The following is a 121,896-nucleotide window of genomic DNA, read 5'->3' as shown; positions in this document are numbered from 1 at the left end:
GTCAAGACACTCTGTTGTGCAGTGCCAAAAGTTTTGGAGGATGGAGTTTATTACGCCTCCGTGTCCTCAGGAAAAAAAAAAACATGCTGCTTGGCCTTTTTATTTATGTTGGTGGTGTCCTTATAATTAAAATTAAAATAATTAACACTCCAGCTCAGGTCCTCTGAGATGTGCAGTCTGACTGACGTAATGTTTGTGACCTACTCTACTTCTTCCCCATTGATGCTCAGTGCAGTGTGGTCATGTGTCTCACTTGCATCTCAGTATCTCCCTGTGCTTTTGAACCTGCTTCTCCTTCCCTTGTGTCTTGTTATTTTGAATTAGAACAAGTAAAACTGATGTTTCTGTTATACGATAAAATCTGTGTGCTCATTTGGAATTTCTGTTGGCTAAGAAGTTTTCCTAATAAACACTGGAACTGTCTGAAGTACCTTCTGAGCACTCTGAAGTGAGGTTCTGCTTAACTTGGTTAATGACTCAAACTGTAATTTTCCAGTTAGAACAAAATGACCCTTATATTATTAATTAGATCAGTTTCACTTTTATTTATCTAGGACCCATCGAGGAGCCCACAGTGGGAGTGGACATTAACACACCCAAGTTCTCACAAGCACATTGTTTTGCGATGAACCACAGTCGCCCCAATGATAATAACAACAATATAACAATAATTCAGTAATTATTGGTTAATCAATGGATATAGTTAATGAAACGTGAATACAAAGTACGGCTTGATTTGACACAAATTAAATAATTCCAAAGACAGTTGTGTTTAAAGAGCAGAGAGCCGACATCCTCCCGGATTAATGGCAGTGAAGAGAAGCTCACTAACAGAAGGGAGAAAGCTCATCTAGGCCCCAGCTCTAGACAAGCCATCTTCTGGGGACAGAGAGAAAGACAGACAGAGAGAGAGAGACACAGAGACAGAGAAAGGCAGAGTCAAACATGTAGGTCCTCTCAAACTCTGCCATTATTCTGTTCTGCAGGCCAAGGTCAAACCCATTCATCTGTGGCAAGAATAAAACACACAATAGTTGTTAAAAGAGCACTGAACCAATAACCAGGAGTGCACTATCACGTGGATGTGGATGTTGAGGAACTACTCAGGTCGGCCTCTCTTCTGTGCTGCTCTTGAGAGACCATCTTCATTATCTCTCTCTCTATGCAACATTTTCGCTTTTTGGAAGACTTTAAACGTCTTCTGGATCTGGTGCAATAGACAAAAACACACTACTATCAAGTGTTCCACTGAATAATGTGTGTTTCTGAGCCTGTTCTGTTGTCTGACCATTTCTCTGCCTCTTTAACTCATTCCAGGAGTCAAAAACTTTCTTTGAAGGCTTCTTTGGTCCAGTTCTGCCACTCTTCTCAAAGGCTTCCAATTTTTAAAAAGAACATTTGTTGGAGCTTCTTTTGGTCGAGACAATGGAGTCTGGTCCCAGATAAGATCAGAAAATTAAAATTAGAATATTAATGCTCAAACTATCTTCAAAAAAATAATTCTGGTATAATTCTTACCGGGGAACACTGGCAGTCCACTGGTGACAGGTGTTCACTGATGCTGTGGACATTTCTGTCAGATAGAAAATAAGTGCTACTGACTCACATTTCACTTTTCTTATGTTTTATTTTCCTATGATGCCAAGCATCTTGGGCCTCCTTTCTTCTCCCTGTACTTCTGCCCCTTGGATTTCTCCTCAGTAGGAACAACATCTCCGTCTATTTCCATTCAGATGACAGTCAAATTTATGTGCCACTAAAACAGGAGAATGGAGGAAATGTAGACCAACTTTTAGAGTGAAGAAGTTAAGGCATGGATGTCTTTAAATAGTTAAAATGATTAAAATGCACGTTAGTGTTTCAAATCCTGATTTTGGAATTTAAGTCATAAGCGACAAGACAATGACCTCAAACGTGAAGCTTAGAATGGCTCAGTGGTCAAGTCCACTTGACCACTTTCTTTCTCCTGAGACATCTGGCTAAGGTTAAATCATTTCTTTCATGTGGCATTCTTTGTTTGGCTTTGCGTTTTCCTATCACTGGCTTCTGGTTTGGATTCAAAATGATTTTAATTGTCTTCATGGTGTTTTCCTATTTACTTAGCTGACCTGCTCCACCCTCTTGGTCCCTCAGGTCAGCAGATCTAACGGAGGGCTGAGAGGAGACCTAAAATTTTTGAATCAGCTCCCTCTAAACATCAGGCAGGCTGACACGATTCCTTTTTTAAAGGTCATGTAGAAACACACTTTTTCCCTGTTTAACTACTGGTTGAGATGTTGCTCTTGAATTTTATAGTCTTTTATCATCGATTATTGTTTGCATTTTTACTGTTTTTTCCTTAGACTTCGTGTACATCGCTTTGGTGACACTGTTGTTTTTAAAGTGCTTTATCAATAAATAGATAGACTGATTGAATAGCTTGAAATCCTGGCTGAAAAAATTAAAATAGCAACAATAAAGATTTGTTGTTGTTTTGATTAAACCGCTCGATAAAACTCTTCCAAACTGTTGATCTTTGGTCGATCCCCGGTTTTGATGACATCTTTGCTATTCTCCTTTTTTCTTTTTTTTTTTTTTACTATTCTTTTGTTTTCTGCATATTCATTTAAAAAGGTTCATTTTGTGGTTGCTTTTCTATTAATGTGTGTGACTAAAATATAGTACTTCTGCTGCAGAATAGATGCTGTCAAATTTTTGTAGCATGTTTCAGATTATTCCAAAGATTTCTTTAAGATGATTACTGTGTTATAAATAGTGAACCGCTGTCACAGCTTCGGTTTCAGTATTCAGGAAACTGGACATGTTTCTGGGTGTTCCCTTCTTAGAGCATGTTTTTAATAACAGGTTGGTTTATTAAAATCCATCAAATCTAAAACACGCTGACACACACAGCGAGGTGGAGTCCCCAAAGAAAACAAATCTAATTTGATTTCCTGTCCTCAGCAGAGCTCTGTGCAGATACTGATGGATGCCTGTCATGCCAGGGGACTTGTTTAGTGAAAAAAAAGAAGATATGAATTCAATTAATTAGGGGATGCACTTAGACATGGCTAATAGAATTTGAAATGAGCACTTTTGTTTCATTAACTGGCAAAGCCTCTGGGGCGGACTGAAGACCTGGATGGATTATTCAGCAGTCAGAACAGGAAGGAAAGAAAGCAGCAGCAGTCTGTGGACTCTGATGTGTTTCCATGATCAAATGGGGAAACTGCTGCCGCAGTCTGCTGGGTCCGTTTTCCATCGTTGTTCCAAATTCCAAATTTAGCTTTTCGATACGATCAGTCATTTCCTGTATGCTCCATAAAGCCTTTGTTAGAGGCGGCTTTGCTTTGGTTCTTGGATTTTTGCTCTTAAATACAATACAGTAGCCTCTTGCAGCTGGTTAATTACTGAAGACGTTAAGCCAAAGGCAAAAAGAGGACAAACAAGGCCTTATATTTATGGTACTGCTATGTTTAAGAGAAGCCACCCAGTAAAGACAATAAGGTGCAAACCCAGATACAGCCCTTTAAAAGTAAACCCGGAACATAGGGCTAATTTGTATCAACTGTATATAATCACACAGTAGTGTAGAATTAGATGTGGCATATTTATGATACTCACATTTGATTAGCATTTATGGCTATGGGTATGAGGAGCGTGTATCTGTTGGACAGATCTGCAGCGTGTGCAGGTGATGTTGTCCACAGCAACATGTATAAAGCCGGGATTCCATCTGAGTTCTTTAACGATTGCCGTTTTTGTTATTAAAGTGCCAGAGGACACGTGATTGATGATTGGATGCACGTGCGCTGTGACCTTCAGTTCCTCTGACGTTATCTCTTTTATTAAATGAACCAGTCTGGTTATGGAAACACGATTAGACTGACATTGTTTTACATATAGTTTATGAAGTACAGTAATTACATAGATGTTCATTTAACTCAGTCAGGTTTTGCACCTTAATGTGATTGTTTCCTGGGGTATATCAAAGGATCTAAAGTTTTTATTTGAAAAATATTATTGACACCATAGCAATGTTGTTTTATGTAAACGTGTTAGTGATTATTAGACATTGAAGGACATTCACTGTCAGATAAGTATTCCAAAAGTAGTTGGTGAGCTGAGGACATGTTGATTCTTTTTTTTGGTAACTGACAAGTTTTTATTAACATACACTAAATCTAAAATTTCTTTTTGGGGATTAAGTTCCTAATTTCTGCTGTGTTTCAAGAGATGAAAACCTCTAATTTGTAGTTTAGCAGTAGTTTGTTGTTTCGTTGTCATTTCTTTAATGAAAAAGCTAGTCTTGGTGGATTTTAACCAGTCCCATGAGGCCTGAAATCCAGCTGAGTTTTCTGTCCTACCAGGTAGACAGCTTCTCTTTTTCTTCTTTTTTTACTGCTTATAAGCCCCTGACCATTGGCTGCAAAAGCAGATCCCTGGGGGGGACGCAACGGCCCTAACCTCTATGCTTTTAGATAGTGCAGGAGACTGGAGCCCCTAGAGGGGTCTCATACAGGCACACAGCGAGCATTCCAACTTAATACAGAAAGGCCTGTTGTAACTGGTGCTCAAACCTGCTGCCCTTTTCCCCCTTTATTTTCACAAAGTAAACTGGGATCTCAGGGGACAGCAGGTGCCAGCAAACCCAGCTGGATTGCAGGCCTAAAAGGACTGGCTTGATGACTACTCTCTGAAACATTCCACGAATGAACAAAAGAAAAAAAAAAAGAGTAAGATGCAAATTTCCATCTAATTCCAGTAAGTGAGTTTTTTTTGTTTTGTTTATATCAGTGTACCATGGCAATCAAATACCTGTAAAGGAACATTTGTTTTAAATGACTTCTCTAAGAGCAGCTAATAATTTAGCTACATAAACTGAAACGTTCCTGAACAAAGGTGACATTTATGGAGAAAAAAAAACCCTGAATAAATGCACCTCTTTACAGTTGTTACCAAGAAAAACCAATACCCTTAGTGTCACATATCATCTCAGTTTAATTACAATGGCATGACTGTCCTGACAGGTAATCCTTTTTTGTGAACTCTGAAATTAACATTTGTAATTTTTTTTATCCACTCAGCTGAGCAAATCAGAGGAGTGACTCTGATCTCAGAGAGGCAGGTTGGAGATAAAAAATATTACAGAACACTGGAAGCAAGGGCTTTTGTGTTGTTTGGGAAGAACGTTATCCATTTTTAAATGAAAATCCTTTTAAGAGGGTGTTTGTAGGGTATTTGAATAAACATCTTGCTGAGCCTTCACTTACAGTTGTTGGCCTTAGAAATTTCTGTCATCTTTGAGCATTACATTTTAAAACATCATGGAATATATGGGAGAAACATCCTCAAACTGTTCATTAATAACATTATTTGGTTCTTTCCTGACACATATGTGCTTAAAGTCATGGCAGGCAAGCACAGCTTTCTGCCAAAAAAACCCCAAATGCACAGAAATGTTTAATTTATTCTTCTTCTTCAGGCTACAACTCCTCACTTGGGGTGGGAGGCATAGAGTATGAGGACATAGAATACAGAGGACAGTTGGGGGGTGGGGGGGTGGGGTGGTAACCATCTTACACTTACTTGTGCGACACTTGCACACACAGAAATGAACGCATGGTGCAATATATTTGGTGCACTAACCTCGTTCTCATCCGTACTGCAACTTAACCATATTTCCTGTGTGCTACTCTTTCTAATGTGCTGCTGGAATTTTTCAATTTCCCTGAGTGAGTCATCACAAAGGGACCAATAAAATTGAGTTGAAGTTGAAGTTCAAGCCAAAGCTCGCCGACATTATGTCTTCCAGCAGCAAGTGCATATTTGACCGGCGTCTCTATGTAAAACGGCATCAATGCATGCTCAGGCTCCATTTCCGTTGGAAACAGTCAGGATTTCAAGGTCGAGGTCTTAATGGACTTCAGCATGTTAACAACCTTAGACCAGACCTTGTTTAGGTCTACCTCGACCATCTTTATTAGTACCCAGTGCTCCCTTCTTCTCCCTGCCATTGTCTGTGGCCTCTCCGTGCTGCAGCCAACAACCATCTTTAATAATATAGCTGTCAAATTGTCATTTACTATGTCAGAATTTCCCTAATTTAGATATGAAAGAGATGTCGCTCTTAATCTCGGCATATTTAATGATTGACTGTACAGATCATACAGTATTTGTAATTTTATGCCTTGCAAGCATCCCAGGTGATTCATACATTTTGTGAAGACATTTACAGGTTATTGATAGGTTGCCTTGAGACATTTCTCCTTGTCAGTGTCTTGTGAAAGTAGTTTTTTTACCTACTCCTCATCCAGTTATTTTTTTAAATAAAATAATAAAATGTGTGTATATATGTGTGTGTGTGTGTGTGTGTGTGTGTGCATATACATTATAGATTGTACAGATTTTAAAATAGCTTTTATTCTTTTTGTATATATCTGTATTAATATAACATTTTAGAAACACTTCTACTGCTAGTACTGTCACTATTACTGCTACTACTAGACTATTACTAATAGTTTATTCCGTTACATACAAAACTAACGACCAAGTTTAAGTGAGTTTCGAGAAACATTGGCAGAAATGGGGCGGCAGCATTGCGCATGCGCAGTGCTACAAAGAGGAAGTTGATGTAGACGTGACACAGTGGAGCAGCAGTCTGCGTTACTTTACAATATTTACACCGTTACAATTCAGCTGTAGCTCAAGTGAAGGTAGGGATAAAATAACCTGCTTTAAAAGTCTTATTTTAACGCATTTAATGCCACGCTCCTGTCACTGTCCGCGTAACTTCAAAGAAGCTAATGCTACAGCTACTTTAGCCGATTATTATGTACAAAAAGGTCACGCCAACCTTGGTAAACTTTACATCATCTAATATTTAGTGTTTGCAAGATTTAAAGGCTAGAGAGATGTAAATGAGTGTTAATTGTTTAAAAGTGAGACATACTTATGAGATGACATTCGCCGAATAAAGTACACATTTGCCCGATTAAATTACATAACAAAAGCTGCAAATATCCACACGGCTAAAAAGCGTTTTATTCTTTTACAGACGTGAAAAATGTTGATCCAGTCAACCATTGTTCCTTTAGTTCTGCTGCGTCACAAACTCCACATTACAGATTAAAACATCATCGAGCTTTAAAGTATATTTCATTCCCGAACAATAACGTCACAAACATGATTAAAAAATAAATAAATGCATAACTTCTCAGGGGATGGGGTCTGATTTTAGGAAATGACAACCATTAACAAAAGGTTCCCCAATGGTCATTTAAATAAATGCTATCAACATGTCTTTTAAATGAGTGGGTCAGTATGTCATAAAGGGTTTCCTTCAGGCTGCCTGTGATTCCACTGTGTTTGTATTTATGCTTTTCTACCTTCCTTTTCAGATGATATAGGAGCCTCCACCGTGCTGCTGAAGCCCGGAGATTTGCTGTTGTAAAAGCTTTGTGGTGAGTAGATGTAGCAGCATGGTTCTGAAACCTGCCCTCTTCTCTCACTTCTCTAAAGGAAGTTACAGCTAGAAAGTAAAAATAGGGGGTTTTGTCACGCTCTGTCAGATTTTCCCACTAAATATTTACTGTATGCATTTATAGATTCTGGATGGCACAAATATGACTATAGGAGGAGTTAAAGGTTAGTCGGCTTAATTTTGTACAGCTAAGGTTTAACGTTTGTTTGTAGCTATTTTGACCGATCTGTTTTTTCCCTATAGCTCCCACCATGAAGGCAGCTAGGAGCAGTATGTTAGGAGCTGGAATGTCCAACAGCAGCTTTAAGTATTCCCGCTTGGCCGCTGATGAGGATGGCTACATAGATTTACAGGTAAGAACCTGCTTTCTGTGCATCTTCAGTTTTAAACCACCGTTTCTAGAATATTATTTTGTACCTGAATTCAGTAGACTGAAACTTTCTTTGGTTCTCTTTTTGTTTGAATTTTACAGTTCAAAAAAAGTCCTCCCAAAGTCCCGTACAAGGCCATCGCATTGGCCATATTCCTGTTTTTGATCGGCTCCTTGCTGATAATCTTGGGAGCTCTGCTTCTGTCAGGAGTCATCGAGGTTGAGGTGAGTTTGGTCGCTGTGGTCGAAGCAATCTGTCGACGGGCCTCATTTAGCCTTTGTCTGGATTCATTAATATTGGATTATACTGTGCATATGCTTTTCTCGTGACCAGCTTATTGTCAAAGGTGTCACATTTTCCCACCATGTGGGTTTAAAACAGCTAATAACCTGATAGATTTGTTTTCTTAAGCCTTTTTGTTTTGGTTTGTTCAGAATATCTTTAGCCACCACAAGAAACAGACACAATAACCAAAACAATGACGTGTTTTGCTATTCAAACTCAATATAAACTGTCATGTGTGTGAGGATAATTAACACAGAAAGGGTGGATTTCATTTGCATGGGCAGAATCAGATTACCTTGTTTGCACTACCTCCTGCGTTTATGCTAAACTAACAGCCTGCTGTTAATCTGCATCTTTGTATTGTTCACGTGGAAAATGAAGAAGCATTCCAAGAAATATCATGTGGGGGGGGGGGGGGGGGGGTGATTGTGGTAATTATATTGACACAGAAATTGAAAAGTGTTAATGTACCCTGAGGTCTCCATGTTTACTATATTTGAGTTCTGTCTACAGCCTGGCAAAGATGGTGTCTTGCTACCTTTAAATTGGACCAATTAGGTTTCTGTCTTGTCCTGCTTCCAGTTCTTCTCTCTTGGATTTGCTGGCTGCACTCAGCTTGTCTGTGTTTGAAAATAGCTAATGATTTTAGTATTCCAAAGCCTTCACATGCCAAATTGTGGATTCCCTGCTGTGATCTCCTTAATTCCCAACTCCATGTGGGTGATTGCACATGTTCTATTTGTAATTGTCAGTAGGAGGTTTATATTTTATTTATTTCACTCTGTGTAAATCCGATTTGACATCGACGGAATGTTTGGGCGCTCCGCTTCCCAATTAACACACCTGAATTAAATATCCCATGACTAATATCAGGAATTACAGCTAGTTTATGCAGAAGCTTTTAACAGCTTTGAAACAGGCACCTTCTACAGTAAGAGGCTTAAATAAAAATGTATCCTTTCATCTTGCAGAAGAAAGTTTGGACGTGTTCAAGTAAACTTATTATTTGGTGACTAGTCTCATTAAAAACACTTACAAATACATCTCAGCAGGTCCCACTCCCTGTCGAAAAGGTAGAAATATTCAGTCAGCCACGCCTTTCAAAGAGAAAAAGCCCCGCAGTTCTGTGCTGCGTCAGACTGCCACCTGCTGGTGGAGTGAAACACTTGATATTTATAGAAAGTGGCAGCACTTCCTGGTGGGTGGGCTCCTCTCCATGCAATGATGAAGGCAGAGCTATGCGACAGCCTCCAGATGAAGTCGTCCCACCCTGATGGGCCTTTTTTAGATCAGTACACTTAAGCCCCGTAGAGCACCGTAAGTAGGTTCTTCCCATTCCTCATTAAAAAATATTCTAGTACTTGTGGGCAGGTGTGACATGAATGGATCAGGTCAGTGTTTTGGGTCGTTAATTCAAAGAAAATGTCACTTGGTCAGCTCTGATGGCAGGTTCTTATTGTTCACAGCACCCGGACCGCACCATTCCCGTCATCATAATCGGGCTGCTGGTTTTCCTGCCTGGCTTCTACCATTTAAGAATCGCCTACTATGCCGCCAAGGGTTACCGGGGTTACTCCTATGACGACATCCCAGATTTTGGTGACTGAGGAGAAGAGGACGTCCTGGTTCTTCAGACACGCTGTGTTCTCACGCAGTTATTTTGGATCCCTGAATGTTTGTAGCCATCGAGGAGAGGCGTCACCACCGTTCTGCGTTCACAGGTGGCAGATTGGAGTTTGATTTTATCGCCTGTTGTTTATTTTCTGCACTTTGTAGCAACGTTGAGCCACGGAGATTTAACGGCAGAGAAAAAGGACGTTAAAAAGTCACTGTAAAGGCCTGACGCTTTCTTCTCGGCAGCTGAAGACGTAGATTAGCATATATGGCAGATTAGCATCCTAGAGACAGTTGTCTATCTATCTTCTGAGTATTTACTGGTGTCAATCCAATATAACCAGAAACTTTTTGCGGCACTGTTTAGAAGGCATTTATTTTAAAATGTAATGTGTTACTTTGTTTATGCATATCAATGTAGAAAGATGTATTTTTTATATGCATTTGCCTGATTTAAGAAGTAAAAAAAAAGTCATGTGCTGTAAGAAATTATATTTATTTGCCATAAACTGAGAATAAAATGCTGATTTTATGATGCACCCTTTATTTAAACTGCACATTCATGCGGAACACCCGTTCATGTGTGTAGGGTATAAAGGTTATGTGCATTTGGAACCTGTAGCATGCTCTAATAGACAAAGGCTGTTTGAGTTAATCTGTCGGAAATAAGTACGATCTCTGATAACGACGTCGCCTACTTGAAAGTGTTGACCCCAAACCTGAAACGTCTCCAGCACTAATGGTGTTTTCACCAGCGTCACGGTGCCACGCGCCCTCATACCGCTGCCGTCAAAGCCTTTTTGAACTGATAACAAGCCGAATGTTGTGTCTCTTCAAAGGAAAAGAAAAGAAAACTCAGGGTTTGACTCTTAAAACCACTTTCACCCCAGCTCATTAGAAATGAACTCGCGCTGCGAGTGGCTGCAACCGGTGCACTCAAACAGACTCGTGTCAACTATTAAGAGGACCGATCTGGGAAAATAAGAGGATTATCCTGCTCAGACTTTTGTCAGATTCTCTATATAGTTAAAAGTTACTTCGTACATGGGCTAAATCCACAGCCTCTCTGGGCTCCTCTTCATCGGCTAATGACATCTCTAATCTGCTGTCACACCTCGCATATTGGTTGTGAGGATGTGGCATATTTTTATTTATTCCTGCCATTGTGTGATGTCTTTCCTTTTGGAATGTTTTGGAGGTGTAAAATTCAAAATAAGGTCATATTTTCAGTTTTCGCCGCCTTTGTGCTCTTGAAATTGAATGTGTGGCTTCAGTGATTTCCAAAAGCATCACCAATCCTTTCTTATTTCCTCCCTTCCTTTTCCACATCTCACCCAGCACCAATAGAGCCATTTCTCATCTGCAGGCTGCCCTGAGTGACTCGCAGGTCAGTTTCCTGTCATGGCCGACAACACCAGATCAAGGACGCCCCCTGGTGGCCTACACTAAACCGGATGCCCCTGAGGATTAAAGGATTTTTTTGCCTGCGCACAAATAAATAAATAAATAAATAAAATATATATGTATATGCACAACGCATGTGGTTTAACGTTGAAGAGGCTTAATCACATGTCAGAAACGCAGTTGAGGTTGATTTGGATTTTTAAACGACAACAGGAACCAGAGGGAGGAAAAAGTAGGAAGGGAGGGTCGAACTCCGAGGTAACCGAATACGTCGATGCTTCGCTGTCACCTGTACCTGAACGCAACACCTGTTGCCGGCGGCGGTGAGGTTTTTCAACCAGGAAAAAAAGCTCTAATTTCAGGTAATTGTACGACGGCAAAAAGAAACAAGAGGCCCCGTTATCAGTCTGTGACCCGGAGTCCACACGAAGCATCGATCTGGACGCGTTACTGCAAGAGAGCTGCGTAAAGATGCGTTTTTAAAGGGAAGCGCCGGGAAGAAGGGCCACAGGTAGGGTCGCTTTTCACCAAACAATTCCTTAATGATACCGGTTGTTTTTGGTGGATTCCAGCAGCTTTGAAAGACTGGAGAAAGAATTGTGCAAACTCGTGCAGGGAGAGTGCCAATTATTCTATCACTATCTGAAAACCATCGAGAGGTTTTATTATTTATTATTTTATTTATTTTTGTAAATGAAGAAAATGAATTTCTGTTCGGCCCTCAGGGCCACCAAATGGGCTCTTAGTTAATAATGAATAGGTTGTGTGTGGTATATTTTTTATTTATTTATTGCTCATATATGTTTAATACCTCCTCTTCATCATTCATGAAATGTCAAGAAAACAGGTTGGCTGACCTTTACAGGCAGTTCCACATGCACTAAAGAGCATGTTTTATTGTTATGCGCCTCATTTGGAACGAACCTGCATTTACTTGCCCAAACATCTGCTTTCGGATGTTTAAAACCCCTTTTCTGAGATATTTCCAAAGCATGTGTGATGAAGTAAGAAAATAACATCCAACTTGTCCTTTTATTCACATTAAAAGGAGGCTACTATTCCTACTACTCCTATTACTTCTTCCATATATTTAAAAGCTTTTTTCTGATACCAAAGGCACACATTTGAGCTTGCAACAGCAAACAGAATCTAATTTAGATGTCATACAATCCAGACCGGTGATGACGAGCGTCCCAAGGTCCAGGCTCCTTTCATCACTATTTAGGCCTTTATTTTAAATTTTAAAACCGGTGTAGCTTTGTGAACGAGCACATCGTGATGTCATTGGATGGAGTGCGTATCTGTTTCACCTATTTTGTAAAGGCCTCGCCTAAAAGCTCCTGGACGTGGTAAACACCTTAATCGGCTGAAGCAGATGCAAAGCACGGTGAAGAACTTCCCGGCAGGTTTGCATACTTCATACTACGCTGGCCTCTCAAGTAGAGAATGTCCGAATCGTGTGTTGCTATATTAGTGTGGACAGGTGCAGATAAATTCAGTTTCAGTTTAAAGTTTGAGCCCATTGAGGTGACCGAGCTCATAAACTGGTGTTGTTTGCAGTATTGCTGCGATCAGTTAGCATGGCGTTCTGTTCCAAATCAAGGTACATGCTCTTCGCCATGCTAATCGTGTGATGCTGATCTTTTGAGATTTGGATGTGCCTCTTTAACCAGGTGACTCGGAAGAAGCTGCTGAAAAAGTAGGATTTCATAGCCTTTAAGGTAAAATGGTTATCCGTCTTCATCGCATCTCAGTTGTTGGAGTGTTGAGTTCCAATGGCGCAGTCGAGGAAATTAAACTTTAAACCAGGGTCTGCTCACATGGCTCGGACTCAGACATGTGTTGACTTTAGTCAGGCAGTGTCAACATCAGCTATGGGCTGGATTTACAGGTGTATTAAACAGTTGTAAGTCGGATTGAGAGCAACCAGCCACCTGTTGTGCAACAAGCTGGCAGATATCTCAAGTGAAATGTTTCTTTTGCTATTATTTCAATTGGGTTGAGACTCAGATGGAAACATAGAAATAATAATATATATACACACTTTGTGACTGCTTCCACATAAAAAAGTGGCAATATGAATGCAGCCCATCTAAATACAACTACCCCGCTGAGACGCACGTGCATGAGTAAAAAATGGAATCCAGGAAGAAGGAACTCATAAAACAGGAGTAATTCACGAAAAATCGATATGCTACTAAAGGAAAAATGTTTCCCCGGCGGCCGTGGTGATTTTCAAAAATGCTACTTCTACCTCTCTCAGAAGTACAGAATCGTCTTTATTTCGTCCGCTTCTCTTTGAATCATTCTTCAAAATACAAATCCAGTCAGGCCACATATAATGTTCTTGTATATGTGTAAGGAAGAACTATGAAATGAGTTTTCTATACATTTCATATGACTCACTTGGTCCAGACAGCAGATAACAAGTCTCAAGTGAATACTCTGAATACCCAGGCTTCTTTGAGGCTTTTTGATAGGGAACGCTCAATGAGTAGGGACTCAGGGAACAAAACCAGCATCTGTATAAACCAGGAAGACGTTACCTTCTCTGTCCCTGTGCTTTATAAACCACCATTAAGGGGAATGTTGGTCATTATTCCAAGTTTTAGCATTAAACGCCTACTGATACGCAGCGCCGGGGTAGAAATAAAGCCAACCGTGCACTTTTTCACCTTCCAGTTGAGCGTTTTGTTGCGGGGTGCAGACATGATTGCGAGGTCATTGCTTTGTTCTGATTGTTGAGGATTTCGCCGTACATTTGCTGTAAATGGGTGGCGAGATCGTTGGAACTTCAGAGGAAACGTTGTCTAAGGTTTTGCGTCTTTAGGGAGTTGAAGGTTTTCACATTAATCTGTGTTTATTGGTTTGTGAAAACTAAGTTGTGCAAAAAAAAATTATATATATACTGAAATTGGGGATATGGCTTCGGAAAATAGAGTCATCACCTTTCGTGGAGCCTAGCAGCATGAACCCTACAAGTAATTATTTAGCATTTAAAATAACTTAATAAAAATGACCCCAAATCTGAGTGAGGAAAAAGCCACGTATTTCCATAAGGCTTGGCTCAGAGACGATGGCCGTTGCATTCAGTAAGGACGTGGCGCCGAACACTAGCTTAGCTTCAACACTGCTGGTGCTGCTCTGCCTCCATCCATAGTCATAGCATTCATTTACCAATAGCTCCCAATGGTTCTGTGTAGTTGCCATGGTAATTTCCCTACAGAAGGATCAAATATATTAACATTTGTATGTAAGGGCCTAATTAAAACACCAAAAGAAGAAACAGCAAAAATTTGCTCTTTTACTGTAGAAATGAACCTCAGTAGCTACAGTCAAGCGCTGATTCTTGCATCGAAAGTATATGATGTTATATTTAGAGACCGTTTACGGTGGATTACAAAACCAAGAAGAGGTTAATTGTCTAAAAAAATGATAATGGCGTGTTTACACTTGTCACTTGCGCAGCTCTTGGCAGAATTGCTGATTATTCCGTCTTTGTATTTACAAAAAAAAGGTCAGAATTTGATTTGCACGCCTGTGGTTGAACAGCTCCAGTTGTGTCTGCTGATATATCTGTGCTACATGGGGCACTTGGCTGAATCACTCCAACTCGCCGCCGTGGTAATGTTTCTAGTTTCTCGAGGCGCAGAGCAGGAAGTGGCAGGGAAGCGTCCGTGTTTCCATGGCACACTGGTCTCAGCACTGCAGGCCTGTTTGTCTGGCTGCTCGATGAGCTGGAGTCGCCGTTTTAATCACGGCCAACAGCCCACAGCGAGACCTTTGTCACCTTTGGTCTGGTTTTAATCGCTTGTATCCCAGTTTATTAACTTTGGTGTTTTGCCATTTAACCTCATTGGAGCAGTAAACTTGTAAACATTTTATTGATCTACTCGGTATCTGTGAGGGAGCCGAGTTATTTGCGCAAACAGTGGCGGCGTGTGTCAATCCGGAGTAATCCAAACTCCTGATCTCTCCAAGGTGAACAGCAGAATCTGGAGTGAATCTGCTCGTTATGAGGCAAACATGGCGAAGCCACCGCTGTTTCGCCATTTTAATGAGGTTTCCTCGGCCGTTCTGTTCTGAGAATTGGGACGATGACATCTCAGTTTGGCTGGCCGGGCGTGTCCTCAACCAAAACAAAACAGCTGGGATATGATAAGCAGCGGATCAAGTCTCTGCTGGATGGTTTTGCATAGAAGCGCATGGTGGAAAAGGGGCTGGGAAACAAATGTCCGCATGTGAATCACAGCACAGGAGCTGCAGATGCATCGCAGATCCTGTTTTCTGGCTTTGGCTGTGATTTTATTAAGAAAAAAAAAGTCGGTATATGTTGTGCTGTGGGAAGCAGCGGCATGTTGACAGCCTGTGTAATTGTTTTCTACCGGCACAGACCTTGCCCCCGCCACAAAATGAAAAAGCCCATAAAAGAGTTATGGATATAGCCTGCTGGGACTGGGACTGGGACTGGGATGGGGGGGTCACTGTTTACATTAAAGAATAATAGGGATCACTGAAGATGGCAGTCGCATCATTCGCATGAGCACATAAATCTAATAAGGCCGACCTTGTTGTTATGATGAGCGCGTTGCCAGGAAATCTGCACACACAGGGAACCTTGCAGTCTCACCCGTGAGCATGACCCTAATGTAGTTTTATTTTATATTTTTTTAAAATTGCATCAAATATGTGCTTTACTACAATGCAAGTGAGCTGAAGAGGAGGAAAAATAAATAATCCTGCTCTCACATGTCAATGGCCGATTAGAAGAATTTGGCAAGACGTTGTAGCAGAAGCACTCAATTATATGATGATGTCATCTAATTATGGCCTAACCTCATTTCAATTAAGGCGGCTTTCCCCTCGCTCTGCCGTTTGCTTTTGTAGTCTGGCAGCCTTCAGATTTCTAGTTTTATATATATACCTTTAAGCAGGTCAATTGTTGCCGTTGTTTGTGACCCAGATACCGTTGAGTGTAAAGGTCATTCGTTAAATCTTGATTTCCTCTCCTCGCTGAAGCTGCCGTCTCCAGAGGTGAGTCAGCGCTGAAACCGGGAGCTGCGCACGTCCCGATCTGTCCTGTAATTCGGATCTGTTTTCGTGTTGCTCCTGAGTCGTCCCGGTGACATCAGCGCTGCCTTTCTCTCTTTATGGCCTCCCAATCAGCTCTTCTTATCTCCGTCCTTGACGGCTAAGTACAGCCGCTCCGGCCAGAGACCTTCATTGATGCGTTTTAAATAAAACACTTATCTGTCACTCCGCATGTGACTCTCCGGAGATTTATGTGACTTTTATGACGTTCACTTTCAGAAAAGGGTACAGGTCCGCTGAGTTTTCTGGCAGCCGAGTCGGCGTCGGCCATTTGTGTAATGACATGGGACGAATTCCAGTTACTGAAAAGCTGCATAAAAACACACTCACACGCACACGCACACACACACACACACTGTGCTTTAAATTATGACGGAAGCAAGCGCTCTGCAGCAGCCTGTTGGGTTGTCACAGGCTGTCGCCCTGCGTGCGGCCGAGGCAATAATGTGATTGTGACAATTTTGCCCCTTGTGCCAACAGAGGCTGACCATGTGACCAGGTTGTGTGAGTGACAGACATGGGGTCACGAGGAAGCACCTTCACCGCGGCGGCAGCTTTCTGTCTGTTCTGTAAGTAGCCTGACAGTTTTGCTTGAAATGTGTTGTGACTGTTTGTGGAACAATGGGTCAGATTGTACAGGTTTTCTGTTCTCCTGATAAATTCAGGGCTGTGTGGAGCTTTGAGGCCGGAGGTGCGCGGAAAAGTAGGAGGTGCGGCGGAGTTGCCGTGTAATTTTCCTTCATCCCAACCTGCTGGGAACGTGTCCTCGGCTCCCCTGCGCGTGGTCGAATGGGTTCGACGGGGGCTCGACAGCCCCGTGCTGATGAAATTCGGGTCGTACAAACCTCGTGTCCACCCGGATTATGAAGGTGAGTGAAAACGGGAACGCATCAGTTGGTTTTTTATGCACCACTGAAACATCAGCGTGGCTTTTAACACATGAACATTTAAGGCAGCGGTGCCCAAATCCAGTCCATGAGGCCGCAGACAAGCCAGGTTTTCTGTCCTACCAGGCATAAAACGCTTCCTCTGACAAAGGTGGGATGTCAGGTGAAACAATGTCGACCTGGTAGCACAGAAACCCGCTTCATCTGGATTGGATTTGGGCACACCTGATTTAAGGTCTTCATATCTTTATTCTACACCGGAATACATTTTCTGTCCATTCTATTGATTGATCAGTCACAATTACACAATATAGACAGTATTGAAGGTTAATTTTGAAAGCTGAACAACAGAAGAAGACCAGAAGAACCTTATACCGAACCCCCAACCTCATCAAATCTCAAGCAAGGTGTAAATTGTCAGACACGACTCCATCAGAAGGTTAGTCTAACAGGGCTTTCACCAGCAGGGCTTTCTCTCCACCTTCACCGGGCTCCTGTTCATGCTTCAGTTTCCATTTATTCAGACTGTCCATGAGAAGCCCTGAGCCTCGACCCCTCAGCAAGCAACAGGTAGTTTGGGTCCTGAGTTCCTGCGTTGAGTTGGCGGCTCCATCAATATGGGATGTCCTTCAGCCTGTTGTGGTGGTGCCTGAACAGGACAAAAGCTGCGCCAGATTACATCTTAATTACATCTTAATTACACTTTGCTGAAGATTTATGCACATAACATCACAAGTATTGTTGAGTTTTGGTGAGCAGCTGTGGATTAATTAACAGAGCGCAATCAGGCCTCATTCTAGAAAACAACGAATGCCGTGGATTCTTCTCAGAGCCTTAGGAGATTCAGCATATTAACAATGACCTTTCTAACCTGCTTCTTTTAAGATGGCTCTAACTCTCAAATTGCAATGACCATTGTTGCCTTTGTGCCCGCAGCGTTGACAGCAGTAATGGTTCTGTGAGGGGAAGTTCCTCGGTGCAGCAGCAATACCTGCGTAAAGCTCACTCTAGCCCTTAAGAGCTCAGACAATGGGAACTGTGGACAAAAGCTCAGTTGCTTTCTTTTCAGGCACTCTTATTTTCTGTGGAGCTGCCCGAAGAGAAAGCCTGCAACTGTTCCAAATAATTCCAATACAGATGGATTGAAACACCTGTTTGGAATGCTTATATGTTGAAGCAAAAATGCTAGAATCACAGATGAAATCTTTAAATTCATTGCGGTATTATATCTATTAAGCTGCAACTAATTCATTGTCGATGACATTTCTATGTGGATGTGAAGCTTTCACAATGATTTCAGCTCTGAGTGGACTCGGGGGCAGCGCGGCACACAATAAAGAGCAATACTCGTCACGTTTATGTGCATGTTTGCCAAAGGATCAGAACCTGTGTTCAGCTCTTTGGCCTTTCAGGTCAATGCCACTCCCTCCCCTTCCTCCAGCAGGAAATATGACACATTTACATGGCTATAAAGTCATGTTGGACCTTGGCTGGTGAGATCTTGTAAGCGGAAGAAGGGCAGACTTTAAATTTCTTGCGCGGCTCATAAAATCCTTTTGTTGCCAGATCTGCAGATCACTGATGGCCAATCCTGGATTCTGGATGAGGAAGCAGCTATATGCTGCTCCTAGGAAAGATTGCTCATACTTTATGAAATGAACACCACTGCTTGTGCTCCTCCTATAACCGGGAGGGTAATCACGTGCCTCTCTGGCAGTTTCTCCCTCCGTAACGCAGACAAAAGGCTTGAAAAGAGACTCTTTGTCCTTGCTGTTGCTAAGCTCCAGCTTTCTCACTGGGTGCTGTGGGAGTAACAGGTGCAGGATGGAAAACTGATGCTTCAGAAGTGGAACAACTGGTGTGGATTTCACCTCCTCCAGCCACACAGCTCCTCCACTGCCTCCACCATTTGCCCATGAGGCCCCATTGAGTTGCAGCTCAGCTTGCCGATCAACTCGTGTATCTCTCTTCTTCAGCCCCTTATTTTCTTTTAAAACCCATCTGGTATCAAATTTAAACATTCTCTGTTCAAGCACGCACAGCAACAGAGCGTGATACGCATGACTCTCCTCCAGATTGTTCACCCAAGAATCTTTAAAGCTGGAAAATATAAATATATTTGCTGGAATAAAGCAGTAACGATGGGGGATTAACATGGGTTTGGTGAGTGGGACAGGGAATCTCTCAGCTCACATACACTCACCGTACAGCTGTATAAATACATTTCTCATGTAAATCTCTTAGCAAGAGAGCGGACTGCGCTGCCATAACACATTAAACACAGCCAACGCGGATAATAAGCCTCCTTTGGGGGATGGACAAACACGAGAGTTTGCACTGGGATTACTGACGTCCGTTACAGAAACAAGTATCTTCTGATAGCCAGAGAGCTCTCAATTTAAATTTCAAATGCTCGGCGTGGAGGGAAACCTTATCTGCGTCTTTCTTAAGCGAAACCTGAACAGCTCCGTGTAGATTGCCAACAACGTCTCTCGCTGATGATGCGGGCCTGCTGCCCGTGGATGTGACGCGCTCGGGGACGCTCGCGTCTGCGGACGCCTTAAATATAAGCAGTATGGATGTGAACCACATTTTACAAAAGGGCCATATCCAAGCAAACAAGACGGATTCCTGATCATTTTGGCTTTGGGAGAAAGGAAAATATTTCTGGGCCACTGCTTTTGAAATTATAGAAGGAATCCAAATAAGAGCTGGGTTAAAAATTCTCAGGAAGTATGTGTTCGTCAGTGAAAATTGTGTTTTTCTAGTTTCCTCGTGTGTGCTTTTGAGAGTGTTTTTGGGTGGGTGGTACATGAAAAATCCTTTGAGCATTTTTTGAAGAATGAAGACTTTGTAACGAGTGGTTTCGAGTTTCTTTGTCACCTGAGATTGTTTTGAACGAAAAAAAAGCCTTGAAGGGACTTGAGCAGTTGGAACAGTTTGGTGGGTGTGGGTGTGTGTGTGTGAGTGGATGGATGTAGGCCTGAGTACATCTGTGTCATGTCAGAAGGAAACTGCACTTTAGTTAATTTAACCCTTTCATTGATCATTCATGGGAACATGAGGATCAGGGATGGTGCTGTTGGTGTGGGCGGAGCTTCTGCCTGTTCACAGTCATCTCTGTCAGGCCAGGTCACACCAGCCCAACAGGACCCGAGAGAGAAACAGCATCATTCAAACAGCTCATTGTTCTGCTTAGCAGATATAGCATAGCATGCTCGTGCTGGGTCTTCTCTTGCAGCTTCATCAGTCTGCGTTAACAAATTGTGCAAATCAGGAACTTCCTGTGCACGTTTGTTAGAAAATCTGGTCTATTTTAATCACGCGTTGACTTTGGTGATGAGCTGGTTCCCAAACCTGTGGGGGAAGAAGCAAGAATCTTAATTTATCCAGCAAATATTTGCTCCTCTTTAAAAATGGGACACTTTATTCAACTCAAATTCTCCGTCGGTTGCATATTTATAGACATTATATCATACCTTTTCACCAATAAATGATTTCTGAAGCTGTCATTTGAGAGGCTTATGTTTTAATCTGCTCATGCAGCAGCTTCCAATCATGTGGTGCCACCCTTTCCAGAAGCTTTAGGAACCCATCTACTCTGATTTTCTCCTCTCGGCACAAAAGTATTAGAGCAGTCCAACAACATGGAGCTTTTACTCATTTTCCAAAAGTTCATGGCTCAGTTTAGGTCAATCGTGTTCGTCCACGAGGGCAGAATTTATCCATATCATGTTGGTTCCTCTTTAAAATAATTCTATTTTTACATTATAAGTTGTTCCACTAAAAAAATAAATAAATGACTGCTTTTTAATTGTAATAATCATTATTGTTAATATTGGCCCCAAGTGCATATAGTCAATTATAGAACAAACATATTAACATTGTTAGCCAGCATTCATGAAACACATCAGTTGTGGACCATCAGAATTAATTAAATGATAAACCCATAGCAGGAGAGCACTTAATTTCTGTAACATAGAAGCTTGCAAGAAGGAGCAACCATTGTCCTTTCAGGCTTATCTTTTTAGGCTTATTTTTTAGCAATAAAAACATACTTGATATATTTAGCATTTAGCATTTAGAGCACAGTTCGTCCTGCACAGCACTGTACTGGGCCATATCGCTCGATTCGGCAAACATGAAAAAGATGTAGAAATAAATAAATTACTGCCAGGGGTCAAAGGGCAGGATTTCCAAACCCACTAATCCCCACAGTGTATGCTGATGTGTGTTTTGCTCCACTTTTTAAGCTCCCTCCCCTCCTTTTCCCTTGTGGATTTAGTCCCCTTTGGCAGCTTGGAAAAGTAAATAAGGCGCGTTATCTCTGCTGACATACCTAACTCCAACTTCCTGGTTCGTGTTTGGCTGTCAGAACTGCCCCTCCCTGATGCAGCCAGCAGAAATCACAGCCTCCATTAATAACTACCGCCGCAACACGCATGCCTGTTTCCATGCTGCCGCCTAGCTGCCGTTTTTTTTATTTCGGAGGTTGAGAAAGTCAGACGTTTGTCCTTGTATTGTGCTTCCCTTATACTCAGAGTTGCTTTTTTACTTTCAGTGAGGCCACTGGACAATCGTGTGGGTCATTAGGTGTGATTTATATAGATCCTGGCACATGTGCTCTGCCGACTGCAAAAGATAAAAGGGTTGAAGACAATCATTGGCTCCAGGGATCCGTCACCTGGCAACAGGGAGTTTGCGCTTGCCGTTGCACGTGCGTGTTAGACATTTATATTTTCAGCATCACTTGGCTGTTTTAGGCTACGTTTGAGGACAGTGTTGTTTTTCATGTAGCGGCAAAGGTTGCCTGACATTCTAGCAGTAGAGCACCGGATGCGCATGAACACCGACAAGTGAAAGCAGCGTCCGGCGTGCCCCCATGGCCCCCAGCCTCTGCCCTCCCACCTTTTAAACTGCTGTCTGTTGAATAAATAAAAAGGAAAATGTTCAAAATCATGCCATCTCTTTCCACAGGGCGGGTCTATTTGGTACAAACCACTGCGCTGAGGCTGGAGGCTCTGCAGCTGGATGACCAAGGCTTGTATGAATGTCGAATCCTCTTACTGGATGAGCCCACAGATGAGCTGCAAAATGGAACCTGGACTCAGCTCTCTGTAACTGGTGAGCTTTATGGAATAGTCTGTGCGTGTATTTGTTGCACTAATACAGCGTATTGCTGAGCGAGTGTTTGTGGTCAAAAATCAGTGATCCGTATGTAAAATATCTTTGACACGTCAGTGGAGAAGCCAACTTTCATTCCCAGCATTACTTCCACATAAGAGGGAGCTTGGTGAGTGACACGAAGCTGAAAGACACCTTTACAACCATCATGATTGGCACATGTAATCTACAAGTGTGTGTGTGAAATCACACAACCCTTTTTAATATAATCAACAGTGCACTGTTATCCTCCACTTTGGTTTTAATATCACCAGAGGAGCGCTGACATTTCCAAGTATTGATGCCAGGCTAACGACACCAAACAAGCCTATGATGGTCATTATCCATTTAAGGCTCGAGTGTGAGCAAAGGCCAACATCAAATATCAGGCCCTTCCCTTAGACACACAGTACAAATGTGGTCCCACGGGTATCACCGACTTTATAGCTGTTCGATGACCCGCTGATCTGCTGACCTCTGACCCTGCTGACCCACTCAACAGTTTTGCTGACAGCTTGTTGTAATTAATGTATTTGGATGATCTCTGCATATTCTCTCCTCTCCTCTCCTCTCCTCTCCTCTCCTCTCTCTCCTCTCCTCTCCTCTCCTCTCCTCTCCTCTCCTCTCCTCTCTCTTTACCCACCCCCCCATCAGCAGGAGGGTCCCCCTACATGAGCCTGGTCCTGCTCAAGGTTTCTTCCTGTTAAAGGGGAGTTTTTCCTGCCACTGTTGCTTGTTGGGGGTCAGGCCCTGGGATTCTGGAAAGCGCCTAGAGACAATTTTGATTGTAATGGATGCTATATTAATAAAAACTGATTGATTGCCGTAGACGCACTGAGTCTGAAATTTAAAACTGGACTGCAGTGTTGTACAGGCTCATTCTTCCTTTGAGCTGCATAATAATAATATTACTGCATGGGGGACTTTTATAATCTCAGGAGCAGTTATGCGGGAAAAATGACCTTTTAAGGTCTCCACATTGTCTTTGTGAAGGTCTCCACATTGTCTTCTTGGTGATTTATTATTCCCTGGGTGAAGAAGATGAGTGTTGTGGCAGCACATATTTGTTTAATTTTCCATTTGAATTGAATTTTCCCCTGAGGACATCTTGCAGATCTCACTGTACACTACATTTTGTCACTCTGACCGGCTGTTTCAGTCCCTCTCCAAAATCATTCAAATAGAAAAACCGAAGTTTAAACCTCCAACCGCTTCAGTTACAAAAATGATATCTTCGCTCCTTTTTCTTTAAAACACAGTTTACTATATGTGGGATTTTATTTTATTTTTTTGAGCAAAGAAGTCAAAACAACTCATTAAAAGTTGTTTTGTTAACTTATTTTGTTAAAACCCTATTGGCAAGGCATCGGCTTCGACAGGTGTTGGCATTACACTTATTGATATGCTTAAATAATACATCTCTATTTAAAATATGCGTCATTATTTTTATGTCCTTTTGAAGTTTGTGCATACAGAGGGAGAACCTTCTCTGAGCTCAAACCTGCACAACAAAGCATCACCGCATGCCGCTGATCAAAGCGTGGTGAGACAGTCTCACTGTGGCTGTTAGCAGATGGATGTGAAATCTGTTAGATTGTGGTTGTGTGTTTGAGGCCCTCGGTGTAACCTTACTGCAGATGCTTTTTTCATATCTTATCATTTGAGATCACAGGCCACAAAATCAGATTCAAAACCCCCTGACTGTTATTTTTTCGCATGCAGATATTAACTTTTTTCCCCCAACACTTTCCAACACTCAAAATGAAAGGGCTCTGTGTAATTCATCTTTAAAGGGTGTGATGAGACCTGTATTCAGGTTATGCATGGCAGCAAGGTGCAATGGCTCATCTCATTAAATGCTGGTTCGCAAAGCTGAAGCTTACACCGACTCTGGCTTTTTAATATAGAACTCTTATGACATAGTGTCTTTGTTTGGCTGTTGTTGTCCAGAATAACGATTGCCCCGTCTGCAGGGATTCTACTGCACTTACCCGAACCCCCCACGCTTCTTTCTAGTGTTGAAACCAGAGTAAAGATTTGACATTAAGCTTCTATCGCTCTAATTTGTTCTTTGTTGAGGGTTCCGTCAATTGAACTCTCCTTATTAATTTTTTAAATGTCAGTATCTGATTGGGACTAAATTCTTGGAGCATTTTCTGTTGTATGTTTTGAAGCAATCACAGCCCAGGTGTGCGGAGAAAACCTGCTTTTTTATATTTCTTTTTTTCATCTTTTTTCCCCACAGCCCCGCCCACCTTCACACAGGCCCCGCCCCCCGCCCAGGAAGCCCTTGTTGGAAGTCATCTTTCTCTTGTGTGTGTTGCTCATGGCAACCCGTCCCCAACCATCACCTGGCTAAAAGATGGCAGAGTGATTCAAGGAACAAATAATCAGGTGTGTTTTTACTCATTTGTGTCAGCGTAGGGGTGTGTATCATTCTGCGGCTGCCTGTCATCCTCGATCTAAACATCCCATCCAAGGATGCTTTTGTATCACACTGTGAGCTGATATAGAAACAGAGCAGAGTAGGAGTTTGCATTCAGATTGTACGTTTATACTTACTTACTCTTAGGCAGAACCTACCTGACAAACCTCAACAATTATAATAATGTGTTTAATCTATATCCTAGTCAAGAAATTCTGCAACACAATTGTCACGTCATAACTGTAAGCGATATTTCTCATCTTTCATGATAATATAAGACTTTAAATAACTGTTTAACGAAAGGAATGTGACTTTCCTTTTTCCAACTGCAGTCTGATTTGCAACTGAATGATGACTTCTTTTAGAAAATGTTGCAGAAAAAAAGGCTGTTGTGATTTTTAAAGGGAGCATCAGAGTAAGACTCATTTTTGCATGATGAATGATTAAAGCGTTATCACATCCTCTTTCAGCAGCAGATGATGTAAATGTCTCTGTTCCTCTCTTCAGATTCTTTTTAACTAGAGAAGCTTAACATCAACCACTCTGGTTTAGGGACTGGAACAAAACCTCTGACAGAAACGGCTCCTGTTTGATCAGACTTTCACATTGATAAAGGAATTAATTTTAATTTAAAAACCTACATGACAAAGTTTGCCTTTGAATCCATTCAAAATGGGGACAGTTGCTCTGGTTACTCTGTTTTCACTGCTGTGGCTCCTTTCCTTGCTTCCAAAGTTTGCCTCATTTTCCATGGACAGAATTAAGCTTTAAACTTGTCTCTTACGTGACACAGTGACAATTTTTAACATTGGAATTATTCAGTAAGACACGCAGAGCAACTTCCAAGAACCTTCAGGAGCTAATTGGCGATTTTGAGGCATTGAAATGGAAATTTTGACCTATGATATTAGTAATCCTTAGGCCATTAATGATGCATGATGGTTCAGTGGTTAAGATATTTTTATAGCCCTTCTTTAGGCCTATAGGAGTTTGATTATTTCCATGCTTGTGTGGATATCCTTGGGATCTGCCAATTCCCCTGCATCCAAACACATGTTAATGTTCATTACAAGTCAAAGGCCTTGAGCAGGGCACTTCATCGGCTGGCTCTGCTCCCTCAGGGCTACACATTAGCTGGCCACCTCTCATCTGATGCTGGTTAAACACAGAGGTCAAATTTAAGTGTTTCTCGTGTACAGACTTGGTCTACATCAAACTCCAATAAAAGGAATTATGGAGCAAATAAAGCGCTCCGCGCCACGCTCGGGCTCGAATCTCGTCCAGTTTCCGTTACTGCTTAACTGATGCGTTTGTCACACTGTATTTACCAGGATGGAGTCTTGTCTCTGCATGCGGTGAGCGCGCAGACAGCGGGTCAGTACACCTGCCACGCCTCCAACTCGGAGGGAAACGTGACTCGCGTGACCAAAGTGAAGATCAAAGGTCAGTAGTTGTTGACGCCTGTCGATCCGCCTGCCGGCTCCGTCCGGCTGTGTGGTGTCACTGGTTGTAAGCGTCACTTTACACGTCCGTTTCACCCCTCTTACATCATTTGTCAGAGCCATAACTGAAAACGAATTGGCTGCCAATACCAGGAGCGGCCACGGGAATTTTAAAGGCTGCTTCTTGGACATCTCTTTTCTCCAAACAATAATGTTTGCAGTCTTCCAAAACATTACCAAATGTTTGCTCCCCAAATTCAGGACAAGCGCATGTAAAGCATGCACATATCCAATATCGGTGGATTACACCTACACAGTTTTGCATAATACAGCGCGGAATTTAATTCTGCCTATTTCTCTTCTCTTCCTTCTGCTGATGTTCTCTGGAGAGCCGGGACACGTCTGCAGCTTGGCAGAGCTGGGGAATGTTTTTGTTCTGTTGCGATGTCTCACCCCGCTTCCACTGTGGGATCACACAACTGCAGCAGCCACCTTCTGTTTAATTACCATGAGGAGAGCCCGGTCACATGACCAGAGCCTTGGCAGAGCATGCTTGCGGTTTTGCCTCATAGATGAATTATGGTGGATGAAAAGCTTATCTGGATAAAGTGTGTCTAAAAACCCACTAAACTGTCACTTATTTATAGACTGTATCCATCGGGCTTTTATCATTATAGAGCCGAACAGTAATGACCGCTGTACAGGTCATATATGATCAGGTATGTGTCAGATATGACACATTAAGCTCCATTTTTTCACACATTTGCGGGGGCGTTACATAAGAACCACTGACTCATCAACACTTTAAAGCAAACAATTGAGGACTGTGAACTTGGACTGTGCACATACGATGCTTTCTAATCTGCTTTCCCCAGGCCCTCCCGTCATTGTCGTCCCTCCGAGAAGCATGTCCGTCAACGTATCCCAGGATGCCCTTCTGCAGTGCCAGGCATATGCTGACCCCCCTAACATGACATATGTGTGGAGGAAAAATGGAGAAAACGTATATCACGCAGAGTAAGTGCATTCATTAGTCATTGTGTTGGGGCTGTGTTAGGGTTTTCACCTGGTTTCGAAAGCAGGCAAAACGCAGGGGGAGGCGTGTCGTACAACGTCTTTATTACAAGGTCTGTTCAGAAGTCCTACTGGACTGCAGGAGAAGCACTCGTCCAGCCTTCCTGGCGCACAGAGAGCTCCAACGTGGAGCAACGCGTTCTTCCCTCCAGCAGGGCGGCGTGGGGACCTTGAACAGGCAGGGAGAAGCGTTACTACAAGTACACGCAAATAAACACGATAACTCTCCAATGCTGGCAGACAGGCGCTCATTAAATACGTGGCTATGGAGATTGCCGACAGGTGCGTCTGTCTGCAGTGCCAGCTGAAACCAATTACCGGCTCTTCCACGCCCCCTGCAGGAGAAAGCAAGCAACACACATCCTGGAACCCTGGACCCCAGCACATTGTTGTCTAAGTGGTCTATTTTTACCCTGACCGCTTGATTGATTTAAATTTTCACCTTCTGGTTTAGTTCCCCACATGCACGTCATCAAATGTGGATGTAAGGCTTCAATTTTTCCTTGAATGTTTTGTGCTTTAAAATCAAACTCAAGAAGACGGGGGCAATAATGGAGACGTTCAATCATAAGCATTTATTTTTAGGATAAAATAAAGAGCGTAAAAGCGCAAAGAAACACTTTCCATCATAGTCCATCATTGCATTTTATGTTACCCATACCCTTCCCAAACACATATATATTGACAGCCATTTAACATATGTACCTGTTTCAGACCTTTTAAGTGGGTCGACCTATTAAATTAAACAGCAAACGTGGGACAAAACCAGCAAAATAATGCAAAAAGATACAGCAGTTACTGAAATAGACCGATTTGCCTTTTTAACTGTCGGAGGCTATTAGTACGTCATTTATCAGCGCATGTCGGCACAGGTGAAGCATTAAAAGAGAGCTGCTGTCATGGCAATAAAAGGGGTGAGTCACCTGTATTAACAGTTTTTGTTAAAATGGCAGCCCACGTCAAAACTGAGAGGATCCGTTAGGAAAGATTTTAAAAATATGCTGTGAACGTGTGGCCAACTCAGTGGGAGGGACACAGATTCAAAAATCTTTTTATTTAGTTATTGACTAAGTCATAATAGAATAAAATTGTTGATATATCATCATTACATCATCACACAATGGCCCTTCACATGATGCCGTTCTTATTTTTCCACGTACTGTGTAAATAAGCCCTTTTAAAAGGACTTGTGCTGGATTTATTATGGTACGTTCTATGTGTCGCCTGCGCGTGCAGTATGCGTAACAAAGACGACGCTCTGGTACGTCTGGGCCATACTCTGTTTATCTTTGGGCTCGACATGCACGACCAGCCTTTGCAACGCTTCAGTGACCACTTGGACAAATGTTGGTATTTGCGGGCATATTCTCTTGATTACTCTTGGGCTGGTTCATCAATTAGTCAGAGATGAAGCAGAAATTCAGTGGCAGACTGATCACAGCTGTTGCAGTGTGTCACAACAGTTTATGGTGGCATCAGAAATGTGGGTCATAATTACACATTTGGCGAGCACTACGCATTTCTTATTTTAAAAAATGGTCTTTTTTCCCCTCTTTAAGTGTTGGTGTCTTATTTGTGCAGCGGTGGTGATCGGCCACACTGGATCAAGGCTATCTATGACTTTCAGTCTATTACTAAAAAAAACAACAACTCCATATAATAATTTAGTTTTAGTTTTTGTTTGTTATACATTTATATTTCATTTCTTTGCAGCGATGCCTACACTTGACACATTTCAGGCCAGCCCGAATTGCCAATTCCAACAAGTATCAAAAGAATCTTGGCAGCCAGACTTTGAGTTATGCTATGTTGCAAAAATGTGTAATTATAATTTCATCTTGAGTTCTCAGCTGGCCATGTACAGCAGGAGCTTGTTAAAAGAATAGCGTCACCTCCTGCTGCTGGACAGTTATATAAGTGCCGGAACAGTCTGGAAATCTACCTGATTGTCACTACATTGAGATCTTTTACAGGTGTAATTTCTCATTTTTAAAATGCCATTTCACAATGGGAGAAAAAAAAATTTGCTTGAAAAGAAGGTTGTAATTGTCCATTATGTTTTGTACAATATCTTTTGTTCATTTTAAATACAAGATGTGCCAAATCAAGTGGGCGTGGCAAGTGCTGTCTTTAGAAATCGACTGACTTGGTGTGTGTTTGTGTTTGTATTTCCTTCCTTTTTAAAAAAAAAATAAGGTCGCTGAAGTCACGAGTCAAGATCATGGTAGATGGAACTCTTCTCATCTCCAGTCTCATCCCAGAGGATTCTGGGAACTACACCTGCATGCCCACCAATGGCCTGCTGATCCCACCTACAGCCTCCGCCAACCTCACCGTGATGCGTCAGTTTCCGTCTTTTTATCCCCTTTTCTTTTTTCCTCATCATTCATAAACACACCAGATTTCTTGGAACTAAAACATTTCTAAAGGGCACTTTTATTTATCCTATTTCAAAGAAATTAGGGCATTGGTGAAGTGTGAAATCCCGATGGTTGAGCTGGCTAACACACTAGCATGAATTTATTTTTGTTTGCTTTGTTTTTGTTCCATACATATCATTTTTAATGATTGTTATATTCTGTTTAGGGTATCGGGGGGTTAACTGTTGTGTTGATGAAGGTGTGTGCTGAGCGACTAGTAAACAGCCTTTTACTCATCTGTGTTCAGATCCAGCCCAAGCTCTCCAAATGCCCCCACAAACATACCTTCCCACAGGTATGGAGGGTGTCATCACATGCCCGGCAGCCTCTCAGCCTCCATTAATCCGTGTTGATTGGACAAAAGACGGTGAACCACTGGACCTGTCCACGGTAATCAAAACAGTACTTTGTACATACAGGGGCAGCGGCCTGGACACCCCTGGTCAAAATGAACAACGTGATCTGCAAACAGTCTAAAGCAATAGATGAAACATCTGCATTTTAAACAAGATCTTTTTTTCTTTTTTACTTTGAACCTTTACATTTTCAAGGTAAAAGAGAAATAAAAGGCCCCCCAGCAAAAGTTTGGGTTTGGAGCGGGAGACTGTGGGGCCGATGGCCAAAACCTTGTGGTTGTGCCTTTTACGGTAGTTCATCCTGACTTTTGAGGTGTGTTTAGGATCAACATCCACCCACAGAGGCCATCCTTTTCAACTTCAGCTTTTGATGCTGTTATATTCACTTCTAGAATTTTTTTGAATTTATTATTTCCCATCTTTTTCTTACTCCTAATCCAGAGAATCTAATCCAGGGAAACCTTCTCTTACTCACTGGCTGCATCATGCAGGACAGGTGTTCTTTTCATGAAATTCTGCACCCTTTCCTCTACAAACCTTTGCTCTTTTCAGCCAGACTTCTATGCTGACTTCTAATGCATCAGTGTTGTTAAGTTGTTCTTTTGATGCTGAATTCTGTGGCGAGGAGGCTGTGGAGGTGTTATTCTGATGACTCTTCCATAAGGACTGTTAGTGCCGGTGGTGCTGAACAGTTGAACAGCGCCACGACTCCCAACCTCCCTGAAGGTCTTTTGCAGTCAACAGCGAGTCGAAATTCGAACAGAAGTCCTCCCTGATGGGTTTCTTGGTCTTCCAGACCTTTTTCTGACCCCTACAGTTCCTGTTAACTTCCATTTCTTAGTTAGATTCCAACTGAGGGAACAGCTACCTGAAAACACTCTGATATCTGATCTTATTCCCCCACCATGTGGGCTTCAATCATTTTCATTTTCGGAGTGATCGGCAGCTGCTTAGGGACCCATGGCCGCTGAATGCTGGAGCAAGATTAAAGGAGTCTCCGTAACGCTTTAAAGATTACCTCACCTGGACTTAGCTAATGATGAATGTAAACAAGCCAAGGTCCTAACGGGCACCATGAGGTCTGATGCATCGGGCACAGTTCTTTTTCTTCTTTTTGTACAAAACCAAACTACAATGCTGATATTACTTACTGGAATTTTGACCAGATTTTTTTGGGGGGCGGGGGCTGTGAACGTTCCTGCATGCAGAAGCTCAAATCTCAACCTACTTTGTTCAGTCAGACTGGCTCTCTATATTCCTGAATATTTCCCGAACTGCTTCCATTTCTCTTGACAGTTGAATACATTGTTGTTGTTTTTTTTAGTAAATAAACACAAGACGCCACTGACATCACTGAAGTGACAGCTTTCAGCAGCCTGTCATGCAAATGCTCTCCTGACAAACTTCCGCACCTGTTTACAAAGCAGCAGAATCCTCTCACTATTGCTCTCACTATTACTTTATGTTGGCAGTTTATACGTATATTCATGTGATATAAGTACAATATTCTCATTTTCTGGTTGGATTACTGAAGGGCCACATAATCTAATTTCCAAGTGGAATCATTAGTTTGAAGGAATCTATCATTTGAACCAGCAGCGGCAAGTTTTTATTTTGAATTTTTTTTTATTGCGTGCAAAGCATCCACCCGCTTTCCCCCTCCGCCTGCTGATCCCACTTTGGCGTGAGCGATGGATATGCCAGTGAACGAGAGCGCCACAGGAACCGTGATGGATTCCCGCCGTGCCAGATAGTTTCAGGCTGTTAATTCACCAATTATTGCAGAACCGCGGTGGATGTGACGAGCCTCGCTATCGGCTGGAACGGTGTCTCACAGCCTCGTTCAGCTGACGATAGTGGCTGTTTCAACTTCACTACACCAATGTAAATGCAAACCTTTTGTGCCATCTAAGTATAACACCAGCGCTCCGCTGTCCCTTAATAACAGGGAAAGAAAAAGATAAAATTCAAATGTTGCTCCAAGAGATCGTGGAACTGAAGCTCCATCTGAATCCATGAAAGCGGTTAGAAAAGAGGATGTTTTAAGTGAGAATAGGCCATTGCTCACGATGTGCCTTTGATGGTTTAGATTATTCTTGCAGGATTTCTGATGATATTAAATACTTTGTGGTTTTGTGTTTGAGTCAGCGGAAATCATTTCTGTATTCCTGAGGACACGTCGCATGTCTTATCCTATTTTCTCCCATAGTATCCAGGATGGACCTTGACCTCGGCCGGATCTCTTTTAATGGCCACGGTCAATGACGACGCGTCCGGCGTGTACACCTGTACTCCCTACAACAGCTACGGGACCGCGGGTGCATCTGGACCAACGGATGTAATCCTGAAGGTTGGTGCACGCTCCCAACTGTCGCAGGGCCAGAGCTGAACATCATTTTTAAAAGTCTTGCTCGGGACATTGAAAATGCGGCGCCGTATGTGTCTGCACCCGCTGTGCATGTGTTTTAATTAGACACAACCACATCTGTCGCGGCCTATTAGAAACTTAACAGACATGACATTTTTCTGACCTTTTCGCTTCGACGCGGAAGCCTCCTGGCGTTAATGCAAGTCAACTCAGACTCACTGCAACGGCTCCACTATTAGGGAGTTAATTGTGGGGCTAATCCTTTTGTTATTAAGATAATCTTGTCCAAAGCTGCGGTAATCCAGTCTTAAAATCCATTGTTGGAATCGCTGCAATCTCCCTGATGCAGCTTTATTGCTCATGAAACAGGACCCCCCATCATTTAGCATCACACCGGAGACGCAGTACAGAGAGGAGACCGGTCGAAGCCTGCTCATCCCCTGTCAGGGAAAACACGAGGATCCGACCATCAAAGTTACCTGGAGCAAGGTAAATCCCTCAAAGCCGTCACTCCAACATTCCCGCTCTAATCATCAGCACGCGGCTCAGCTCAAGGACAACCTTTGTGTCGCATGTGGCTCACGTGGCTCTCGGCTAAGAAATCTATCATCTGCAAATAAAATGGATGAATCAAATAAAATAAAATGTAAAAATCATTTAACAGCCAATACCTGCTGTGGAAGACACTCACCACCATTATATTAGGTGTCAAATGTAGTTGCTTCTTTAGTTTAAGTATCTCGGGATCTTGTTCATGAGTGAGGGTAGGATGGAACGTGAGACAGGTGGATCGGAGCGGCGTCAGCAGTGATGCGGGCGCTTAACCGATCCGTTGTGGTGAAGAAGGAGCTGAGCCGGAAGGCAAAGCTCTCGATTTACCGGTCGATCTACGTCCCGGTCCTCACCTATGGTCATCAACGTTGGGTGATGACCGAAAGAACGAGATTGCGGATACAAGCGGCTGAAATGAGTTTCCTCCGCAGGGTGGCCGCGTTCAGCCTTAGAGATAGGGTGAGAAGCTCAGACATCCGGGAGGGGCTCGGAGTAGAGCCGCTGCTTCTCCACAGCGAGAGGAGTCAGCTGGGGTGGCTCGGGCATCTGGCTAGGATGCCTTCCGGACGCCTCCCTTTAGAGGTGTTCCGGACATGTCCCACCGGGAGGCAGCCCCGTGGCCGGCCCAGGACTAGGTGGAGAGATTATATCTCTCGCCTGGCTTGGGAGCGGCTGGGGGCTGTCTGGGCATCCCTCCTGAAGCTGCTGCCCCCGCGAGCCGGATCCGAATAAGCGGGAGAAAACGGAACGGAACTTCTTTAGTTATTATCTGTTGTTATAGAACATGTGCATCTTTTAATGTAAATTGTGAAAATAGATGTTGTCATTTCTTTAAGTGGTTATATGCATTAAAAAGACACGGATAAAGTGCATTAATTTACTGACATCTGTGTCATTGTTGACTAAAATGACATTAAAGTATGTGGAAAAGTTGGTGCAGTGGAAAAGTATACACCAAAAAACATTAGGTTTCATAAATAATTCCATTAATTTACATTTCTAAAGTGTGTTTCATATTTCAAAGTGGTAACCAAAGAGGTTCGCTCCTGTAAAACAAATTCCTAAAGAAGCACAACTGTAAAAATGAAGACACGATCAAAAAAATGTGGGTGAAGACATGAAATGTCCTTATAAATGTCAGACACATCTAGGTGTTGGAATTTTTGAGTCGTGGGTTTCATTAATCAAATATGAGCGATGACTCAAAGTCCAGCCAGTAAAGTGTTTCAGAGTTCTTGGAACTTTGGCTGCAAATCACTGAACCCCCACTGTTTTTCCTGCATCTGGAACATTTGAGATTTCTTATTTTAGGTCCACTTGAGCTGAGGGCTTGTGAGTACAGAGGCCTCCATTTAAAAGGCTTTGTCCAACAGGTTACTTCAGTATGCCGCCCATTCCAGCCGTGCTGAACTTTTAAGAGCCTAATTCTGAGGAATTCTTTGTTTTGTTCTCTCCAGGTGGACCTGGTGCGGCGCACTTCGTACTCCATCCTGGCCAACGGCTCCCTGCTCCTGCAGCCTCTGACCAAGGACCACCAGGGCGCCTGGGAGTGCACCGTTACCAACCAAGTGGCTGCAGTCAGAACCAGCACCAGCGTCTTTGTGCTGGGTCAGTGTCGGATAAATGCTCGCAACAGGGCACCAGTTTAAATCCAGAGTTTTCATTTTAGATTTTATTTTCGAGCATCCGTTCTTCTAAATGCCCTTTTAGTTCAACGCATCTTTCAAAAACAAATCAAATTTTCTTTTTGCTGTGAGTCTCCATTGCACCCACCATTTGAAGCCTCTGCCTCCGATCCGCCTCCGACAGTTAAATGTAGCACATCAAGAGACGGTCTCTATACTTTGGAAGCACGGTTGAAGTGCTGGATGATTTCCATCGACTCCTCTGTGTTGCAGGAACCAGTCCCCACGCCGCCACCTCTCTGTCCGTCTCTCCGGGGGTAAAGCAGGCCAACATATCCTGGGAGGCAGGCTTTGATGGAGGATCAGCGCAAACATTTTCAGTTTGGTGGGTGTAAAGCCTCCCACTTTCTCCTTCGGCTGTAACCATGGCAGCCATTGACAGAGCCTGTATTATTGTATTGATCTGGAGGAGAAGAATTCATTTATCTGTTATCACTTCTTGGCAACTGCAGGGGAACATGCTATTGCTTTCATAATGCAGAGGCCACGTTTGCAACATGACAGAAGGTTGCAGGAAAAATGTGGGCCACGACCAGTTCAGAGAGTGAAGGCGATGTACAAAGTGCACGTATTGTTTATCTTAATGGCTGTGTAACCTGAAAGTGCAGGAGGAGACGGCGGCATGATGAGCTATCTTAATCCCTGAGAGGGTAATTGATCTCTGCTGCCGCAACGAGCAGCATGCAAATGGGTATATATAACATTAAAATGGAGGTCTAACTACATCAGCCAGTCATCCTTTTAAATGAGCCCTTTCCTTGACTGGCTGGTTGGATAGGATCTTGGATTAAGGAGGGGAATTATGAGGAATAATCCCTACTCTGAGCTACGACAACAGATCAATTTAGCTTTTTATCTACACAAGTCTGAACTTTAACAGGATAAATTGTGAATCCTTTAACTCCTACAATCTATTCTCCTTTGCCCCAGAGATACTGTATAAACAGACCTTTGTGCCAAATCCATAATCAAACACAAATAAAGATGTGAAATGATGTAAACACAACAGTAAAAAGGTTACGGTGTGACAAAACATCTGCATCTCTGTACCAGTTAAACCCAATGGAAACAGCAGTTAAATTAAAATCTAATAATAAAAACCATAAATAATACTACCAAAACTTTGTGTGAAAGCACAGGACTGATCTGAGAAGAACAAATATTGATCAAATGCCATAAGAATCTGTCTTTTCTTCTCATTTATCTGTTTTTTTTATTATTTATCTCCACTGAGATTCACCTGCTGGAAGCATTTAAAAGAGCAAATGTTCAAAACAAATGTTCTCAAATCTGAATCATCAGGCTTAAATGTTTTCTACTCCTGCGTCACGCTCAACAACCATCATCATCTTCAGCACAAAAAAATCATACTGCCCTAAAAACTGAGCTCTAATTAAATGAATGTTGATGTGTTGATGTGTGCAATGCTTGTTCGGTTTTTCTCACACGAGAGCCAAACCTGTCAGAGCAAACCTTTAAAAAAAGCCCCGATCATCACACTTCCATTAATAGTTTTTAAGGTTCGCATATCAGCAAGCAAAGAGGTGCCGGTTTAGCCTTGGGTCATGTAATTTGTTCTTTATTAAGCAGGCAGAGATCCCCAGCTCCACTTGAAACATGGAAATCGCTCTAATTGGCGGCGCGAGCTCTCAGCGCGATTGCAGTCATACATCAGCGGCGTCTCTGCCTCAAATTCTGCAACTGATGGAGAGCATGAATGATTAATGAAACCTACTTTTCTGTCATGTTCCATAAAACCAGACTCGGTGTTTCCCGCCCCGGCTTTTGTTCTCACGTCTTCTCTCTGCCTCTCTCTCTCCAGGGTGAAGAAGATTTCAGCGAGCGATAATGATGGGAAGCAGGGCTGGTTCTCTGTGTCTGTGCCCCCCAAGGCTGGCACCAAGATGCACGTGGCAAATCTGTCCTCCAACACAGGCTACCAGTTCAGCATCCTGTCGCAGAATAAGATGGGCACGGGACCTTTTAGCGAGATCGTCACCGCTCGGACCTTGGGTCAGTCCTCCCGCTTCAGAGATTGCTTCTCTTAACTCTTTTAGTTGTCTGAGCAGAACCTTAACAACTTGGATGTAAATGTTAGAAGGCTGAGACAGATAAAATGCCTGTGGTGTGAAAAATGAGTGCAACTTTTGCTCGGTGGATAAAAACCGAGGGTTGGCTCCGCAGAAGAAGGGGTTCATTATAACTGGGAGAGTATAAAAAGGCTTAAAAACAACATGCTGGTGGCTAATTTGCTTCTATGAATGTCACTTTTCTGGTTAGAGTTTCTGACACCAAGTGCTGTCTCTCCTCATCGAGACCAATGCCGGCGCTCAAAAAAATAGAAATTGCCCAATTAGGCAGAAAATAATCTTCGCTGAGGACCATTTATTGTTCAAAGGCACTTTGAATAATAGCCCAGTTCTCCTGTATGATCTGCATGCGTGGAAAGTGTAGGAGTCCTCCCGACCAGGCACATCATTGATAAAAGAAATGCTAATTACCAAATTTAGACCCTTTACCTTCACTACTGTGAATGGGTCTTTCTTGCGTTGTCAAAAGAACATTTCTATCCAATTTCCACACTGCTTATTTTGTTCTCTTTAGCTGGACGGACATTACACTTATTTTTGTTTAGCCTTCTGCAAAGCTTGCCTGCAGGAAAGGATTTGTTCTTCACTGTGATTACAAGTCTGTCACATTGTGGAAAATCTTACAAGGTTAATGGTTTTTTCCCCCCACCCTGCTGTAAATAGTTTATCCTTCCCAGCAGCAAGTAGACATCTTCAAGACGTCCAGCTCACAAAGCGCCTTTGAAGATGAAACCTGCTGCTGGAATCTTTTTCCAAGGCTTGTCGGAAGAATCAGGGCAGCAGGGCTTTTTGGTTCTAACTAGATCCTCTCTTCAGATAACTCCAAAAGAAACGTCTCATAATGACATTTTTAAAATTTAACGTTCAAGCTGAGACTTTATTGTTGGACTCCACTGTTGGAGTAAACATCATCAAGTTGCTAATCAAACTTGCATGTTGCAGATTTGGAACCCCAGAGCTACTCCAACCAATCACTCTCAAAAGATTGGACGTCTGCGAGCTGATTTTTTCAACCCCACGTCTGACTGTCTGGAGGTCTTTTTCTTATTCCCTCTGCTTCAGGATCTCCACTGAGGAGAGGCAGACTGAAGCCCCCGGCGTCTCTATCAGCTAATCAGAGCTCGGCAGGCATTATTCTGCAGTGGTCGCTTCCCGAAGTGCAGAACCCTCAGGTTACCGCCTTTGTTCTCCAGTCCCGCACCGAACAAGGGGAGTGGTTCAATCTGGACGAGAACATCGGCGCCAACAGGAGTGAGATAGTGGTTCCAGGTCTGCACAAGGTACAGAGCCATGCACAATGCCCCCTCTGAGACTAATCAGTCCACGCACACAACACTGTGGAGATTTTTATCTAGGCTAGCTTTCACTCCCCGGGTCTCTCAATGATGCACACCTACCTCGCAGCCGCCACTTTTCCGTCATCTTTCAATCCGCACTCTGTGCCCTGGCTTTGCGTCTTCCTCCGCACATTGTTTTGGTTTTTAGTATCCAGGCCTTCACAGATTCAAATGAACTTCATTAGCATTGCAAGCAGAGGCCCGTGTTGACAAAGTGTGGTTTCATCCTCTGTCCTCTCTGCTGTGTGTGTGTGTGTGTGTGTGTGTGTGTGTGTGTGTGTGTGTGTGTGTGTGTGTGTGTGTGTGTGTGTGTGTCTCAGGACCGCGCATACGAGCTGCGGCTGCTCTCTCGTTGTGGGGAGTTGCTGAGCGAGCCCAGTCCATCAGTCAATGTCTCCACCATTGGTAGGTGTCTGAGAACAACCTTAACCCCTCACCCCACCCTTCCCATCCTCCTCCAGCAGTCTCCTTTTCCAAACCCTATTCCCATTCTTCATTTTCCAGTTCCAACACTGGAGCCAAATTAGAGCGATGCCTCGGGGAATTCTGCCCATTACAAGCTCAAGTGATAGAAAATGGCTTCACTAATAACTTTAAAGAGTTAGCAACAGAACTTTTATTGGTCTTTTCTGATTCTAATGTGCAAGTGTGAAATGAATTTTTCATTAGATTAGAAATACAGAGATATCAAAGGAGTGGATCTGGTATCCCAGTGGTATCACCAGGGTTACGATGCTGTTCAATCATCTGCTTATAATATCAGTCTGGAGAAATTTACGGTTTGCTGATAGTCATCATCAGTGATTACATCCATTTCACAGTTATACTAGGCCAACCTCATGGTTCCAGATCTTTGTGTGATATGCAGAGATTATTTTAACAGCCTAAAATAAAGCAAAATTACTTTTAAAGTTGTTTCCACTACTTCCGCCTAGTAAGTTCTGCTGACTTTAAAAAAAAAAAACTGTTCCAATGATGTCACAGGGATGGACAGCTACCCGGTCTCGTCCCAGCTGCTGGAGAACGTCCCAGAGCCATTGATGGCCGGTGTCCTGGGCGGGGTTGGCTTCATGGGCCTGGCCCTGGCTCTGCTGCTGGGGAGCGCCTGGGTCGTCAGGCGCAAGATGGGCCGACGCTGCAAACAGGAGGAAGACGGTAACCCCCTCCTCGCTCTAGGGAATCAGCAGACACTCACTTTGATGAACTGCATCATGAATATAACAATTTATTCAATAAAATATTGAAGGCACTTTTACTCCATTATATAAATCATGCTACCCCCCTGCATGGTTCTGCTGCTCCTCTGTTCTCCCGCTCATCCATTCAGTTGTTAAAGTTATTGATGTCATTTACATTACTCGCTAATTAGGGTAATTTCTCATTAGTGGTTGATAAATGGAAGTGTAATTAACTTTTTGGACAAGCCTGTGCATCCCTTGCCCTTTAATGGACTCCTATTAGGGGGGGGGTTGTTCTTGCTTCCTCTCAGTGTGGTTGTATCCTAATGAGTCAAATGCCATCTCGTCCCTCTTCCTTCCCTCCAGAACCCCCTCCTGCCATCTATAAACGCTCCCCATCGATGTGAGTACCCCTTTTTCATTCCTTAATTCCTCCCATTGCCCTTTCCTTCTGCAAACGTAAATGCCCCGAAAATGCCAGCACCTCAGCCGTCTTCTTCATCAAAACCGATTGACCCTCTCTCCGCTGCTATTCTGGTCTGTCTGACTAAAGTGTCTTTCCTCCCTTCCTCTCACACAAACCGTTATTCTCACTCTTTTCTGTTTATTTTTGTTTTCGTATTCACCCGCCTCTTCCTCTTTTACCCCGTCTGTCACAGAAAGACTTCAGGCAGCGGCAGTCCAGACAGTGTGTTAAAGAAAAGCCTCCTGCCACCCAGCAGCCTCTGCCCCACCACTTCCTCTAGCACCTCCTCCCCGTCCTCCTCGCAGGCAGACTGCTCCTCCTTAGGCAGTGAGAGCCATCACTGGATGAAGCACCTCTCCACCAGCAAGAGTTGTCTCAGCAAGGCGACCTCATACCCCGTTTCTTCTTCAATCGAGCTGATCTCTCGGGGCTCAGATGGACGCTTTCTGATCCCGCCGTATAAAAATGACACACCGGGTCCTTGGAGCAAAAAACATTGCGACCAGCTCGAGGGAGTTCGAAGGTCTGTGTCGCTGCGGTCGGAGAGGTTGGAGAAAAAAGAGCCCCCCTTTGTGCTTTCTGTTGAACTCCCACCTTGCGATCTGACCGAGGCGCTTCCCTCTAGCCAGTTTTGTAGCACGGCTCAGCACCTGCCCCACCGTGAACCGTTCGGTACGGAGTCAAACGCAGGCGATGACCGCTTCCCTGACCTCAGCAGTGTGTGTTCAAACGGCAGTTTGGCCACATTTCCAGCTAAAGATAGAAAACACACTCTTACTTTTCCAGTTCTCCCACATATCAGGCGCGGCCTCGGGCAGCCAGCTACGAACGCCAGCGCGCTGGTTCTGCAAATGGAGCACGAGCGTGAGAAAGGGAATCTCAATCACTGCCTGAAACTGGCTCAGGAGAGGGAGGAGCTGGAGAAGGAGCTAAAGAGGTACACTTTGGAAAGAAGCTCTACAAGGCAGCAGCATTTAGGTGGAGAAAGACAGGGGAGACGGGATTCTGAGAACCTGTGGGAATATAGGAGCAGGACCCTTCCTCACAGATACCCCCAGGGCAACAAGCAGCGCTCTGCCCTATCGTCAAGCAATTTTTCAACACCTTCCTTAGGCTGGGAAGCTCCTGCATCGAACTTAAGCTGTGCAAATATGTCTTTGAGTCCTGCTATGTCTTCTGACACAGAGCGGCAGCTTCACTGCGGGGAGGGAGGTGGGAAATCCATAGACAGATGGACTCTCCCATATCAGCCCTCAAAGAAACACAAAAAGGAAGTGGCGGGACCGAAGGGCTGTGATGGGTCACCAGAGAGCAGTCCCAGTCATTGTAGCATTTCAACTTTGTCTTTCCATAGCAACAGATATACTGAAAGATCGAATTCAGCTCTCAGTGCAGTTGCTCACGCTTCAGGAGTGAAAGAGCTTTTTCCAAGTGCTTCTGATGAAAAGGTCAGTGTGGAAATGAGTGTGGATGAGCCACAGTTGGAGGAAAGTATAGTAATACCTTCCAGGTTAATGCTGCACCACAGGATCGCCTCTCATCTGCAGCATGGCCATTCACCAGCTAGTGGAAGCTGGTTTGAAGACCAGGGTGATCCTATTTTTGGAGGTTCTTCTATCAGATATACTCCTCCGGACCCTCGGCTTGAACTTTCAAGAGTCCGAAGTTCTAAAATCTGGGAGTCTGCGCTTCTAAGTCGTAGCCTGGACATGAGGAGACAAAAGGAGGAGCAGTTCCTTACTCCCAATGCTTGGATAAACTCTCTTAGCCAAGAGAACTGCTCTGCTCTATCTCCCGACCGCACATCTTCTTTGTTCCTGGAAAAACGGGGGCTGCCTTCCAGGACAGTCCTCAAATCTCCCAACAATTGTCCCTCTACTTCCCAACCTCCGCAGGAGAGTTCAGATAGACTATCTTTGAAGAATAACACGTTTCTAAACTCAGGTTGTAAAATAAATGAATGTGGCCACCAGGAGGTGGTTGCAGAGACGCAAGGTTCCTCAGAGGTGCTGAAGGACCCTCCCGCATGTGTCCACGACGACAAACACCTCGACGACAAACACCTCGACGCACTCGAGATAGAGGCAGGAAGCTACGAGGGAGTTCCACAGTCTGGCAGCTACAGCAGCTACGCCAGCAGCGGCCGGGGCAGTATGGGACCGGCCAACGGGCTGCTGTCCGTTTGTCACCTTCCCCCGAGCCTCACCATCTTCCCGGAGACTGTGGAGGGGAGCCAGAGGAGGACCCATGATGACGCTCCCCACAGGTATTTATGAAGACAAAAAAACCAAAACAATCAGGGGACTTTATTGATTTTTTCTAGTTTTATTATTTATAAAAAATCAGGTTCATCTCTGATTGCTTTTTGTTGAATTTCCACACGTGAAATCCAGTTACTTACTTTCACAATCCAAGTCCTTCCATTGAAAACCCTCTCGTCCTTCAAGCACAGTCTGATGTACTGTGTTCTGTGCTCCATCATTCCGAGAGAATATACCCCCATAAATAGCAGAACTCTTCGTCTGCATTGAAATGCCGACTGTGCTAAGCCATGTTCTGTGACCTCTGCAGGAGAAAGGCCTCGGTTGATGAAAATTATGAGTGGGATGCCGCTGATTTCTGCTCGCAGCCTGGAGACTACGAGGGTGAGAATTTCTCTGCGCATCATTTCTGTGAAGGCTGCATTCGGTGCACAAATGGAACTGATTATGCCGCATTCAAACTGTATGGATTGTTATTTACACCCATTTGTTGTTTAAAACTCGTCTAAGGCTCCCATGAGGCTCCCATCTTCATGGATGTTTTGTGCAACCTTTCCCTTGATTTTTTTTTTTTTTAGTAAGATACGAAGAAACACACTTTTAACAAGCTCGGAAAGCATCAATTGTTGGGTGAGAGTTGGAGGGAAATTGCAACTTTCACCAGCTGTGTAATCAAAAGCAGTGTGCAAGCGGCCCGAGACAGCTGGTTAGAAAACAATCCGTAATGGTTTGAAACCGACCGTCGTGTTTGCTGTCTCTAATTGTCCTTATTTTCCCTAACTAGACTCCCTGTGTCACACATGTCTGCTCTGTAATGAAATTAGAGGCCGACTACACAATTATGAGATCATATACTCGGATTATGATTAATAACAGGGCTGACTGTCGGATCCAGATGGTAGGGCGGTGAAAAAACCCTTTCCAGAGGAGTCTGTTGTCGGATGAAACGAAAAAAATGGAGGTGTTTGGTCACAGTCAGGCTTTATCCAAAACATTTCTGTGCTACAAGACAGTGAGGTGAATAATCAGGAAGGAGGGCGAACTCCAAACTCTTCCTGAAGGCTCGTAGCACAGCTGGATGCTGCAACAGCACACGCAGCTTGAGAGTTGAGAAAATGGCTAAATTAGCACAACATGTCCCCATTTTAAACTGACTCGACTCATGTTGAAATGTTGGAAACTCCCAAAGTACCAAGTCTGCAACGAGCTGATTTGAAATGAGACGCAAGGTCGGTGAAACACCAGCTGCTATGAAGACAGTTGAGGCCACAGGTGGCTGCAGAGTGCAACGCCACGGAAGCGCTAGCAAATTTTCTTCAAATGTAATGGTGTCAACTACAAGTTGACATCATGTGGAGGCGTTTTTTTTCTAAATTCCAAACCTGAGGAAGATGTCCCAGATACAGTCGAGTGTTCGCCAAAACACATCTCAACACACTTCAGCAAACCAGAGGAATTCTATAGGAGCCTCATTGGAGGTATTTTCCTGAACAAGTGAAGGGTAAATGAAGGGTAAAAAACACACGTTTGTTTGTACCCTCAGGAGAGCTCCCTTCTTCCGATCTACTGAAGCCTTCACAGCGCAGACGCCTTCCCAGCATGCAGCACTCCACAAACACGCTGAGAAACTGCACTCGCCTGCCATCGCACCCGGGGCACCCCGGCAGCTGCTCTGCTGGACCAGAACCAGAGGCTGTGCTGTTCTGACCGCACCGGGCTCACAGGTTTCAGGTGTCAGTTCTCGCTGCTGCTCTCTAACAGCTGAGAGATCAGAAAGAGAAAATCTGCTCACCCTGCTGTCTGTCATGCTCTTGACTTTTCATTCTGAGGCGCTCTGCCAAGCCCAGATGGCCTTTGGAGAAGCAGAGCTGCTAAACTAACATAATGTACGGTTATTTCCCTTTCCTGACATATTTGAAAGGTTAAATCCCTTAATGGTTGCACCCACTTAGCACCTACTTACCTGTTATCGCGCAGTTGTTCAGACTGGGAGTAACCGGCAGCGCGGATGTTGTCACTGGTTGAGTAATTAAACCTTTCAGACGCGTTCCTTAAAACAATTGTTTGAAGTAAAGGCTAATGTCTGCATAGTTTCTACACGTTATCTGTATTTTACTTCAAGGTGAGTTCATGATTTGCCTGTGAAGTAGGCAATTTACATCTTTTCCTTCCGCTTCCTTAAAATTGTGGGGAGCAAAAGACGACATATCGCTTTCAAATGAGCGCGAGCGGAGCGATATTTACCGATTTCATTCTAATAGATGCACAATTTTTGGAGACATGTGATGCGCGTGCGTTCCAGCCCAACAGCAAATGACACGAATGAGATCACACTGCAGCTTCAGCACGTGTTTGGAAATGAACTCATCTCATACTCTACACTCCCTCATGCAATCATTCGTATATTACATGTATAATTATATTTCTTATCAGTGTAGTTACTTTATCACCTAACATGTTATTATAAACAATGGTGGAAGGAAAAAAAGGCCGAAGACCCTGATAAGATTTAAGTAGATAATTCCAACCTTTGACACGCAGAATCTACATCCTGGACCCAATTTTGACTGGCAGAGGGAACGCGCTCTGTGTAAATCCTCCATTATAAATATATTGTTGCCCTGCATTTAGTAGCTTCGTTTACTATTTGACCATTGGACAGAAAGATGTTTTTTTTTCCTGCATAATCCTGGCAATAATAAAACCAAAAATGAAAACATACTCAGAAACTGTATCCCTCAGAATGCAGCCATAAAACGTCGCCACAGAAACCTGTTGACAGAGACAACAAAGCCAGGTGATAAACTTGTTATACTGCTACCTTTTTCAGTAATTGTGTGTACTTAGGTGGATTAGCTTTTAAACGAGCTCTCTTTTATTATGGTCATTAAATGCTCAGTGAATTATTTCCAAATGTCAGAAAGCAACTCCCCAAAGCCTCAAGCAAGTCAACATGAATTGAAATGTCAAATCCAAATGTAAGAGTGCTCCAACAGGGTCTTTTAGCTCAGCGCTTCTTTAGCATAACGAGTGAGTGTTTCTGGTGACGTGACCACCGCAACATGCAGGTCGTGTTAAACGTCTAAGGAATCGTCACTCACAGAACAAATACCATAAATTGAAGAATTCCACATTTGGAAAGTGTGACTGACGCACTGACGTCTGAAATCCACCTTTTGCGCACTTAAGTCAGCACTGAGAGCAAATTAGAAATGCTAATATGATTGTTTAAATGCGTCTTGACCGAATTTATTTGAATGGCAAACAGAGCATTTATACAATTGTTCAGCCTGTTTAAAGATTCCATTTGCTATTCTTGATTAATACTCTTAACTTTGTCTCGATTATTCCCTGTAGATATTCTTATTTGATTTGGGTTTGTGGTTGTAGCCAAATTGTTCTTTTGAGATGGAGTTTTCAGGAACTGACATGCAAATCATGGGTCTGATACCTTGGCTGTCCTGCTCCAGGCGCCCTTCAAAGCCACGTTTTACCGTCGTTTCTTCCGCATCTCCTGTTTTGATTCCATTATTCACTAAAAGAGTGTTTTGTTTTGCAAAGAATGAGGAGACCCATCAAACCTTAAGGCTGAGGATAAAGGGATTATTATCGTCTGCCAAGTGTAAAATTAGTGTAATTATCAGCAATGCTGCCATAGAAAATATTGCAGTTGCTGAATAATTCAAAGATTGAAAGTTAAATTGGAGTTTTTAAATGTGCAGATCCAGCCTCACTCTGAAAACACAAATTCTCAAAAATGTCAGCAGAGTTAATTACACTTTGAGAAAGAAACAACAGCGTCGGAGCGAGAACAAGTTCTTTCCCAAGTTTTTTTTCAGTTTATTGAGTTCATTTAGGAGAAGGTAAAAATTACCTGTTGTTTTGACCTTGAACTTGTTTGTGTAGATATTTGATAAAAGGTAGTTTTTAAGCTGTTTAATGACCTTTTTGGATGTCCTGGGATGCCCTTTCCTCTCCAAGCATGTCAGAATCTAGTATTTTATATTTGTAGACAATACTCAGACCTTTAAGGGAAGAGTATTTTCCCTTATTAAACAGGCAGTATTTACCAACAAAACCTAAACCTAAACCTAAAAAAGATTTTTTAAACTACTATAGATCATGTATACAAGGTGTAGCTCAGGCTGTTGGGGTCTCCACTGAACGGAGGGTTCTCAGCTCAAGCACTGAGCAGGCAAAAACTTAGAGGTGTTCTGATATCAGAGGAAGGTGCCAGGACACCTTCACAGCGCTACCGGAAGGCTCACATAGGGCCTTGTGATCAGCTGGCGGCTCATTGGTATGCAGCGAGGATACCCCCTCCACCTCCTTGTGAGCCTGATAGAGGAAAAAAAGAAGATAATATAGGCATAAGTGACCCATTTATTTATGTAAATGGGCTGTGATTGGTACCAAAAAATGTGAGTGAAGCCTATTCGAAGGAAGGAGAAGCTGAAAAGAAAGAGAAAATAATGTCCAACTGTTGCCGTGCTCCGTAGGCGTCTCAACTCCAGTAGGAACATTTGCAGACTCCATTCTAATGCCAAACCAGCTGCAGCCCCCACTGGCATCAAGCTGACGCCACAGTCGTGTCAGGACCATTATGAGCACATTCTGGGTTCTCTCCATATATTTGAAGGGTTGATTGGAGATGGAAATGTTGATTTTAAACACTAAGCTTTTCCTGGAGAGAAGCTGCCAGTGATTCACTTTGGATTTCATAGCTCTTCTCTGTGGCGTCTCTGTAGAGCAGCGACGATGGTCATATATGTGATCCGTGCATGTTTTAGCTAGTGACAGTTCCCAGACACTAACACAGTAATTATCTCACAAATACTGAGTGACCTTTTCAACACCTCGCCGGCTGCCGCATCGCGCTGCTGTTTATTTGCTACGAACATCTCAGAACGGATCTGTTTTACAAGTCAGAGGTCTTTTTGTTCATCATTTACAGCTTTTACAATGTTGTATGAACAGGATAAATATGTGTATGAATGTGTATTTGGCTGAAAGGGAAACAGACCTAAACAAATCACCGTATCTTTCACAGATTTTTTTTTTAGCGTGTTTGCAGGTGTAGTTACCAACTGTAGTTTAATCAGATTTACTGACAAAGAACTTCACTTAACTATGTGATTTTTATTTTGTAAATTCCATAAATTTGTCACAACCTATTGATTTTCTGCCAATTGTTCAATGTGTGTACTATCCATGTGATATTTTATACATATATACTGTATGAGATCTCTAAAATGCAAAACATATTATAAAGAAATAGTTTCTATCATCAATCACTGAGTAACACTGTCTGAACAGCATTGTTCTTTAAGTTTTGTGGAATCTTTTTGTTTCTTTTTGTAAATGAATCATAAACCCTTCTTGTTTATTTACAGTTCTCACCCTTGTAGTTAAGGTTGTAATAATGTCGGAGTATGAAGGGAAAAAGAAATTGTTGTTTTATTTGAGGAATGTATTTTTTAAATATGAGCTTACTCTTGAAGGTTTTTTAATGCCACTTTTCTATTGAATGCCTGTAGTTGTGTTTTGTTTTATGCACTTGTGCATGATGTAAGTCATAAAAAATGGAGGATTGTGTGTTAAAAAGATGAAAAGCAGTTTACATTTTACACTGTTTACACTGTTGGCGCAAAAATGTTCATTTGGTCACAATCAGGCTTCAGCTTTCAACATTGGAAATCCTCATTTTGCCCATTTTCGTATTTTTAATAGAAAACCAATAGTCCATGAATCCATGTTTTCAAATAAAAATCAAATGTACAGTGGGATTCGCTTTGGTTTGACCTATTTTGTTGCCTGCTTTTTCAAACAAACGTGGTTTTTCTGGATGTCTCCGTGCACCGGTTCAGGCTGGTGATCTGTAGTTATAGAAAACACACAAAAAAGTGCAAAAGTCAGATAAATAAGATGTTTCAAAGCCAGCAGGTCTAGATTACAGAGGCTGAATGTGAATTAGCCTGTAGCACTAGCATGGTTTAACAATGGGAAGCGTGAGTTTGGCTGGTTTCATCCTCCTCCACTCTCGGCTGTTGAATGATATTGCGAAGCCTCAACCAGCTTGCAAGTCTTGGTCACACTTCAAATGAAGGTCTGGCTGCTTGATTTCCTTTCACACAACAGCACTTGAGCACTTATCAGAACATTTGACTAAAAAATATGCAGAAATGACACGTTTGAGCATTAACCTTTTCATTGGTTGGATAAAAACTTTGGAGGAACAGAAGTCTTTTTAGTTACCTTTTGCTACACCATCATCATCGTCTTTGTCATCATCATCATCATCATCATCATCAAGGCAACTTATCCCAACAGAACACAGACTAACAACAGCGGAGATTTGGCTCTTTGTGTATCAGATGACATTAATGTTTATGAATTTTGAAAGGATTGAGCAGCTGGTGGTAGATCTGGGTCAGACTGGTCCAGTTTGGTTTAACTTAAGAGTGGGAAACTCAATCACAGACAAGCCCAAAGGATGGATGATATTGACCATTTCCCATTATTTATTTTGCTGACCTGTTGCCACATTGTTTTAAACAATTACCGGAAGGTTTGACCTGGGCTCGGACCCCGGAGAAGTCAGCTAAACCCAAAATAACGATTAAAAAACACCAAGATGTATAATTTCTCCACCTCATACAGGTCTACTGGTTTAAAAAAACAATATTATTAAATTATGATTATTTAAAATGCAATTTAAATAATGATTTATATAACTTGGGGGTGGGGGTGGCATGTGGGGGGACAAGGAGCAGATAATTTTTTTCAAAAGAGTAAAAAGAGTAAAAGCAACATAAATTCACTGGAGACTCTGGAGGTTTTCTCCAGATGAGCAGCTTCCATGCTTTAATTAAAACTTTTACTTATATTCTCATATTGCACTCGACCAAAAATACAACTGTACGACGTGTCACTCAGTGGCGTTCAGTCGGAATTGTTAAAAATGAGACAAATCCAGAAAGGCTTCCAAAGTTTAATGTTGCTTATTAGCAGGAAGAATGTGGAAACAGTTTCTTTTCAGACAGTTGTGGTTAATCACTCTGCAGCTGTGTCAAAATAAGACCCTGTCCTGATTGAAAAACTATTATATAGTTCCATTTTTATATGTAATTAATCGAGCAAACAAAATTGAGGAGTGTATTGAGTTTTAAAAAAATACATAATAGGAGAGCTAAGGTGACTAAAATGGACACAGAAGAATGACCTATTTGATTAAAATTACAAAAAAAAAAAAAAAATTCTAATAAAACTTCAACATCACTACCGCAGTCGTGTAGACCCCAAAGACCTGAGGTGGGTCAGGAGAGGTGGATGTGGGAGGAAGGAGATGTTCTGTAGTCTACGCACCATAAATCCACGTCTGTGCACTTTGTACAATCCTGCATCCCGACTCAGGGTGGGACGGGGGTGGACCGGGCTCCTGCCCCCTCACCTATCCCTGACAGGTAGAAGCCAGCAGCTACACAGGAGGGACCTACCTTCCTTCCTTGTATTTGCTTTGTACGCAGTGCCAAAATACTTGTTTTACTAGCACAGTGGGAATTATTATTATTGTTAAATTGGGCATTTCTGCTGGGCCCCTCAACTCCAAAATATTGTTTCAGGTTCAAGACGAGGTTTTAAGGTTAAAGTCAGAATTGGGTCAGTGACTTAGTTGGGATGGAGAGGGTAGGGGCAAGGAGCTGGCTTATGTACCATGTCTACAAAAGTTAGAAATACAAGGGTGCGTGTGTGTGTGTGTGTGTGTGTGTGTGTGTGCCCACCTATAAGAGACAGGGGTATAAGTTTGACACTTGGTGTAATGAGTAGTGACGCTGGGATGCCTCAATCCCACCACGAGTGTGACAGATCTGGGATGCCTCAATCCCACCACGAGTGTGACAGATCTAAAGACCGTCCATCCCAGGACAATTAAGCAGCTCTTCGTAGTTGTACATTGTGTTTGTTGTTGTGAATTTCTCTGCCTGACACCCCCACACACACACACACTCACACAATTTTGAAGATTATAACTACTCCCGCTTTTACTATAAGAGCAGTGCTTTTGTGGTTGCCATTTTAAATTGTATGTTTTCATAGTTCCTAACTACCAGGCTCCTGGAGTGGTCACAAAAACAAAAACAAAAAAAGAACACTGCATCCTTACAGTTCTCAAAAATTACTGATTGTCAAGAGCTGAGCTGAGAAAAGTCTACATTTGTTCAGTTCCAGTTGTATCAGAAAGGGATGGCCTGGGTCTTGTGATTTTTAATGGGACTGAGCGGTGCGTTGACATATCTGGGTCAGCTCTGGTCTTGTTTATCATCCCTTAAAGTGTCAGTCTCAATCGGGAGGTTTGAGACTACCGGGTTACAGGGAGGCCCAAAATGGTGGTCCTTCGGCCTTGTTCATTTTACTGGAAATATCACACTACGCCCTGGCTCGGTTCATCCCACCTGAGTCATTTTGGTTGTTTTATTTTGTTTGTTTTTAACAATTACTGGGAACAAGATTGTGCAACTGGCCCTCCTGTCAAAACCTTGAACCTCCAACAATCTCGAAATGTCTTTCAGATGGAATCGAAGTGCATTTTTACATGTTGGAAAAAGCTTCTTTAAGGTTTCGGCATAGCTCGATCATCTCAATATAGTTTTGTGTAAAGAGCTTTAGAAGGCTGCTCAACCTCACCTCCTCCTACGTCCAGACCAAGAGGTAGGTAAACAAATTACTCCCCAGTAACGCATGTGCTCCTAGTTCCTGTGCGACCACCGGACCATTATAGGAGAAGTCACTGGTCTTTGGACCGGTAGCAATTCAAATAATATCTGAACCCACTATTCATTATGTAGGGAAGAGAAGACAAAAGAAGAGAACGTAGAGCTGTAGCCCGAACCCCTAACTCTAGCTCTCTTCTTTACAACATTCTGAATGTCATTATGCAGATTGCCCTCAGTCTGATGACATGGGTGTGTGTTCCCCTTGATCTCAAAGATGTGCATCACACATTCACCTCAACACACATTTAAGTTCACAATATACTGTACATTCGTGAAAAAAGTCCTTATCTTGGCATGCAGACGTGACCTTGTCTGCGTAGTGAAATGGAAAATTGTTGCCCGCAAGCAGTTTCTAAGAGTAGTTTTGTATGTAAAATAATTGCTGTGAGAACGTAAAGTGATGTTTGCGAGAGCCATCATTAATTCCAACAACATTCAAATAAAGGCCTAACAAACCACAGTACTAGTGTTGCATCCCATAATTGCCAGCCCAGGAATGGAATGTCATTTTTTGTAACGTCTAAAAATCCATCTATTTCAAGATGAAAGACTCAAATATAGATTTAGCTAGAATGAGTGACCTCCTGAATGCAGCAGTCGATGGGGGTATTTCGCACACTAAATGTTGGCTATTTCAGCCAAATTGATTATTCTATCAATCAAACTGATTACAAAGAGGTTATTGTGGTAGCCAGACATCCAGAGATCTACTAGACTTCAATAATCGGGGGGCCTGTCTTATTATAAACCTCTTACAGTGGTTAAGTTTCATTTGTGTTTGCTCTTGGCTCTGTTGTCCGGTGTTTTGACAGCCTGTCGCTGGTTGTTCGGGACTGTGCCGCGTTGCCCTTCAAATCTCTCCAACCTGCTGTTTAGTCACCCCTGACGGACATGCCTCTGTCACTTCCTGCAGTTTATCTCTTCAGCTGCCTCAGTTTATCAGTCACTCCTGTCCTCCGCGTCCAGCTGACACTCCTCACATTTGTCTGTCGCTCCTGTCTTTCGGATCGCGCATCACTCGTAACATTTGCACTTGTTAATATTTTATGTCAAACCAAAACGGCCTGAGGATGCCAGAATGCATTACATCATAGTTAATTTTATGGCTGCACTATAGTTGGCACAGCTCTAATACGGACAAAAGCCTTTTGCCACTGATGGCAGATAATTTATAAGGTATAGTGCGACACGATTAAACCAACAACCACTAATGAAATTGAGCAGAAGGCTTCCTCGGGCTATTTTCAAGAATGTCCTTGACCAATTGCAGTTACAATTATGACGTAATGGAACAGAGGCTGAGCCTGAGGGCGCATTACTTAGCCTGCAGAAAATATGCTATAACTGTTGAAAGTAAAATTAAAATGCCAAACAACATCCATCCAGCCACAGGGTTACCGGTGTTGGAGGATATCCCTTGGACACACAATGACTCTTACACCTAGGGGCAATTCAGAGTTTCCAATCCACCCAAATGTGCATGTTTTTTGCCTGTGTTGGAGGCTTGCATGCAGGCACAAAGAGAACACACAAATTCACACAAATTACAGAAACTGTGTCAGCCACTGCACCAGTCCTCTACGAAATGACCATAAAACAGTAAAAAGGACCTTGTGCTTAGAGGTGCAGTGTGTAAATATAGATTAGAGTGAAACTTGTTAGCCTCTGCTTGTTCGACATGAGTTTGATTTCTTATCATTTTCAACGTTTAGCTTAGTTGAAGGTGAAACTAGCCTTTTTGGTTTTTTATCAGTGGGGTACAGCTCCCCTGGGATTCGCAGCCTGACGATGGCTGAGGAAACTGACATGGAGCTGACAGAACCTTTGAGAATTGCCGAGGTCAGTTTGTCACCAGAGAATACAGCAGAAGTGAGAAAGTACACAGAACAGAGTGGTCCACTTTTTATAGTTCAAGCTTGAATAGTCTATGTAAAGCCTTCTTCAGTAGCATGCCAGGTGACTGTATGACTCAGTAATGGGATAATGGGATGGGTAACCAAGCTCTATTTATAGTGTGCCACCTGTAACCTCAGAAAGAGGTCTAATGCATTGAGGTTGCACATACTATACTTTATAAATATGGCACACCTGCTGCTATATGTGTCTATATACTATAGTTGTATTCCTTCATTCCTTCGTCTATGCTGCTATTACAATTCAATTTCCTTTTGGGGATGAATAAAGTAAATCTTGAATCTTGGAATTTACACCAGAATGAATGAATGCTGTAGATTTCATGCCAGGCCACTAATTGCTGGTGTGCTTTGTGTGATGCAACAACACATCCTGGTTACACAGAAAGTGAGGCTGAACCATGTGGAAAAGCACTTACTCCTACCTGTTCACAGACCCTAAAAATGCCATTTACATGTAAATATGACAGAAGTGTAAAGAAGTGAAAAGAAAAAGTTCTGATTTAACATTCTCGGCCTCCGCCCAACACAAACACACTTAGTGTCACATGGTGACTTTCTGATGAATGACTGAAACCCCGACATAACAATAAGGATCCACTTTTTCCCACATGCATTTTTAACTTATGCAACTCAAAAAAGCCCCACAATAAACCCTGTCAAAATAAGATAGGTTACTCACAATGCTGCATTCAAATGTTGCCACATTGAATCAGAAAGGTCACTGTTGCTGATGACAGACGGAGGTTCAATGGTCCACTCGCAGCAGTATTAGGTGCTGAGTACCTGGATGCTGTGCTGGGTAATTACATTTACTCAACCCACTATTTAATAACCGTCAGGCTAACATGATTGAGTGGAATTGCATTGAAAATGCATCCTGCTGCTTTGACATTATGGGTGGGTGAATGGGTGGGGGTGCAGGTTTAAAGAACTGAGCCTTTTTAGAAAGCAGAGCATGTCTGCATGGTGTCCGAGTCCACGGATGCATTGTCAGGGTTGCAGAGGAATAATGTAATCCACTTAGAACTTTTCTGACCTTTGCTGATAGACATGCTAGGTGCCAGGCTAATGCATGTGTGGAAACCTCAGATTGTTTTTTGTTTTTCTACTCTCCGATAACCACTGGAGTCACATTCTGAAGTGACTCTGGGTTTTACGTCTTCTTAAAAAGGAATTTTTCAGGAATTGTTTCTGCGGGAGTTTAACCCTAACCCTAACCCAACATGTGAAATGAATTGCCACGTTTACGAGTTTAAAACCAGTGTGATGAATAAGTGGGATGCAGAATTTAATTGGTTCACAAGTTATCCAACAGAGAATCCTCGTGAATAACGTATACTTCAGTTTTACTGGAGTATTCTTTGGTTTATTCTTTTTACAATTGTGGTGTTGGAAACTCAGGGAATAAGAGAGGGAATTACAAATGACTTGGTCTACAACAGGGTTAACATGTTAATGGTCACCGAGGACAACGCTGCAAAAACGCTTTAAAAGTTTTAAGGAGACACAGAAAGGAATCGCTATCTTGTGTATAATGTTTCTTTTATTAAATCTGCCCCTTAAATCTGTCTGAAATCACATACTCTTTCACTAATCCTTACTCACTGTTTCGAGAGCAAGGATGAGTCTTCATTTTTTTAAAATTATCATTACTAATTAATAGATGTAAATCAGTCACTGGTCATTATTTTTCCATGTACAAATAAACCTCCACTGCTTCATGCTCTATATTTACTGAAAGTGCTGTACTATTGGCTAATAAACCTTTATATAAACTAGTATATTTATGTATGTTAATATATACAGTATATGCATTGCACAATATGTGTGTGTGTGTGTGTGTGTGTGCGTGTGTGTATGTAGAGGAATGCTAACACCTTTGAAGTACCGTGAACATCATCAGTGATAGTTTTATTAATCTGGTAATTTAACTCTTCTTAGCCAAATAATTGAAATCATGAATCAAATAAAATGGGATTAGATTTAAGATGATTTAAATCCTCTTCCTCGATGTTTTTTTTTAACCACTCCTTTATTACCTACACATGGCTCTCTGTATGACAGAAGTCACTGCTGTGATGTCACGTCCTGTTTTGTGTTTTATTTGTAGAACATCTTACCTGGTCACAAATAAAGTGAAAATAAAGCCTGGTTATTAAATCCCTATTAAATTTGTGAATCATTAAACTCAGTAATATCTATGTGCTGGTATCCTCTGTGGAGTGTTTGTGTGTTCACACCCCCATTGGCAGGAACAAAGGATGATGGGCCGGCTTTTAACCGGGAACACATGACGAGGCTCCTGGTTCTTCACCTCCTGCTCAGATGCCAGCTCGTTGCTACTACTGATAATCGTTGATCCTGTCAGCCTGGATTAACCTCTGCACGCTGCGTTGTGTTGTGCACTGCATCCACAGTGTAACAATATGCCCGCTTCCACAGGTCTGATGCTCGGAAAAGTCAGGAGAGGGTGTGAGGAGATGAGGGAGGAAGGAATGATGATGATGGTGAAGAGCTTCATGGTCAGGATCAGGATTTTAAAGCAGATGCAAGGGCTCACAGAGGTGATGCAGTGGTGTGAACAGGTGTGGGTGAGTCCAGCAGGGAAAGTGGCAACCAAAAACCAGTAAGGGTAAGGGACCTAGGGTCATTGATAATGATGCTGGACTTACTGTAGTTAAGATGAAGAATGTTTGTTGGCACCCAGAGTTTGTCAGAGGGGAGAGGATTGTGGTTGGGCTGGATTTTGTGGAGACGTGTAGTTGGGTGTCGTCAGCATAGCAGCAACAGCCAGCATTAGATTTAAGAAGGGTCAAACGCTGATGGCAATAGCACTGGAAATTCAAACAACCAACAAGGAACAATGGCTTTACTCGATAATTGCAGAATACCTGAGGGATTCAAAAGATATTTGGCAAAAAGAAACGAGGAACAACATCTCGCAGGATGATTTTAATGTCTTTGCTTAAACATTATGGCCCATATCAGTTAGAAATACTTATGTAAACTACTACAGTCGGTAGGTCCCTCTGAAAGGATTATTATTCTATCGACAGCAACTACCTTGTGCAAAATGCCAGCAATTTTGAAGCCTAGCTGTAAATGTTCTCTACTAAATATAGATTTTCAGTGGATCAGCGCAATTAGCATTAATCACTTCTGGAGACGTCAATTGTTCCATTTTATCGGGGTTCTCTTTGACCAGGAGAAAGTGTTCCATTACAACAGGGGCCATGTATGTGTATGTGGGGAAGTCCTGTGTTGAGACAGCCTGAAGAGCTGCACTTTCGACGCTGAAGAGGTTCTGAAACCTCACCTGCTGTGAAGAAAACAGTTCACAAGCATTTGTATCCTTGAAGACGTCAGACTTTAGCCTGACAGGGTGGCATCTCTGCGTCAACGTGTTAATTCAGCATGGTTATCTCGGAAAGGTGGTTGCCTTTTGTGGCTCTAGAAGCAATAAACCTGTCAAGAGAAATATCTTTTGATCATTGAGGTTCAGGCAGATGCATCTGCAAAGTGCTGCAAATGTTTTATACTTCAATACATTTTGTATCATGGCTGAGGAAAAAAAGCTGGAGGAAGAGCTAATGATGGGTCAACGATCATACCTTTGTATTTACTCGTTTTTTTTTACCAAAGTAGAAAAACATTTGATGCTGCCGATAATCAAAAGCTTTTGACTCTGAAAGCTGGACGATGTTTGAAATAAAATGCAGCCTTGCTCTGTGGAATGCCACAAATGCTTCCAAACATGTTATCTCTCTTTTCATAGGGAGACTTGAATTTACAGCACAATCAGTTGAGTAGAATAAGTCCCCTGATTTAGCCTGAGGCCATCCTTTGCTGTCCTCTGCGGCAAACTTTACATTTGGTAATGAACGAAGAGGCCTGGACTATTAAAAGGGGCTTTTGCTGACGTCTCTATAAGCCTGAGATAAGCTGGGCCTAAATCAAGAAAAATGCAGACTGAGCACATTTCAGTCCAAGGAAATATTAGCAAGAGGAGCTTCCAGAAGACGATAACTGAAGGTGTATTTGCCTTTGCATTACCCTTTTACACACTGTGATTTCTCTCTATTTGAAAATCTTCTTAGAACTGATATTTTCTACAACTATTTATTTATAAAACTATTCAGATTCTTGGGATGATAAACAGGTAGGACCCATAGGAGATTTGCCCCTTCATATGATGAACACAAGATATTCTACATGCATTACCCATTATATTAAAACATTATATCATGTAAGTGTTTTCTTGTCACATGACAATTAGCAGCAAGGCTGTATCCTGGCAAGTCCAAGAATTGATTCAGCCATAAATCTCTTTATATCCTTGTTAAAGCGTCCCAGAGTAAGACACCGGGTTCTACTACACCTGACTAAAAGCATTCTGTGTCAATGATGGATGTAATTTGTGTCTAATGGTTGTGTAAATGTGTGCTGATGTATCCAAGAACTTGACACAAAGTGAAGTTCAGTTGTTTGGGAAAAGGAAGCGACTCAGAGGATGTTGAGACTTTAAACTCAACGGTGTAAGAAGAGGCATAACACAGGGGTGGAATTTCCCAAATGAATGAATGAGCTATAGATTAGAGGAAATGACTCTGTTATGGCAGCCTGTTAAATAACCAATGCAATCGGAGATATTTTGTGACAGTAAAGCAGGGGTGGGGAACCTCCGGCCTCCGGGCCGTATACGGCCTCCGAGACCATTTCTACCGGCCCGCAACACAATAAGATTTTTATATTTTATATGTGCACTTATACAGTGGGACCGTTCGCTAAACTCCGCGAGCTGCGAGTAGCAGCGGTAGCGTATTTTTACCCTTCGTATCCTGAAATTTCTTTCATAACAAGAGGAAATATTTTCCCGTTTTCTGAGATAAAACAGACGGTTATTTTATGTCCGAGTCAAGGTTAGGGTCAGTGAACACAGCATGTGATGTACGTAGTGGGCTGGACTGATTGACACGGACGAAAAATGTATAGCGAAACACACTAAACTCGACGAGTTGAAAGGAGAGATGAGTTTGGATAAAATTAACGCTCTTCGTCGGCGTTTGGAGGCTCAACAAGCAGCTTTCACACGACCATGTACCGACAGAGAGAATATTACGCGTGCAAGTTTTGTGGTGAGAGAATTAATAGCCACGAAGCTGAAACCTCACGCCGAAGGAGAGTTCGTGAACGTGCCTCGTAGGCGCCGCTGAGGCGCTCGCGCCGTAACAAAGTAAAATTGTTTCAAAGCGTGATTTTTTTTTCGTGAATAACTATTGAACTAAGACATATATTATGATTCCAGTGGGTAACTGTATGTTTTTATGGTCAAGGAATCTAAATATGTAGTCAAAGTATATGTGGGACTAATATTTATGGTGGAAATCACAATATGCCAGGAATTGTTGCGCATGGCGGAGGTCTGCGCTCTCCGAGTGCTTTCTAGTTGTTATTATTGTCTTTATCGTTCTTTCTTTTCATTTATTTTCTTGATTATCTTGTTGTATTGCAGTTTTTGTGAGTAGAGGCCTCGAACAGGCTCTTATGGGTCTCTTGCCTCAACTCTGCACCTCTTTTTTTAAAATTGTTTTCATTGATTATATTTAATAATTTTCAGGATTTTTGTAATTATAATTCCTCTTTATTAATTTCTACAGAAATATTCACATTTAAAATTGCCTCTAGGCACTTAACAGAATCCCAGGGCCTGACCTCCAATAAGCCAGAGGGGCAAGGAAAATACTCCATTTTACCATGGAAACTAACTGTAACAGAAAACAAAAACATATAGTATAACACATGCTAACAAGATAAAAGAATTCTCTTCAGACAATAGGTAAACAGGTATCTAAATGTGTTTCTTACTTCATTGTTCAAAGAGTAAAAGATGCAAAATAATGTCTCCCTTTTATTTGTTACAAAATGTACGGGTTTCCTTTTTTCATTTTCATTTTATTACCACAACATTGTAACACATGACTTTCTGCAAGTTGACACAGTGCAGTGGTATGGATTGTAAATACATGTTTTTAGAAAAAATGATTTACAGCATAAATTGGCAATCAATGTCTACAATTCTCTGCACAGTATGAATGTTCCCCCTCTGCTTTCAGAGTCGCTCCTCTTTAAAAAGGTCCCTGATTGCTGGAAGCTACCTCACGCCGTAAACTGAACTGAGGCAGCGAATTATAGCTGCTGGAACCCTGCGAGACATTCATAGGATGGCGGTGGCTGAATTATATCTCGCCACTATTATGATATGTGCTACCTTTACGGAATCTGATGAGTCACTAAATCTGGTGAAAAATGCTTTTCGGTTGGCACTTGTGGTGGTTGGTGAGCAAGAAGCTGATTTAAAAAATGTGAACAATGATGGGTGGATGCAGTCACATTCTTTTATGATGGTTTGTGACTAATGGCCCCGCCGATCTTCCTTTATTGGCAGGCGCGGCGAAGCTGTTAACAGTAATGTTGCTCTGGGAGTAAAGCCCCGGCACTGTGATATACTGCGACAGCAAATGTGTTTGTGAAGGAAATATAATGTAAACACAATAAAAAAATATTCAAAACTAACTGAATGCTCTAAACCAGTGACGGTGTCATTCTTCTGGTTTCCTTCTGTGATGATTCATATGTTTGATTTTTATTTAATGAAACCTGTAACTTTTGCATTGTATATGCATTTTTTTGGAAAACATTTGCAAAATTAAGAATCATTTGCATTGGCATAACTGCATTGTTAAACTCAACGTTTAAAATTAACATTTAAATTTGCGGAAAACCTTACTTGGTGCTATTGGCAGAGTCACGACAGCGCCACCCCATAAGGACAGACTCTACATGCACACTTCTCTAAAGCAACAGCCCCCATTCATGTACGCTCTCAAACAGAACCACACTTTTTAAAGTGGAACAGCTTAATGTTAAACCACCACCTGTTCGGTTAGCAGGGCAGCCATAAGTGTACAATGAGTACTGTATATTTTAGCAGACTTAGCCCCATGGCTGCAGCTCAACACAAAGAAATGCTTTCTAAATGTGCAGCACTTTGTGAAGTACTTTTGTGTCACCTGTGGGCAACAGAAAATGTCTATCAAGCACAGCCACAGCACAGCTTTTATGTGCTACTGTTTTCTTTTACCTTTTTCAGTTTTACATCAGAAGGCTTGTTTAAAGAAATCCTAAAGTTAAACTGACACAGCCATACTCTTTTAAGCATGGCCTGATGTTTCAAAAGTAAAATCACAGACAACTGAAACTTAAATATTCTGTTTCATCCCAGAACAAAAAGGTCACCTGTTCTCTTACTCGTTTTAAATATTCACCTTCATCAGTGGCAGTGTTTTAGTTTTTATTGTTTGTGATCTAAATAAATACATATTTTAAAATGTTTTGTTCCCTGGGATTGTACAAAGTTTTATACAATCAAACAGCATGTCAAATACATTAGGGGTAAATAAGCAGATGAGTCGGTAACTTTTAAACGGAAATTAAACCTTACGGAAAATAAAGTTTAGTCTACTCAAATGAGCCGCTGTATTATCTAGATATGTAATTATGAAGCCATAATGATGATGTAATCATCACAAGATATCTGCAGTCCTAGATTTTTGCTCATATAGGACATGATGGAGTGGACAAGGAGGGGAACAAAGTCAAGGAAAGGAGGAACAAAAGGGAACAGAAGTGCAGAACAAGATGTTCCTCAACATGCCAGAGAGACAGAAAATGGACGTACAAAGGAAGAATCAGAACAGATGCAAAGGTTACAGAAGAGGAGAAGGCTGAGACTGACAGCCTACGCCAACCGGAGGGGGAACTCAATCGACTGAACAAAGTGAAGGTCCCGAGACTCAAGTTGTGCAGCTGAAGAAAGAAAAGCCTGAAGTGACCATTGAACAGAGAATGATGGAGAAGATAATTTGTACAACACATCTAGAAAACATGGAGAGAAAGAAACGAGATTATCAGATACACTGTTATCAGGCAAAGTGTAGAAAAAATAGATGTATGTCTTTTGACGCTAGAGCCAGAGGTTAAGGAAGGTGGACATCACAACCGTCCCTCCACTCTTAAATCCATCTTCCACCCCATTCCTTCCTCCATAAATCCCTCCCCCCCAGTTTTCTCTCTACATTATCACACAAATCTTTTGTGAACATTTGTTTCAATGAAACGCGTTCTTGACCTTTTAATAGAATTTTGTTGTTAATAAAACATTATGAATGAACTGATTATTCAACATTATTTTAATGAGCAAACCAAAAGATCCCACGCATGTTGTTAGTAACGTGTAAGCACGTGTTTATCTGCTGAGACCCACAGAGATAGTTCAGAATTTAATGAGTCATTTAATGAGGAGATGATTGAATGATTTGGCGAAGCAAACTAAACTTTTAAATGTTACACAGATATTCACTTACGTCCATCAAGTACAGGCTCACCATTGGCCAACAGAAGATTAGAAAAATGTTGCCTGGTCTGACGAGTCACAATTTCAGCTGTGATATTCAGATGTTTGGGTCAGAGTTTACCTGCTGCTGACCATGTCCGACCCTTTATGACCACAGTGGACCAGCCTCTGATGGCTACTTCCCCATCTGGAACATGAAAATGAGATCACTGTACTCCAGTGGCCTCCACAGTCACCAGATCTTAATCCAATAGATCACCTTTGGGATCTGGTGGAATGGGAGATTCACATCATGGATAAGAGCTGACAAACCTGCAGCTTCTGTATGGAGCTATCATGATACCATGGAGCCAATTCTCTGAGGAATGTTTCCAACACCTTGTTGACAGTATGTCAGGAAGAATTAATGCACTTCTGAAGGCAAAATAAACTCTTTCACTAGCAAGATGGACCTGATAAAGTGGGCGGCGAGTATAAACGAATGAAGCATCCGGACGTTCACCAACAGGTCATGATTTGATTAGAGACCCTATTTATTCATGCCTTCCAACTTGATTTATAAATGAGGCCAACAAATGAAAATCATTCGTGGAACTTTAAATGTGTTTAAAAATCATTGCCAATCTACAAATGTGCCTGGGATTGACCCAATGGTTTTTGTATGACCCTTGGCGTGAGAAAATGTAGCCATTAATTCTGTCATTTGACACCAGGTCATTGAAGACGAACTGGAGCTGCCTCTTGGCTAAGAGTCGAATCGTCTTTGGCAAAACAAAAGGTTCAGTTGAGTTCACTTAGACCTGGACATTTGTGGCCATTGTTCCTTATTTAACACATTTTAGCTCATTTCTTCACATTTTTTGTACTTCAGAGCAACATCTGAGCCTTTGTTTTTACACCCCCTGCCATAAAGGTGCGGGAAAACCGCTGCACCCATCGCCGCTGGGATCAAACAGAATAGAAAATCATGCGTTCCTGATGCCTTTTACACATTTTTAATATTATTTACATATATAAAATATTGTTTTTTGTTTTGTTCTTTTTGCCTCCATGGGTTATGCTGCAGCCCCCCCCCCCCCCACCCCCCCCCAACACACACACACAAACACACACACATACATGCACATTTCCATAAACTGTCCGGCCACATCGTATTGGTTTGTCCCTTGTTTACATTATTGTATCCCCTTAATGCACAGATGGATGCATTAAAATGAAATTAGCATAGCCTCAAATAGGCACTAGCTGAAGCATGAGCAGCCTCCTCGGTCTCCTGCTGCTTATTATTGCAGGATGTCAGGCGCTGAGAGTGGGGCGATACTGTAAAATTGCTTTTTCAATGGGAAATGCCTTTGAATTTAGAAGCATTTATGTAATCCCTGCTTCATTTGCATAGGACAATGGGATGTTTGTGTGAGTGGGAGTGACGTGACGCCACTCCGTGAGATGATTGCGCGTTGCCTTCAGCGGGATTCGGAGCTTGACTTTTATCGTACCCCTCGCAACAGCGCAAATGGATTGGAGTCTTTCAGACGCCCTTTGGAGGCCCTCTCGGCGCTTCAATGAGATGTGGGCTTTTAGTGAAAATCAGCATGCCTCTGTTGACTTCAGTCTTTTGATTTAAGGGAAATGTGAAATCCCTTTAATATTCTCAGCTCAGCAGGTGCAGAGAGGTGTCGCTCCGCATCTTATTAGTCAAAGAAAGCCCATTTAGAACTTAGCTTCAGTCCGCTAATTAAGAGAATAAATGAACAGATCAGTGCATTACTTGCTTTCTGCTGGGGCTCAGGGATTTCTCTGACTAAGACAGATGACTACATGTGGTATTTACAGAAGCCACTAGCTGAGGTTGGAGTACCTGCTTATGTGCACATTTGAGCTTTCTAAACCCAAGTGCAGTTACAGTTTGAATGTTATTATGTGACAAAATGAAGAACGGCATTACACTTTTTTCTTCTACTACTAAAAAGAATAACAGTGAATATTTAGTTAGCAGAGTACATTTGGTATTTTGAGATTGTCCTTGGTTGACTGAAAAGAAGAAGAAAAACTTTGTTGCATGAGGACTTAAAATTGTAACACTTAGGGACCCCATCTGGACCCGACACAGTGCTACTTTGTTTTTTTAAATTTATTTTTCACTCTCCACATCTTTAATTGCTACAATCTAGCCCACAAAAAAACTTGTTAAAGTTGAGAGTAAGTAGAAAAAAAGGTTCTACGAAGTGATGAAGGGTTTTTGTGCTTAAAACCACATAACAAGAGGCATGCTCTAACTTTTGTCTTCTCCAAATGATGTGCAAACGAGTCTAATTTTCTAAACCAGTCTGGTTCTATAAGGTGAGGAGCCAAGATTTGTATCTTTTATTTAAACTGTCCTGGAACAGTCTCAAACTCTCCATTGGTGGGAAATAGATAGGATTCTTTTGAGTTGATACCTTAATAATCATATACAATATTTCCCTCTGAAGAATATCCACAAACCTGTATTTAAAATAATGAGTTGTTTGTGCATTAATGGCATTATCCCACATTTCATTTTTATTTAATGTTTTCAGTGCATTCATTTGGAAAAAAATAAAGGAGAAACATTTTTCCCACTTTAATTATTGATTTAAATGTTATTCTCTGGTCTCTCAGCAGTGATTGACTTATTTGATTGTGGCCTTGGTGATATGGTAGGATAATATATATTTTTAAAATTCTGTTCTCTTTTTCTAGTCATGTCTGCCAGATAAAAGCTTGACCGCTGCTCTCATCCCCTCACACACTCATCCACTGGTGTTATTGCAGGACAATCTGCTCCTACACAGAGACATAACCATTAGAGCCATAGTTTGAAGACACAGCATCAATCCAACAACCTTCTGATCTGTGGATCAAGCACTTTGCTGACCACCACTAAGCAATTAATCAATTAATTAATCAGCCAAGTCAGTAGTACATTATCAAGGATTCAGGCCTTTCATACTGGTGCACTATAAAAGGTAGCTTGTACTCTCTAAATGTACCGTAGGTATAATCACTACTGATCACACACACACACATACACATACACACGCACACACACACACTCTGTCAGAAATGTTAAGACGGGGGAAGTAAATAAAGGTGGCTCAGAAGAAACTGGCAAAAGGATTGAGAGGAACACAGACCGTGATGAAGGTGTCGCCGAGACAGTGAACCACATCGGGGTGGAGTCGACAGGGGGGACAAGAAAAGGGGACGAAAAGTATATTCTTATAATGAGCAATGAAAACAACAAATGAAAACACCCAGAATAATACGCCCTCCGGGACTCTGAACAGCGATTCTCCTGCTATGGCTGGAGATGTTAACTCAGTTTTAACGCCTTGAGGAGCAGACAGTAAACACCTCTTCAGCATTAAACTTGGCAGCCTTTTCTGCTACAACCGAAAGTCTTGGAGTTTCCAGGAAGATTATGCAGATAAATCTTATGAGCCATAGGAAAATATTTGGAGCTGCTGCAGTTTTTATGTTCCCTAATTAATTGATATTTATTGTGGGCTTCTCCAGCTTTTGTGAGCTGTTCAGTGGTGACGGACAGCTATGGCCGCTCAGTTTTCGCTCACTCAGCTATGCTGGTATTGTGCTATTAATGATGTCATTTTTGGTTTTTTTGCCATTATAATTCCCCCCATATATGACATATATATCTGTCGGCCAACAAATGGAAAATGTTGGCGGACAGATAACATATAATATTGGCACCTCCTAAAATAATCAAAAGTGCACCATCTAAATACACAATAATGAAGCCATAGAAGGATTCCACCATTGTGTAACTGTGATGTCATTGTGGAACAGACGTCAAAGGAAGTACAGAAAATAATCCAAAATCACATCATTTTTGTGTCCACGAAGTTCGATATAAGCCAGCATGAGAGACCTGAGGAGAAAGGATCCCAAACAAGGAGATCATTTGTCCGTGGAAGGGACCACAATGATTTTCTCGGAAACTGCAGGGACAGAGGAAATCTGGGAAAATAGATTTTCTCTCCTAAAAGACAAGGATGGACACGGATGTGGATGTTCTGCGTCAGCTGGAGAAGAGGACAGGGAAGGTCTAGAGGAACAAGAGAAAAGAGAAAGACAAGAGAGCAAAAGATGCTCCTCAGCATCCGCCACAGCTTTCAGGGGCAACGGGGAGATGGAGCTGAATCAGCGAGGAGAGTGTCAGAGCCCAAATCTAATGATGTAAAGGTGTTAAAAGATGAGAATCAGGGTCAGGGCCAAACCAGACAGCCGACACAAAAATAAATCCCAACCCGAGGAGGAAACAATCAAGTGTCTGAACAGACTGAAGGTCTTGACTCTGAAATCCTGCAGCAGGAAGAAAATAGAGTACAAACCCGAAAAGATGGGGATTAAGGATGGCTTCTTTGGTTTTAATTCTACTTTAAAACATGGAGCTGAAGAAGGAGAATTAACCGAGAAGCCTCAGATAAACTGTTGGCAGAGCATTCTCTGCAGGAAGAACAGAACAATCATTTCCTAATGAGCTGATTCCCCCATTCAGGAAGGAGGAGGTCACATCCTTCCCTTATTTACCTCACACGTGTTTCCTCTCTCCTTTATTATATTTCCATTTTTTTTTGTTGATATTCAGTGAAACATGTCTAGTTTTTAATGGTTAGCTGTACTTTTTCTATGTTAGATACATTATACAATTATTTTTTCTTCTACATCACGTTGCTGTTGTATCAGCCAAGATTTTCATAGGTGGTTTATAATCACAGCCTGAAGGTTTTGTTATTCAAAGAGAACATTTTAACAAAAAATGATAAGTCTCAGAAAAAAAAAATCACTCGAAAAGTTACAAATTGAACTTCAAAAAGAAATATAAGCAGGCAGACAACTGGGGGTCTCATTTTATGCCACTCTCCATGACTTGTAAATGTGGCTAAAGTGTAAATAAAATGAGTTACACAAAGTTAATTATGTGTAGCTTCAGATTGATCTTCACATTCAAAGTGTTGAGCACATTTCTGGCCTCCAGAGCGTTTTAATTCAGAGTACTGTCATGCAATATCTGCAGGCTGTGTCATCAGGAGTTAACCTTACAGCCAGTTTTACGTTACCATGAGGCGGCTGTTCGTGCAGAAAACACTTGCTCTTTTGCCCTAAAACACTCCAGTTCCCAGTCAAACATGTAATATTTTGATATGAGACCCTTTTAATGTGTGAGTCAGTGTCATATTCATTTTTTCCACCAGTTAACCGGACACCTCGGGCCCATGGTCGTCTTCAGGCTGCGAACACGCATTTTTCACAGTGATGCCGCTTAATTAATTATGATCAACTTCCGGAATAAGAATAATAAACATGCAACTGAAGGGTGAGTGCATTCCGTTGTAAAGCTTTTCTCTGTGGCATTAACATTATTTCCAATACAAGACCTGAAGCTTGTAGGAACACAGGAATTTTAATTTGACAGTCTGTGCAGGGGGATATGATGCTTGTTGGAGATGTGAGCGTTGCCATTAATGATGCTCGGGAGAAACAAACAAAATAAACGAATGAATACGAGTGCTGAATTACCAGAGGCACAACAGGACACTGCACTCAATCTCCATTACTTTTTGAGCAGCTGAGAGATCATGTGCCAGCTCATGACAACAACATCTCCTAGAAAGAATTTGGAGAGTTTAGGGCCAAACTCTTACATTAATTATAGTCAACTACATTCGTGGTTAGAATGTCAAATTCTGATTTAACTCTCAAATCAGCTTTTCTTCAGTCCTCCTCTTTGCTGCGTCCTTCCATTTACCTCTAATTAAAAGCAAAATTTATATTATGCTCCACTAAATTTCTTCCTTTAACTAACATGAATTCAAAATACAAATGAGAACGGTGCTTGCATGTTCTCCAGCCCCTGACACCAGTCCATCTGATGACGTGTCCCTTCTCAAATCTGTATCCAAGTGTTGCAACAGCAGAGGCAGCAATGGCGCATTTCACACTTTATTTCACAACACGTGCCCGAACGACAGCATAATGACAGACCACTATATATACTGCATATGCGTGTGTGTGTGAGCGAGTGTGTGCATGGCACTCGGAAGAAAACATGTAATTTCATACTGTGCTAATATATCTCTTCTTATGCACATGCCCAGATGCAGCCAGCTTCCATGCAGACTACGCAGGTTGATGCCGAATATAGAAAGGCTTTGAATGCTTTTGCCACAAACTGAGACAATGAGTCAGTGATCGTTCACATTTCGTTTAACACAGAATCCCCTGTCCGGCAAGTCTGCCCAGCGTCGCTTATCATACAGCTGCAGTAGATCTCTAATCTGAACGTTTTGTCCAGGCTGTGGGAGAGGGGCAGACGTGTGAAGAGAAGGCTCTCACCAACTGACACTGGCATTGTTCATCTCCTCTGCGTACAGTTTGTGCCATTTGTTTGGGAGTATATCCCGGCTGCCGCAGGGCGAGAGGTCTTGGCAGGCTCAGATGTATGGAAATATACAAGTATATACCGGTACAAGCATACACGCCTCAGGTAAATTGGACTGAGGACATGCATATGAAAGCTCCTGGTCTCAGGGGGATTTGAAACTAGGAACTTCTACCTTATAATATTTATGCTTTTACCCCTTCTTAAATTTGACAAGACATTAAGTTCTGGCTACAGAGTTCAGTTTAGAATGTTCCAGTTGGGTTTGGTATAGAACCTTAAACTGGCTGTCTTTCTCTATGGATGCTAATAGCTGCATTGCTTAATACCTCCAAACTTTCTGTCTAAGCTGTTTTAAAGCGTAATTTGTGTTAATAAAATCTTGGAGTGAATTACTACAGGACCTGCAATTGAGCCATTTTGAGCTGCTGATATTTGAGGCCATGGGCATAACTCTAAGTGGAAAGTCAGTGTTCGGAATGATGAAAAAGGGACTCTGAAAACTCTACAGATGTTGCAATGCAAAGATATTCAAATGAAGTGAAAAGAGTCCTTAAATGCTCTCGGCTGGCCGCTTTAAACTTCACACACATTTCCTTCCATATTGTTGATGTATGCCAAGCTAACCCATTTATCAATAATGGTAAGAGTCAAAGCATCAAAAATTGAATTTTAAAGGAGTGCTGCTGAAAGCATGAGCTTTGTTACTGAACAACTCTTTTATACGAAAGAGTTTCTGAGAGCTTAAAGAGTTATTAAATTATTGTTATATAGCTTCTCTTTCATTACTTGTTAGTTTCAATTGGAAACCAAAGTGGAAAAGCTGTTTTATGACGAAACTGCTCGATTCTTTGCAGTGTGAAGAAATTAAAAGTTGTTTTAGCTGAATTTCTATTCCCAACTACAGCATAAACGCTGAGAGCCAGGATGTTTAAGAGAGGTTCTTCCGCCTTTTTAAAAGGTCTTCATAAATTAGTTGTAGCTTGTTGATCACAAGCTAAACAATCAGTAGATGAGACAACAGTCAGCTGAATTGGGTTCGCTCACTGCTGCTTGTCTCTCCCTGACTGCAATAAACGGCAATAAATGTGTCATATATTTAAAGCACAAAGACACCCCACCCCCACCCAAGCTGGAAAACCAGCTGCTTTCCATTAAAACAATATTGTGATTTTGTCTTTATGGTTTTGTGGTTCCAGCATTCAGAGTTAACATGTTTCATGACAAATGCTGCTCATCCATCCGGAAGAGGGAAAATAAGCTTTTTTTTTTCTCGTGTCAGCATCTTCCTGCCAGTTGCAGCAAGATTTCCAGATTTATTCAGGAATGATCTAATCCTTATTATCTAATATGTCTATCTATCTGTCTGTCTGTCTGTCTGTCTGTCTGTCTGTCTGTCTGTCTGTCTGTCTGTCTGTCTGTCTGTCTGTCTGTCTGTCTGTCTGTCTGTCTGTCGGTCGGTCGGTCGGTCGGAAACACTGAGCAGGACCAGGCTCATATGAGGGAACCTTCCTGCTAATAGTAAATAGGCAAGTTGGGTAAGCAGGGAGAAGGGAAGAAGCGCGGGGGGAAAGAGGAGAAGTATGAATACATTAGTTGTATTGAAGATGCAGAACAGAAACTGAGTGTCTCATTGGGACTGGTCAGCAGGTCAGACTATAAGGTTGGCAAAACAGAGAGAGAGAGAGAGAGAGAGACAGGATGAGCTTATAGTTGAAGGTCACCAATTCTTTCAAAGGGTCTGGAATCGACAGGTAAAGTAGCACAGTGTATTATTTGGATGGTATGATGCTATCAGCATCCTTAGATATGATGGAGCCTGACCCTTTAGGCACTTTAGGTCAGGAGAAGTATATTAAAATCTAGTCTGGATTTTATGGGAAACCAATGAAGAGAAGCCAGTATACGCTTGGCAATGTGCGCTCTCTTATCCTTTTGGATTGAGGCTTGACCAGAGAATTGGATATTTTTCACATTGGTGGTGAACCTTAGCGTAATCTGGATTCACCATTTTATTAGTTTAAATATTGGTTTTAACCATGTGTGATGATAGATAGGCAACTGTTTGTGTAGGAAATGTGTAAAATTGTGTAAAAGCATTGCTCTTTCTCTTATACTGAAAAAAATGAAAAGAAAACATGTGTGTCTGAGTACAGGAGGCTAACTTCCAAGATTAGCTTTGAATCCTTCTTCGTTTAAGAAAGTTTATAGTCAGTAATTCTGCAATTCTCACACTAATGCTCATACTTAGACTCTCCTCTCCTCTCCCCTCCCCTCCCCTCCCCTCCCCCTCTCCTCTCCTCTCCTCTCCTCTCCTCTCCTCTCCTCTCCCCTCCCCTCCCCTCCCCTCCCCTCCTCTCCTCTCCTCCTCTCCAGTATTGACCTTCAATAGAGAGATTTCTTTGTAAGGAAATAAAAAAGGTAATTTATTTTAATACAAACGAGGCCTTGATAAACATGTTATCCAACTATTCATCTTCATGTTGTCTGCCTTACAGTTAAACAGTCAAAGCCTGCAAAAATTCTTTCAAAATTTGATGTAATTGTAACATCATCAATGATTTTCTTTTTAGAGAACTAACACTTTTGTTCTCTAATGATCTATAAATGTGCACTTTTCGTCAAGTACCTGCCTGCAGGTACTTCCTACATCAGTGAATTACACCCACAGCAGCCCAAGCCAGCTCCTCTGGGAACGGCTCACTTAGAACCACAAGGCACCGACGTGCTGAACTTTACATCCTATTTTCTCCTCTGTTTAAACAGAGGTCTGATGAAACAATTTTCCATTCCCCTAGTGGCTCCGTGAGCTCTTCCGCAAACATGCCACACTTACACTTACAACAACCACATCATCATTGGAGATTTTCCTTGTTCCGTCTTCCCTCAATATCGCTCACTCCCTGAGGCTATAGCTGGCTTTGCTGGGAGTAAAATTATGTGTTTACCTTTAATCCCTTTCCCTTTTATTGGCAGTGTCTGACCATGCTGGTGTCGGTGGCCGGCTCCCTGAGTGATGGAAAGAGTCACGCCCAGAGAGCAAGACAATGAAAACAAAAGGGAATTTGAAATCCTCCATGTAGCCGGATGTGCAAAGTAAGATCACTGGCGTCACAAGATTGATGAGCGCCCTGCCCGAGACCACAGTGGGAATATTGGGAATGCAAAGTTATGTGCTTGGCAGAGCTTTTGCAAGGCTGGCCTCTGTGATCACACCCGAGGGCTCGATGTGTGCGAGACACGACGAATTGCAGGAGTGAAACTAAAGGAAGGGTTCTGGCTGGTTTAGAGATGACCCATAAAATATATCTCTGTCTCTGCAGAGTTTTTCCCCCCGTTTCTGTCAGAGATTACCATATTGGTGGAAAGAGAACAGCAGGAAATACAGTTTTGTGTTGTGTGTTGTGTTTTGGCATCAAACAACAGTGATCTATAGTTCCTGATGAGAGATTGCATTTCTCAATTGAAATGAAAAAAGGACTCGGGGAAAAAAATGGCAGCTGAAAAGATCTTGTTGATCTTCAAGTGAATAGAGGACTTTTGCATGGACATAACCATGGCAACGCACTATAAAACATCTGTCCTGTTTTATGTTTGTCATTCAAAACTCAAGCCAGACAGTGAAGCATTGTTTTGTTGAGACTGATTAGCTTGCCTTCTGCGTGTATGCTTGAATTCTTGAACCCCCCCTGCTGTGTTGCTTAAAAGTCACGGTTTAATCGCTGTAAAAGATCTGTATAAACACTCAACCAGATGCCACAGGAGAAAATTTGTCATGGGAGTTAGGAAGAGGAAGACTTCAAATGTGCCACTGCTGCTGAGAGCTGGACTGCGTAATGTTCACGGGTGTCACGGACGGGTTGATTAGGACCCGAATGCAGGCCAGGACACAGTGGTAAAATGGTCAAACAAGCTTTATTCCCAGGAGGGAGGGGGCACACAAAGAACACGAGGAACACGAGGGCAGCCCTCCAGGACTGCGGAGGGCGCAGGGAACAGGGGAGGCCCTCCAGGGCGCAGGGAACTGGAGCAGCCCTCCAGGAGACACGAAGCTGGAGCGGCCCTCCAGGAAATACAGAACACCAGCACACAACGAGGAAGACGAACAGACACGCTGACAAGACAAACAGACAACCTCACAACCCAAAGACACAACCTGCTTAAATGGGCAGCCCGATGTAAATTGCCTACAGGTGTGCCTGCCAGCAGTGCCAGCTGCCACCAATTGTGCCGCACACCACCCCCTGTAGGACAACGACCGACACAACCCAGAAACCCTGACAACGGGCCATTTAGCAGGTTCAACTCTTGTGCGAATTGCTCCTGCTCCTGTGGGCAATGCTGTCAACAACAGATGAGGAAGTGAAACTGACCATTCTCACGCGTCAGTTTGCGCTACAGTGTTCTAACTTGCCACTGCACGGCAGAGAAGACTAAATAAAACTAAAATCAATGTTCCTCGAAGGCTGACTTTCCACAGCCAAACTTAGGAAAGGGTTCTTGTTTGTGTAAACTGCCATGGTGTTCGCTACACAGAAGAAACAAAACCAATGAAATCATCTTGTATAATAATCTGAATAACATTCATTGACATCTTGATCAATAAGAAATTGTACAATTTTCAAACACCAGGTGGCCTGTTTGAAGCCTTCTTATATTATGCTGTGCCTTGCAACATTTTTTAGGGAAATTGGAATCAATAACATAGATTTTTAATGAGCATGTAAAACATATTGGTGAATGGTGGCATCTCCTCCAGAACATGATTCTGCATATATTGGGGTTTGTAAGGCAAACACTCGCCACTGTCACCTTACTCAAACTGCTGTGTGCATCAGAAAAATAGTGCAAATCCATGCTGGGGATGAGATTTCTTCTGTTTCCCATTGTGGTTACATTGGGGTTTCCATTATTACCGGTAGGTGTAATGTGTTACTTGTGTCTATTATTTTGTTGCATGTTTCATGCCCTTGCTGTCAGCCTGTCAGTCATTTGTCACCTATCTGATTACCCCGATGCCTCCCACCTAGGTTTTGGCCTCATTTATGTCTCGTTGTCTCCACCCTTCCTTTGAGGGTGAAAGCTGTTTTTACCCTCTACTCAATTATTCTTCAGTGTTCTAAATGTTCTTTGTTATTTTCTTTCTCTTTGGAGTCTCAGCTCCTGGTGGTGGTCGTAACTTGTTTTAGTCTGCTAAAATGAATCAATTTGTCCCTTTTACTCAGCGGCAATCCGATTACAAATAGTCCAGCCTTCACAGCAGCTACAGTGGAGCTGCTGTGAAGGAGAAAGAATTGGAAATAGAGAAAAATGTAGAAAAAAGAAAGATAAAACAGTGTGGTGGGAAAAGTCAGGAGCTGACATGTGGACAACTTCCTGGCAACCTGCTCTGATCCGTTTGATCTGCAAAAGCTCCACATGACAACGAAGATACCTATAGGCTGTGTGAGCTGCGTGTTATTAAAATAACCTGTCTCTTAGAGTATTTATTTCTGTGGGAATCTTGAATTGTCTTCTCTGCTGGGTTGGTGCCCCTTTTGATGGTTTTATCCATTTATTGGATATATTAGCAGGTTTTTCTCGGGATATGGACATTACAGATTTCTCTTACCTTATTAGCTCATTGTTGATGGTCTTCCTTTCCTTTCCTCTTCTGTCCTTTCCTTTCCTCTTTTCTGTGAGTTGAGCATTGTCGGGATCAACAATTCAATTTTCCTTATTTTGGAATGGATACCAACTTTACTGCACCCTTAAACTGCAAATGCAGTTTTAAAGCAAAGGGAGACCGCAGATCAATAACCTCTATCTGAAAGACACTCTCATCACAATATGACATCTTTTCTTTTGCTTTTGCTCATAAGCCTGCCTCAGGTGTGGCAGAAAAAGGTTCACACTCAGGCTGCAGTGTATCGGTGGGAATATAGAACACATTGTATCTATCAGTAAGGTTCTCAGTCAATTTCACCATGAAGACTGACATCAGATGCTGCCCTCATGAATGCACAGGAAAGTGGAAAGGGCAAAATTCCTGTTGAGAGGTTGCTTGTACAAATCACTAACATTGTTTTGAGCGCACAAATCCTTGTTGACCAAATTGGTGACTTCTCCCACCCCTCCTCTTCAAGATTCAGTTTTTCAAGTGGCCAAACAGAAAGCATGCTTCTGCCAAGAAACGCTTATCTAGCAAGCACTCCACGACGGTTGCTACTAAGTGATGCTAAGTGATTGGGAAGTCTGAGGAATTAAAATTGACATGGACTTTAGAATAGAATACAGTTAAACTTTATTCTCATTGCACATATCACAATTAGAAAGTAACGAAATGCAGTTGCATCTATTCATAAGTGCTTCAAAAAATATAAATATATTACAAATGTACATATAGTATATGCAGGCCATAACTGCAGTGAATGTACAGGCTATGAACAGGTTATACATATGGTAATAAATATGAAGCACGATAAACGGACTGTAAATGTAAGTATATGACAGGTTATTACAGGCTACAGATATGAGTGCAAGTAGTTATGAAGAGGCTGTAGAACTTATTTTTAACTTATTTAAGAATTATTTTGCGTTACATGATTATCTATACAGTATTTACAGTAGTTCAGTCGAGATCAAGTGAGATATATATATGGATAAATTATCCAGTAGCGCGTTGTTGGATGTACAGTTGTGCAATGAGAGTAGACAGGTTTTAAAGTAGTTACAGACATAAAGTGCAGATAGTTGTAAGTGGTGGTTCAATCCATGTGTCATTGTTGTGTATATGAGAACTACATCACCAGACTGTGATGCAGTTGGTCATGATGCTCTCGATGGTGCAGCGGTAGAAGTTTACCAGGATGGCTGAGGACATGTGGTTCTTCCTCAGAGTCCTCAGGTAGAAAAGGTGTTGTTGAATATTCTTGACCAGATTGGAGCAGCCAGTCATCCAGGTTTTATCCGCGGAGATGTGTGCTCCCAGGAACCGCCGTCCCCTTGATGTGAATGGGTGTATGTGTGTCAGCAACCCTCCCGAAGTCCACAATGAGCTCCTTGGTCATCTCATTGTTAAGCAGCAGGTTGTCGGTGTCGCACCACTCAGATGATCCACCTCCTCTCTGTAGGTGGGCCTTTTTGCTGTCTTTGATGGGGCCGATCACCATGGTGTCATCTGCAAACTTAATGATGTCATTGGAGCTGACAGGTCTGTAGTCATTGGTGAAGAGGGATTAGAGGAAGGGACTCGCCACACAGCCTTGTGGTGTACAGTATATGAGATTTTCAGAAAGGTGTGTCTTCAGCACCTTCTTGTTTTTTTCTCTTTAACATTGAAGGTACAGTGAGAAAGTGTGAAGTTTGTGCAGCACCTGTGAGGGTCCTACGGAGAAGAGCATCAATCAGCCGTGCCAGAATGCTTCAGCCTCTCCAGCTTCTTCATCTGGTTAGACAGCTAGACCTGCAGCATTTAGGAGAACTGATGTAAGCGGCACAGAAAGCCGACCCTCAAGACTTTCTGTTTCTATCGATGTGCTTTTTGTCTACATATTATTTCTGGGTGGAATTTAACCCAGCAATATTTTAGTGTAACAACAAATCCATCAAAATATTGGATGTTATTAAGATCAAGTTCTCTGTGCCAACATGTGTTTACTTTTTGAGTAACACTCATACTAAAATATGATCTCTCACCAATTGCTTTTGGAAGCCCATTTCACCGCAGGCCGTGAAACTCATCAACAGCCAGCCCACAGGGGTCATGCATGAGATACCAATTGGAATTGTGGCATTTTGTGTTTTGTTTTTTTCCTTTGTATACCTTTAATTTCTGGATATTTTTAAAGCGTAACATATAGTTTTATTTAATTAACAATTCACCATTCAACAAGATCACTGTCATAGACTCTAATACACTGAATTAATTTTGTGAAACAAAAGTGTAACAATTTACACAGATCTAAATTTTCAGCTCATGCCATTTTTTAGTAAATGTACTGAGACTGAGACAGTTAGGCATATCTGGGACATATCTGGTCTTATTTGCAGCATTTCATCACAAGTCTGACGTCAACTTTCTGATCCTCTTTTGTAACACGAAAACAGATTTCAAATACTTTTTATCCCATTTCACAAACAGAAGAAATTAGGGACAAATATATAAAAAATCCTATTTATTGATATATTCACACCCAACAATAATGTATTTGCTGGGTAAAGAGGGGGGAGGAAGAGGAGAGCATATTTCAAATACATTAATTGCATGTAACTATGCAAATGTGGGAAATACTGTTTTAATCACTAAACCAAACTTGTGCAATAACAACTATTCCGAACTGTCACATAACATTACTGTCATGTATAATTTCTGTGATAATCATCTAAAATGAAATGACTCTCAGGCTAATGTGGAGCTGCTTTGCCCGGGAACATAAAGAGGAATGAACGGTTGCCAAGATGGCCACCAGCAGCTCCTGATTGAGGTATCTGTCCACATGGTTTATTTAAATGCTCCCCAGAAGGATGCTGATCCTGTTATCGCCCTACATCTACTGAACTGACAATATATCCGCCGCCTCTGCACAGAGAAGCATCCGCAAAAGAAAAAGAATCACAAAACAATTTTGACTGCAGATTCTTCTATGGGGCATCGCTGAATTGTTGTTGAATAAGAAAATGATATGAATCACTGGTCGTCTGCCAGAAAACTAACCCCAACTGAGCAGCTGTGGAAGAAAATAACTCTCTCCACCTCCATGATCCAACCACAAATAGAAACTCTGAGAATAGGTTTTGGTAGAAAGCGTCTTTCATCCAGCAGAATGCCACACTTTCTGCCTCCTAACACATCTCCTGTGACAGCTGTACTTAGACCTGCTTCCTGTGTATATTAAAAAAATCCATTTGAGAAAACAAAACACTTTTCATATCCAACCTTATTTTCTGTAGGGCACCGAGTGAGCTCTACTTTTCTTGGCACAGCCACTTAAAATACAACCTTATTGGAGTGTGTTTCTGTATGTTGCGCGAAACACACTGACCATGCATGCCATTATTTTTGTATTTTAATCCATATAATTAGTCTGTATAAAGTTGGGTGTGAAGGACACAAAATTATTCTGCATGCACAAATAGAAGAAGAAGAAAAAGTAGCATGCTTTATTAGTGCCACAGAGAATAATTACCATTTTTACCCTTTGTTTACTACATACAGGATAGATGCAGTATAACAGACAATAAACACACTGAGGGGAAATTTGTCGGTCCACATCTACCACTACAGCCCTCTTCTCTTCTTTTTCCACCACCATCATGGCTGGACCACAATCACCTGTTTGTCTGCCTGTATCTGGGAATCCGGGATGGTCACCTGTGGTGGTGTGCTCCATTTTGATGGAGGGACTGGATGTCCCATATAAGGGGCGTTTGGGGGATAGGTGAACTGGAGTGTGAATGGTTGTTTTTCACCATATGTTGCAGTGTGATGATGAAGAGGTGTACTCCTCTCTGTGAACGCCTTATGAGAAAAGCCCAGTACAAATGCTCCTTGGATCTGATCTCTTGTGATGGATCCCGGTCTCTATTGATCCTGAGCTCAGAGTTTCCTCTTGTGCTGCCGTGATTAGTGGTTCTGTACTCTTTTCCTGCAGCCTTTTTCAGCCAATGGTACAGATTTTGTTACTTGAATGTTCAGTTGTTGTTTTTTTTGTCAAATGACATTATATAGATTAAAGATTTAAAAGTAATCAGTCCACCATTATGAAGTGATGACAAGGGTCCAACTTTTTAAAACGCTTTTAAAACTCAACATTATGAGCCAAAGCCAAATTATCAGACTTTTATCGGTTTCGTCTTCTGTTGATTGTTCCTAATTTTATAGTTAGTACTCTGAATATGATTTATATGATTTTTCAAAGGAGACTTTCTCTCCACTTGAAATAACTGCTTTCTAAAAATGGCAAATCAAAATTCAATTTTAACATGAGATTTCAGCATGAGATGCTTCTTACTTTTTGTTTGCACAAACAGCAAATCGTCGTGCATAATGTAGGGGGGCAAGTGGAGAACAAATCTCACAGGCTTTGAGAATTTGTGCTGTAATTATTTATATTAAATGAGGTAATAAAAATGGAGCAGCATTAAAAATGCATTAAAGCAAACATGTAATGCTCACATTGGAACCTGTGTTTTTTCCCTGCAAAGTACATGATGCAAATTTTAAAATTTCTTTGTACCATCTCCATCGTTAAACCTGATATTAAATATGTGTGTGTGTGTCTCTGAGGTTTAGAACTGTGCACTTCTTAAAAACGACCTTTCACATGTGCTCATTTCATAGCCAATTAGAGGGGATTGTTATTTTCCTGAACGGCCCGATGTCGCCAAAATACATGCTCAGAGCTAATAAAATCAGACTATTCATGTAACGAATAAGTGCAATAACACCTCAGAAAATGAAACACGCTGTCAGGATTAATAAGGCTTACCCACACCTCCCACTCAAGTCAGCTGGGAGCACAGAAACAAACACTCACACACATGTTCCGGCAAACATTACTACAGTGAAAACAGATTGTGTACATCTGACTGGTCCAGTCAACTTCTGACCCATTTTACAGCCTCTTATTTATTATTTGTCAGATAGAGTAAAATAGATTTAGCTCATTCCTCAGATTACAGTTGCCTGGTCTGTCTTATAGAGAAAGAAAGAAATTGAAGAAAAGAAATTAAAAAAGTAAAGAAATTAATGTTGGTTAAAAGACCATTAATCATGTCTGCAGGTGCAGTAACGATCTTCTTGATGTCAATCCGCTGCGCATCAAGTGTTGTTATGCGCTGAATGTGGGCTGGTGAGTAATGTACATCATATGTATCATTTTCCTGCAACATAAGCACCCTGGCACCTTGTAATCATCTCAGTGAAAGAGAATAAAATCAAAAAAAATATTTTAGTAATTTATTCCGAATATAGAGACATTTATGCAATAATATATTATGAAGTCTTTTTCTTTCACTAAATTCAAATGATTATGGGGCACCTTTATTGAAAAGAATCAATGCAGTGTGTCATCAAGTGTAAACATGCTGAATAAGTTCAATATTGGAACTTAAGATATTGATATCTCATTGTTTTAACTAATTAAATCAAAAGAGCGGCTCAGGCCTGTTAGTTTCATGCTTCCTTTTGCTGCCCAGCTTTATGGTGATTTCCAAAAATGGCGCAGTCCGAGTGCTCAGCTGCCCCAAAACTCTGAACCTAGAATTGCCCCTGATGAGTGCAATCACAGAGTTTGATAGAACAGTGTAAAGTTTAAGAAAGAACTTTGTCGTTTCAAGGTTTTTTGAGGAGAGAAAAAAAAACAAACTATTATTCAACTATTTTCGAGTAGTAGTCAAAATGATTCAATGATTTAATTCTGGTATGTCCTATTCTGCTCTCTGGTTTGGTCAGGGATATTTGATAGGGATCGTCGGTGGTCCTCATTTTCAGGTCTTTTCATACTGCTGAAAAACACCCCCATTGCTGCCATCACTAAGGAGGGTTTTGTTCAGGAGTTGAGCAATGTCTGGTTTCCTCCAAACATGGTCCTTGGAATTACAGCCAGAACATTCAATCATATTTTTCTCACCAGGTCAGGCAGTCCTTTATGTTTTGTTTTGTATTTATCATAAAGCCCAGATTGCCTTCTTGTTGACATCTCTTTTTAACACTCTTTCACCAGAAGATTGCTCAATTGGATGTCTGACTCTGAGACCTTTGTTGAGTTTTGAGTGGATAGGAGTGGATAATGAGTTGTCAGCTGTGAGATCCTAAATAAAAATATGTAAAAAAAAAATAATGAATGTATCACTTTACTTTTGTATTAAAGAAGTCCAAAAGATGTCAGAAATCTTATCTGTGCTAATTAATCAGCAAATCACTTAGCATTTGAAGAACATAAATTGTTTTAACTACTTCTACTTCCATAGCAATAATAAAATTTCTACAATTGTTATTATTAGTGTGTTAAAAGCTCATTCTAAATTAATTTGACCTATTTTTGGAACTGACATCTTTCACTTTCACTTCGTCCACTGCAGATTGCTGGTCCAAAGTGGCATTTTAATCCTTTGCCTTGAAGCAAATGATAACTAAAGCTGGGCTATTTTTGCCTCAGACAGTTTATTCCAGCTTAATCTATTGTTTTGTGTTAATTTGTTTTCATGACACCGTCAAGGACAATCTGGAAGCATAAGAAAGCCCTCTGTAAGAATAGAACTATTATGCTTTAATTGAAAAGAACAAGAAAACAATAAGATTCTTTTTCAGTCGACAAAATAACTGAGAGTCACGAATCCACACATTCCTTCGCCATTCCTTCATATTAGCGAAGAGTTCGTGAGCTTCTCCACAAAAAAAATTTGAATTTTGAGATGTTAATGATCTGAGTGGTCACCTAAGAGTCTTTGGCAGGGTCGTTGGTCGGGCCGTTCACCTAGTTTCGGTTGAGGTGTCTCCCCTTTGTCTGCTGGGTCACATGGTGATGAGTCACCTGGTCTCCTGGAATGGTGTGAACGTTTGTTTTGCGGTTGGAAGGAGTGGAGGACTGCATTGTACGTGGGTGATAGGAAGTGCCTCAGCCCACCACCTTTGTTTAAGGATGGTTTTTCCAATTTGACATGGATAGCTTCCTTGACACCCCTTTCAACCAGGCGGTCTTCTCTGGCCAGTATCCTTACTTGGCTGTCCTCGAAGGAGTGCCCACTCACCTTTAAGTGTAAGTGGACTGCTGAGTCCTGACCTGAAGAGGTGGCACGTCTGTGTTGTGCAATTCTTCTGTGGAGAGGTTGTTTTGGTTTGGTTTCCCCAGTAGAAACAAACAAAGTAATGTTGTAGGTGAACGACCCGACTAACGACTCTCAGGTGACCACTCAGATCATTAACATGCCAATGGTCCACAGGGGCTATATATTTTCAAGCTCTCTCCCCAGCGACTTCAGAACTGAAGAAGCCTTCTGGATAGAAGGTGAAACATCTTCAAAGAGAAGAAACCCAGTCCAGTTGACAGAGAAAACTACCTTGGAGACGATGACCTGGATGATTGAAAATCTACACAGACAATTTTGAGATATTTGAGCTTATAAACTTTTTTTAAAAGATCCTCTTTAATTTAATAGATCTAACTACATCTTAGACCTTACTGTAGTTTTTTTTCCCCCTTCATTGTCAGGTGTGTTCCCGGCCAGATTATTTTTTCTTTAGCAACAGGTTATGTACCAGGGTATATGAAGTCGCAGTAAACAAAAAATAAATCACATTAACCAGAAATGTTAGAGCTGTGCTATAGATATAGGCATATGTTGAACCTTATTTTTTCTTTAAGTTTTTAAAGAAGGTGGTGGGGACTTATTTGTTTGACTGCCTGCAGAGAAGCCATCTGTTTGAGATGTTTCAGTCAGTGTTGCCAGTTCATTGCAGGGCCCTATGTAAGCATTTATGGGTTTGGTACCTTGCTCAAGGTTACCTCGACAGTGCTGTGAAAGTGTTCTGGCACTTTCTACTACTATTAGAACACCTTCCATGGTTTATCTGCACTGGGGCTCAAATGAGAACCCTTTGCTTCTCAGCCCAGTTCCCAAGAGAGTGAGCTACCACTAATTATAGATTTTACAAATTATAAATTTGTCTTTGTTTACACCATTGACATGGCTCAAGAAACAGAAAAAAAGACATTATGAAATCTCATTGCATACTGGAAACAAATAATCCATGTTTTAAACTGAATTAAAAGGAGGGAGACACAAAAATACATGAATTAACTGAAGAACAAGTCTTCCATAAAAACCCCAAATAAACCTGTATAATTTAAGGAAACTATTGTGCAAAACCACCCAGCAAATAACAAATACAATTAAGATCCCATTTGATGCAATATCTGCCACATTTTAAGTTTATTTATTCAGTTTTATTTCATCCATTGAGAGCATCTCTGGCAAAGGACTTCATATAGATAGTTCATATAGATTAGCTCCTCATACAGAGTACTTAGCTGTTTCTGTGGCTTACCTGGAACCTTTCCGGCAATGCTCCCTAATCTCTGTAATTGATTTTTTTCTTTGATAACCAGATTTCCATACCTCATAATCATATTGAAAGATAATATACTTTCCATGAGGCTCTTATATAGTATTTACAAGATGATTTGTCTGAATCCAAAACTATTGAGTAGCAAGTGGAGGCGCTGAGAACATTTTTTTAAACACTTAAATAATATAAATTTTAAAATTAAGACTGCTATCAAACCTCCAGCTGTGTATGATTTATATTCTGTTTGATTAGTGGCTGTGTAAATTTTTAAAGGTCATCATTTTAATTTAATATATTTTTTTAATTATTGCAGGGTTATAATTGATTTCTAATGAGTTTGTTGTAAGTCAATTTTAAAACTCTGTTAATGACTAAAAGTATATCATGCTTTTGTAGGTGAGTGACCAACGCCATATTATCAGCATAGTTAAACACACAACAATCACGATCCATATTAAACTCATTTGTATACACTGAAAAAAGAGGGCAAAAAGATAGTGCCTAGAGGTGCCCCAGTGTTCAGCAAAATCTCGTCTGAGACAGAAACATTCAAAGATGATGGTGATCAGAGAGAAAATCGCTGATCCTGGTCTGTCTTAAATATTATAACCATTAACCCCTAGATCAATTTGTCCCTGCAGCAGGGTTTGTATTTGCATGATGCTAAAATGTGTCTGGATCCGCAAATGCTTGACTATAGTTTGGATAATCTGTGCCCCTCTGACTTTTATAGGCAAATGTCAGTTGGTCATGACCACTAGATATAGGTAGAGGTGAGTGGGCCTAAAAAAATTCATTCTGAAGCACCTAGATTTTTAGGGAGTGGCAAAATGTTTGACATTTTTCAGGTTTAGGGTAATATAATTCAACAGGAGCTGAAATCACTTGGTTCAAACTCCTTTCAACTGCATAGCACAATCCTTTAAAACTGAACCTCTAGGGCCAGCAGGCCCTTGGGCCTTATTAAACTTTATACATGCCAGACTTGAACCGATTTAATGTTCTCCAAGTATGACTGGAATATAACTACACACCATCCCTGTCATTACAGAAACCTTATCAAATTGGCTATAAAATGAATTGAATTAATTTGCCCAGTATGGGGAAAGATGGGACACTGGCACTCCTTTCTTCTTTGCCTTCTGGCCCATCATTTGATTTAACCCTTCCCATGCTATTTTGGGCTTCCAGACTAAAAAGTGTATTTCTTTTTATCCTCATAATTTTTAGAGAGAGAGACATCATATGTTCCCACAGACAGGACATCTGGTGATGGTCCAGCAGCTGTTGGGATGGCCTGATTAGTATTTTCCTTAATAGTTACTGTAGAACTTTATCAGTGAAGAAGCTCATGAAGTCTTCACCACTAAGGGAAGAAGAGATACGTGGATCTAAAACACTGTGACTCTTGGTTAATTTGGCCACAGTGCTGAAAAGAAATCTGGGATTATTCTGGTTTTCTTCAATTAAAGAAGAAAAATACCAAGACATTTTAATGTAAATGAGTCCATGGTCAGAAAGTGGAGAAAATAAGAAAGTGAGGAAGACGAAGCTGAGTTTCCGCGGGAACAAAGCAAGGTGGCCCGAGCTGGAAGACCGAGTGGAACAGTTGGTTGTGGAACAGTGAACAACTGGAAGGGGCGTCTTTACTGTCACCATTCGATGAAAGGCCAAAGCGATTGCTGAAGAAATGGACATTGAGCACTTCCAAGGAGGCCCGTCTTGGTGTTTTCGCTTTATGAGGAGGCGGCATCTCTCCATATGCGCAAGGATATTGGGGGGATCTTGGCCTCATTCTGGGTAACATCTCCTGTTACTGGGCTTTCCTGTATTTGTGGGGAGTAATCATGTAGTGCAACAGGAACTGGGATATGTTGGTATCCAGAGAGTACCCTGACATTTTTCACAGTCCATCTGTCAGAGTTGCGAAAGCTTTTTCTGCTAAGCCGTTGGTTACAGCTTGATGGGGCATAGCACAAATGACGGATCACAGTTTTCTTAATAAACTCCTTGAAAACTTCACTGGTGAAAGTGAAACCATGGTCAGTCGCTGTCGTGTTTGGTAGCCCATGTGTGGCAAATATGTCTGCAGAAACTGGGACAGTTATATTTAACAAGGTGTTGGCCTTGAGGCACGTACAATATTTGTCCACCAGCACCAAGAACAACTGCCCCAAAAATAGACCAGCAAAATTCAGATGAAGCCAGGACAATGGGTGGCCAGACAGAGCTGGTGATGGAGCGCTGGTGATGCTTTGGTTGATCTTTTGGTTACATTGTCAACATATTTTATATAATTTTTTCTAAAGCACAGTCCATTCCTGGCCACCACACAAATGTCCTGGTGAGGCTCATGATCTTGGACACTCTGCTGTGGGTGTCATGTAGCTACTCTGGGAGGGTAATTGCCCAGCACTGTATTCTCACTGATGCCATGGGGGGAATTTCTTTTGACTCACTAAACAGGCCCATATGGGGCTTATGTTCTATAAAGATGGTAACCGGGAGAACAAGCAGATAGTGGTGGAAGCTTTTTTGCTCTAGTGAGAATTCACGACACACAGCCGATAGGCTTTTCACTCCTATCCTCCACACGGTGTGAAAGCACCGCCCCCACACCATGCAAAATGACAGGATGACATTCTTGTTGCGATCAAAGTGAACTCACAATCGTGTTGACTGCAAAAGTCCTTTAACATGCTGAAAAGCCTCTGCCTGAGCCTGATGCCACTTACATGAACTGACTTTGTGCAGGAGCCAATAGCATGGGAAGAGTACTGGAGAGAGGTCTGGTAAGAACTTCCCATATTAGTTCCCCAAGCCCAGGAATGACCTGAGCTTTGCTATGTTCTTTGGATTGGATTTATCGGCCGCACTTTCTCTTCCCTGAGCCGAAATCCGGTGGCCCGGGTATGTGAAAGTTTGAGCTTATGAAATGCACTTATTGCATTTTAGACACAGCCCAGCATCTAAAATTCTCTTCTACACCTGGTTGTGATTTTGCAAGTTCTTCTCTTCTGCTTTACCTGTGATCAGGATGTCATCCAGTAAGATAGCAGCGTGGGAACTGTTTTGAATTAGATTGCCAGCCTAGCAAACAAGTTCTCCACCAGATGCAGGGGATCAATAAACATTGAGCTGTTAGGCCTGATTATCTGTCAATTTGTAGTCTCTACATAATGGGTTCTTGACCATCTTCCTTTACTAGAGGCACAATTATGGCTGCCCAGTCAGATCGGCTCAATCACCCCCACCTTCTGTAGCCTGCCTACTTTGGCCTTTAAGTTAGCATTTGACACTGGACATGGATTGAAGAAGCATGGTTCTTCTTTGGGGAACAAAAAAGGAACTCACTGGAGGGTGCCATGGAGGGTTTCAAGCTCATTCTTAAAAGCACGTGCATATTTAGCTAAAATGTCTGTTTTTGATTTCCCACAGATTTTCCAACCAATTCTCAATACTCAATATCAACATCTAGGGCACCAACAAGTGGAATGTACTCATTCATGTATGTTTTCAGTGTTATATTATTCTTTTGAAGGTAATGAGCCATCTTAGTGTGGCTACTCCCAACAACTGGCACTGTGTCCCTCCAGCCCTGTGCTGAACTCACAGTGCTCAGAGAACTGTTTCAGCTCTGCTATGAATGCTGCCGACGTAAATCCCAGATTGTGTGAATGAGTGAGGAATTCGGAGTGCTTAACAATCAAAGTGGGCTTGGGTTTTTCATGTTAATTGCACCATCATTACCAGTTCTTTGAAACTGATCTATCCCCGTCTCTGGCCAGATTAGGAGTCAGTCTTGGTGAGGAGAATGCAGCTTCCCCACCCCCTTTGTCAAGTTCTCCAGCATCTCCATATACTCCACCCAGTCACTGTCCTTCTCAACAACGTCAGTTGGTGAACCGACAATGACAACAATAGCAATTGTTAGAAACTGTGTGACAACTCCGATCCACAGCGGCATTAATTCTCAGCTTGATCTTTGTTTTTGAATCCTTGTCACTATTGTCATAACCTTAGTGGTCATTTTTTGATACATTTACTAATATTTTCCAGCACATCCATCTCTCTGACCAATAATATTCACTCTGCAACACATAAGAAAAAAACAAAAACCTACTTTACGCAACAAATTCACACAAAACGAATCAAAAAATTCTAAAGGTTTTTATTTTTTTAAATAAAATACATTTTTGACATTGGCTCTTCAGAGTCTAAATGCTGAACATGTGATTCTGGATTTTGCACATATGCTTCAAATTACAGTATACCCCACCTTGCAAGGCATTGATATTTACTTCCATGAGCAGTTTTAAGCATTCTTTATTCAGTGAGTGGTATTGAGAGAGCCTGCAGCCTTACCTTGTCTCCTCCCCCGAGACCTAAGGGAACAGTGGGTTCTTTCTCCAGAGAACAAACACCCGTATTCATTAGATGATTCCGCTGTGCAGAGGAGTGGCTGAGGACAGCTCAGCATTGCATCGGCTCAACAAAAAACCATTAATAACCAATACACTTCAAACAGTAACACATGTACTTTTGTCTGTCATATATTATATAATACATGCATTCATTTAATTATGCATCAGATATACTTTACTCCTCAATGTCTTTTGTTTTTTAAGTGACAGAACTTTCTTTTTTCAGTTTTGTAGTTTCTATAAATTTTTTCTTTGCAAAGACTTCAACAAGCTTCATTGTTCCTTCCAAACCCGCTGAGATTTCCTCAAGGACTAACAAAGACATTTCCTTCTGATTGGCTTGATCACTTCATATCAACTTATATTTGTCTGCCTCCTGTGTGAGTTACATGTGCACTGATAAGCGTTCTCACAAAACCAGCGTGCACAGCTTTGCTGCAGGAAAATTTTGTATCATTCCCAAAGAAAAGCTTACACAATTCTGACTACTCTGTGCAACCTTTACCTTACATCAAAAAATAAATCAAGTACAAGTACTGTGTTTTAAGGTCACACAGTATCAGTCCAAAACACAGCAATGGCAAAATGAAAAGGAAACTGAGACACCCCATTGCTAACTAGTGCCCTTCTAGATTGAGCTACTTTCATGAACACCACCATTGTCTATTCAATCTAATGTATTAATATATACAAGTGTATTTGCTGTAAACAGATTCTTACACAACTGCCTCACACAAGCACGATGGGATGCTGTGAGAGGGACTCAAGCATATTGGAAAATGTTCTCAGCCATTCAGGTCAAAGGCCTTACACCCAACGGAACACTTTTATATGAAGGACTTTTAATGGACTCTTTGGGAAGTGCTATATAAATAAAAATTTACTGATTGATTAATGATGACCGGGATGGTCCACAACTCCTTCATCCTGCTAATGACCACCACCATTAGCAACAGTATTAAAATTAGTTTTTACACATGGACATCAAAAAGCAGTCTTTTCACAAAGAAGGTAGAATTTCAATCCAGAAATATCACCAGGTTTAAATACAATTGATTTTTTGAATTAATTAGATGCCTTTTATGTTAAGTAAAAACAGATGACCTTGCTGCTTGTTGCCAACAGTAATATCCTCATGAGAAAAAAGTTATCAATCAATCAATCAATCATTTTTTTAAATTTATAAAGCATCTGTTACAATCAAAATTGTTTCTAGGCACTTTACAGAATCCCAGGGCCTGACCCCCAACAAGCAACAGTGGCAGGAAAAACTCCCCTTTAACAGGAAGAAACCTTGAGCAGTTCTAATCTCAGGGAATCGCCAAGTGGAGTTTTCATGTTTCCAGTTCAAACCCACATTTAGAATTCATTTCTTTATACTGTATTGTGTCTGCTACAATCAAAAGTTGTCTCTAGGTACCTTACAGAAACCCAAGGCCTGACCAATACAATGCATGCAGAATACACGCACAGTTGTGAAAGATTCTAAATCACCCCCTAGGTCTGTGACCTGTGATAGAATGGTGGCCATCTAGGGCATATTCCTGCCTCTTGCCCAGTGAACGCTGGGATTATGATAAGAAAAATCTAGTGATGGATTCATGAGGTCGACATGGCACGTATTAAATTCATCTATATCTTTCCAAGATGGGTTTCATTAGCTAAACCTAGCTGTCAAAAATGGTAAAGAGAAAACTTCAAAAGCATCAGGAAAACCCTACGGTGCAATTTCTTTTTGACACATGATGTAGCGACACTGGTAATTTATACTTCAGCGGTGTCTTTGATGGCTAGGGCTCGAATGTCTGAAAGAAAATTCTATATCATTGGCTGTGTTTGAGGTCATTTTTAGGAGCCTGCAGATGTGACTGTTGTCTTTGGAAAAAGACAGATGCGGTTCCACTGTGGTACAGTTTGTTCATGCTTTTAAACAATGTCCTTGGAATCAGCAGCTGAAGAAATTGTGATAAAAGATGCTTACTGATGATGCAGCATTGCTTCTCCTGTGTGTTTAATAACATGAACCCTGATCTCTTCTTGTCCGTGACCCACAGTTCAGCCCCTGGGGGACTGGCGAGGAAGTTGGAGGATAGACTCACTGTCTGACTTTATTAGGTAGATCTGTTCAATTGCACAAATATTTAATCAGCCACTCACATGGTGGTAACACAATGGATTTAGCCACGTATGTAACAAGCATCAGAACGGGGAAGAAAGAGGATATAAGTGACTTTGATCACGACGGGGTTTTTGGTGCCTAGATGGGCTGGTTGGAGTGAGATGTTCACACACACACACACACACACACACACACACACACACACACACACACACACACACACAACCATCTTTTTAAAGAGAGTTAGCAGCAGTTGTTGGACAACAGTGCCAAAGACATCAAAGGAGAATGGGCAGACTGGTTCAGATGGTAGAAAGGCAAGAGGAAGTCAAATAACCTTGAACAAGATGGGCAGCAGCAGCAGAAGACCACAGAGGTGCCCCTCCTGTTAGCTGTGATATTCAGATGTTTGGGTCAGAGTTTACCTGCTGCTGACCATGGCCGACCCTTTATGACCACAGTGGACCAGCCTCTGATGGCTACTTCCCCATCTGGAACATGAAAATGAGATCACTGTACTCCAGTGGCCTCCACAGTCACCAGATCTTAATCCAATAGATCACCTTTGGGATCTGGTGGAAAGGGAGATTTGCATTATGGATATGGAGCTGACAAACCTGCAGCTTCTGTATGGAGCTATCATGATACCATGGAGCCAATTCTCTGAGGAATGTTTCCAACACCTTGTTGACAGTATGTCAGGAAGAATTAATGCACTTCTGAAGCTGAAAATATGTTTGACAGGTCAGGACATTTGTAAGACCTTTACCTTGACCTCGTTTCTATGTGACAATTACTGCACATTGATACCAAACCCATTTAAGTTCTACCTCAAAATGCCAGAAAAGGCATGTTATGGCCTTATTCTTGATACATTTCAGGAAAAAAAAAATCAGACCTGTTCATTTTTTTAAATTTTTTGCTGTAATCCGGAATTCGGATATGATGTTTATAATCGATCAAACAGCTTTGCCGCCTATGCCTACCGGTGTGTCACCAGCCGCGGCGATCAGATGTGTTTGTCACTTTGCTCTTTTGATGTCTTCTTGTGATACCGATGGCCCTAAGTATTTCGGTGATCAGCGTTTCCTTCCAGAAAGATAACCCAGCTGAAATGAGAGCAGGAGGGCTGCTGATGGTGTGCCTGCTGAACCCAGTGGCCTGGATTGCCATGGATTAATCTGTTAACCTTCCATTGTGTGGAATTATCAGGTCTGTCATATGATAGATTTTAATCAGATTAATCACAGTAAATCTTTGGATTAATTGTGATTAAACAGTTTAGTAATTCCTTCATGAAATTTCAGTTTTCTTCAGCTCTGGAAATGGATCGGGAAGAAAAGGTTGAGATATTATATAGTTTATTTAGCCTGAAGTTGAAGCTCCATCTCCTGTTGCACCTGCTCATTTTTATTACTGACGAACTGAATTGATGAATAATTGTTAGTTGGTAAACAAAATCACTGTGTTCTATTCTTTTTTAATCATTTTTTTTATTTATTTAATCATATTTAACAGTAGAAATGATATTCAGTACATAATGACAAAGATTAATTAACTGCAGATATAAACAAGCATTTTAGTTACATTAATTATGGCACTGGGATACTAACACAAGCACAAATAAATTGCCAGTCTAAATGCTAGATGTATAAAATTTTAAATACACATGCAAGATGTGTCCGGCAGGCTGATTTTGTGTCCTGGTGGATATAGACCAGAACTCTGTCTTTTTATTCTTATTTCCTATATGACTCACCGCACAGGCAGTAATTAGGCAACAAACAAAAGGTGTGCGAATCTGACCTTTCATTCTCTCAAATCAGAAATTTGACCTAAATAGAATGTCAAAATGTGATGTCTACCCTTAGTTGATTCCAGTAGAACAAAAGTATTCTTGAAACTATAGAATAAAACTACAGAGAAGGCTTAAGTCATTTGCTTCTTATTCTGCATTATATACCATGTTTTTGTGTTCTTGTTTACCATTAGTCAAATACTTTGTATTTAAGAGCAAATCTCAGCTTTATAAATGTAATAGTGAAGCAGAGGGAGCCATCGTATGAAAAAATGACCAAAGAAGATCTTCAGTGTTGCAAAGTCCAGCTTTTCAGCTAAGGATGTTATTTAGTTTTTGTGTAGTTGTTAGCCAGGCTTACGTCTTACTGCACCAGTTGGTTCAAATTCTCAAATACAGCTTTTATCTAGAGCTGAGAAGTGCACAGTTCTCCTTTTCTTGCTTTCTTCCACTGGTTCCACAGGTCTCAGGTGAACTCTAAATGGACCAAAAGAGGGTCTCTTCTCAACCTCCAGGTCCCTCCACATTATTTGGTGCATTTGTTAGACAAAAAAGGTAGAAAAAAATACCTATATGCTCAAAGATACAAGTGCTACTCAGACACTTCATCCACCATTTAACAAGAAGAAACTACTAATTTACAACCAATCCAACTTGGAAACCCTTTTTTAAATTGGTGTATTCTAAGGTAAAACTGTCAGACATTATGGTAATAATGCTTTAAAAGATTGGATGTCCCAGTTAGATCAGTCAGTCAGTCTTTATTAATAAAGCATCTGTTTCAGTCAAAAAAATTTCTAGGCGCTTTACAGGAGAGGAGAGGCAGGCATCACCAAGCAGGGTTCGGATCATGTTTCTGGACCCCGGCAGCCTTGGCCTATAGCAGCAGAAATAAGATGTTAACCTAAGAATTAGACAACCCTCTAAATATAATAATTATGTCCAGGATAGTAATTGGAACTACAGAATTACTGACAATAAGCTTTTTCAAAGAGGAAGGTCTTAAGTCTTAAAAATCTGCAAAGCAATTCATGATCCAGTGTTGATTATGCAACAGTTGCAGGACCGGGTCCATCACCTGTTGCTAAAGAACAATTTATCTGGTCCAGAATAGAGCTACCTATCAGTGGTAAAACATCCTTCAACAAGTGTGTTGGGATGGGATCTAAAAGAGACGCGGTAGACTTAAATCTTTGAATTAAAGCAGACATCTCAGAAAAAATAAATAAATATTGGATTAAAGGAGTTTAAGGGCTCGCTGGGGACCCTGTTTATTCCCACAGGCAGCACATCTGGTGAGGGTCTAGCAGCTGTTGGGATGGCCTAATTAGCTTTCCTCTAATAGCTATAAGTTTCAGTGAAGAAGCTCATTAAGTCTTCACCACCAAGGGATGAAGGGATACGTGGATCTAAAACACTGACTCTTGGTTAATTTGGCCACAGTGCTGAAAAGAATCCTGGGTTTAGTCTGGTTTTCTTCAGTTAGAAAACAAGATCATGGTAGACATACTTATTTTCGTCTGGTTTTCATCAAATCCATTATTTGTAAATGGAGTCCAAAAGCTGGAACTCCTTATTCAGACTCTGCTGAATACTTTAATTTTTTTTCTACTAGCTTTTATTTGCTAACTATATCAAAGCTGACCATTTGTCTGCCCAGATGTTCGCTGCACTTCCTGTGTAGATGATGAAAGGGAATATTATATCCGTCGAAATGCCAGCCTTGGTCTCACAAAGCAAGTTGAACGTTGGGGCATCCTCTACCACGAGCTTCACAACAAAAACAATCGCAACCCCGTCTTGAACCGACTGCATCCGAAATGGAATACTGTAAATACAGCGGGATGACATTCACAGCAGAATATTTGATCAATTGGAGTATTAAATGTAAGTTTTCTCAATCCTCTATTTCAGTATTTCATCTTGTTTGGAGGCCTTGCATTGCCCTAAACTTTCACATTTGGTTTATCTTTGATCTTAATTTACTTAAAGACTGAAAACAACAATCCCAGTAATGATTTATTTTTTCCACGGGCAAAGTTAATGCGACTCTGCTCATAAATACTTTAAAACAATAACAGACATTTGGAAAATGAAAGGTTTTACATAATAGTCACTTAATCTGAGCGGTATTGAATTGTGGGATTACGGTAGCATAATACATTCATAATGCTGCTGGCATTTCACCAGATTAACCAAAGTGTTAAAACAGACATAGTAAAAAAGCTATTATTTTTTCTCAAGAAGATTAACTAATGGGGAAAGGCAGGAAGACAATAGCTGTTCCTGCAACTGGGATAAGGATTGGCAGCAGGGTAGTGAGCATTTTTATCACCGTCTCTACTGAAAGCAAAAGACTGCTGTATTAAGGTACTGTCAGCCCATGTGACACTTACTCCAGAAGACCTTCTAATCGTCATTGATCCCTCACAGCAGTGATGACAGACACAATCAGACAGACAGACTGACCGACAAACCGACCGTCCGACCGCTGCGTTGGTGCGAGTGGTGACAATTTCAAAATGTTAATGCATAACAATAAATGTCAAGCATGTTTGATAAGAGTGGACAATCAACCTGAGAGTCAGAAGCACAACAGATGTGAGCTCCACTGGTCTTCCCACACATCACCCTGCCTGACAATAGATGGAAGGAAAACCTACCCTGTAACAGGAAGAAACCTTGGGCAGGACCAGACTCACATGGGGGAACCCTCCTGCTGATGGCTGCTGCGAAAGCAAGGATGGATACAGACAGTTAGAGGAGCAGGGAGGGAAGCCCAAAAACCTACACAGAATGTGCCAATAACATCATTGTTGACCTACAGGGGAGAGAAGGGTCGGAGAAGAGAGTAGAGGAGAGGAAGCCATGACCCAGTGGGGTGACAGAGGCCTGTCAGGTGATCATGCAGCCTCGACCTATAGCAGCAGAACTAAGATGAAATGTAAAAAAATAAAATAAAAATAAATTAGACAACCCTGTTCTTGATCTAATGAGCAGCCAATGAAGAGAAGCCTGCACAGGAGTAATGTGATCTCTGGTGCCAGTACCTGCCTTTAGATCAGCTGGAGGCTTCTCACACACCGTATTTTCACGACTATAAGGCGCACCTAAAACACCGAGATGTTCTCAAAAATCAACGGTGCACCTTATAATATGGTGCATCTTGTGTGTGGACTGAGTTCCAAAATCTGCTGTGTGCCTTTGGTAAGTGCACTACGGTAAACGCTCCGCCCATCGATTAGCGGCACACCTACGCGTAAGGATCCCCTAAAATGGCGCCGGTCAAGCAACACGCGTATGAGGCTTACTTTAAACTATAGGCCATCGAATATGCTTCTGAAAATGACAGTCAAGCAGCTGCAAGACATTTTAACGTAAATGAGTCCATGGTCAGAAAGTGGAGAAAAAAAAGTGAACGAAAGTGAGGAAGACAAAGCTGAGTTTCCGCGGGAACAAAGCAAGGTGGCCCGAGCTGGAAGACCGAGTGGAACAGTTGGTTGTGGAACAGTGAACAACTGGAAGGGGTGTCTCTACTGTCACCATTCCATAAAAGGCCAAAGCGATTGCCGAAGAAATGGACATCGAGCACTTCCAAGGAGGTCCGTCTTGGTGTTTTCGCTTTATGAGGAGGCGGCATCTCTCCATACGCGCAAGGACAACTGTTGCGCAGCGGCTGCCCGTGGATTACCAGTAGAGGGTGGCCATCTTCTGCACCTACTGCCGCGACAAGATACCCACACCCAGCCACATCTATGAGGCAGCAGCGGGCGAGTTATGCCACCATATGCGGGTGGATTGTAGACTCATGGGCTATGATACCGTCTTCATGTATTGGAAGAGCTTTCACAAAAGTCGGCATCAACGCTGAAGCGGAACCGGTCGGTGAGTCTGATTCAGATGATGAAGAGGAATTCAGGATGTTGGACATTGAAATGGCGCAGCTGTTTAATTCAAATACAGAAGATGAAAACTTTGATGGTTTTTGTGGCAGAAGAATAAATATTTTGTTCAATAAGTGTCAAAACTCACTGTTTTACTTCCGTTGTCATTTTTTACTGTATGTTTTAGCATGCGCCTAATGATACGGTGCGCCTTATGTATGTTTTAAATACAGAAATAGCACCCGTAACTGAGGCTGCACCCTTTATTACAGTGCGCCTTATGGATTTCAGGCTCGGGGACTGGGTTGAGCTGAGCCAGAATGTGGAACCGAGGGGGAGGACATGAACCCTCAGAACTGTACAGTTCTGTTTACAGCGGGCAGGAGTGACAGAAAGGGGCTTACAGGAGAGGAGGCCGACGGTGCAGCGGAGCAGACTGGGGATGAGCAGCAGCGAAGTCGGGACCAGGTGAGCAGACAGGAACCAGAAACGCTGAGGCAGAAGTCGTGGTCAGGGACGGAAGGCTGGTGAGTTTACCGGGAGACAAACAGTGCAGGCAGGTCAGAGGCAATCAGGTTCAGCAACAGGAGGTAAGGCAGGTAAGAAGTGCTGGAGAGTCTTGCATGGACACAGAAGAACAATCTGGCTGAGTGTGAGCGTGCAGGGGAGGCTTATAAGCAGGGCTGATTGGGAATCAGCTGCAGCTGTGCTTGCAGGTGAGTGGAGTTGAGCTGATGGGGTGGGAGTGGCTGGCAGGTAGAGTGGAAAATTACTGAGGCAGAGGGACAGGAGGGAACTGGGGGAATGGAGCTGTGACAAGGCTACCTTCTGCGTTTGTGTTTCTCCTCAGTCCTCCATGTTTGAAAGCTGCAAAAGGACCGCGTGTTTGCCCAGAAGTCGTTAATATTCAATTATGTGTTCTATGTGTTTCATAGACAAGGCAAGTGCGAGAATTGTTATCGTGGATGTCTCCGTCTTGTTCTCCGAACTCATAAATGGAAAGCTGAAAAGTTGTCTGTGACATCATCCCAGGTTCTGATTTCCAAGGAAAATGGAACATAGCATATGTCCTCATCTCCTTCTTTTCCCACCTGTCCATCAGCTGGAAAGCCTGATCCTGCTCAAGGTTTCTTCTATTAAAAGGCACCTTTTCCTGCCACTGTTCCTTGTTTGGAGCTCAGGCCCTGGATTTATTTTAAGCACCCCAAGACAATTTTGACAGTAACAATTTTGGCACTTCGTAAACAAAAGTTGAATAATAACGAATCAAATTTGCAGATACATGATTGACACTTGAGTTTGGACCTAAACTACATACACTTTTATCCCAGAAACAGCTGTTTTATGCTTTGTGTTGTGGTTTAGCAGTTGGGAGTATTTTCAATAACTTCGGTGACAAACTTAAATTCATGATTTATGTACATTTCTTTGGAGTACTAGGAAGGCTTTGAAGCAGTGTCAACCTTTGTGTGGCTTTCCCACATCAGTGGAATGTGCCACACTCTCTCTGCATACATCTCAGTTGGGTCTAAACTGGTCAGATCTCTTCCTGCTTCAACCATAGGATTTCAGGAAGCACACACACACTCACATGCAGGGACCATAGACGCTGCAATCAAATTAATGTGCACGTTTTGATTTGCGGCAGAAAAATGACATACCTGGAGAAAACCCATGCAGGGCAATACATGAATTCCACACACAAAGGGTTTGATGTGGAGCTGAAGCTGAGGAAAACCATGTGAAAAGGGCATAAATCAGTGCCAAGGACACGTGATGGTGGGTGTAAAAGTCACACACCTTGTTACAGCCTTTGTTTGTGGCGAGCCATTCCAAAATTTTGCAACAACCACATCTTTTCTGATCTCTCATACAGGGTTTATTTTGTCCCTTCGCGAGGAACACCTCTGACAGGTACGCCACCTTGGTTGCCACACTGCTCCACTGACTGGTATAAACACTAATTCCTGCCTTAATTGCACCTGTCAGTTGAAATAACGTTAGCATATTAGTGAAAGGAGCAAATGAATACCGTACGTTGTACGGAGGGCTTGTCACAGCTGTTTTCATCTCAGTGACACCGTTACATTATGTTATGAAGTGTATTAGGAGGAGTCAATTTGCTCTTTAAATGAGGTATTGTTCATGAATAACAATCAGGTCAACTTCTACTTGCCTTTTGTATGTGCTCCAGGCCTCTTTAAATTCTTCATAACACCAGCATTTGGGAAACACACAGCACATTAAGTCAAAACTAAAGGAAGTGCGTTTCGAAGTAGATCTCGGGTATAAACGTCTATTGTTTTAGAAGTGCTACGGGCTATTTTTAAGATTGTGTAATATGCTGAACAAAAGATAACAGGCCACAGAATATCTGAATTACATTCCCTCTGAGTATTCATCAAATACACACTCGAGTCCTGCGCTGAAAAACACGAAGACGCAAGCTTGTTCTTATCAGAGGCACTTATTTTGAGATAAGGTTATTTTTGAGAATCTACATGTTTTCATGAAATGTAGTTCGTATTAAAAATGATGCTTTTCATAATTCATTAGTAATGGAGATCAGACATTGATAGCATATCCTTTAGCTATATATTTTTTAAAAAGTAAAAACTTCTTAGAAATACAAAAGTTTTAATTTCTTGTGTGGTTCTTATTGGGACTATGTTGTGAAGGCACAAAGTATGAACAGGAATAAAGAATGAACACAGCAGAGCATTAAATAGTTAATAGTCCTGTTTATTTCCCTCTTATACTAGCTATCTCTTGTTGTCATGCAAATATTCCCGTATTGCACGTGGAACAAAATAGCAGAGATCATTTGCATGATCTATTGCTGTGTTATCAGCTGGCAAATGGGGCATGGCACAAGTGTCCTCCTTTGTCACAGCATTTTAAAGAAAGCAAATGTCTAATCTGCATGCGTCACATTGATGAGTTTGAGCTCATCAGTTATTACTTAAACTCTAATCTGATTAATCACATGCTCGCTTTCCCACCAGAAGATGGCCCAAAGCACCACGCTGCCTCTCCTGGCTTTCTTCCCATCCTGCATATTGGCGTATTGGCGATTCCCAGGTGATGCACACGCACCCAGCCATCCATACAATGTTAAAGAATATGGGATTCGTTTGATCAGGCCCGCTTCGTCCACCACTCCGGGCTCCAGTTCAGACGCTCATGTGCCCATTGTTGGCACTTTCAGCATCGGAAAGCAAGTCCCTGCATATTGAAAAGGTGTCTTCTGACACCTTTCTATATCTTTAGTGATGTGAGCGACCGCAGTGCATCTGTGGGGTCAGACCACGTGGTCAAGCCTTCGCTGCTCACTGCAGCATCGATGAACCTTTGTCGCCTGTCATAGCTCACCATTATTTCTATTTTGCCTTCAGGGGCCAATGGTTATAATGTCACATTTTCTGGGTGTTTTTTTTTTTAATAAAAAATAAGCAGGTCTGACCCATGAGTCAGGAGTCACACAATTTAGACAATGCACACAAATCCAAGTTGCGAGACTACAGCACATGAGCTGAGCTGATGGCATAGAAGAGAAGTGAATGAGTTAATTACCCATGAAAGAGAAGAACATAATTACATACAGGTAAATAAATGAGGTCAGGGACGAGACGAGGAGCATGAAGTGAAAGACAGCTACAGGAAAGATTCAAGATATGAGTTAGAGAGATTAGGAGATGCAAGCTAAATGGCCGTGACAAGCATTTTTAAACAAAAACGGGTGATGGAAACTGCAGTTAAGGCAAAGAAAAATCCCTTTTTTCACCTGCTTCAGGTGGTTTATGACCTATGAGGAATAGGAAAATATAAGAGAGTGACATCATTTGTGATGAAGTGAACACTGGACACAACTTGGCAGTTGTTTGCCCCCATGGCAGCTTTGTTTTGTGCACTATTGTCTCAGCATTTCTGCTGCTGTGGGTCTTTCCATCCATCCATCTTCTGTTTACTACCACATATTCCTAATCAGGTTCATGGAGGGTGCTGGAGCCTATCCCAGTGCCCCCAGGCCAGAGGCAGGATTAAACTGGACACAGAGAGAGAGAGAGAGAAAGACACACGCACACGCACACGCACACGCACACCTATGCACGGATAAATTGTTGGACTGTGGAAGGTGACCAGAGCATCTAAGGCAAACTCACATTCTCATGGGTAAAACATAAGGACACCACAATGGAGGGCACTAGCCAGGATCAAGAGATTTCAAAAAAGAGGAAAAGCTTCAATTGCGGGTTGCTGCCTTGATGAGTTTCATTATTGTAGACAGATTATACCATTATTCCACACATGACAGAGTTAATTCTACTTAAGCTTAAAGCATTCATTCTACCATGGGCTTCAATTGTGCTAGTGGGCTAATAAAACTAGCCATACTGGCGATGCTATAACAAGGGATGTTTCGCATTTAATCCTGTAACCCCCCCACCCCCCGGTTCATTCTTATCTGAAAGGCGATACTCGTGGACCTTTTGCATTCACATCCTTCTCTCAACCTTCACAAAGCATCGGTATTATGAAAGACCTACGACATTCATCACCGAATGAAATCGTTACACAGGCAGATAAAAAAGAAGCACATTGGCTGGACAACCTTGACAATGTCCACACAAGATCAGGCATTCAATGTAAGATAATGTCCACCACACCAGGCAGATTATCAAGCACATATGTAGACAAAGGCCTAAGCAAGATCCAGACAGGTACCACCTGAGTGGAACAGCCTTACTGAGTGGTTCCAGGACCAATGAGGGATGTCCTGCTGGACTTCCCAATGCAAATTGAGAGAAAGAAAGACTTTAATTCACTCTATTGTCAACCTCTTCTTTTTTCCACTGAGAAAGTGTCAAGATTTAACAAAACGAACCAAGCATGTGTGACAGGACATCTGATTGTTGAAGAGGACTGCTCCCCACTCTGTGATTGTTTAAACTCACATTATTACCAGTGTGTTGTAGAGGGTTGTCAGATTAATTTACACATGCTGTGACCTCAGTCATGTTGTACCACATGTAGGTTAAAAATATGCATTCCACTTGAGGGGCACTATGACATCATTAGCACACCCTTAATTACCTCTCACACTTTGCTACTTTGTAACAGTGGCACCATATGTGAATCCTAAGCAACAAATTAATCTCATAGCAATACTGTGAAAAAATATTCTACCATTCAAATATAAAGCCTGAAACAATTAATTTAAGAATAAATCCAATAAACACTCAGAATAACCATTATTGTAGACCTCATTACCACTTTAACTTTAAATGTAGAATTAGTGAGGTGAAGAATGAGTCAGCCTGGGAATGAGTTGAAATTCCTGAGTGAGAAAGTGTCTAATCCTCAAGATAATTGGACACCAATGCCCCCCCCCCACAAAAAAAAAACTAAAATAAAATAAAAAAAACCCAACAGATAAACTTCCAGTGTGACTTTACTGCCAGTCGACACTATATCCATATTAATGCAAATCCTCCCTGATCCTGTTCAGCTGTAGCATAACCACATTTGGTGCACAGCATCTAGTAATTCTTCAGAATCACCCCCTCCACCCCCAACATATTAAACCCAATCCAACCACTGAGAACCTCTGCAACACTGACCATGCTTCGAGGTTACACCTAATTAATTCCAATAACTGCCAAATTTACAATCCTCTTTTGACTGAATTAGACTGCAAATAGAAATGTTGAGCAACCTTTGTCCTTCAAAGTATTCCTACCCATTTCTTTTTTTAAACCCCGTCATATAAAACAACAGAATATGACTAAATCCACAGCAGCAAATGCAAAATAAATTAAATTAAAAAGCGCTTTCTGAAACCCCAATTTCACATCCCACCAATCAGGACCTTTTTTCTTCTCGGGTCCTTTTAAGGTTTTAGGTTCTATTCCCTTGTGTGTCATGTCAAATTCCTTTCCTCTTCAATGGGTTTTGTCAAGCATCCGTCTCATGGTGACAGCTTTGTGTCCTCCTTGTGTCTTTTCACATTTCCCCTTCCAGCTGTTCTCCTTTTCATTGCCCCGATGTCCTCCACCTGTGTGTCTTTTTCCTGCACCTGTGTCCAATTATCCCACATTCCCATGGATAGAAGCCCTTGTGTTCCCCTGGTGTCTTTGTCATTGTGCTCTATGGATAGTGCTCAGTGTGTTTCATTTCTGCCTCCAGTAGATTTGGCTTTTGACTGCATTATTTTCTCAGTTTTAAGCTCAATACCCACTTGTTCTTTTTATTCTTTGAGCAAATGCTGACAAAACATATTACAATGAACCTCTAAGAACACACAACGCTGGCAGTGGGGTCAGCTTCCAGTGCATTTTTGATCAAAAAGTAACATAAATGCTCAATAAACAACATGTAGTTATGCATGGCCCCTCAGAAATTCTGAAACATTTACATGGCTCCGGACTGGCTCTAGCATTTGTGATAATTATCAGTAGGCTTCTCCTACGGCTCAGGGGAAGAAAGCAAACAAACGTGACATAGAAGGTAGTTAAACTCCTTTAAGGGACTAAGTTATGCCCCATCAGCTTTGGCGTAAAATCACTGCCACAGGACGTATTTCTGTCTGGCTGCAAAATATTAATAGTGCTGTTGAGACGCATCGCCGCATGTCCCCCGCACATCCATTTGTTGGCAAGCATTAAAATAGGAAAGATGGCAGATCTATGAATAAGTGTCTTCCATGATATCGCCATGAGCCTCATCTGCGTCGCTGTGAGGATTGCGCCCCTCTGAGAACTAGCCTTCAATTTATTTATTTCTAAATATACTTCAAGTGTGTCTATAGAGAAGCTTATCCAGATTAGCAACATTATTGTGTGCTTGCTCCCCGCCACGTTCGAACACATTCTGTAATAATGGACAAATCCTCCAATCTGTGATGCAGATTGAAAAATATTTCTGTATTGAAACATTGCTCATGCAGCGCCAGATGCTGCAGCGCATTGAGCTCGCTTCAGCCAACGCTGCTGAGAAGTGCAGCCCCCCCTCTGAAGCTGTTCAGCATAGAAATGAATTTGCCCTCCAGCGCTGGTAAGCAAGCCTGGCGAAGGGCTATAGGGTCAGTTCAGATCATGTATGTCACATTATCCACTCACACTCGTCACATCTCATGGCTTATGCAGCAGCTGCAAATCAAGGATGGCCTTTAACTGAAGAAGGTTGGACTTTCCTTTTCAGCCAACGTAAGAGAGGGCAAAAAAATGAAAAATCTTGACCTGCTTATGTTGTCTATTGTCACTAGGGCAACTGAAAGGACGGGAGCTGCTCTACATGGACACTGATGCATGGGCAGGAGTTTTATGCTGCCGGGTGTCTGGTCAATAGATTCACTTACATCTGCACTACGTGAGGCTGCTGATGGTTTGGAGACATGAGCCAGAGTCCCTGCTGTCATCCACACTTGTTATCACAGTGTCAAAAAAGAAAAAAAGGAGTCACTTGTCGGACAAGCCCGATTGAATCACATCAAGGGCGTTGGGAAAAGGCAGGTGGTGTTGGGAGTGACACTCGTGATGTTGTGGGCACGGCTGACTCAAAGTGTGGCTACATGAGGCTCACGGCGTGTTCTACGCCTTTTTCCTCCACAAAACATAGGGATGTTTTGCATAATGGGCATCATCTTTATATAAGCTGTCTTTCCTCCTGAAAGGGTTTCCGCCCACACTCGACGTGATCTCACTGCTGAGTCTTGCAGAGTTTTGGTCCCATCAAATGGTTCAAATCCTTATGCGACATGTTTACATTCATACATTATATGTGTATGTATGTATATTTTCACCAGTTACTGTGGGTGAAACTTATCCACAATCTATGGATGGTTCTTTGTAGGTAAATAAAGAGACTCGACATTTCAAGAGATGTGGAGAAAATAATCTGAAGGCTGTAGAATGGAACAGGTACACTCAGAAACAGAAAATAAAGGTAGTCTGTCAGATCCGCCACGCTGCAACTTATAGGTATGCTGAGGTTAACTTTACACTTGGATAGAGTTCTGTAGCAATATTTAAACTATAAAACACTATTAAACTCATTAAGTACTAACTTGGATAAGCCCCTTACTGAATTCTAATATGAATGGGATTCTACAGCAGAAGGCCCACTTACAAGAACATAAAACTCAAATCAGTCTGATTTCTGGATTTCTTTTATCATTTAAGCAATCTGTTTATGAGAAAGGCTTTCACTCCACATTTATATTTTCAAACATAAATATCCATTTACGGATTTCATTCATTTTACATATTCAGTCATATTCATTCCTTTACACCTAGAGCTTTAAATTCAAAGAAACATGCAAACCAGGGCTTTTTGATTATTGCACTTCTGAAGCAAAATGAGTTTCTTCAGTTGGAAGAGCAGAGCGGCTGCTCATCTGTATCTAGAGGAGCCAGATGACGTGGTTTGGGCATCTAGGATGCCTCCCTGCTGAGATTTTCTGGGCACATCTTATGGAAAGCAAGCCTCACAGAAGATCAAGGACAGGCCCGAGGGACTATCTCTCAGAGCTAACCCGGAAGTGCCTCAGGATCAGGGGAAGAAAATGCATGTACTGTATATGTGATTGGATGGACACATATGATGACTTCCATTTGGATTGATTACGACTGATTACTTCCCCACAGTCTCAAATGTTGCCAAACATCGGTGGGGGTGGTTGGGAACAGAGAACCAACCACCCTGGGTGTTCATCCTGGTCTAGTGTCTTTCTGTCCATCTATTAACAGACCTGAAATATAGAAATAAGCTTAAAGGCTCTTTTAGCTTCTGTACTGCCAGTAGAGCAAAATTACCCATAGATAAATGTGATTAACGCTAACTCAGACATTATTATTTGCCTTTGCATGTGATCTGTGGTCACAGTCGAGTGACATGGACTGAGAAATTTAATTTAGAGCCTTTCAGGACCAAAACAAACAGATTTAGATTAAATTCAATTTGACATAGTGTATCTAGTATTCATGTGCCAAGCAACTATGTAAGGCCATTTTTTTCCCTTTGTACACTTTATTCATCGTGTAATCCATCGTCACTTATTTAAAGCTTGTCAAAAGCTGCGCGCACGGCAACTAAACACGCTGATTAGTCACAAACAAACAACCTCACCAACCCATTGAAAAAGAGCTGTTATTTTCTGCCTCTGCAGCTAATTTCTGTAATTCCGTGCCTGTATTGTGGTGTGTCTGTGTGTGTTGAATCAGTACTTTTATTTGTTTTGACAGTTAGATACAGTGATTTATTTGTGCCGAGCTGCCTCACTCTTTGCAGATCAGTCTTAACACAACTAAGATGTGTTTATGACTCACCAGGGTACTGGTGGAATAAACAAATGCCAGGGAACAACCAGACCTTATGGAATGCACCATAAGGTCTGGTAGATGTGAAACATATTGCTGGTGAGAGGAACATCTGGAATCTCCATAATCTATCTAGCAGATGTATGATAAACTTCTTGAATATGAGGTGATAGGACATAAGTATTCATTAATACACATTATTTCCCAGCATGCCTACCTGTGTAATGCTTAATCAGTATAAAAAAATAAATGTATTCGACCTGGCACTGACGTCGATCTAGAATGTATTTATGGGACTATGGACTATGATGCCGTTCATTATGACACACTATGACAATTCCCTATAAGTAGTGAATAGGGAAGGAGTGTGTGATGTCAGACACAGCCTTTGCGAATAGTTTCATTAATGCTCATTTTGTCCGACTCCTCTAATGTTGAAGCACATCCTCGTGGGCAACTGATAAGGGGAGGTTAGTAAAATCCTTGCCACCCACACACAGTGACACACAGTGACAGTGGTTTGTAGGTACCTCAGCATTCAAGGTACCGCGAGAGATGGGAGCCCAAAGGAAGGTCCACTGGCAGGCAGTCAAGGAACTCTCCAGAACTGCTGAAAAGGGGAGTCAGTACCAGTGGATAAGGAGAAAGGACTCTACCTAGGCCTCCAAGTGAGTTGATGGGGTGACCCTGGCACGCTGGGATTCACTGCTGAAACCCTCAGGAGGTGTTTGGGGGACTATCAGCGAAACACCCCGGATGGTTAGGGTGTCTACTTGATAAACCTAAGGATATCATCACTCAGATGACATCCCAGAGTCTTAGTGGTGTCTCAAGTATACAATAGGGGATAATAACATCTAATCCGAAACAAGAGATCAATCAAAAATGACTTTTTTTCTAAATCGATTTCAAAATTGTATCTTGCCAAAATTAAAACTATAATGGAACAACCCATAATGAATTATGTAGTAAACAAACAAGAATGCAGTTTATATTTTACTTTAGCCAGCTGTTGATTTTAATGACAGCTTTCCACACTTGGTGTTCTCTCAGTTTGCTTTGCGAGGTTGTGTGTTTACCACTTTTTATTTGCTACATAATTCCATATCTTTTCCTTCATAGTTTTGATGTCTTTAATGTTAATGCAAACAGTAAAAACAAGAACATTGAAGGAGAATCTATGTCCACATTTCTGACTGTGTATTACATTTGTATACTGCTCAATCAATCTTTATTTATATAGCGTCTTTTACAATCAAAATTGTTTCCAGGCGCTTTCCAGAATCCCAGGGCCTGACCCCAAACAAGCAACAGTGGCAGGAAAAACTCCCCTTTAACAGGAAGAAACCTTGAGCAGGACCAGGCTCATGTAGGGGGACCCTCCTGCTGATGGCCGGCTGGGTAAAGAGAGAGGAGAAGGACAGGTAGAGGTGAGGAGAGGTAGAGGAGAGACTAGGTAGGAGAGGAGAGGAGAGACTAGGCATAGATCATAGAGAATACATACAGAAATACATTATTTTAAGTAAAGTAAGCTGCCGGTAGAGTCAAGTTGAGTGGGTCAGCTGGGTCGGAGGTCATTTTTTTACTTCTTTTATGTTGTTATTCATGATTAGTTTTCAAATCTCATGTTCTCCAGTGCTTAACACACGGCTTCAAATGAGCAATTACCGTACAAGGGACAAAATGGATCTTTGACATTTGGCAAGTAATTGCACATGCTGTTCAGAGACATGGAGCTAATGATGTGGTGCTAACAATTCAAACAATGGTAACTCCATGTGAACAAAAACTAACTGGCTTTTGTCTAATTTTTTCTTAATTAATGTGATTTTTTTTAAAAACTGTGTGTGGGTGACTGTATTCTATGATATTTTTTAATGTTTCTGGATAACCTTGAGTAATCTTTTAAACAAAATCACCTGCATCCAAGGTAGTTTTCTCTGTCAACTGGACTGGGTTTCTTCTCTTGAAGACGTTTCACCTGCTATCCAGAAGGCTTCTTCAGTTCTGAACTTGCTGGGGAGAGAGCTTGAAAATATATAGCCCCTGTGGACCATTGGCATGTTAATGATCTGAGTGGTCACCTGAGAGTCGTTAGCAGGGTTGTTGGTCGGGTCGTTCACCTAGTTTCTGTTGAGGTGTCTCCCCTTTGTCTGCTGGCTCTCTTGGTGTTGAGTCACCCGCAGTTCTTCCACTTTAAATAATTTGCCTTTGGAAGCAAGTTATTATAACAACGAGGGAAATAGTTTCTTTTTAAAAAGACACTGCAAAAACTTTGATTTCAAAGCGTACACTGAAGACCCCCCACCAAAAAGAAATGGAGATTGTCATTAAAGTGACCTGAATCTTGCCACCTAAATGATTTTCTAATGTAATTTGATTTAATAATGTTCACGTGCCGCAAAAAGTGGTACATTTTCTTGGCTGCTGTATTCCTTCCGGTTTCACACCATATCGGCAAAGGTTAATAGCTCATCGCAAGGCTCTACGGGAGAATTTGGGGTTACAGTGCCTTGCTCAAGGGTACCTTGGCAGTGCTCTGATGGTGTCTTAGCACCTAGCCCTGCTACCAGCGCACTCTCCCTGGCCCGCGGCTTGAACCAAGAACCCTCCACTTTGCACCCCTGTCCATTTATTGAATAGTATCTAAATCATTTTTCAAGTATAAAATAAAACTATTTCCTGACCCTTATCATGTCGTTTGCAGTTGGAGTTGTTACTATGGCTTCAACGCTGCCCTTAGCTAGTGGTTGAAAAAATAAAAAAGCTATTTGTAAAACTAAATTCATTTTGTGCACCATAATTACGTTCAGAATGGAGTCCTTCAGATAGTTGCACTACTGAAAGGTAACACATTAATCAATGCAGTTTAACTCCAAAGCCAGTCACATTCCTGGGAAGCAGTAGGGAGCAGTAACGATTGTGAATCGATTTCACCTGCTGTTGCGCAAATGGGGTAGTCAATAGTTAGATAGCAGAGGCAATTAGAAAGACAACATCTGTAGAAAAATGCTTTTACGGGTGAGCGCCACAGACACCAGCACTATTAATAGATGTTACCCAAACCCCTTTTTTGGTGTCTTCAAGTAGAATCATGGAGGACCACTGCCAGAGTCCTACAAAATGACCTCAACCAGTTTAATCATATGCATGTTTCTGCACAGACTGTCATAAACAGACTTTGTGAGGATGTCATTACTTTAAAATTCTCGTCAGCATAGATCCAATGCAACACCTCACCACATACATATGTACATGTAGCTATATATACACACAGGTGCACTCATGAACATTCACACTCTAGGGTGAGGGTTGTAACTATTCTATATGTGTATATATTGAAAAGAAATCTGTCTCCTACCCCATCCTGGATAGGAAGAAGTCAGTGGCTGGGGGGGGGCAGTGGAGGAACTCTCCTGTCCCTAGACAAGGGCTGGTTGACTGCTGTGCCCATGACCCTTGGTTAGGTGTTGGGGTCAGTGCTGTGCAGTACCCACACAACCTGTCCATTTAAGACCAAATGGGCTGTGGCTCAGTTGTATGTGGGCTTAAGCAAATAAGTGTGTGTGTGTCTCTGTGTGTGTGAGATTGTGTGATGGGGGGTGATCGTGCTGTGTGAGGGCACACGTATGAATGTCTTGTGAATGGGTGTGATTTTAAGTGTGGACAAGAAGGCTCTCTAGCATTCCCACCCTTCCGAATTGCACGGCCAGTGTGTTGGGTCTTATCGGCATTGACTTAACAGCAAACACTCTGCTGGTTGTCGCACACGCAAACACGCTTGACATAAAAAAACCCCCCAAAAAACACAAAACAACGATGTATAAATCAGTGCTCGGTTATATGAGCCCAGATTTGACAGTCAGATCAATGCCTGTGCGCCAAAAAATGACAATCAACAATGACAGTCACGGTAAAGAGACAGACTGCAAGATTTGGTCATTCAAATCAGCTACGCAGGTTGGTGCTTTAGCTCATGTTAAACTACTTAAGCACACATCTAATCATAAAAGTAACTCTGTCTTCATGCAGATTATCTACTACAAATCAGACAAGAAAGCAAGGTGTATAATTGCTTGTGCTTGGACACAACAGTTGCCTGTAGGGGGCATCTTTCATTAGAGCAGCTGCTATTATACTGTCTTTTTGGACTGAACACAAGGACTGATGGTAATAAGTCACACAAAACACACAGCAGCTGCTTCTGCAGAAATAAAACGCAGTCGGGAAGAGAGGTGATAACAATTAGTTAATTAGCAGTATATCTTGAAGCCTATAACAGATATAGAGGCCAGAAGATAATTGCTGGCGTGGTGCTGACATGGGAGAAAAGCTTTTCATCCACAAACCCAGCTTTTTTATGGAAGAAACATCATTTTTAAAATTGAATTCATCCTTTATTTATCATTCATGAATACTGTGCAGATCAGGATCTATACATCCCTCCCCTGCGAATTCAAATAAAATAGGTACCTATACATCACTATATGGCTAATATTAATACTATTAATAATAGTAATAAACCTTTTGGAACGAAATAACACCTGATTTAGTGTTTGGACCCAAATACATAGACACAAAATAGACAAAAAAAATCACTAAATACTCAAAACAGATTAAACCAAAGACTGAACAATATAAACAAACATTGGATCAATGAAGAATCTGTCATATAAAATTATGATTCTCTGCTGCAGCTACACTGATAACACCAACAACAATTATATTTATTGGTTTCAGAACCCGGTACATTTTCAAGTATTATTGCCAATGTGTTAATAATAAACATAATGAGCGTGACAGGTTATTTTATTACCATATAGGTTGTGATTTGGTTGCTTAAAGTTATATGTAGTATAATTAATATGACCATAGCTGTAGTGAAATATAGTGAAATATCTGTAGTACTAGCACATTACTTTTAAAGAGTCTTGCATTTTAGCTGCTGCTTTATATGCTAATCAGGCCTTTAGATCATCCAAGTTTGTCCTATTTGTGCGAGTCAGTGTCTACCATTAGCAGCTTTTTACTTTAACCCACCGAGTCATTGTGCACATTTGCAAGGTCGGACACTGATTAGCCGTTTAGCATTGACGAGTCACTGTAAGAGAAGAGTAATGACAGCAGCACAATATACTGCTTTATAAAGAGGAGGCTTGCAGTCAGAATTACAGCTCTTTCAACTTAAGGCCTTTCTTTGTGGCCTGCATGCATGGTCTCTTCTTTCTTCTTACAAAAATGCCATGCACATTGTCCAAAAGGGTGAATAACCTCCAACCCCAATGACCCCCATCAGTTTTAAGTCTACATCTTGAGTATAAGGAAAAAAAAGACTAATGTATTTACACGTATGATGTATGTGTCCTACCGCCCCTTGACTGCCTCCTCTCCTCCTTTACTCAACTAGCCATTAGCAGGAGGCTCCTGAGCCTGGTCCTACCAAAGATGTGTTTCTCAGTAAGGGGCGTTTCTTCTGCAACTGTTCCCTACAGATGCAGCCAGACTCTGGGTTTTTGTAAAGCACCCAGACCTCTTGATTGTAATAGACAATATGCAAATTAATTTATATTAAACTGAATTGAATTTACTGTCTGAGTCTTGTGATGAAATTGTGAACCTCGCCGTCCACCATTCTCAGACCTAAGCTGGCACCTCAGATATCATCCCCTCTTGACATTTCATTGTATTCTTTGGACCACATATTCAGTTATAATCAACTATGCTGATTCATGTAGTGGTCCAGCTGCAGTTAGAAATGCTTTTGTGTGGCCTTTATTTTTTTTTTAAATCCACGAATCAGCTAATCTTTCAAAATAAAGTCAATTTATGATTTGCCTTAAGAGCCCATTGATGTTGTTCAGTTGCACACTTTTTAAATTTGACAATTATAAGATGCAAAATCATTTATCAGCAGATAACGACAATATGATCTGAGATGTTCAGTCTCAGCGGACTCGGGCCACGCGGCACCCACACACACACACGAGCCACACTTGCTTTGGCTTCCCGCTGTTCATATTATTCCAGGAAATATTCTTGTCAGCAATCCCATTTTCCGTCCCAGCTCTGTAGAAAGACCATGGATGCACACGTGGTCTGTATTATAAACATTACACTTACCACTTACAGGTGTGGATGACGTCAGTCATACCAGGCCAATGGACTTCCTCGGGTTATATACGTTCGATGGGCGGGTATTGTGGTCATGTGACCGGTCTGGGCTTCTGTCATTATTTACGTAATACACATGTAGGCTGAACTGGTAGATGGTATATTTCGAAATTAAATTATAAAATAATAAGTTACCCAATATGGTGATAATTGGTGTTGATAATTGGTTGCGTAAATATATACAGATCAGTGGGAGGAGCCTAAAAGAGCTGTTTTGGCCAGAGAGTAGTGGGTGTTGGGATGTCGCAGTGAGCTGATGCAGAGCTCCTTAGTTTGTCTAGTTTTGTTACCATGTTCAAGGACACGAGGAAGTCGTGAAGATAGGAAGAGAAGGAATCGTGAGGTCAGGTTGACATGAACCTTGTGTGCACCAAATAAAAGAGGTGAGCGAGCAGCAGACGAACGGAGTTGACAGAGAAAGCTTGAACTGCTGCTCAGCTCTCCATTGCAAGGAACTCCTGTTGTTTGCGTGGTTGATCCGAGTCTGGTGAACGAACAGCGTGGGTGACCAAAACATCACCCTCACAGCTTAAACCAATGCCATCCACTAAACCAATGACTGTAGACAGATCCAGATAAGATGTCATTGCCTTGGTTTCCAGTTCTTCCATGTAGATATTGGCCATTAGCCTTGTTTCTGTCTGTAGAAGCTTTCTTTGAACTGGAAGTAGCAACAGAGGCTGAGCAGAGTGCACATGTGCTCTGAGGATAGTCGGGACGGAGTGTTCTCCTAGACAAGACATAACCTCAATAACCACGCCATTAACCAATTCAAGAGATTCAAGATTCAAGAGTACTTTATTGATCCCTTTAGGGGGTGTCCATCAGGGAAATTAGCATCTCCGAAGAAACGTACAGCACTGTACAAAATTTCCCACCACCATTACACCCCATTAAACCTATTAAAGATAATAAAAATATAATAAAATAAGAAATAAAATAGAATAAATTAAAAATAGAATATGAATATAAATATAAAACTATAAAAATGTTCCAGTCCTTCTGTTATCAATCCATCTTTATTTATACAGTGTCTGTTACAATCAAAATTGTTTCAAAATGCTTTAACGACTCCCAGGGCCTGACTCCCAACAAGCAACAGTGGCAGGGAAAAACTCCCCTTTAATAGGCAGAAACCTTGAGCAGGACCAGGCTCATTTAGGGGGACCCTCCTGCTGGTGGCCGGCTGGATAGAGAGGGAGGATAAGGGGGAGGGCAGGTAGAAGATATTAATGGCCTTCACATTACTATATCACAGAAATATTAACAAGTCTTCATTTTGCTGTTTTGACCATAATTGTTACGTTTATCTTTCAACAAATCCAAAGGGGTTGCTTGTTGCTTCATACTTTTTCAAGCTAAATGACACTAAAGCCCCATGAATCCTTTGGTTTCCAATAAGTATCCCTGAAGATTCTTGTGTATTTTGATAGTGCCTATCAATTGGATGAGTAGGCCACATTTAAGATGTGAGGATTGTTAGTAAACTAAAGCCTTACTGCAGGGATGCTCACAGTTTTTCAGCATCTGAGGCATTTATGAAATAACCAAGTCATTGCATTTATTTAGAAATATATTGAGGATTTTTGCAATTTATGTTGATGTACGTTGCATAACCACACATGTTAAAGAACACAACATAATTAACTATGTACATTTTTTGCCATTGTGAAAATTGACTGCTGTCCCAACAACTGGGACTTTAGTTCCTTCCCCTTTCTCTTTGTCATCTCACTTTTCATGGGAATTGCCTCTCCACATTTCCCTTCTTTGGTATTGTGATGGTAAAATAGCAGATGAGGCAAAAACACTTTGAAAATGTCATCTAAAATACCCCCCCCCCCCCCCCATTCCACATTAAAGTGATAAATTTTATTCTTCTTACTTGGTCCAGCTCCCCCACTCATTTTTACACCCTTTCTCAAGTTTAAGAGAAAATAAATAAAAGCGAAAAATTAGCGGTAACAGGCTGACTAGCTTGTTAGCTTTGCTGCACTTAGAGCCGTTGTTTGCACATGCACAGTGACCTAAGTGTAAAAAGAATTCAGATGTCATCTGACTTGCTGCCCTGGAGATCAGTCAAGTGATGGGATGGATGATAGGCTGAGGTCTTTGTTTTATTGTCATGCGATCTACCAGTAGGACCTTGGGGATCGACTGATAGATAACAATCGAGGTGTTAAGCACACCTGCCTTACTGTATATCCTTCAATATCCACTCAGAGCCCTCAGATAGTTTAAAACGCTGTTCTCTCTGCTGGTTCTCTGAGTGCTACAGAATTGATTTGAACTTCTTCTTGTCAAGCTGAGGTCAAGGAATCAGGTGCTTCCTTCAAGAGCCAAAAGACCAGAAGTGGCATTGTTTGAATAAAATCCAGTAACCAAGCACAATAAAACAAGTTTGCGTATTGCAAATTTTAAAACTTGTTCGCAGCTTTGGGTCATACACGCTGACCCTTCACTCTGAGCAAAACTAATAATCAAGGTCCTCAAGTATTGTAGGACAACTATTTTTATTTCTGCACAATTGGTAAATCGATCAGAGCTTTCTCACTTTAGACACACACATGAACACACACACACGCACACACAGACATGCATATTTGCCTTCATTTGATGTTGCTGAAAAGGAAAGACCTTGATCATTTTCTTACATCAGATTTTTAAAAACCAACTTTCAAAGTAACTGTCAATGAGGGATTTGTCCAGAAGCAACTGGTGTTATGGTTGAAGTATTCACACAAAACCTCTCAGAATTGCTGTATTTTGGGAAAAGTTACATGCTTGAATGTAAATATATTTTCTCTAAAACATTTTTATCAAATACTTATCTTGGCATGCTAATTTATACCTTTTGGGTTTCATTTATTCAGGATATTTATGAAAATACTACTTCCTGTATGTCTTGAATACAGGTATTTTGTAAAAGACTTTCAATACTGCTGATAAATAAAAGCATAAAAATTTATCAAATCTAAACTTCAGATCCCAGAGTTAATTTTTTGATATGCCATAAAGAAAAACTGAATTAGGAATAAATATACTTGATTCAATTTAGACAACGCGAAAAACTTTACCCACGATTTTAACCGTCGGGAACAGTGAGAAATAAAAATGCTAATAAAGATCAACATCAGGTCAAATCAAATTGATTTAGATCCCAAAGTCGCTTGGAGGAGTTTACAATCTGCACAGGTGTGACAAATACGGTATCCCTCTCTCTGGGAAGCAGATGGGAGTGCCCTGCTCCAGCAGACCAAACTTATAGTAGCCTATATAAGGGCACTTTGTGTCCACCTTGTTGATAAGCCTCGTCAAAAATGCTACAGTCTTTTTAAATTACTTTAAAAAAAAAAAAAAAATGCTATTGTACATATTCCACTGCATGTTATTGCTGCTTTGTATTCTAGATAGATGATACACACTATTTGTAACCTTTCACAGAGTTTTAACAACCTTCAAAATGGTAAAATATTTGGAACATTTACTTTGGACTCAAAAGACCATATACTACTAAAGAATGTTGGTGCATAAAAGATACTTTTCCAAAAATCCTCAGAGGATGTTTATCTCCTTTTTTACTTCTTTATTAATTAGAACTGGTAAATTGCTTGTTAACACAAATAGCTAACTGGCCAATACAAGAGCATCAGAATGGGGAAGAAAGGGGATTAATTGTACATGACAGGGTTGTTGGTGCCAGACAGGCTGGGCTGAGTATTTCAGAAAGTGCTGATCTACTGGGATGTTCACACACAACCATCTCTTTACAGAGAGTTAGCAGCAGTTGTGGGGACAAAAATGCCTGACTGGTGTGAGACATCAGAGGAGAATGGGCGGACTGGTTCAGATTGTAGAAAGGCAACAGGAACTCAAATAACCTTGAACAAGATAGGCAGCAGCAGAAGACCACAGAGGTGCCCCTCCTGTTAGCTACGAACAGTAAATTGAGGCTACAGTTCACCTGTCTTTTCTGATGAGTCTCTATTTCTGTGACATTCAAATGTTCAGGTGAGAATTTAACAAAAAGAACATGAAGGCAGCGAGCCTATCCAGCCTTGTATTGACAGTTCAGGCTGGTGCAGATTGTTCAGTGTGGGAGCTATTTTCTCCGCACACTTTGGGCTCCTTAGAATCAACTGAGCCTACCTTAGAATTACCACTGACCATGACGTCCCTTCCCCCAGAATAATGCACCTCATCACAAAGCTCAGATCATCTCAATTGGTTTCTGGAACATGAAAATGAGATCACTGTACTCCAGTGGCCTCCACAGTCACCAGATCTTAATCCAGCAGATCACCTTTGGGATCTGGTGGAATGGGAGATTCACATCATGGATAAGAGCTGACAAACCTGCAGCTTCTGTATGGAGCTATCACGATACCATGGAGCCAATTCTCTGAGGAATGTTTCCAACACCTTGTTGACAGTATGTCAGGAAGAATTAATGCACTTCTGAAGGCAAAATAAACTCTTTCACTACCAAGGTGGATAGAAAAGTAGCTAGTGAGCATCTAAAAAAGCCCATCATGAATACCATGGCATTCAACTACAGATCAATGCAGGAGGAGGGAGGCCAATACTCATTTATCACCATGCTGATATTAGAAAAATTTTGAATTTTTTTAGTTAGATGCTGGTTAAAGTTATTGCGAATGATCTCATTTTAACATCACTAACATTGATGAACATCGACAAAACATCTTAAAAACAAGTTGTTTTCTGCGATTAAGACTTTTAAAGCTCTTTATTTATAATGTAGAGTTCTCAAGCCAAGCAGTGGCTTCCTGATCTAAATTGCAGAGGGGCATTAGACTTCCTCTCAGTTGTTGCAGAGGGCAGATTTCAATTATGTTCTCCATGGTTCCTCTCCACAGGCACACAGTGGGACTCAGGCTACTTCCCCATCTGTGAAGCCTGGCCAAGCAGGGACCCTTGCCACTCCTTTAAGGTAAACCATGTTGGGTGTCTACTTAGCGTGTGTGAGGTGACATGGACCAAACCGGGGGACACTATTCTTTTATAGTCAACAGTTGTCTTGCCCTCTACTATGGATGTGACAGTAATCACGTGGCTGCTCAGAAACAATCACATATGTGTTTAGAGTTAACTTCTAGCTGTTTGTTCTTCGCTACTCATATAAGCAACTTGCTGTTGCAGGTAACAGTCTTTATAGGAATCTGCGCAAGTCTCAATTATCTGCTTGGGTAACCATCTCTGATGTTCCAAAAAGCAAAGGTTAAAAGCAAATCTAAGTTGGAGTTTATCAACAGCATTATCTGAGACATCTCCTAGAAGTGTCAACAGCTAAAGGAAGATGAGAAGTTGTGCAGAATGAGTAATTTCTCAAAGAAATTGCTATATGCTGCTATAAATAAAATTCTACAACTCTGAAAAATTAGCTCCAAGCCAATGGCAGCTGCATCAATGATTACATTCAAAATAGATAAAGCAATATTACGTTTTTTTTTAACTGATAAAATACTTCAGGTTTTTGTTAAAGTTAAAGCAATCATAGAACAAACCTGATACGTCAACAGAATTTGAAGGACTTAACTTCAAATACTTCACTCACATTGGGCCAGATTCACGAAGCATTCTTACGAACAAATTTGTTCTTAAGTCCCACTTACGAACAGTTGACGAAGATTGTGGCATTCACCAATTTCTTCTTATCCTGGATTTATTCGTAGGTAAGAACAAATCCTACGAACACTCAGGAGTACTGTAGTCTTGCGCACATTTCAGTGCCGACATGTTGGCATGGTTGGGTTTTCTTCTCTTGTGCAGTTCAATAAAATTCAATATTACAATGATAATTCTGTCATATTTATTTATTTATTTGTTTATTTCCTATTTTTGGTGATTTACGGAGAATTTTAAAATTACGTAAATGTGCCAATGACTTAACATTAATCAACCAAATTGGAAACCATGCCAAAACTGTCTTTTAATTTGATTTTATCTTGATTTATTTTATTAGGGGATCGAGGATATGCCCTGGCTCCCTGGTTGTTGACACCACTGACCAACACTCAGACTCCACAGGAGTTTTATTCAATCAGATGCATGCGCGCAGTCGCTCCACCATTGAACGCACCATTGGCATGTTAAAGGGGCGCTGGATGTGTTTGGACACAGAGCCACAACCCCGTGAGGATGTGCGTCCTGACGCAATGATGGGGCCAGACTGCAGGCACGCGGTTCACGTTCGAGCGCGATTAATTGCCCGTTTGTGAATAAAATGCATTATTGTCACAATCCGAGCACAGCTTTTACACGTTTATTTTTTTTTACATTCTTCTTTTTTTACATTCTCGTTGATTTCTTTAAGCGTGTTGGCTATAGTCATCAGGGTTGAGGCAATTTTATCAAGCGTGTTAGCCATCCTTTCTTGATTGTTCAACACGGCGTCAGAAATCAGGCGTGGAGAGGCAAGCTTTGGGCATTTCGCTTTGGGCATTTGGCTGCTTTTTGCTCTGTCTACAGGGTCCTGCTGCAGTTCCTTTTATGGGCATTAGTGGGCGGTGACTTATGCTAATCGTATGTTAATTAGACTCACCTGGCACGCGCTTTCAACTTACGAACAGATGGCATTCATCAATCTAAGAACACAGCTGCGAACAATTCTGGGGCTTACGAACGCGTTGATGAATCCGACGTAGGGTTTTCTTAAAAAAACTTCTTAAGGACAACTTAAGAAAGGAATCTAAGAAGATTCGTAAGAACATATTGGTGAATCGGGCCCAATGTTTTTCCAGCATTCAATCAATCTTTATTTATACAGCATCTGTTTCAATCAGAATTGTTTCTAGGCACTTTCCAGAATCCCAGGGCCTGACCCTCAACAAGCAACAGTGGCAGGAAAAACTCCCCTTCAACAGGAAGAAACCTTGAGCAGGACCAGGCTCATGTAGGGGACCCTCCTACTGATGGGGGGGCTGGGTAGAGAGAGAGGAGAGGGAGGAGGACAGGTAGAGGACAGAATAGGCAGAGATCATAGAGATACACTCGGGCCCAGGATCGACAATGGGCTTTTAGAATATCAGCTTATGAACATTATAATATTCTCATTTCAAAAGCAAAGTGTCAAAAGGAGGATCTGTTGTAAGAGATGCCTCTAAAAGATAAAGACAAATTTGAAGAACAGCGTCTCCAAGGTAGTTTTCTCTGTCAACTGGACTGGGTTTCTTCTCTTGAAGACGTTTCACCTTCTATCCAGAAGGCTTCTTCAGTTCTGAAATCGCTGGGGAGAGAGCTTGAAAATATATAGCCCCTGTGGACCATTAGCATGTTAATGATCTGAGTGGTCACCTGAGAGTCATTGGCAGGGTCACTGGTCGTTCACCTAGTTGAGGTGTCTCCCCTTTGTCTGCTGGCTCTCATGGTGGTGAGTCACCTGGTCTCCTGGAGTGGTGTGAATGTTTGTTTTGCTGTTGGAAGGAGTGGAGGACTGCATTGTATGTGGGTGATAGGAAGTGCCTCAGGCCACCACCGCCCAATGGTCCACAGGGGCTATATATTTTCAAGCTCTCTCCCTAGCGAGTTCAGGACTGAAGAAGCCTTCTGGATAGAAGGCGAAACGTCTTCAAGAGAAGAAACCCAGTCCAGTTGACAGAGAAAACTACCTTGGATACAATGACCTGGATGACTGAGAATTTACACAGACATTATGCATGTTCATTCATAGTACGCTAGCATGTATGTGGATGGATCATCAAATTGATTTTTGATCAATTCTTTTGAAAAATGAACACGGCAAATTTTCATTGCCAACATTGAGCAACACATTCTCTGGCATAATGCTGAAATGCTGGGGACAAGGTTCCAACGTTTGCGCATCCATTTTGGCAATATGAAACGTAACTGAGACAGGACATCAGTCAAATGTAGATGATTTTGCTCAGTCTGGCATCCTAACCTCTACTCCAGGGGGAGGCGGAAGGATACCAAACGCCACAGTAATTTGATTGTGATTGTGATTGCAGCACCAGCTTTGGCCACAAACGATACTGCTGCTTTAATGAGCCCTTTAACTTTTGTTTTCACATAACCTGAAAGCTTAAAAAAAAATAAAAAAAATAATAAGGGGTGCATTTTTAGATTCCTAATTAATTTATGTAATGTAAGGTTTCCACCCAGTGTCAGGCAGCAGACGAGAACCCAAGAGCGACACCAGAGTTCGGTTGAACACTGCTTTATTATCAGGAACAAAAGGCAGACAGAATATACTGGGGAATAGGCAGAACAGAGTCATCAGGAGCAGGCAGGGTCGGAACCAGGCAGGCAGGAAAACGCTGGAGAGTCATGTGGAAACACAAAGGACAATCTGGCAGGGAGGCAGCGTAGCGCAGGGAACTAAAAAGGGGACTCATTAGTGTTCCGATTTCCGATTTGCGCGGGGCGACTGACACACGGGCGGGATTGCCCGCAGCTGTGAGACCTAGATTGTGTTTGAAAGGTTGTAATGTTCATAAATGGGACTTTCTTTGCCCACCTTTAAAGATGCACAGCAGCTGCAGTACTGCTGGCAAGGGGAATGTGAATTCTTCCATATGTAAATAACTGATTGCAATTTTCAAAGACAGCCAAGGATGCAAAGCACAATGGGCCTCATTCACCAATATGTTCTTAAGAATCTTCTTAGATTCTTTCTTAAGTTGTTCTTAAGAAGTTCCTTAAGAAAACCCTACGTCAGATTCATCAACGCGTTCATAAGCCTCAGAATTGTTCGCAGCTGTGTTCTTAGATTGATGAATGCCATCTGTTCGTAAGTTGAAAGCGCGTGCCAGGTGAGTCTAATTAACATACGATTAGCATAAGTCACCGCCCACTAATGCCCATAAAAGGAACTGCAGCAGGACCCTGTAGACAAAGCAAAAAGCAGCCAAATGCCCAAAGCGAAATGCCCAAAGCTTGCCTCTCCACGCCTGATTTCTGACGCCGTGTTGCACAATCAAGAAAGGATGGCTAACACGCTTGATAAAATTGCCTCAACCCTGATGACTATAGCCAACACGCTTAAAGAAATCAACGAGAATGTAAAAAAATAAGAATGTAAAAAGAATAAAAACGTGTAAAAGCTGTGCTCTGAAACTGGTCTCTCTTTTTTTCTTCTTTTTGAAGTGAATCAAGACTGTTAGACTAAAATTGTGACAATAATGCATTTTATTCACAAATTAATCGTGCTCAAACGTGAACCGCGTGCCTGCAGTCTGGCCCCATCATTGCGTCAGGACGCACATCCTCAGGGGGTTGTGGCTCTGTCCAAACACATCCAGCGCCCCTTTAACATGCCGATGGTGCGTTCAATGGTGGAGCGACTGCGCGCATGCATCTGATTGAATAAAATTTCCTGTGGAGTCTGAGGGTTGGTCAGTGGTGTCAACAACCAGGGAGCTAGGGCATATCCTCGATCCCCTAATAAAATAAATCAAGATAAAATCAAATAAAAAGACAGTTTTGGCATGGTTTCCAATTCCAAATTGGTGAATGCCACAATCTTCGTAAAATGTTCGTAAGTGGGACTTAAGAACAAATTTGTTTGGAAGAACGGTTCGTGAATGAGGCCCAATGTTACCAACTTCATTTCACCAAAGGGTTGGCCTGTATTACCTTTGGCTCAGCTCTACCTCCTCTTGCTTATGAGGATAATCAGTATTGCCATCTATAAGGCTCAATCTTTGGTGTTTCCGGCCTGGTTTTATCACCTATTGTCTGTGGAGCTCTGCATGACTGCTCTTGGCTACAGGCTTCAAGGGTTTAGTTTTCATTTCTGTTACCAGGGAAACGCTGGACTGTGGAGTAAACCTGTTTGAGCAGATCATCACAGGTGAGGTTCTTTTTGTGTATTCCTTTTCATCATAATCTGTGCATAAGCCCCAATGGATTACACTCATATTATGTGCGGATGTCTGTGCTTTATTATGTTAATGTGACCTTATATGGTTGACTTGTCTTGAATTAAAATATAGATTAATTGATACACATAGACGGAATTCATGTCAAATTTAACATGCATAATTAAGCCTGATTATAGGAAATCTTTAAGAATGAAGCTTCCACTTCTAAATTGAGAGATGTAATGTTTCCAAGATGATGCAAGCTCAATGTCTTTAATCACTTATGATTGCAAATAACAGCATTTTCTCCCTGTGATCATCCATGATGAAGATTCAAGCTAATTTCTGCTCCAACTTCCTGCTCTCTCACGTTGGATAAATATGCCATTGCTATTTCAAATGTAGCTTCATAAAAAGGTGACCTTTCAATAGTTTCTTCCTTTTTCTACCGTCCCTCCATATTTTCATGCAAAAGGAGTAGACATTTTTTGTTACAATGGATTTAAATAAATAAATCCCTCTATGAGCATATTTTGGTATGCCTTAGAAAGTGGGACAATGTGGGAAAAATGTAGAAAAATGTAAAAATAATTTGTGATTTACAACACAGCAGTTAAAAAGGTTCTTTGTAAAAAAAAAAACAAAAAAACAAAACTGTTCAAGCAATATCAGTTTGTGGTCATTCGATGAAATGGATATTTGTTTCCCTCAACTATTAACAACTATTACAACTATTAACCAGATAATCTTTGGGAAATGCACTCAAATGAATCTGTTTCTGCATGTATTTATTTATTCTTGATGTAATGCGAGAAGAGAAAGTTTGAAGCTGCATTTTTTTTCTCTGAACAACACAAAAGTCCTTAAAGCTGGTCTGAACCCTCCTTTATGGGCCAAAATTGCTCCACTTGCTCCTCCATGGTTTCCTTCTCACTCCTGTAATGTCCAGTAGTAAATGGGGCTAGTTGTTAAGTGATGGGAAATTGAAATACAGTCTGAGGGGAGTGTATGCTTGCGCAGTTTGTGTGTTTTTACAGAGCAGCAGAGTTTTTGGATCCGTGTGTATTTCCGATCAGAAACGGAGTCCTTGGTTTATTTACATAGCATCTCTTTTCACTAAGCAGTCACTGCAGAGCGTCCGGCTGTTTTTTAATATCAAAATTGGAGCTCTGACAAACTCCAAAGCTGATCGCCATACACAAAAAAGTTGTTGTTCTTCTGGCTTTGTAAGGACCTTCATAGGCACGATACATTCTCCAGCCCATTGCTCTGACTCTAACCATCCCAACTAAACCTGTAACCCTGAAATAGATCTATTTCCCAGTGAAAATAAATCATGAATTGCTTTCTGTGCACTGAAAAACTTCTTTCATTCACTTCTTTAAGTGGTCATATGCTCTTCCCTTCCCTCTTTAGTGTCTTTGACTACTGCTCACATCAGTTTTCCAATCAAAGGGTGGGAAGATTAAACGTGTTACACGTGAACCAGTTGCTGATGATGCGTGCTTGTCATCGATCACATATCGGATGGTGGCTCTCGTGGCAGTGTAACTTTAATTTTGACTGTTGGTGGCAAACAACAAGAAACATGTATTTTTAGGCTTTGATTATGAGGGATTAACATAAAACTCACAATCTGGGAGCAGAATTTTCCAAATTTCCCTAAGTCACTTTGGAACTACAGTACCGTCTGTGCTTCATTTATTTGAATATAACAATAGGAAACATGTCTGATTTAAAAGTTAAGGCTCATTCTCTCCTTCAAAGTGACTCTGGGGATCATTTTCTGACAGTAATGGCTTACAACAGTAGGGGTGATGTGATACAGACAGACGGCTGTCTGGCTGAGATATTTAGCATTTGTTATTCACACTGCAACATTGTTGTCCTAGATATGACAAAAAGTTCGCACCACTTACTGGAACTTCCCCGAATTCACCCGCACAATCACGCACAAGTCCTCGTCCTAATCACTTTAGAAGAAGAGCACTTGAAAAATGTATGTCACCTTTAATCAGAAAAAGACACAGATGCAAACGCAAACATCTTTTATTCCCCATCTTTTACAACCGCAGGAAATTTCACAAGGAAAAATATATAACAACGTTTCTTTTTAAGGCATTGCGTAATACATTTTTTTGAGAATATATATCCCGAGCTCCTAGAAATGACAAAAGATTTAATTGCTGCTAGAAGGCTTTGTCACTTCAATGGAATTATGTAGCTTTGCATGGCTACATACCAGTGAAGATAAATTAGATTTTTCCCCCCCTACAGACTTCATATGTCACGTCTGCAACCAAATTGCCAGAATAATTATTGGCACAGTACCATTTCTGCAAACCCGGGATGTATTAAAAAGTTCTGCTTCAAGTTCACTTCATTTCAACTTCCTTTTTTTCCCCCATGTTTGTGTGGCAGCACCCTATTCAGGTCTGACGGCACTCTTGCGAGACTCTGCGGCGCTGTTGCCATGGCATCCTATGATGCATGCATTTGACATTTATCATGTATGATCACATATTTGGTTACCAGCATGTGCATGACAAGATGTTTACTACTATTTTGAAATGGCCACTACCTCTTAAAAGTATTAAATATAAACTTTCTAAACTTTCCATACTTCTGGACAACGGCTTGAGACAAACGCTAATGACGCGTTTCTGTTAAGAGGTTTGATTTAGTTCTACAGAGCAGTCTAGTTTAAAGGTCCATCTTTAGCAGATTTATAGCCACACTGCAGGCCTCAATGTGACATCGCTGCAGTGTGTTAGAAAGGATAGGACAGCTGTTGAGCTATAGACAGTATGCTGTTAAGCTGTGCTGTTAA

General features: G+C 41.6%; 2 protein-coding genes and 3 long non-coding RNA genes across 6 annotated transcripts in view; 2 read left to right on the top strand and 3 right to left on the bottom strand.

Annotated features, from left to right (window-relative positions):
• Window positions 1–6,555: 6,555 nt before the first annotated feature.
• Window positions 6,556–10,264, top strand: LOC130517418 (transmembrane protein 230-like). Of its 2 annotated transcripts, none has more exons than XM_057019280.1 (6): window positions 6,556–6,695; window positions 7,380–7,442; window positions 7,587–7,626; window positions 7,706–7,815; window positions 7,935–8,057; window positions 9,585–10,264. In XM_057019280.1, the coding sequence occupies exons 3-6, from the start codon at window positions 7,605–7,607 to the stop codon at window positions 9,723–9,725; spliced, it is 396 nt and encodes a 131-aa protein (XP_056875260.1). In that variant the 5' UTR covers window positions 6,556–6,695; window positions 7,380–7,442; window positions 7,587–7,604; the 3' UTR covers window positions 9,726–10,264. The 2 variants fall into 2 exon arrangements, with proteins under 2 accessions (XP_056875260.1, XP_056875262.1); XM_057019282.1 differs by lacking the exon at window positions 6,556–6,695 and adding an exon at window positions 6,817–6,839.
• A 985-nt stretch (window positions 10,265–11,249) lies between these two features.
• igsf9a (immunoglobulin superfamily, member 9a) lies at window positions 11,250–47,717 on the top strand. The gene is made up of 22 exons (XM_057019694.1): window positions 11,250–11,394; window positions 11,499–11,647; window positions 16,708–16,796; window positions 16,893–17,096; window positions 22,092–22,238; window positions 24,523–24,671; window positions 26,034–26,145; window positions 27,020–27,161; window positions 29,415–29,560; window positions 29,886–30,028; window positions 32,204–32,344; window positions 32,732–32,851; window positions 34,372–34,522; window positions 34,813–34,924; window positions 36,422–36,612; window positions 37,752–37,969; window positions 38,347–38,431; window positions 39,011–39,181; window positions 39,571–39,607; window positions 39,864–41,936; window positions 42,242–42,315; window positions 43,475–47,717. The coding sequence occupies exons 3-22, from the start codon at window positions 16,745–16,747 to the stop codon at window positions 43,636–43,638; spliced, it is 4,632 nt and encodes a 1,543-aa protein (XP_056875674.1). The 5' UTR covers window positions 11,250–11,394; window positions 11,499–11,647; window positions 16,708–16,744; the 3' UTR covers window positions 43,639–47,717.
• Window positions 36,163–38,241, bottom strand: LOC130517673 (uncharacterized). Its single transcript, XR_008947769.1, has 2 exons — window positions 38,087–38,241; window positions 36,163–36,551 (listed from the first exon to the last, which is right to left on the bottom strand). It is a non-coding gene; the product is annotated as an uncharacterized LOC130517673 (long non-coding RNA).
• Window positions 47,718–89,575: 41,858 nt separating the features above from the next.
• Window positions 89,576–94,970, bottom strand: LOC130517672 (uncharacterized). The gene is made up of 4 exons (XR_008947768.1): window positions 94,138–94,970; window positions 92,675–92,781; window positions 92,513–92,578; window positions 89,576–90,726 (listed from the first exon to the last, which is right to left on the bottom strand). It is a non-coding gene; the product is annotated as an uncharacterized LOC130517672 (long non-coding RNA).
• Window positions 94,971–121,097: 26,127 nt separating this feature from the next.
• LOC130517674 (uncharacterized) overlaps window positions 121,098–121,896 on the bottom strand; it is a 6,109-nt gene continuing 5,310 nt past the window's right edge. The window contains exon 2 of the long non-coding RNA XR_008947770.1: window positions 121,098–121,896. This exon is cut by the window's right edge and continues 725 nt beyond it. This is a non-coding gene — a long non-coding RNA (uncharacterized LOC130517674).

The sequence above is a fragment of the Takifugu flavidus genome, chromosome 20, assembly GCF_003711565.1.
Source record: "Takifugu flavidus isolate HTHZ2018 chromosome 20, ASM371156v2, whole genome shotgun sequence".
Classification (NCBI taxonomy): domain Eukaryota; kingdom Metazoa; phylum Chordata; class Actinopteri; order Tetraodontiformes; family Tetraodontidae; genus Takifugu; species Takifugu flavidus.
Note: the sequence above shows the minus strand (reverse complement) of the source record. Positions and strands in the feature narration are given on the sequence as shown.

Excerpts from the sequence above, each read along its gene's own strand:
- LOC130517418 (XM_057019280.1), top strand. The coding sequence starts at position 7,605 with ATGACTATAGGAGGAGTTAAAG. Across the intron at positions 7,627-7,705 it reads GACTATAGGAGGAGTTAAAG|CTCCCACCATGAAGGCAGCT; the intron begins GTTAGTCGGCTT and ends TTTTCCCTATAG. Across the intron at positions 8,058-9,584 it reads CAGGAGTCATCGAGGTTGAG|CACCCGGACCGCACCATTCC; the intron begins GTGAGTTTGGTC and ends TATTGTTCACAG.
- igsf9a (XM_057019694.1), top strand. The coding sequence starts at position 16,745 with ATGGGGTCACGAGGAAGCACCTTCACCGCGGCGGCAGCTTTCTGTCTG. Across the intron at positions 17,097-22,091 it reads TGTCCACCCGGATTATGAAG|GGCGGGTCTATTTGGTACAA; the intron begins GTGAGTGAAAAC and ends CTCTTTCCACAG. Across the intron at positions 36,613-37,751 it reads CGTCACCGCTCGGACCTTGG|GATCTCCACTGAGGAGAGGC; the intron begins GTCAGTCCTCCC and ends CCTCTGCTTCAG.